This window comes from Cnephaeus nilssonii (assembly GCF_951640355.1).
Source record: "Cnephaeus nilssonii genome assembly, chromosome: 13".
Classification (NCBI taxonomy): Eukaryota; Metazoa; Chordata; class Mammalia; order Chiroptera; family Vespertilionidae; genus Cnephaeus; species Cnephaeus nilssonii.
In genome coordinates, this window is record NC_137084.1 from 63,550,064 (window position 1) to 63,694,242 (window position 144,179).

General features: G+C 38.5%; 1 pseudogene across 1 annotated transcript; it reads left to right on the forward strand.

The window, feature by feature from the left end:
* Positions 1–34,680: 34,680 nt before the first annotated feature.
* LOC307110177 (small ribosomal subunit protein uS2-like) lies at positions 34,681–86,548 on the forward strand (annotated as a pseudogene). Its single transcript has 2 exons — positions 34,681–34,850; positions 85,694–86,548. The product of its transcript is annotated as a small ribosomal subunit protein uS2-like (transcript).
* Positions 86,549–144,179: the final 57,631 nt, after the last annotated feature.

Here is a 144,179-nt window from a genome sequence, read left to right on the forward strand (position 1 = left end):
TCAGCCGAACTAAAATTGAGGAAATGTGTTGCCAGTAGACCTTCGTTGCAAGAAACATATTTTTAAGATTTTCAAAGAGAAGTAAAACAATATGTCAGAAACTCAAATCTGAAGAAAGAACACTGAAGAAGAAACAAGTGAAGTAAAATAAAAACATTTGATTGAGCTCAAATTTTTTCAAAATAATAACAGTAACCATGTATTTCATCATATATACTTATATGTAAGCTTATTATGCATATGTGTAAGTTAAATTAATGATAGTCATGATATGAAACACATCTGAAGCAGTATAGTGTTATTTGAAAGTGGACTGGAATTAGGTTAAATGTGTGTTACAAATTCTATGGCAACCACTAAAAAAGTATCAAAATTGATATAAGAAATAAGCCGAAACCGATTTGGCTCAGTGGATAGAGCGTGGGTCTGCGGACTGAAAGGTCCCAGGTTCGATTCCGGTCAAGGGCATGTACATTGGTTGCGGGCACATCCCCGGTAGGGGGTGTGCAGGAGGCAGCTGATCGATATTTCTCTCTCATCGATGTTTCTAACTCTCTATCCCTCTCCCTTCCTCTCTCTAAAAAATCAATAAAATATATTTAAAACAATTGATATAAGAAATAAGAGAAAACCAAATAAAAAATATGTTCACCATCATATGCCATTAGGGAATTGCAAATTATAACAATGAGATACTACATATGACTATACCAAAACACTGACACCACCAAATGCTGGTGAGCATAAGGAAGAACAGTAACTGTCTTTCATCACTGAAGAGAATGCAAAGTTGTACGGCCACTTTAGAATAAAGTTTGACAATATCTTAGAAAATAAAATATACTTTTCACACATAATTCAGCAACCATGCCCTTGGTATTTACTCAAATAAATTGAAAATGTATGTTGACACAAAAACCTGCACATGCATGTTCAAAAAACCTTTATTCATAACTAGAGACCTAGTGCACGAAATTTGTGCCAAGGGGGGGTCCCACAGCCTGGCCTGTGCCCTGTCACAGTGCGGGAGCCCCGTGATCCATTGTCCCAAAGAGGTAGACCCCACCAAGCCATCTGGGGCTTCTCGATGGATTGCCCCAAAGAGGTAGGCCGGAGCCAGGAGTCCCGCCGCAATGCCACGCGGAGCTGCAGGACCCCCAGGACTCACCGCACAGAACCAAGGGACCCCCAGGCCTTGCTACATGGAGGCCTCCACCGGGCCCCACCTCAGGGCCGCACGGAGGCTTCCGCGAGGGCCCGCCCCTGGGCTGTGCTGCACAGAGACCTGCAGACCCTGGCCGAGGCATGTGGAGGCCTCCACTGGGCCCCAGGCCTCCTGGTATGGATTGTGATGGCGTGATGCAAGTTTCCGACACTGCAAGTCCCTGCCCACCCATGCCCAGCCTCCTGCTGATCGGTTGTTATGTGTGAGGGCGTCCCGGCCATTTGCATATTACTCTTTGTTATAGTAATAGTGATAAGAATAATATAGAATAAGTATGAAAGTGTGGAATTACAGTGTAATATTAAAGTGTGATGTTAAAAAGTATTGAATGTAATGTAAACAGGTTGATAAACACCCCTGAGTGGTCTGTATGTAGAAAATAGATAAAGTGATCTGTTCCCCAAATGTAAAACCAGATATGCAAGGCTCCTGGGACCCGCTGGTAAGACACACTGAAGACGTCCATCTAGGCACATAAAAAGAGGAAGCACCAGAGGAAGATCAGAGAGGCCTGCTCTGCTCCTCCACAGACGGTCACTCTCCACCCCCCTTCCTGTAATCTGCCCAAGCTCTGCCGTGGACCGTGAGTCCAAACAGTGAGCCGGAAACTGAGGCCTCAAACAAGACGCCGAGCCACAGCTGCAACGTCCAACGTCCAGTGTGTGTGTCTGTCGGTGCCGATCCCCGGGTGGCCTGCAGAGGTCTGGAAACCACCAGGACTCTGTAAATAAACCGTGAGTGATTCGTGCATTGCATGTCTGTCTCCTGTGTAATTTATGCTCGGTCAATACTAAGTAAGTACCTTGGGTAGTACGTGTCAGTATCTGTTTAGAGACTGGCTGAGGCACCCTTGGTCACCTGTGCTTACGTCCCTGAAGGAGAAATTGGGACACTATTTTATTAGTATACATTGCCAAAACTTAGAAACAACCAAGATGTCCTTCACCAGATAAAAAAATGAACTATGGTATGTTCAGGTAATGGAATATTATTCCATGCTTAAAAGAAATGAGTTATCAAGCCCTGAAAAGACATGGAGGAACCATAAATGCATATCACCAAGTAAAGAAACCAATCTGAAAAGGTTATATGCAAAATAACATACTGGAAAAGGCAAAACTATGGAGACAGTAAACAGTTGTTGCCAGGGGTTAAGGGGCAGGAGTGAGGAAGACACAGAGTTGAGGACTTTTGGGACCTTAACCTATTCTATATATTACCATGGTGGATACATTTGTCAAAAGCCATAGAATATACAACACAAAGAGAGAACCCTTTGTAATTTATGAAAAGAAAACATAAATTGACCCAGAGAGTTAAGAAAAAAAAAAGTAAATAAACTTAGAACATCAGAAAGGAAGAATGTCATGGGGAAAAAAGCAAAATGTGGCTATAAACAATAAACTATCCTCCAGAGTTTTAGAAATCATATTTGATGAATGAAATGTAAGCTATAACACAAGCTGACATTCAAGACAGTGTTATTTAATCATGGGGAAGGTAAAGTAACCTAAATGGAATTAAGATTTCCACATTTCACTCAAGATGATAAATTATGATGCCAATTAATGGTGATAAGTCATATATATTTTACAAAATCCACTGCAACCATTCTAAAAACTATTCCAAATGATTTAAAAAAACTATTAAAAAACATGATGGAATTAAAATTTTCAGGTAACCAACAGAAGACAAGAAAAGGGAAATAGAGGAATAAGAACCAGGAAAGAAAAAGACAGAAAATAATAAATTAGCACATATAACTTTGAACATATCAATAAATATCATAAGTTTAAATTGTAAAATACTGTAAGTATGAATTATCTAAATATAACAATCAAAAGACAGACATAGGCAGAATGGGTTTAAAAAAGTGACCGACTATGTGCTCTATATGAGAAATTTAGTTCAAATATAATTGCATAACTAGGTTGAAACAATATTATAGCACAAACATTACTCAACAAAGTTAGGAATTTCTATATAATATCTTTAAAAAATAGCATCAGAATAAAGAATATTACAACAAAGAGTAGGATTTACACAATAATTTTTATAGAGCCAATCTATCAGGAAGACCTAATAATCATAAACATAAATATGCCAAACAAAAAGACTCAAAATACATAAAGCAAAGACTTACAGAGCTGAAAAAAGAAACAGACCAATCCACAATTTTAGGTGTGGTATTCAATACCCCCATCTCAACAATTAATAGACTGACCTACTAGGCAAAAATAAGCAAGAGTATAGATATAAAAAAACTCAAAGACCTCAATAACATGTGTAGAACTCTCAACCTAACAACAGCTGAGTACACATTTTTTTCAGCATGCAAGAAACAATTCTCAAGAATTCTGAGCCATGAAATGAAACTTTACAAATTTAAAATAATTGAAATCACAGAAAAAACTTATCTTCACAGAATTGAAACCAGAAATCAGTAACATTAAAAATGAGAAAATTTATCTAATAATCTCATTTTCTACCTTAAGACAAGAACAAGTAAAGCAAAATCAACCAATCAGAAAAAAAGAAACTAAATATAATAGATAAATGAAATTGAAAATAGAAAATAATTAAGAAAACAAAAAGTGGGTTATTATTTTTTAATTAATAAACTTCTATAAAACTGAAAAAACAGACATATTCATCAATATTAGGAATTAAATATAGGATATCACATATTCTATAGTCATTAGGTGATAATAAATGAATATTATAAACTACATTAGGTTGCTAAATAAATACTAGTAACACCTTTAGGTTCCAATTTAGACAAAACACTGATCCTGAACCAAGATAAAATAGGTAATCAGAATTATCCTATAACAATTATAGTAATTGAATTTGTAATTAAACACTCTTAAAAGAAATTTCCAGGACCAGATGGTTCACTGGAGAACTCTACCAAACATTTTCAGAAGAATGAACTCCAATTTTATAAAATCTCCTCCAGAAAATGGAAAAAACAAAACAAATCCCAATAAATGTTGTAGGATCACAATTACCATAATACCAAAATCAGACAGACACTACAAAAAATAAAACTATGTTTAAAAATATTCATGTATTTGCCAAAATAGAACTTATACACAAAATCAAAAATACTCAACAGTGTATAAAAAATTATACACCATGACCATGTGAGATTTATTACAGAGATGCAAGTTCGGATCAATATTTGAATATCAATCAGTACAATCAACTATATAAAAGATTAAAAAGGAAAGATCACATTATCATACCAATTGTTTCAGAAAAAACATTTTGACAAAATTTTACATTCATGACTAAAACCTTGACATGGTCAGAATACAGGGGAATTATCTGAACTTGATAAAGAATACCTTCAAAAAAAAATCCTCCAAGTTAACACCATTCTGTAAATGATTAAAAAGTGATTGCTTCCCATAAGATCAGCAATAAGGCCAGGAGGTCTTCACATTCAACCTGACAATGGGAATTCCAGCCACTGCATTATGACATGGAAAATGTGTACATAGTAGTAAAAAAAAAAAAAATGGTCCTCTAAGTACAAAAAATCAGTCCTGTAAGTACATGTCATAATGATCTATTGAGAAAGTCCACAGGAATCTAGATTGAAAGAAAACAAACCTCTTATAAATTTAGCAATGCTGTAGGACACATGATCAACCCACAAAAAGTATTATGTTTACAATTCTGTATATGAACAATGAAAATAAAAAACAATACAATTTGTAATCACTATAAAGTAGAAATATTTAACAAAATATGATACATACTTAATGAAATTTATATAAGACCTGTATGCTGAATTTTATAAAATACTAATGAAAGAAATAAAATAGCAAACTAAAGAAATAGTTACATTGTGTTCATTGATTAGAAGACTGCATGAAGATGTCCACACTCCTCAAATTGATGTACAGGGCTAATAAAATTTCTGTACTATCCCAGCAGGATTTTTGTGGATATAGATGAGCTTATGTTAAATTTTTATGAAATGACACAGGATTTAGGATAAAAAATAATAATGACAATAAAAAATAAAGTGAAAGGAATCCTTCTGCCCTAAGTTCAAGGTTACTAAATATTGCAGTAATCGGGAATGTTATGTCTTTGTTGGAAGAACAGACACATAGTTCAAGAGACAGAATAGAGAACCCAGAAATAGACCCATTCAAATATGCTTAAGTGGTTTTTTAATATGTGTGCAGAAGCAATCCAATGGAGAAATGGCATTTTTGTTAACAAATGGTGCTAGAAAAACTGAAAATGCCCGGGCAAAAATTATGCCTTGATCTAAGCCTCACACCTTATATAAAAATTAACTCATATGAACCACAAATTAAATATAAAATACAAAAGTATGATATTTTTTAGAATAAAACAGGAGAAATACTTTTAGATCTAGGACTCACTTTATTATACTTGACACAAAACCACAATTCATAAAAGAAATAATTGATACATTGAATCTCAACAAGCATTTTTTTTTAAATTATGAACTGTTGCACCATGTAAGACCAGGTGAAGAGGGTGGAAAGATAAGCTATATTTAGAAATTGGTGATACATAGGGATTGCCAAGTGTTAGAGAGTGGTGAATAGGAGGAAGGTGGAGAAGTAGGAAAGGCAAGTATATTTATAAAAGGGCACCATGAAAGATGTTTGTGGTGATAGGACTGTTCTATATGTTGACTTTAATAGTGAATACACAACCCTACACAAGCAATAAAATGTGTATACTTAAACACACTCACACTCACAATACAAAGGAATATAAGCATAACTGGGGAAATTGAAACATTGATGGTGGCTTATATTAATGTCAATATCCTAGTTGTGACACTACTTTATTTTTCAAATTGTTACTATTCGTGGAAATTGGATGTTTCAGAACTCTTCATATTAGAATGCACGTGAATCTACAATTATCATAATAAAAAATAAAGTGTAAGATATAAATTATTAATACAATGCAGATTATTCTATGTTCAGTAATATGCAATACTCTGCACTATATTACTACAAAACAAAAATGTCTAATAAAATCTAACAAACTGTCTTTCTAACAACATGATTTTGGTAAAAAAGAAACATTCCCTAGGGTTAACAGTTGATGAGGGGGGACAATAATAGGATATTACACTGGTAGTGCTAGCAAACATATATTACAAATATGTTTATATATTTATTATTATCTATACAGTATTTCTGTAATGTAAAGGCATGCCTTTTAGCAGCCCAAAAGTTAAAGGAGTGAAATGATAGTTCATAAAAGATAGGAAGGAAATTGGGAGTCTAGGATAAAGCTAGGAACCACAAATATGTTTACCATCACTACAAGGGTAGATTAAAATCAGTCCTCAAGAGAAAAAATGACAAATTAGAATCTTAGTTTATGCACACACCTCGATTCTTAGAGGTAACATGAATCTTCTAGGAAGTACTAATTTGGGTCTTCCCTCACCTGCATTTAGTGTTAAATATATGCTGATCACATTATCCAGGAAACCTTAAGTTTCTCCTGCCTCAACTAACTTGACATTTTTCTGGTTTCGTAGAACTCCAACAAAAAGAAGTCCATGCCTAAGCATCATAATGGCAGACCATAAAAATATAAAGAAACAGTATTAGATGTAATCAAAAGAATGAAAGATTGCTTACAAAGAAACAAGATTAAGACTTAAAGTAACTTCAGAACAGTACCAAGAAAAGTCAGAAGAAAATATCTTCTAAGTGCCAAGAAGAAAATACACATTTTTTAGAAATGTAGAGGCGTACACTATCATTATAGACATACAAAAAATGTATGTGTTTAACATTAATTTTTCCCCTCAAATAAAAATGTACATTATAAACTGGGAATCAGAACTTTTCCAAGTAGATACAGAAAGCATTAACATCAACGCTTTAAATACACAAATCATTAAGAAAAAGAGAAGCCATAAGAACAATAATATTTAGTAAAGGTGGAGATGTTAATACTCTGCAATTAGCAATTTCCCTCCAACTTATTTGGCCTAGAAAACGTCTTACACATACAAAAGAAGATACCTAAGATATCTTACTGGATATAAAATTAATGAATTGTGTTTCTTTCCTTTGCATGCACACAGCTTTATAGTGATTCCAGCCTGTAAGAATTCAGGTGAGAAGTAAGATGCTTATTAGATTCCTTATCCTTGGTACAGAGCCTTGTTATTCATTTGAAAATTTCTAATATTTTGTATTTTTTCTGGAGTTCAAGAATTTTGCCAGAATATTCCAGGACTGAGACTTAAAAAAAAAGTATCTTGATTTATCAAGTTATTTCAATCCATAAACTCAGGTCTTTGTGTTAGATGAAATAAATTCTCATAGTATTTGTTTAATTAATTGTCCTAATATTTTCATCTGTTTGGAACATTTATTGTTCATATTATTATATTTTTGGATCTTTCATTCAAATCTCTCATATTTCCTCTAACAATTTATAATGTATTTCTGAAATTTATTTTATTGGATGTTTGAAACCACTAATTCTATTCTCAGGAGGATCAATCCTGTAATCTCATTTTACCCAGTATATATATATCTATATATGCATATATATTTTTAAATTCATCTTTACTGTTGACAGTTTTAAAAATATCCCCTCCCCCCACCTTGACCCTCTCCACCCTGATCTTGACCCCACCTTCACAGCACTATTGTCTGTGTCCATGGGTTATGAATATATGCATATACATTCTTTGATTAGTCTCTTTCCCTCCTCCCCCCACCTCCCCCTTCTCCCTGCCCCTTCCCTCTGGGAATCATTGGCCTGTTGCATGGTTCCATTTCGTGTCTCTGATTCTATTTTGTTCATTAGATATTTTTTTTTAATTCTAATTTCATTTCTACTATTTCTAGAACTTATTTTTGCTTTATTTAAAAATAAATTTATTGACTTTTCCCATTTGACAATCCAGCAGTTTTTCTTTACTAGACATCACTTTGTGATACACAGCTTGAATCTCCTCCCTTAGGTTACTGAGTTGTGTCCATGCATACATATATGGGTGTGTTGTATGTATATTTGGTTATGATGGTTTTAACTCCATATATGCCAATACATATCAGTACTTTAAGGTTTGGCAAGTAGAAAAAGGGTGTAAGCAGTGAGAGAGAATTATTACTCAAACTAGAGGCCCAGTGCATGAAAGTTGTGGACTGGGGGGGGGGGGTGTCCCTCAGCCCAGCCTGCACCCTCTCCAATCTGGGACCTCTTGGGGGATGTCTGACTGCTGGATCGGGCCTAAACCGGCAGTCGGACATCCCTCTCACAATCTGGGACTGCTGGCTCCCAACTGCTCACCTGCCTGCCAGCCTGATCACCCCCTAACCACTTCCCTGCCAGCCTGATTGATATCTAACTGCTCCCCTGCTGGTCCAATTACCCCCAACTGCCCTCCCCTGCAGGCCCGGTCACCCCCAACTGCACTCCCCTGCCAGCCATCTTGTGGCAGCCATCTTTGACCACATGGGGGGCAGCCATCTTGTGCAACAGTGTGAGGGTCAATTTGCATATTACCTCTTTATTATATAGGCTAGGCTAGCGTTGAATGAATTGGCAGAACTTTATTTCTCTCCTAAAGGTGTCGAGGAGCTTAGTGCTCCCTGATCTCCTCAGAAAAGGTGTCACCCCTTCCCTAAACATAGGAAGCAGGATCAATCACAGTCAGTCAGATTCTTTCTGTTTAGGCAGACTCTACCCCTGGACTGAATGAGCTGTTCCTCCTTTTGGAATTCACAGGACTCTACAGGTGAATGCTCTCAGGCATTCTTCTCCCCCTAAACCTTCCTCAGTATCAGGGGTACCTTAGCTCCCATTTGAGTCCAAGAGTGCCTGAGCCAGGAGACCATGCAGCTCTGGGTGCGCCCTGTTGGCATCTCCGGTTCAAGTTATTCTTTTTGATTATTGTTCCCAGATATTCATTTTGATCCCGGATAGACAGTTGAGAGCTTGAAATAATCAGACATGTACTACAAGGGGACAATTCTATTCCCAATTACTTTTAAAAATTCAAATTATATGAACATACTTGAAGACATAATAATTAAATCATATCTGCAGGAATGCTCTTGCTAAGTATAAAGATTAATCAGTACTAATATTTTATTATTATGATGACTAGTACAAACAATTTTTCTCTTTTAGATATTCTCTTTCAAATGATATTACAGCTTATTGCTGGAATGCAATCATGTCAGCATGTATCAAAAAGAGGGAATCTGTAAATAGCTTAAAATAATATATTTAAGATATAGCAAACTGATATTGAAAACTAATTTTGACTCTGGATGATACCTCACAGGCTGTGATTAATTTTGGCCCCTCCATAGCCAACATTTTGCACTGGATGAATGTATATTAGTTATACCTCTCCTTTTCTCTCCTCACCGGTCCTGTGGACCCTGTTCATATCCTCTCACAAGGCTGACACTTCCGCAATATACATTTCCTTTTCTTTCTATTCATTTTGGAGAAGCCACATATACATTTCATAATCTGTAATATAAATAATTTCTCCTAAAGTTCTCTACCCTTCTGACAAGGCATTAACTATTTTTAATATGTATTTATTTATTATTTATTTATTTATTTATTTATTTATTTATTTATTTTTAGAAAGAGAGGAAGGGAAAGGGATAGAGAGATAGGAATATTGACAAGAAAGGAACATCGATTGGCTGCCTCCTGCACACCCCCCACTGAGGATCTAGCCTGCAACCTGGGCATGTGCCCTGACCTGAGTCAATCCAGTGACCTCTTGGTTCATGGGTCAATGCTCAACCATTGAGCAACACCAGTCGGGCAAGGCATTAACTATTTTTAAGTTTCCTTGAAAATGTAATTTATATTTCTTGAAGTAAATATAGAAAAAGCTTGGATGTAAAGATTAATAACAAACAGATAAATCAAGTGACTGTTTATGTTAATTCATAGCTCATTGCTCCAGAAGGCATGGGAAGGAATGTCAGTGTCCGTTCACATAAGTGCTATAGGTTTTGGAGGTAAGATAAGAAAGCTGAATGGGTTTTGAGTGATTTGGAGAGAAAATGGATAGTGAATGATATGGTTTGACTGTCAAAAGAAGATACATATTTTTCTTTTAATAAAATGTATCTTGAGTCATTCAAGGGGATTAATTTATTTGTATATTTTATGGTTAAAAATGGATACAAGTGAAAAACAAAAGAGAAAATATATGAATTTTTATATATATATATATATATATATATATATATATATATATAAAATTTTATTTCATGTTGGAAAGGTAAGGGGAGAGTTCAAATATACAATATTGATGCTTCTGAATTCTAGCTTCAGTCAAAGGATTATAGTTACTGACTGTCATACATTCTGTTATATTTTAAAGCAAGATTTAACATACTTATGTGAATGTTATAAGCTTTATTACTTTCAGAAGAATGGCAGGTAAACATGGAAAATATATTTAATATTATAAAGATCCAAGCCTTTTTAATGTGGAAAAAACACAAACAAACCAAACCTTCAGGTAACTGAAGCATCAGTCATGTCCTAATAAAGGACCTTTATGGCATACATAATTTCTTACAATTTTGTATAATTATAATTTTTCCCATTTTATAAAAGCCTTGAGTGGCCTCATATTATTTTGGTGATTTCCAACTAAAAATCCCTAGGCACAACTTAGGCTCAGCAACAGTTATTAGAAAACAGAAAATATGGACTGCCTAGCCCAAAACCTCTTTGACTAAAAGGACCAAATGCATTAAAATGTTGTTGTTGTTTTATTTCTAGTCAATAGTGAAACAACTAGCCTCCAATGAAATTTTAGAGATTTGCTGTGGGACAAGTTCATGGTCTGGGAATAATCCAATATGCTTTATGGACAACATTTGGGTCAATGCAAAATTTAGCCTGGGCAGACTATATATTGAGAGTTTACTAAGGACAAAACAATAGACTAAGCACCATGAGTGATACGAATATGAGTATGTATGTGTGTGTCTAATTTCTGAATTCTATGGATTCAAAACTAGTCACTGAAGCAGGCATTTAATAACGGTGTCTAGACATAAGGTCCTGATCTAAAAAATGAAAATAGAGATATACGATACAGTGACCTGGAAATGATTCTTTTTCTTTCTTTCTTTCTTTCTTTTTTTTTAATTAATCCTCACCCAAGGATATTTTTCCATTGAGTTTTAGGGAGAATGGAAGAGAGAGGGAAAGACAGAGAGAAGCATCGAGGTGAGAGAAACACAATGCAGGAGCCCTGACCAGGGCCTGGCCCGGAGAGGAGCCTGCAACCAAGGTACGTGCCCTTGACTGGAATCGAACCCAAGACCCGTTGGTCCACAGGCTGACACTATCCACTGGGCAAAACTGGCTAGGGCCTGGAAGTAATTCTTAAGGATGGTAGACACGGATAAGGCTTGAGAATGGTAGAACTCTGAAAGACAAGTGTGCAGGAGCAGACAGAGGGAAAAGCTATAGCCACAAAAACACCTGATATTTGAAGGTAGGAAGGTTGAAGAAAGAGCAAAAAAAAGTGTCTGGAGAGGCACAGGAAATAGGAAAACTATGAAATGCTGTGTGTATCTGGAAGATGAATTTGGAGATTTTAATTCTTTAGGGTTTTATTTGTAGAATATAATTGTAGCAGCACAAAGGACATAAACAGTAGGAAAGGAGTGAAGGGTAGAGCTATGCTAAAAGGAAGGAATCCACCAGCCTATCTTGGAGGAAAGATAAATAGATCCAGAGAGGTGACCTTTTAAACGGGCCGGTAACACAGCTGGGATGCAAACCTGGGCCAGTTTGAATAAAAGCTCAGGTTCTCCCGACCAGTCCAGCTGTTTGCAGGGAACCAGGTTCCACAGCTTTTATGGAACCTGTGACTATGCCTTTTCTCATTTCAGATAACTGAATTCAGATGATAAGATGCTACTTCCAAGAACAGCCAAAGCAAAAGTGTATATCAGGGCCTACAAAATACGTACGCAAACACCTCAAGGACTTAGTCCAAGACAACCTTCCAATACCTCATGTTTACACTATAATAGTGTCTAAAACTGCAATATTGCTCATTGCCATAGACATTATGAAAGTGCTATCGAGAACCTCAGCGTCCTGGTTGTCTGTTCTGCTCAGCATTTCTGTGCTTATCATTAGCAACATGCACCCTTTCTGCAGTTGGTAGCCTCGTTTTACAAATACTACTACTTGCTATTACACACATCTACCCAATTGTTATGTATAAAATACAGCAATTATTTTAAAATAATGAAAATTAATTATTTAAATAAATATATTTTAAAAATTGACCTCCCAGAGGAAACCACCATTAGTCTATTAAAGTAGTCACTTCAATTGTTTAATGCACATATAAGAACAACCAACATATTTAAAGCATTTCCTTTGTCCTACTATTTACAAGAAAGTTAAAATAGCCAAAAGACCCCACATCGGAAGGTATGACGAGAGAATAATCACACTTGGTTTCCAAAGGCAATTGCAGCTCTGATATCGAAAGAGCTTGGTACTCATCACTCCCACCCTTTCAGTAAGAAAACAACTGAGCAAAATGAAAAGCAACAACTTTTCGTCAACTCACCAGAGGAATTAGTTTGCAGGGCAAGCTGTCATCCTAAATGTTGGAGAAACAGGTTCATACAAGGAGGAACAATGGAGATCTGTTTACCTGGAGTAAAAGCCTGTGGAGTAGTTAACCGGTAAACACTTCAATTCCTGGATGCTGAATATAAATTAGCAGGAGAGTGAAATCCGGGGGTTTGCAGTCTTGTGGGGGAGGCACACTTTCATGGGTTTTACCTGCAGGAATCCCCCCAAGTTCTCACAGGGAAGAGTCAAAAAACACCCCCGCAAGCTGAGAGGCAAAGTAACCATCTTAAAATACCTCCAGAGGATTCACCATTTATAAATGCTTACTCTCCACGTGATAGACTTCAGGAGAACCTTATCTCACCTGGAGGAAAGCTGTAACTTACCCAGTTACAGCTATGCCAGATCTTTCTGCTGGTTGTTAGAAAGGGTGAGAAAATAAGAAACACTTGTGAAGAGGTCACTATATGCCAAGCACAAAGACCCACCAAAAGAATTTAATCTAATCATAAGCTTATAAGAGCTCCCCTCCCCCATGCCTTACAGCCACATCAATAGGGCTCCAGAATAATAATAGTGGATTAGAATTGAAGGAACTACAAAGCATGCCCTCCATTTAAAGAAGAATTATTAGGGAAGTACAAAGACAACAGGAGAGGCAAAAACAAGGGCATTAAACCTACAATTACAGCCAACTTGTAGCCCAGCTTCTAGCAATTATTCTTAAATGTCGTCAATTATCTTCACACTAGAGGCCTTTTAGCTAATCTCTCCTACCTGGTATATTATAGATAGCTTTTAGAAGAAAAAAAGAAAAAAAAATACAAAGAAATGTAAAAGGTAAAAATAAAACAAAACACATTCTGAAGAGAGAAAGCAAACAACAGAACCAGACTCACATATGACATAAATGTTGGAGTCATAAGACAGCATGTAAAATAACTGATGAAAATATTAAGGCTGTTGTGAAAAAAAAGTAGACCACATGCAAAAGCTAATCTGTAATGTCATCAGAGATGGAATTACTAACAAAGAATTTAAAAAAAAATTAGAAATTAAAAACTACAATGTTATAATAATGTTATGGTCATAAGAAAACCCCTCTAATGTAGGAAATAATTACTGTGTGAAATGTTTGCTGTGTGGAGACTCCAATACTCTGTAACTTCCAAATTGGTGAACACGCCACTATCTTGATGTGAATGCCCTGAGCCCTTCAAGTGTAAACGCCCTGCTCCCAGCATAAGGCACACCATCTGGCCCACACTGATAAGGACACAAGTTGTTTACTACCAGCTATATAAGCACAGGACTTTCTTCAGTCGATATCTCCTGCCTGGTAGAGGAGGACTCCACGTCGCTCCGTGAGACGAACCCATGACTGACTGCTCTGCTGTGTGAGCCTGAACCAACTGTGGCCGCCTGTCTGTCTCTGTCTTCACTATCCGTCTTTCATTGTGCATCGCCGGGTGGCCTTTGCTGGAGCCTAGGAATCACTAGGAATAGGGAAATAAACCCTGTGTGATTGCATACTAATTCTGTCTTGTGTGTCATGTGTTCCGGTTCAGCTCAGCTGTCTAGACATTGAAGTACCAGGGGATAGGCCGTTATTGCTGACTCCTGGTCACCTGCGTTTGTCCTACTAAGTCTAGATGACAGATAGTTAATTGGGGCATAATTGGGACACACAACACTGACAGAAATGAAGAATGTGCTTTATATGCTCATCAATCAGCTGGACATGGCTAAGGAAAGAATCAGTGAGCTTAAAGATGCCTATAGAAACTACCCAAACTGAAATACAAGGATAAAAAAAAAAAAAAATGGGGCGGGGGGGGGAATCGGAAAATCCAAGAACTGTGGGACAATTTCAAAAGATATAACATACGCATAATTGGAATATCAGAAGAAGAGAAAATGAAAAAAATATTTGAAATAATAATGGTTAAAATTTTTCCAACATTAATAACAGATCCAGAAAGCTCAGAGAGACCAAGCAGGATAAATATTTGTAAATGTGCACACAGGTTCACCACATTCAAAGTGCATTAAACTAAATACACTGAGTAAATCCTGAAAGAATTGGGCTATTTGGGGGGATAGGTAGAGAAAAGAGACACCTTGCTTATAGAATAGCAAGCAATACAATTTACAGCAATCCGTTCATTAAAAAAAAAAATCCAAGAATGAAGAGAATAGAGTACAATATTTAAGTGTTAAGTGTAAAAATGCCCCACTTCAAAAGTAAAGGAGAAATAAAGTCTTTTTTCAGAAAAAACAAAAAGCAATGGAACTGAAACAAAATTTTTGGACTGGAATACGGATTCTTTGTCTGCTGGAATTGAAGAATGAATCCACAGTCAGAAAGTGGTATAGCAAAGGTGGAGATTTATTGAAGAACAAGTATAGACTCCCACATGGGGAGAGGGAAAGAGTCCCACAGAATGGACTCCCAAGTAGGGAGGGGGAAAGGGTCCCACTGGGTTCCTTTTCCCTATGGCTTATAAAGGCTGCAGATCCTGGTGCCTTGATATCCCCTCTGATTGGTCACTATTCCCTTAGACTGGCTACTATAGTAACTCCTGGGCTCAAAGGTCAAAAATAATTTTATGGTTGGGGGTCACCACAACATGAGGAACTGTATTAAAGGGTCATGGCATTAGAAAGGTTGAGAACCACTGGACTATACTGAGGTAGGTGGGCTTGCTGCTTCTTACAATTACCCACTAGTCTTTCTGTCACTTTTCTAAAAACCTGAGTTCCTCTGAAATGTGTACTAACATAGACCACTCATACTCTCCAATCTACCAAATCCAAGAATAGTTTTGTTTTTAATTGAAGACATCAACACGTTCCTTACCATTGTTATTGCCACCATTAGAGTATCAATTAATATATACTTATTTATATTTGAATAAAAAAGTTGTATCTCCTAATAATCAGAGAAACAAATAAGAGCACTACTTTTAAATGTATATACAAAAGTGTTGTGTAGATGGTTGTTCAGCTGAAACAGTGAAAGTCAGAAACTAAAGGACTGATGAAACCAAATTTGAAAAAAAAAGAAAAAAAAGATTAAAACCAATTATATAAATTATTACATTTAAATTAAAGACTAAATGCTTTAATTATGAGTCAAAGACTATATGCCAGATTTTAAAAAGCAAATATATGCTGTATGCAAAATTCACATCTTAAATACTAGCTCACCATATATAGAAGAACTAAGGAAAATATACAATAGAAACACCATTTAAAAGGAAACTGGTATAACTATGTTGGAGCAATAAGATATAAACTCTGGGATGGTAAATATTATTGAAGATAAAAGTGAAACATAGTTATAAAAAAGGGTCAATGTAAAATGAAGATAAAACAATTATGACTTACATGTATCTTATTATATGGCCTTAAAATATATAAAGTAAAAAACAAATCAATAAATAGATAAAATTCAAAACTACACTAGAAAATTTAACAAACTATTCTTAGTAACAGGTATAGAAAACTATCCTTTCTAATATAAAAAACTTGAACCATGCAATTAGCAACACTGACATATGGAAAATAGCACCCAACAACTATAGAGTGTGCATTTTAAAAAAGTGATTAAGGAACAATTACCAAAATTTAGCTCAAGTAATTTTAGTGTTTCAAACTGATCCTGAACATGTAATATGACTAGAGTAGAATTAAGTAGGGTATCACTAATAAGATAACTAGAAAACCCCAGCATATTTGGAAATTAAGTAATGTACCTTTTCTGAATTAGAGGGTCAAAAAATAAAATCATAGATCTATATATATAAAAGCTGAAGTGACTAGCCAACTGGCTGACCGGCCAACTGGCCATCCAGTAGCTATGACGCACACTGACCACCAACGGGCAGATTCTCAATGCACAAGCATGGAAACATGGGACAGACGGATGAATCTCAGAGGGAAGGAGGGAAAGGGGAGGGTGGGAAGAGATTAACCAAAGATCTTATATGTATACTGGAGGCCCGATGCATTGATTCATACACCAGTGGGGTCTCTCGGCCTGGCCTGCAGGGATTGGCCGAAACTGGCTCTCTGACATCCCCTGAGGGGTCCTGGATTATGAGAGGGTGCAGGCCAGGCCCAAGGCCCCACCAATGCAGGAATCCATGCACCAGGCCTCTAGTAAAATTACAAAATGTTTTGAAGTGAATGTAAATATGTATCTCAAAACTTGTGACAATGAAGCTTGTATAAGGGAAGGAATTTTATGCATTATAGATAATGCTAAAAATAATTGTATAAATAAGACAAATTAGAATAAAATAGAGAAAGTTAAAAACTAAAAGCTTTTGCCCGGCTGGAGTGGCTCAATGGTTGAGGATCAAGGAGGACATGGTTTGATTCCTGGTTAGGACACATGCCTGGGTTGCAGGCTCAATATCCAGTGGGGGCCCTGCAGGAGGCAACCGATCAATGATTCTCCCTTAATATTGAAGTTTCTGTCTCTCCCTCCCTCCCCCTTCCTCTGTGAAATCAGTAAAAAATATATTTAAAGCTTTTAGTTTCTTTAAATAATATATTAAAAGCTTTTAGGTGTTTTTTTTTAAAAAGCAAAGATGAAAAGAAATGATATGTTTTTAGAAAGACTAATCAAACTGGTATACACAAATACTCACATATTGAATATAAAAAGGCATATCACCATAGACAGTTAAAGGCGTACTAAGAGGATGGACTGAATAACTTCCTGTCAACAAGGAAAGTAACTTAGATAAAGAAAAAATTATACCAGAAAACTATAACGTAAAAACTACTAGAAGAATAAGTACAAAAATCTGGAAAGTCCCATATCTATTTTAAGAATTAGACTGTTATGAAGAACCCTTCCTCAAATAAAACCCTGGTAAAAGAAAAGTCATTAATGAAAACAATTAAGGAAGGGAAACTACCAACCTTACTTAAGTAGATTAATTGGATATCTATACAGAAAAATCAAATACAACACAAAATATACAGACAAATTCCACGTGGATTGTAGACATAAGTGGAAGAGATAAAACAGTTCCTTAATTGTACCATAAGAGCACATCTTTCATACCTTGAAGAGGCATGTGTGTAATATCTCCTCCACAGGACTCGGAAAGCACTAATAAAAAAGAAAAAAACTTATGTAAAATTTTAGACAATAAAAAAAAGAAAAAACACATAAAATCAAACTTTATAACATGAAGGGCATAGCCCTTCATCAGAACACACCGATAAGTGAGCAAATGGGCCAGTTCAATAATGGGAGAAGATATTGAAATACATATATCAGATAAAGGACTCCTGTAGAATAAATATAGAAATGAGAATGAATAAAGAAATTAATTAACCTCAAAAAACTGGCAAAACAAGTCTTTCTTCAAAAAGATATTTAAAAGTAAGTTTATTAGAGAAATGTAAATTGAAACCATGATGAGATATAATTATAAACCTCTGAGTGGAAAAAGTGCTTCTAAACCTTTCAGACATTGTTAGTAGAAATATAAATTAGTGTATCAGCTACTAGTATGTAATACTACCATTCAGAATTGACAAAAGCTGAGCATAAACCAGCTCTGTCCCTCAGTAATTGCTTCATTAGTTATATATGAAATCAAAACACACCAATAAACATGTAAAATAGTATACATAGTGGTATTATTCATAGTAGTCCCATACTAGAAATATACCTTATGTCTATCAACATTAGATTGGGTTACAAAAAAGTGTATTGTATACTCAGATGAGTGTCTCAGTCATAATATCTAGTGAAAGAAGTCAGCAACAAAAAGCAAACATTGTAAACTTCCATTTGATTAGAATTTAATGTCAGGGAAAACTATTCCATCATGAAAGAAGTCAGAATATTGGTAATTTCTGGGATTAATAATATCAGGAGGAGGCATAAAGAAAGGCTTCTGCAATGTCAATAATACCTTGATCTGATGAGAGAGACAGGTATCATTTCTATCCTCATTTTTCAAATAAAGAAATTAAAAAATCGCTGCCGCCGAGGCCGGTTTGGCTCAGTGGATAGAGCGTCGGCTTGCGGACTCAAGGGTCCCAGGTTCGATTCCGGTCAAGGGCATGTGCCTTGGCTGCGGGCACATCCCCAGTGGGGGGTGTGCAAGAGGCAGCTGATCAATGTTTCTCTCTCATCAATGTTTCTAACTCTCTATCCCTCTCTCTTCCTCTCTGTAAAAAATCAATAAAATATATTTTAAAAAAAAATCGCTGCCTGGTCACTGAGCCAGTGAATGAAGAATACAGGATGACACGACACTAGATTTCTGATATTAACCAATGGGCATCTGGAAATGCAGGCTAGGGGCATCTGTGGAAGGGGTGGGGATTCTGAGAGATTGATTTCAGGAGTGAAGAAAGAAGTAGAGCATATGACTGCTTGATTAACTGGAACATTCCACTCCTGGGATTGTGCTGGATAGCAGATTTTTCTTTACCAATTGAGAATGATGAAAACATATCATTTGGTATTCAGTGGTTCCCAAGTCATAGAGTCTCAGAAGCAGCTATCTTTTACCTTTCAATAATGTAGGAAAGTGACTAGGAGACAAACCGTGAGGATGGCTTTTATCATTACTCAGGGGTCCAAGAAGGAACATTTTATAGGCCACTGCCCTAAAACGTATTTCCCTGGCCCTGAGAAAATAGCGTCTCCCTAATAAGGGTTGACACTGAGTCAAGTGTGTTTGCTTTATAATGGAAATGTGAGCTCTGACTTTAGATCCCTGAGATATTTTGAATGTGAGTATACAAGCGCTTGAAAAATCTATGTTGCAAAAGCAAACACTTTAACAAATTACTCCTTTTTCCCTTTGCTTGCTGCTCATATTTTACCTCAATCTATTTCCACTTTAAAGCTTTGGATTTAAATTATGGGTATAGTTGATAATCTATAAAGATGGCCATCTGAATACCTGCGGGTTTTATAAAAATGACATCATACCAAAATGTTTTTATTCTTAAAAAAAAAAAAAAAGCCCTATTGTGCACAAGGTTCATCCTTTGAGAGTTATACTTGCAAACTTTTAAATCTTTCATCTCTGTGTATTTCAATCCTATATTTGTGTTAAGGCAATGTAAACCAGCTTCATCTAGGTTTTTCTTTTGTAATTATAATCTTCTTATGATTGAACAGAGAATTAAAAGAAGAATGGTGTCATTTTGGCTCAATACTCAAATCCAAACCCAAATGCCCCTTCCTCTGGGAAGCCTTCTACAACTTTCCTAAGCAGTCTTATTAATGCAGTGTTATTGTAACACATTGAACACAATAGCATTTAACATTTAAATACAGTTTTATAATTACACTAGTTGCCCAGTGCATGAAATTCGTGCACGGGGGGCGGTTCCCTCAGCCCAGTCTGCACCCTCTCCAATCGGACATCAATCTCACAATCTGGGACCACTGGCTCCTAACTGCTCACCTGCCTGCCGGCCTGATCAACCCCAGCTGCACACCCCCTGCCAGCCTGATCGCCCCTAACTGCCCCCCTCCGCCGGCCTGATTGCCCTCAACTGCCCCCCCCCCCCGCCGGCCTGCTCACCCTCAACTGTCCCCCCTGCTGGCCAGCTCACCCCCAACTGCCCTCCCTTGCCAGCCTGATCACCCCTAACCGCTTCTGCCTCAGCCCCACCACCATGGCTTTGTTCAGAAGGACATATGGAAGGTCTCCTGGTCTAATTAGCACATTACTCTTTTATTAGTATAGATGTTTATATGTCTTCCAAACCCTGCTTTTTCTTAAAGCACTATTTTAACTTTCTTTACCTCTAGTTCCTATAAAATTGCCTAATACACAAAAGTTCATTCCAAATGGGCAGAGATGATTAAAAGCTCTTTCCCTCAAAACTCTCACTAGGGAAAGGATTGACTATTCTAGAAAAACATTAATAGTTGATATACAAAGGGTCAGTCACTGTCTATTTCAGAAGAGATAGCTGAAGATTAGAGTGACTAAGTCATATATCCAGAGATATGCAATTAGGTGACAGAGCCCTGACAGGTACCTATGTAATGTTTCTTCAATTTGTCTTTTGACATACACATTTCCAATAACTTTTTCCTGAAAAGTTACTGACTTCTTTCCTCTATGATTCCTTATGCCAGTTCTGTTATATAATTTTTTCTAAAGTTTATTTTTTACTTTAGTGAAACCATCCAAATAGCATGAAGCATGCTCAATTTAAACATTGGAATGTTTAAGATTATAAAAATTCTTATAATGCTTTATCATTTTTTAAATGCATACTCGTATCTCCAGTATCACAATCACAATCTCAATGACTATGAACATTGGTATGTGTGTTTTTTTAAGAGGAAAAAATGACAAAGAATTTACAATATTTGCCTGAAGTCAAATAGCTAATTGGTGCATTATAATGTCTAGTTTAAGAATATCAGCCACTCTTATTGAGGAGACAGAGGAAAGCTAGGTAGACAGAGATGGGGAGCATTAGCGGGTGGGGGGCGGGATGGAGGAAGTAAAACCTGGAACCCAACAACAGGTAGTTACTAAGACACCCCAACTACCCGTTGGGCAGGAAGGAAGGAAGGGTGCACATGGGAGACATGAGCTTTAAAATGTACTAATGTTGCTAAGACAGTTAGTTTGCAGCTAACCAATCACAAAATAGTAAGGCATATAAACCAATCCCAAGGATGTTGCTAAGGCAAACTTCTTTGAAAGGACCAATCAGGAACTAACAAGCATATATACTAGAAAGCACCCTCTTCCTCTTCTCCGCCCCCCCCCCCCCAAAAAAAAAAAGGTGCTAGATGCTTGAGTTGATGGCAGGAGACATGCTCCCCTGCTCCCACTTAGCTTATGGCCATGTGGGGCTCTACACATGGACTGATGGGCTTAAACACCTGACGGTAACATGGAAAGGAAGCTCTGGACACTGGCCTGCTCCTGGAACCCCAGCTGCACCTTTGCCAGGACTGGCTTCTCTCAATAAACTTCGGTTCCGCTGTTTTTGTCTGTGATTCCATTCTTTGATTTTGCAAGACAAGGAACTCAGACTCACCCCACATCTTGGCTTCATTATAGCACCTCTACCCTGATATAGACTCCTCCCTTCCTCCCTCCCTTCTTCCTTTTTCTTCTTGCCCACCCATATTTGCTTGCTAATATATCTTTAATTAGGTTTAACTAGGTTTAACACAATGAAAGACTGAAATTATACTTTTATGAATCAATTGTTTCACCATGATAATCATCATATAATTCCCATGTATTCATTCAGTATGTATAAAATCAAACTGGAAGATATGCGAGTTGTCTGAGACATGGGCTAATAGATTGTTCCTTTGTTTCTATTACAAATACTCACATTAAGAATAAAAAAATAACATCCGGTCAGTGTGGCTCAGTGCTTGAATGTCGACCTAAGAACCAAGGAGGTCATAGTTTGATCCTGATCAGGGCACATGCCTGGGTTGCAGGCTTGATCGCCAGTTTGGGGCATGCAGGAGACAGATGATCAATGATTCTCTCTTATCATTGATGTTTCTATCTCTCCCTCTCCCTTCCTCTCTGAAATCAATAAAAAATATTTTTAAAAAGAACAAAATATAACTATTCATGATATTAGCATTTCCAAAGACAAAAATAATTTACTTCAAACCATTTCTACTTCCACATTAACCACACATTAAAGATCCTCTCTAATAAAATGGTAATATGCAAATTAACCATCACTCCACTATATAAGCCATGCCCACCAGTCAAGCCACGCCCACCAGCCAATCAGGGTGAGTATGCAAATTAACCCCATCCAGATGGCTACAGCCACAGAGAGCAAGGTTTCCCAGGTAACAGAGGAAGCCAAGCTTTCCATAGCCGTTGCAGGCCTAAGCCTCCACTCAAGCTACAAAGTTTTAATTATAGAAGGTAAACAAATTCAAACAAATGGCGGCAGAATGGAGCTTGAGAGAGCAGGCCAGGGTTGCCGGCAGCAACAGGGGAAGCAAAGCTTTCAGCACACCCTGGCCAGGCTCACCCGCTTAAGGCTACAAAGTTTCAATTGTAGAAGGTGAATTAACTGCCACAGAAATGGCTGCCGCCTCGGAGGGAGCAGCAGGCTTGGCTCCGCTCCAGGCTACAAAGTTTCAATTGCAGAAGGAAAATAAATTCTAGATACCAAGGCCTCTGCTTGGGTTGCCAGGGGGCATGGCTGGCCTGCAAACCACCACAGGCCCCTCGCTCAGGCCGCCCCATGCCCCAAGGGAACCCCACCCTGATCCGAGAATAAATTTTATTTCCTTTTTCTACTTCTAATCCTTCTATTGTTTTACTAGAGCCCCAATGCATGAAAATTCATGCAAGAGGAGGCCTTTCTTCCCCCAGGCTGCTGGCTCTGGCTTCCCTCCAGCACCTGGGATCCGGGATGCTTCCCTCCTTTGGCTGCCGGCAGACACCCGGGACCTGGGCTGGCTTCCCTCCAGCCCCGGCTTGGTCAGGAAGGATGTCCAGAAAGACGTCTGGAAGACATCTGGTCTAATTAGCATATTACCCTTTTATTATTATAGATGTGCATCATACTGAATTCCAAGTTCATGGGAAGCTTGCCTAACAGTCTCTATTGAGAGGGCTGAGTGGACATGGGAGAAAGAAGACCACCTGGACAATAGAATATCCTAGTATTCTTCTTTATGCTGGGCAGTCAGTTAGGATGCATTTTATTGTTGATATCAGAAATCAATGATTATATCACAGACATTTTGAGTAAAAGAACATTTTCAGATAGGAATCAATGGCTACTTGGTGAGATAAGGAGTCCATGGCCCATACCTTGTATTCCCCAGACTAGATTACCCCGCTCCTTTACTGAATAGATTTTCTGTCAAGTTACTAGATTGCACATCTTCCTTTATATGTCTGCCTCTTATACCTTGAGGTTTTATGTGTCTTATTGCCTCATGTCAGGGCTTCTTCCTTTATAATAGTTTTATTTAAAATAATCAATAATAATAAAAGCATAATATGCTAATTAGACCGGACAGACGAATGACTTTCCGGACAAAGCCGCGGCTGCGAGGGCCGAGGCAAGCCTCTGTGGCTGCGAGGGCCGAGCCCCTTGCACAAATTTTGTGCATCGGGCCTCTAGTATTAAATATATAAAGCATGAAGCATTCTATTTTCTTCAATTAGGGTTCCAGGAGGTTATTGTTTGCACTTAGCACTGAAAGATTTAGATATTATTGAAAACAGGATTATGTTTGATGTTGGAATTTTTTTTTTTACTGTATGGGGATATATTGAACTTAAGAAATGATTGTTGATACTAACATATTTTTAAAGGCAAAAAGAAAAAAACTCAAATACCTATTTGATACTATATAGTTTTATTATTTAAAATACTAGAGGCCCAGTGCATGACATTTGTGCACTGGAGGGGGAGGGGTCCTTCAGTCTGGCCTGCACCCTCTCACAGTCCAGGACCCCTCGAGGATGTCTGCCAGCTGGCTTAGGCCCACTCCCTGCCTGCTCGCTCCTAACCACCCGCTTGCTCGCACCTTACCGCTTGGCTTGCTGCTCCTTAGTGCTGCCGCAGAGGCGGGAGAGGCTCCTGCCACCGCTGCTGTGCTCACCAGGCATGAGCCCGGTTTCTGGCTGAGCATCGCCTCTGCTGTGGGAGCGCACTGACCACCAGGGGGCAGCTCCTGTGTTGAGTGTCTGGTCATTCTGGTCATTCTGGCCATTCCACCGTAATGGTCACTGGGCTTTTATATATATAGATTGTCCTAAAATAGTATATACCAATCATAAAAATTAGGAAATTGAAATTCAAAATATGGTATGGCTACTCATGAGTTGATTATTCATTCCCAAATAACATGTATTATATACTATGCATTAAATATAGTGTCAGGTGCTGGGATATAATATACGATAAAATGTAGGCAAGCCAAGAGGTTACATAGCTCACTATAGGAGACCATGGCCTAAATGGGAACTTACAGTACTTGGTGATAAGAGTTCTGTTATAGAAAATAAACACTCAAACAGTGGGATTACAACTTAGACTTTAAATGCTATGCATTTTTAAATTGCATACTTACTAGTATATGTCAATGAAACATCAAAATAAATTTGAGAATCCCATAAGTGATAACTTCTTGGGGAAGAGTATAAAATTTGGGTTCTCTGCAAATACATTCTCAAAACAATGTTGCATGATGGATTTTGTTATACTCAGTAAGATTTAAATAATGTGTGGAACTTTTTTCCACTGGCCAAATAGACTCAATACTGTCAATAGCCTCATATTTAAATTCTGCAGATAGTGTCATTTTATGTCATAATGAGAGGCCCAGTGCACAGATTTGAGTGCATTGACCACCAGGAGGCAGCTCCTGCGTTGAGTGTCTGTCTCCTGGTGGTCAGTGCACATTATAGCAACCAGTTGACCAGTCGTTCAGTCATTCAGTCGCTTGGCTTTTATATATATAGATATATGTCATTATCTCCAGAATGTAAATATATCTATCCAGAGATATATCGTTATCTCCTATCTGTGTTTATATATAATAATTATCTCATGTATGATAATAATGATCATATGTAACATATATTTCTTTGGAAGACCTGAAGAGACACTTTTTCTGAACAAAAATTTCCACCTACCCCCAAAAAGATACAAATTATTATATGTAAAATCCACTATAATAGGAAAAAAAATTAAAACTTAACAAAGTATATTAGAATTTGGGCTGTTAGGAAAGTTCGTAGTAGAGTTTTATCCAAATGTAACAAAAGAATGGAAAGTGCAAACCTTCATGGAACATTTTCCTTACATCATGGTTTGTGTTAAATATTTATAGATGTAATTTCACAACTGATATGCCATCTAATACAGTAAAAAATCAGAGGGACAAATGGAAACCCTGGGGCATAAACTGAAATCTTCCAAAAAATCTCAATTCTTCATCTATCAATTTTTCTTTTTCCCTCACATTTTTTCGACTTGAGGATCAGATTGATTTACAATAATGCTACTTGTGTCACAAGTATTGCATTACATTTTCATACTTAAAGTCATAGCAAATGAGATTTAAATGCATCTTGAAAACCTTTGTAGAACTGTGTATGCTACATATTCTAAAAATATATTCCATTTTAATTGTACACACATGCATATCAATATACACATACACCAATCCACATGGTTTAAGAGGTGAAAATTCCAATTTCCAACAATGCCCTCTGCTTATTTTGTACAGATGGCATATTCTTTTTGGATGTAGTTGGATTGAACTCAGTGACCTAGCTATCCTCCCATTGTACTAGTATAATGCCCATAATATTCAGTGAAAAAGCTTACACCACAGAAAAGCATAATGTCGTAAGAAAGACCATATGTTTAAAAAAAAAAATTCCCAGAATGAAGACCCTGACATTCTTACTTAGAGCCTTTTATTTTTCTGGCAAAAAAAAAATATGTTATGAAATCTTTATCCTTGAACAGAAATAAGCCACCCATCTGTAGCCACCTGCATCCATCTGCATACACATCTCTGGAACTTCTGCATTTCCAGCTTTCTTCATGACATAATGGACCTAGCTGCTGGCAAGAGCCATTTCTAAGGAGTAGCTGCTGGAGTACAAACTCAGAGTTTACTTTTTTTCTTAGACATTTCTTTCCAGGTAAATTTAGAGCAACATTTAAAATTACTATGGAAATGGGGACAAACATCACCAAAGCACTATTATAGGCAACAGTAACTTTGCATGAACATTCTTTTCCTGCAATGGTGCAGTGATCTGTTTGGTCCATGTGGAGCTACATCCTTAGTGCTTAGTTTACAACCTGGAGGGGTCACTGTAGTCTAGTCCCCCCTGTGACATTACATGTGCTGCTGGGCTCTCAGAGCCGCTGGGCACACATCCCTGGACATCAGGGAGATCTTCAACACTAAGCCATGTTTCTTCATCTGTGACAAAATTTTGTCAGTTGGTAAAAATAAAAAACTAAATCTCAACAAAATGCTTCTTAATCTTTTTGATTTAAGAATTACTTGCATTTCCTTTTAAAGCCCGAGGTTTACCAAGAGAAAAAGAAAAGGAAGATGGAACCATGATTCATTCAGAAGTAATTGTGGAGAGAGGCTATAGTGTTCAGACAGGATCAAGGCTTGGACTGACTTGTGGCAAAGCCACATACAAGTCCCAGCTTGGAGGACAAAGTCCTCCCAGAACAATTATAGCCAAAAGGCTATGGTTGTAAGCTGACCTTATAATCTGACCCTGCAGTCCTAGGTAGCTAAGGGATGTGGGCTACAATGAGTGCAGCAAGTGCTGCCTAAACAAAGCTTGATAGAGTTCAGAGAATGGCAACAACAGGAAAGAAGCAGATTTTGAAATTCACAAGAACATTGTAAACATTTTGCCCTTGTTTTGCTTTGTGTGATCTGACTATAAAATAAAGCTTCAGCTTACAGGCTGTGTCACTGTTTCCTCATCCAGTCACAGTGATCCACCTGGTCCCAACTGTATTCTCTTGTCTGTCTTCTTTAACCCTTTATTCCCCCTCCTCAGGTTCACCCCTGGCCATGCTGGACACGGTTCAGTAATAACTTGTACTTTTTCAGTGGTTTTGCTATTGAGGTCAACACATGCCTTTGAAGAAAGTTCACTGTGGCTTCACATGCTTTGGAAGCAAGAATATTGGAAAGACCATGTTCCTTTTCCATTCATAAATCAAATATTGAACTGATACTGGGCACAGTGTTCTCTAATCAGCATTTGGTAATTATTTTTATATAAAAGTTAGGATGTGTTGGAAGCCCTGATTGGGCAATTGTGTCAATATAAAATGTAAAGTAAAAAGTACAGGATCATATCATGGGTAATTTCTAGATAACTTACCAGGCTATTTTGTACTTCCTCTGTGGCCTTATCCTGCAGAAAATCATCAACCTTGTTAGCAATGTAAAACTTTTTGGGAAAGTGCCTGCCCATTAACAAAGATGTAGCCAGTAAAAATATGGGATTTCTGATGAATACAAGTAAGGAAATCAAAGTAGGCTGTACCTTATTTCCTACATTGGAGGCAAGACCCTCATAAATCAGACCTTCTGATTGGAGTTATCTCATTATCCTTAAAGTCAAACTCCTCTATGTTGCTGGCATGGCCTTTTGAATCTAAGAGCTGAAACATGACTGACTACTCGAGGCTGATGCAGGTTTAATAATGGCAACCACGAGCTACCTCTTGGCAGAAACTGCAACTGATGCCAAGGTGATTAGCATATGTTCCAGTTGCAGCCAGCCCTTCTGCTGATTTCCCCAATGAACCGAGAACCTCAGAAGTGTTTTGCTGACTTGTTATTTATTCAACACGCTTCTCCAGAATTCTCTCTTGGAAAGATACACAATATCCTTAACTCACGATGGTAGCTGTCTTTTGCTTACTGGTGAACTTGTGTGGTAATGGCACTTGGGTCAAAATTATAACATTGTCATCTTGGATGGAAAGAGATGGTAAAATTCTTTGGACCAAAAGCAATATCTAAATCATAACTATAAATTGCTAAGTTGAACTTTAAAAGCTGTACAAAAATTTGTCATCCAAATAGAGTAAATTTGTTCAAAATAGTCATCTGAAATGGCTGTCAAGTTGTCCCAATGCATCCACCATTGATATGAACAGTTTTGGAACATTGAATTTTATTGGTAAATCTCACATTTTTAATTGATTACTGTCATTCACATATTTCCTCTGCCATAACCATTATTAAGCCTACAAATATACATTAACATTATTTGGGAATCATAAGGAATTGTACCAGTTAGATCATAATGTAGTATTTTAAATTATTTTCATAAAAGGTCAGTTTTAAAGTCTCTCTAGGGAAATTTCTTCTATGGTTTATATATACCATATCCTTCTGTTAAAATCAAATCACCCCAAGTGGAACACTACATAAATCTATTACTGTACTATTTTTAGATTTGTAGATGAGATGACAGCAGACATAATGAAAAATTCCATTTGAACTTTTATATCATTTTGTGGAGGAAAACTCTATCCCTAAGACCCCACTCAAAACAAAATAGATGTGGAAATAAGTGTCCCATAGTCAGAGGCACCGATATTTTAAAATGTAAATTTTAATTTAATAAACTAATATTGTATAAGAACAATAGCAATCACATAAATCTAGAGGCTTCTTTCATTCATTCATTTGCATAGTTACTGAGCAAAATGCTTATTAGGTTCCTGTGTACTAGATTATGCAGAGATATAGACATTTTGATAAAATATGAGTCAGAAAAAGATGGTAATTTTATATGAGATAAATGGATCCCAGTGTGCTTTGAAAAATAGCTTATAGTTTCATTAGTAAATATTGACTCAAAGAAGGCTTGTAATTGAGAACTTCAGAACCAGATGCATAAGACAGCACACACTGTGTATTCCAAGAGGTGAATTTTAATACATATCTATCGGTGATGGAGTGGGGAAGAATAACTACCATACGTAATCTGAAGCTTTCATGCAGAACGAATTCAAGGATCAGATTTGTCATAACTGTGCAGTAAAGATCTTTCGTTTCTCATTAAGAATGTGACAGAAACCTCATTCATATAGCAAGATTATAAAATGGTTAACTGTTGTAATTTTTAGAAATGAGAATAAGGAGTGTAGTAACAACATGAAAGAAAACTTCCTACATGACATGTAATAGTAGGCATTGAACATCAGTTAGGAAAATACTTAATACAGGATGGGGCCAAAAAGTTTACAGTTGTGAGTACATGTAACAAAGAGTTTATTTGTATATTATTACTTATTTATTAATGAATGCATTATTTATTTTATCATTTGTCTTATTACTATTATTACTTTGTATCCTTACCTATGATTTATCTTTTAGGTAATGATGGCTAGTAATTTAACCTTCTTTGCCCATCCCTGTATTCAAGATAGTATATGGAAAAAAGAAATAATGCATAATATTAAGATTACCATATCCATACGCATAAAATTTAACACATAAATCTGCAAAGCAAAGTGTATAGCTTTTCAAAAAACATAAAAATTATATATATAAAGAGGTAATATGCTAATTGGTCCTAATGGTGTCCCATTCACAACCAGTTAAGAGGCTGCGTGCGCATAGGAGCTGGTGGGCAGGGATGGGGGCGGGGACCTCTACTCCCAGTGGAGGCGTGCGCAGGCCTGCCCAGCGCTAACATCACTCTTCCTCGGAGGTGGAGGCTACTCCTGATGGAGGCATGCACAGGCAGGAGCTGGAGGGTGGTGGCACAGACAGGTGGGCTTGCCTAAGCCACTGAGGCACAGCTTAAGCAGTCCTGGAGTGAGCACAAACATTATTTTGTGGTGAAGGGACTGGAGTCCGTGTTCATGGAAACACCTTGGCAACTGCAGCAGCCAGCAGTTCCCCAGGGGGAGCGGGCCTAAGTCCAGTAGGACATCCCCTGCAGGCTCCCGGATTGAGAGGGGAAGGCTGGGCTGAGGGACCTCCCCACCTACTACACGAATTTCATGCACCAGGTCCCTAGTTTACCTATATCCTGTTATGATTTATAAGGATTTATTAAATAAGACCAAAAAAAAAAATACCTAGAAGCCATAAAAGTAGAGACTGCATAAGAAATGTTAATGCAATTGGAAGTTTTTATTGCTCCTAATGTTTCTTATAGTTCTGTGTATATATATATATATATGTGCCTCTGTGTGTGTGTGTATGTATATGTATATGTAAAATCATTGTTTCAGCACTATTCATCAACTAGGCCCTCTCCTCTCCACTGATTTATGTGGCTACCACTGCTCTATTAAGTTTCATTTATGCATATGTTGTGTTCTGGGCTGTCTATTTTGTCCCATAGGTTTTACTTGGTCTGTATTCTGTTACAAAACCACAAGGCACTACCCATCATTGCTATGTAATAGGTCTTCTTGCTCTTAGTTCTTTGATCTTCCATTAAAAAAATAGAAAAAGATTGCAAAGTTGTGTCACAAATAATAATTTTAGAATTTGAATGAAATTTCACTGAATGTATAAGTTAATATAAGCAAAATAGACATCATTAGAAAAATAGAATCTTTCTAAATAATGACTCCACTATATCTCTCCATTTAATTTGGAATTGCTTTATAAATATTTTAATTATATTTATTCTAAAAAGTTTATAGCTTTTAAATTATGTAAAATTTAATATACTTCTGTTGATAGAGTACAAAATAAAATTCTAATTGATGTTTTAATATATATAGCAAACATTAAACTCTTCTTGATTTAATAATTTTATTATAGATTCTTTTGTATTCTGAGTATAATATAACAGAATCTCTGAAAAATAAAAATTTTTCTTTAAAATGCCTAAATTATTATTTTGGTTTTTAAAAAATACAATTTTGTCTTATTGCTTTACTTAGATCTTCCAGTTTAGTGTTGAATAGAAGTTGAGTTGGTAGACACCATTGTTTTGTTCCTGACAATCAAGTCTTTTTCAGTAAGTTTCTGTTGATTGATTTATTTTACTTGATTTATTTATTTCCTCTACTTTCTTTTATCATTGAGTGAATAGTGTGTGTTTTTTTTTTGTTGTTGTTGAAAACTAGACATTTGAATAAAATAATTTGGTAATCAGATTCTTCCCCTTTCCCAGGGTTTACTGATTTTTTAAAAATTGTTTTCACTTTTTGGATTATTGCAGTCTCCATGCCAGTCAGCCTTAAGTGTAAACTTAAGTGCATCTCAGGTCTTTTATGAGCCTTTCCCTTGTCATTTGTGGTTACTTTCTAATTCCCTCCATATATGCAGTTGTTTTTTTAATGTCTCATTAGTTAATGTCTGGCTCCCAAAAGGGGGATAAGAGAAAAATGAATTGATGGGCAAGGGTGCCAGCCTCTAAATCTCCTGGGAGTCACCTCAGTTGGAGGAGGAGCTTTCAATAATGGGGGGAGGTATAACAACAATAGCCACCCAACTATTTGTCTGCACCTCTGTGATCAGAAGCAGCAATCAACAGAGTATGGGTATCTGATATTTGGAGGATAGGATCTTTTTTTTCCCACCCTGGATCCAGTAATATCTGTGCAAGCTGCTCCAGGAACACATGACAGCTGCATGCCACATGGCAGGGGAGGGGGGGTGATGTATAGCTGCTATAGTATTAAGAGGTAAAATTAACCTCACTTAACCATATAAGCCTTCTTTGAAAAAGTATAGGACTTCAATAGACTCCAGAGTTAGCTACATCAGACAGATTCTACCAGTGAAATTGTTGTTTAATTGGAGATAGAGATTTCTGATATTTTCTACTCTGCCATCTTCTCAAAAATCTTCTTTGACCCTAATTGTTTTGTATATTAAAACTACTATACCTTACTGGAACAAATACCATTTAGTCATAGTTTATAATTCTTTCTGTAGGTTTCCATATTCAATTTGCAACCATCTTATTGCATATTTTTATACATCTATACTAATAAAAGAGAAAGATGCAAATTAACCGTACCTTTGCAACACCTACCAGCCAATTAGGAGTGAGTATACAAATTAACCCAACAAAGATGGCAGGTTAATTTGTGTACGCAGGCACCAAGTGGCCGGGGGCGGGACGCTTGCGTCGTCACCATGGCGATGAAGCAGGCGTTCCACACCACCCTAGCAGCTCCGGGCCTCTGGGCAGCGTGGGAAGGTGGAAAGGTGGCTCTGGGCCGGAGGGAAGGTAGAAAGGAGTCTCCAGCTGGAGCAAAGGTGGTGCCGGCAGCCAGGGGAAGGAAAGCCCATTCTTGCACGAATCTTCGTGTATTGGGCCTCTAGTAAATTCATAAAGAATGTTGGCTGTAATTTTTTTCCTGTGATATCTTTAAGTAGTTTTGATATTAGGTTACCACTTGTTTTATAGAGTGGATAATAAATTCCTCTATGTTCTGTTTTTTTGAGGGGAAGAATTATGAAATACTGTTGTTACTTCCTCTGTAAACATTTGGTAGAATTCACCAGAGAAGGAGATAATTTTTGGAGGTCCTCAGTTCACCATGCATGCTGATGTTATCTAAGTCATATTCTTGCAAATTTTAAACTATTTTTGCATATTAAAACTGGAATAAAATATTTCTCATTGTGTTTGTATATATACATAATACCAAAATGGGATTATAGAAAATATGTATACATATAAATTTTCAGTTGGACAAAATATTTATAAAGCAAACACCTAGATTATAAAGTATTTCAGTTACTGTAGATACCATTTCTTTTTCTTAGTAAACTCATTATTTAACTAAATCAGACAATTTATTATACATCTCAAAAACTCGTTTTGGCTCCCCCTTTTTCAAACTTTACAACGCTAGCCACCAAATTGAAAGATACATTCTCAAAATGCTATTCTAGAAAAAAAATTGTTTTTTTAAAACTATGTCTTTGTTTCATATCCTCTTAAAGGCAATATAGGATTTTCTGAAAGCTTAGATTTATATTTCTTTTTTTGTTTTGTTATTGTTGTTCTTCTGAGGTGGAATTGTAAGTAAAAGTAAAAATAATATCGTTTTCATATAATTGTTTATTCATACAATTTAACTTTAATATACTAATATATTTCTATATTAATATTCTGTACCTGGTATAGGAGCCAATGCAATACAATTATTAAATAAAAAAGGGGATCCAGAGACAGTTGCTTCTGGTAATAAGATTTGGCTCTCTGGTGGACTGTAGCTGGGTAGTCTTAAGCATGTTGCTTGACAAGAATTATGAAGGGTCTGGGATCCTACCCTACTTTCAAACTAAGAAGTTAGCCTGCTATCTCACTGTTCCTCCGCAACACTGTCAAAAGACACAAGATTCCAGGTCAAAGACAAAAGTCTTTATGTCCCATGGTGTAGTGAGTAGCATGAGCTTCATGGAAACACCATTACTTTATGCCTCCCAGTTCCATGGTGGAGACACAGGTGGGCCTAGATTCATTTAGCAAACCCAATAGATTTGCATCTGAGACAAGAATGACAAAGTTTAGAAATCCCCGCTCTTTTATAATGAGCTATGAAAACCTGCCCAAGCTTTCCCCAGAGGGAGACATTATGTTTATTATTCTAGGGAGGAAATATAGCTGCCCTCTGCTCCAGTGGGAGATACTGTCTCTTTTAAGGCAAATGTAATCTGAAACAAAGTCCATCAGTATTTCTCACAGCTTTGAAAAAAAGGTGAGTCTGATGAAGAATTTTCTCTCAACATTGTTTTCCCTCTCTTAGGCCTCAGTCTTATGTATTGAGTAGGAATGATACCATTACAATTACTAGTTATTAATAACAGAAAAAGAACACAGGAAAGGCCAAATATTACAGCCATGTCATTTGGACATCTTCTCCAGGAAGCTAAAATTTTACACTGCCCAGGGGACTAGACAAAGGGAAGAGAGACGCATGCACAGTAAGTTGTGGTGACATCAGGAAGGTAGTTGTCTGTCAGTCACACCTGGGAATGTCATTAGAGGATTGCATGGGTGGGATTTGTCTGATGCTAGTGGAAGTAGGGTTCTTGGGACATCTTGAGAAACAGAATTTTCTAAGACTGGCATGGGAGAATGAGATGTAGTAGGAAAGTGTATTTGTGTGAAATTATATCCCTCTGTGTGTAAAGTCCCATTTCCCTTCATCTAGTCCTGGAAAATATGCAGCTGGGGAATCAGCAGAGCTAGAAGCAAAGCCAGTGTCCAGAGGTTCTGCTCCATGAAGGAGTTAAGTCCGGCACAGCATTAAGCTGATTTTAGTCCATCAGTCCATTGTATCTGGGGTCCACATGGCTGTGGGTCATGTGGGCAAATGCAGGGGAGTGTGCCCGCTGCAATAAGAGAGCCATGTGTGCAAGAGAGCCAAGAGAGAGAACTCCCTCTGTTCCTGAGTTCAAGACTTCCTGTGCTTGCAGTGGCCATGCCTACATGCCTACTATGGCCAATGACCTGTTTCCAGATGTGACTAACTGGTAAGCACCTTCCCATGTCACTCAGATCTTACTGGGCCTGTGCCCATTGTTCAGTCCCTTCCCCCCCCTCCATCTGCAGCGAACAGACGTGGAGACTGTTAGTTTTCTACAAAACTGTACAAATGGCATACCTATACTATCCGGCCTTCCCTTTACTCCCTTCCCAATAATAAACAACCCATTTATTACAATGGTAACAAGAACAGGTCCTTGGCCAGAATGGGTATGGCCACTGCAAGCACATGGGAATCTGGGATCTTTCATTCCCGAATCAACGTTCTCTCTCTTGGTTCTTTTAGGTGTGTTGGGCTTCACTCCCAGCTTGCAGCGCTCTCTGGACCCTGCTTCCTGGCATTTTCCCACGTGGCCCATGGCCGTGCAGACCCCACATGAAATGGACTAATGGACTGCAAGCAGCCTGAAGCTGGACTGGACTTGGCTCCAACATGGAAGAAAACTCTGGACCCTGGCTTTGCTTCTAGTTCCACTGAAAGCCCAGCTCCATTCTTTCCACGACTGGAATAAGATGAATAGGACTTTGGAAACCCAGGGGTATAATTCCGTAAATAAAAATCACTCATCCTCCCAAGTGAGTCCCAGAAAATTCTTTTTCTCAAGATATTGTAGGGACCCCCAGCCCTAGCTCCCAGTGGGGAAGAGGATCACCCCTATTTCTTCAATAACAGGAATAGTAAAAATACCCAATCACTAGGATGTTTAAGATAAACTTCAAAACACATAAAGTACACTACCTGACACAGTGAGGACCACAGCTAATCCTATATAATAAAGAGGGAATATGCACATTGACCGTCACTCTGCCACAAAGATGGTGGCACCCACAGCAGAGGCTGGGGAGGAGGGGTTTCCGTAACCCAAGATGGCTGCACCCAAGGCGGAGGGCAAGTTTCTGTAACGAGCCTTAATGAGCAATCAGCAGGGACCTGAGGCTGTGCCCCCACCCCTGTGGGGCTTGACAGGGGACCTCAGGCCACGCCCCCAACCTTGGTGACAGGCCGGGGGACCTCAGGCCATGCCCCCTGCCCAAGAGCCAGGCTGGGGGATCTCAGGCCGTGCCCCCTGCCCAGCGGGGCTTGACAGGGGACCTCAAGATGCACTCCCTGCCCCAGTGCTGGGCAAGAGGACCTCAGGCCACTCCCCCAGCCCAGTGGGGCTTGACAGGAACCTCAAGGCATGCCCCCCCCCACCTGTCGGGGCTTGACAGGGGATTGCAGGTCATGGCCCCCGCCCCGGCACTGGGCCAGGGAACCTGAGGCTGCGCCCCCTGCCCGATGGGGCTTCAAAAGGGTAGGACCACCCAGGTCTGGATCTAGCCCAATGGGGGGACGGCAGGCTGTGTCTGGGTCTCACGTGATTTTGAGGCACATGTGGGTGGGCGGGGATTTGACTCTGGATCCCGTGGTGAGCCCCAGACTCTGACAGGTGGAAGATTTTCATATACATTTTACTAATTTTCTTTCATCTCTGACACTTCTATTATAAAGGGCAAATAGCAATATTAAAATATTTCCTCTAATTAATCCCCTTTTAATGTGCACGGATTTCATGCACCGGGCCACTAGTATTATTTAGTACTAGTAGTGGGGTTAAGTAGCTGCGTTGCTACAAAATTACAGATTTTTAAAACGAGATTATCTCTTGACTGTGTGTATGTGTGTGTATGTGTGTATGTGGTTAACTGGTAAACTAACCCAAATCATTTACTATAAACCTATAAATTAAATTAAAACATATAAATTCTCTCTATATTAATCTGAAAAATATTTCAGTAATAAATATGCAGACAAGTCATATTTCCTGAAAGACTACAGGCAAAGAAATCACTCATTATAAAAAATAAAGCTCTACTTATTAATTAATGAGTACAAGTACACATTTTTGTACATCACTGGGGGAAGATAAATGTTCCCTTCAGCTAAAATCTTAATAGGCATCATTCCTAGGCTTTGGTTCCCAACTCCCTTTCTTAAACGAAGCCAGTATACTTTAATGCTTGCCTCTGATGTCCTAGGTGTAGCCTCTTCATTTACATTTTAGGTCATTCCACAGCTAGTGGTTCTCATTTATTTTTAAACTCTTTATTGAAATGAGAAATATCTTCTTCAGTCACTTCTTCATTTAGAATTCAATGGATTCATTCATTTATTGAAAGTATAGCAATAGTGAAAGGCTCTTGTAGAATTTGGTACACTTCATAGTAAGAAACCTATTTAATTTTTTTTTTAATTTTCATATTATATTAATCAAGACTTTCAGGTGCAGATGTAAAAAACTCCGCAGACACTAAGCAAATGTGTCTAGTATCAGTCTTCAGCTCCCTAAGGATGAACATGTCGCTAAGGACAGGCCAGCCATTATAATCCGTCTTTCTGACTATAGCAATTGCTTCTGATTACTCAGCGAGCAGAACGTGTACTTGGTCCTTTCCCAAAGTAGACCACCACCCAAGGTCACGCCAGCTACTGCATCAAAAAGTATTTCACTGGATTCCTTGCCTCTGAGCCAGTATATATGGTCCTATCCACACTTGTTCTAATATCTTAAGGATGATTTGCAATTTATTTATGCAACATAATATTTAACCATGAGAATGAAAAGTACTCTTAACAAGTACAATTTATTGGCTCATAATTTTCTAAGAAAGGACCTGCCTTCCGATAGAACTGTATTCAGGGGCTTATCTCCTTTAACAAGTAGCCTTTGTCCATATAGAAGCTCTGTATAGTTTGGCCTAACTTCAGTCATTGTGGATAATCTCTTCACAGGATAGATAAAATAGCTATAATAGAGCTCAAAGTGCAGAATATAAAATCCTTGTATTGTTCGTCACTCATATAGGATACACTTATTCCAATACATTCATGTTACCATAATATGACTATCCTATATAAAACTAGAAACTATCTTGCCATCTGTACAACAGAATCTAATCAAAGTTCTCACTAGTTACCTCATTCTAAGATTATAACATAGTGGGCCCAAGGTACACCTTTAATTCTGTGGTGACCCCTTTTCAACAATCTGCAATCTATGATTAAATAAAGAATTTAACCATGATCCATAGTCAATATGCCATGGTGAAGAAGAAGAATTTAGGGGAGAAAGAAATATAAGGCATTTAATAATTTTAACATACACCATATTTTTGAGGCCAGGTTCAATAAGAATTTTCTTCCTAGGTAGTGAAGGTCCTCCTATTAGATTCTCACTTTGGATAACTGAGAAATCTTATCTATGGTGCACCATGAACTAATCTGAGATAAGCAGGGAGGTGGGTTTCTCTTCAGGGAGGTATTCAGAGTTTTCTGTCTACGGCCTAAGTGTACTAATAAGGATGCTTTAAGGACTCAACGTTAATAATGACCCATTTACAAGCCTTCCTCTGGTAATATATCTCTGGAAAACAGAAAGCCTGTGTTTGGCTTTGTTTTTGCTTATTTCAGATGCTGTAACCAGTCAGAGATTGAGTGGAGTCACAGATCTTGAATTTGGAAACTGATGATGAGATTTCTGTCCCTTAGAAACAAGTCTTTAGGTGTGCACATGTCCAAAACCCTTAGCCTAATAGATCCGATCTTGCCACGGGCTACAATAGTAAGAAGTACCATTTCCCCTACTTTAATAATGTCTTCCAGTTGGAGAATTAAATTTAGCATTTGTTTTGCTCATCCTGTGTCTCCAGTTCATATTTCCGTTTCCCTTGTTCACACTAAATTTTGCCTGAAATGCAGACTCATGTTTCTGTGAGGATATGGTTATCTTAAACAATTAAATTCTGCAATTTCAGATCTTTGATTGTAGGCATAATGTGTTCCAATTATCAAAAGCAGTATCACACTGCTTCCTTCTCTTCTCTAGAAAGGCTTAGTCTCAAAGAAGCCTAAAACTTCTTTGAAACATTCAATTGCAGGTGAAAAAACAGGTAGGAAAGAGTTCAAGACTAATTTTTCAACAAAACATCTAAACCTTTCTATGCCATAGATGCATAGTCTAAATTCTGATATAATTTTTCACAAATAAATACTGTAAAATTGTCAAATCAAATTCATCCAGTTAATTCTGTAGTTTAGAAGTCATCACTTGTAACTTCGCACTTCTAATAACTCTGTTCATGTTGGACAGAACTGGAGGGCGAGTTAGAAAATATAAATAAACTGCATAAAGAGAAGATACTTTATTGATTCACATAGGTGTGACTGTTGCTAGTGAAAACGGGTTCTTCGGTGGAATTTCAAAGGGCACATGTGTGGGAGGAATTTAAGCACTGTGGTAAGATTTATGGCAGTGGAGGTAATAATACACCCTTGGGGATGTTGAGGTCCTACAGGCTCTAGTAGCAACTGCTCCAAGATCCTTGATAGCCCTCCATATATTTTCTTGGTTTGGGGGAATAAGCAAGATTTCTTTCAAATTATCTAACCTACTTCCTGGATTTTCCCAGGCTTGTGCTGGGCCCTCCCCCTAACCGATCCTTTTCCTAGATCTTTATGGGTTTTGTATCCTTATTCAATATGGTTCTTTCCTCAAATGTTCCCAGGTTAGGCTCTACCTCTTTATGTCACCATTTTGGCTCCTATTGTGCATGCTTCAAAGTTCTGCTTGTTATCTGGTTTTCACTACACATACACTCACCTCCCACTGCACCATCTTGGTTTCTATTGTGCATATACCTAGCAAAGGAACCCCCCCCCACCACCACCCACCCAGGTTTTATTCCTGTCTCCCGTAATACTTGCTCCTGGGCTGGTTGTCCCCCTGGGGAGATTGGAAAGGGATGCTTCCTGCCTGCTAGGAGATTGCAGGGGATTAAGTCTCTTCAGTAGAGGATGCTACAGTCCCCTGGGGAGCCTGTGAATGTTATAGCTTCCTCGTAAATCAGGCTTAATATCCAATTCAGCTCCCTAGTTTATTAGGCTTAATGTCTGATTCCATTTGCTCCCTTCCTTTATTAATAACTAGCTAGCTACCTCTAAGCTTTTTAGAGAAAAGCTTAGGCAAAGCTTTCCAAATTATGTTATAGCATCATCCATAGCTCTCTCACGATCTCTTTCTCTCACAAATACACACACATATAGATACACACACATGCATATACACAAGCAATATAACAAGAAAACTCGAATCAGGTGATTGCTAGCCGCAGAAGGACCCTATGGCATAGGAGAGGAATAGATATCTACAGGAGTGTGTTCTCGTGTGCTCACTAGAGTTACTCTGTGCAAGATACAGCCTTAGATGCTTGGTGTGAATCAGAACAGTGAGCAGGCGGTTAAGCCAATAGAAAGATATGTATATCACATTCTTTCTTTGAGGCATATAAAAGCTGATAATTTAGTTAGAAAGATATGGGATATTCACAAATAACTAGTACAAAATAAAATATAGCAAGGCTATCATGAAATGTTTGTGGGTGGCCTTCGAAAAGTAGTGTGTTGCAGATGTTTCTTCTTGTTCTTTCAGACTTGAGACTAACATTTCTGCAGCATTTTCTATATTTATTTTGTCTCTTGTGCATTTTTCTTTTGTGCAGGTATCACTGTCAGCTAACACTGCGATTCTTCTATTCTCTTAAATGACCACAGACACAAGGGGGGCAACATTTTATTAAATAATCAAAGCAATGAATTGGGGTAGCACTATTTAAAATGGAATAGTATCTCTTTAAGACCTTCATTGAGCACCTACAAGTGGTTAATCTGAAATTCCATTGTTTTTCTTCATTAGGAGAGTGAAAATATTTAAGTAAGCCCCTTCTAATGACACTCTGAGTCATGGTTGTGTCAGAGAAGCTGCGCTCCTATGATTGTTAGTATAATAAGATATTTTGTATAGTAATTAGACCTTACACAAATATGGAAGTTGTTGGAGATGGGAAGGTATGAATAGGATGTTGTAACATCAGAGCAAGGGTGACTGACTAGCCCACAGGATATCAACTCAGAATTTGTAAGGAAAATCTGATAAGCAAAGCATGTCAGATCACCCAAGTGAGACTTCTCATTCAGAGAAGTCTGCAATGGTTACCTCTATAAAGTTAAATTATCTGTGATCTCCACTCAAGCATCTGGAAATGGAGTTTATCAGCAGAGACAACAGTTGAGAAGATGAGCTGAATGAAGAGCAGAGGAGAGGAAATTAGCTGGGACCAGCTGTGTGAATCTGTGATTGTCCACCTACATATTTTATCATTATAACCTTTTGATAATAGTGTCTACTCCTCACTTCTACCTCCCATACACTACTTAAGTTCCTCTGTTGGATAACTCTATTCCTAAGCCTTAAAGAGAAAGGGATTGAAGGTACTTGTTCTCAAGTCCAATCATGTTGATTAGCAACATCCACTACTGTCTACCATTTCAATTTGTCATTCATACAATAATTAAGTTCCAAATGAAGGAATATAAAACGCTGTCTCCACTTAACAGGGCTTTACTGTACTTGTATAAAAATACATGTTACTTATATTCAAAGAGAATATATAATGACCCACATGGGACTTTAGCAATTATTGTGTACTATTTATTCCAACCCAAACTGATTTATTCTGTCTTTGCTATCTGGCAACTTAATAGAGAGAATATTAACATATGCTATATGAGGAATGGGTGGGAATGATATACACAAACATAAAAATAAACTGACATAAATATAAGGAAGACATGCAAAACCTGACTTCACTTCCATAATTCATCACACTGTGCATTAATTTTCTATTACTGAAAAATAAATTACCACATATTTAGGGGCTTAAAATAGGATCCACTTGCCTGGCTAGCATGGCTCAGTGGTTGAGCATCAATCCTTAAACCAGGAGGTCACTGTTTGATTCCTGGTCAAGGCACATGCCTGAGTTGCAGGCTTGATCCCCAATGTGGGGTGTGTAGAAGGCAGCTGATCCATGATTCTCTCTCATCATTGATGTTTCTATCTCTCTCTCTATCCCTCTTCCTTCCTTTCTGAAATCAATAAAAATCAATACAAATATATTTTAAAAAATAGAATCCATTTATTATTTAATAATCCTGTCATCATATACTGGGCATAACATAACTGGGTCCTTTGTTCAGGGTCTCACAAGCCTAAACTCAATATGTCATCCAAGCTGGACTTCTTTCTGGAGCTCTGGGTCCTGCTCCAAACCTAGGATGCTGGATGTTGGCAGTATTTAGTTACCTCTGATTGTAAGACTGAGGTCTCCACATTCTTGGCTGTTGGACTGGAGAATACTCTGTTCTTAGATGCCACCCACATGCCTTACCAACTTAGCCTCTGTACAACACTAACACCTGACTTCTTCAAGGCCAGGGGAAGTATTCTTCCCAAAGAAGAGTTTAGCCAACCTTTCAAGAGTTTTCTCTTATTGAATGAGAAACATTCAGAATAATATTCCTTTAAATTAACTGAAACACAGTTAATGTAATGAAATCATGGGACTAAAACCCATCATATTCACAGTTTTTCCCATACTTAGAATTTTGCCTGCCATATATGGCCATAGACTAAATTTATAACTTGTATCTTCTCCTGCCCTGGGACTGGGAGTTATACCACTGGTGCTTCTGGTTCTCAGGTATTTGATTTTGGTCTGAAATTTATTTTTTAATCATTATCTTGAAATATAATTGGAATGTAAAAAGCTGTGCATATTTAATGTATACAATTTGATGTGTTTGGAGATGGGTATACACTCATAAAACCAACACTATAATCAAGGCCATAAACTTATTTATCACCTCCAAAAAGATGGCTTTCCTGGGTCTCTGGCTTACAGATGACAGATCATCGGACTTCTCAACTTTATAATCTCCTAGTCAGTTCCAGAACTGTCAACTCTCAAAACTGTCAACTCTCAAAACTATATTCCACTTTTCTGTTTCTCAGGAGAATCCTTACTGAAAGTCCTGGGAAATTTTTAGTTTTGCATACAGTGGGTGGTTTGTGTCCATTTAGCATTTGCATAGATATGAATATACCAAACAGATCTCCAAAGGATGTCCTAAGGTCTGGACACATAACTTTCTCTCCATTATGCAGAAACAACTCATTCAACCTTGATTTCCAAGAATAATCAATCCAGAAAGCAAAGTAGTCCCTTCATTTTCTCCTTAGTTTAATGACATAAAAAACATTTTTGGGGGTGGAGAGTGAAACAAAGAGAAGACTGCAATAGCTCATGATTGCCAAGCAAACTTCTTGAGTTATATGACTCAGCAAAACTAACGATGAGACAGCAAGGCTGTATGGAACTTTTGTCAGGTTGCTGTAAGTGAATAATGGTACAGACCTTTAGAATTTTTAAGCAAAGTGATTCTACCCTGGGCGGATAACTATTCTCTTTCTGAAAATGTGTTTTTGACTCTAGCCAGCACTAAATGCTTGGCCATTGATCGTCAAGATTGTATGTAACCTGAGCTACACATCATGAATTTGGTATAATCTGGCACACCCGGCCATAAAGTCGGGGAGACAAAGTATTACTCTGTCATTGAGTAAAATGATATACACAAGATCTGGCTTGCACAGTTCCAGAAGGTACACATAATTTGCATTAGCAAGGGACTCCAATTTATATGTCTGCTTCTCCTGCAATATTGATGTATCTCAGTCTACATCTATGGTCTCCTGAGGTGTTCATTATTCCTATTTGAAAAATAAAAAATTGGGTTAATTAACTAAGGGTTCTGCACAATATGCTTGCGTTACCAAAAGCAAATAGCAGTAGCATTACAATCCCACTCAGGGTTTGTATTACAGACAGTGTTGAAAAGGAATCCTTCCAGTAGACAGAATTTAAAACAGTACATGTGGTTGGGGACTTAGAAAGAACACAACTGAACATCCGTGCTGGTGGTTCTTGGAGTGCAGTGTGAATAACCTTTTTAGAATGATTATAGGTAAAGGAGAGATGGTGAGGGTGGAGTTTAAGGGAAGACTGGCATCTCTAGTAAAGTTACTACCTCATGTCTGGTCATTATAGTTTCTTCAGACAAATGAAAATCCACCTACTCAAGCAGAAAAGCAGCTCTGCTTCTAATGGCAAAGAGTCTCAGGAGAAAATCAGAGTTAAAATTTTCTTTCTATAAATTTGCCCATGTATCTCCAATTTTTAAAGTTCCATTCTTGCCCAATGATTGCCCTAACTTTAACATAAGAGAAATGCAGTTCTGGGAATCCAAGTCTCCTTGTAATTCTGCTAGTAAAGTGCATTAACATACAGCTCCAGAACTGTCAATTCTCAAAACTGTCACCTCTAGCCACATCTGAACCTCTGAGCCATAGTGAAGTCAAAGGAAGAAAGCTAAGTAGCTCCCTGACACAATTGTATCAACATCAGGCAAAGAACAAGTCACCAGAATAATAACCTTCCAATGTTTTCCATGCAAACCCACATGGTATGATTCCAGGCTTGAACATATGATCAAAACACTATTCAGGTTCTCTTACAAAACACACACATAAACATACACACATACACACACACACACATATATATATATATATATTATACATATATGTATTATATACATAATAAAACAGAGCAGATTGATATTCTAATCTTCAAAATAAAAGCACTGAAAAATTAATTGTACTATGTAGTTCTCAATCCTGTTTGAAGATTAACAATAGGAAACTTGTCAAAATTCCTTCACAGATTTTTTTCAAACTAGTCACATTTCATAAGGCTTTCACCTCTCTCATTCAATTCCTTCCCCCACACTATCCACAAACATATATAAATACCAGAAACATAATAAACCAATTCATGGCTGCAAAAAGTTACTGTTCTTTTTGGAAATTGTGTACACTAAAGTTAAGAACATGTGAATCTAAATACTAAAGGATACTTTATTACTTTTTTAAATATCCAAGATCTTATCTTCCTCAGAAAATAAATAATCTGTTTTCTAGACCTGAATAAATTGACCCTTAGGAAAGAAAATTCAAGATATATAATTGATTTCAGATTAAAAAGGTTTACAAAGAATAAACATGTAGGATTCTCAAAGATTTTAAATTCATATATATTGTTATTAAAATTAAAACACTTGACCATTTTATTGTCTATATATTACTAATTTTTAAAATACTACAAATGTATAATTCTCAATTGCCAAATTTTCTTATATGATTTATCAAATTTCCATCTAGTTTCATAATGTTTTAACATTTTAAACAATTCCATCTTAAGGATATAGGATATGTGGGAGGGAAGTTACAGTGCTTTTATTAAAAATATGTCTTTATTGATTTTTAGAGAGAGAGAAAAGGAGAGGAAGAGAGAAACATTGATTGGCTGTTTCCTGCACACCCCCCTATTGGGGATCAAGACTGAAATCCAAGCATGTGCCCTGTCTAGAAATCGAACCTGCAACTTGTTGGTGCATGGGATGACACTCGGCCAACTGAGCCACACTGACTGGGCTATAGTGATTTTTAATTTGGAAAATGTCTATATACATTATATTAAAACTAGAGGCCCGATGCACGAAATTCGTGCAAGAGTAGGCCTTCCTTCCCCTTGCTGCTGGCACCGGCTTCCCTCTGGCTCCTGGGACCTGGGCTTCTCTCCAGCCGCCGGCAGGCACCCAGGACTGAGGCTTCCCTCCACAGCCCCAGCTTTGTCCGGAAGGTTATCCAGAAAGACATCTGGTCTAATTAGCATATTATTATAGATTGATTAAAGCCTAAGACTTTTATAAAAAACAAAATGAAGCATGAAATTTGAAAAAATTCTTTACAATTCTACTAAAAAGTAAATCTTTTCAGAGTACTGTGGGAATGAATATATAGCAGTTTCTATATTGATTCTAATATTATTTATCTACAGATTATTATTAGAAAGGCACAAAATAGTACTAATTGACAGATGTTCCTGCAATGTAAAAACATCTGCTTACTAAAATACCAAATTTCTAAAAAATAAATGGTAATAGGAATGATGGTTTGGATTGACTCAATATGACATTATCATAATAGGATGTCTTTTTTATTTTAGTTTTTTTTTAAGTTGAATATTAGGCAAGGTTTTAAATCATAAATACCAGTGAGACTAGATATATACTACCATTTTTTTCCTACCTGAAAGTGGAATTTTTCTCCTTGTATACCCAACACTTGTAAATGATTTTCTTGGTAAGATTATAGCTATGAGAACATTTTATTGTGATTGAAATGACAGAATAAATAATACTATTCCTTTAATTTTCTTCAGGCAAATTTTTGAGATGTATAATGTCAAAATAAATATTCGTACAAAAATTCAGGGCTTTTACAATAATGAATCCTGTATCATCTTTATTTCTTTTTTCTGCAGCTAAGTTTTTGAAATTGTTCTTGAAAATGACTTACAGTTTTTATTTAGTGCTTCTCTATTTCATACAGGCTTTCTTAAATTCATCTATGCCACTGAATAAAAACAAGAAAGTAAAAGAACCACACAACTATATAGATTCTGGTTCGAACCTGATTTCAAATTGAATGCTTCACACAGAAAAATGTCAGATGGGTCTGCAAAAGCCATGTGAATGCCATTAATCAGGAAACTCTCTTTATTCACTGATTTCCATAGCCTTTCTCACTATCAGACTCAAATGTTATTGCACACTGCATCATGAGAGAATTTTTTCTATTCTCTCCCTTCTTCCATTTTTATAGAAAGACTAGAGGCCCGGTATATGGATTCCTGCACTGGTGGGGTCCCTTGGCTGGCCTGAGGGAATCAGGCTGAAACTGGCTCTCTGACATGCCCCCCGAGGGGTCCCAGATTGCGAGAGGGCACAGGTGAGGCCAAGGGACCCCACCGGTGCACGATCGGGGCCAGGAAGAGACCATGGGAGGGCTCCAGGGCATGTCTGGCCCATCTCTCCCATTCCCGACTGGGGCCGATCAGGCTGATCAGGGCTGTCTCACCCAGTCCCAATCAGGGCCCATCAGGGCCAGCTGGCTGGGGAGGGACCGTAAGAGGGCTCCAGGGCATGTCCCCACAGCAGCAAGCTAACCTACTGGTCAGAGCATCTTCTCCTTGGTGGTCAGTGTGTGTCATAGTGACTAGTCAAATGGTTGAATGAACAGTTGGACACTTATCATATTAGGCTTTTATTATATAGGATATTTTTAAACTTACAGATTTTTTCCTCTGAATTCCACCCCCATTAGCTGCTGCACACAGCTTGCCTGAATGAAAACATTTTTCTCTGTAAAGAGATTTTATTTTCAGTCCTGATGTAATGATTCATCTAAGTCAATTTCTTTTTTGATGTATGAATGATACTTAGTTCTGTGAATAATTAGAGTACATTCTTCTGAAGAAAGATAACAAGGTGATAATTAAATTAATTAGCTATGTGTATTTAAGTTCACAATTTCTTAAAATCTATGTTGACATGACAATGATATGTTTGAATGTTAAAAAGAAAATTCAATACCTACCTTGATCAAGACATTGTGGTAAGGAGAGCTAATATAATTTATTTATATAATAAAATATTTGCAACTCACTAGGTGTTTTTATAAACAGGAACACAATTTATAATCACAGACTTTGCAGAATTGACCATACACATACATATAAGAAAACTGGCTCTGAAAGCTTAAGAAATATATTCACGATCCTACAGATACCAATTTTTACTTAAAAAAATAAAAACCATAGTTCATGTTTTTGTTACATTGGAAATAATTATATTGATCACAAAGGACACAATTAGGTTATATAAAAACAAATTACCTTATTTCACTAATTGAGAAAAATCATATTTCACATGTTTTATTTCATTCAACACAAAAACAACCAATACGATTTTACCAGCTGTGTTTCCTACAAAGCCCAATAAAAGGAACAAGTGGATGCTTCTCAAATAGCAGCCATGTTTAAACCTTGTCCTCCTAATAATCCTACATAATAAAAGGGTACTATGCAAATAAGCATCACTCCGCTACGCCCACGATTGGGCCGGCAGGAGGCTGGTGGGGCGGGACTCAGGGTGGCCTATCCAGCTGTTGTTGAGAAGATCAAGATGGCAGCATCCAGTCCGCTCCACTCCACTGCTGGAGTGTCCAGCCTGTCGGCAGGAGCAGCGAAGCTGGATCCACCTCCGGAGGGGTTTTTGATCCACCCCCAGACACGGCAGTCAGAGCCGGGACAGCCAGGCATGGAGGCTTCCCTGGCAGAGGGGAAGCCCCAGGCCCTGCAAACAGAGCCAGGACGGGAAAGCAGGGCATGGCGGCTTCCACGGCAGTGTGGAAGCCCCAGGCCCTGCAAACAGAGCCGCGACGGGACTGCAGGGAATGGCGGCTTCCACAGCAGCGGGGAAGCCCCAGACCCTGCAAACAGTGCCCAGACAGCAGGGCATGGGGGCTTCCTTAGTGTGTCGGTGTCCTCAAAGCCCCCAGGCCTGGCAGACAGAGCACACTGCAGGGCATTGGGGCTTCCTTCACATGGCACATGGGGAGGCCGGCAGAAAGCGGAGAGCAGGGCATGGGGGCTTCATCTCCATGGCTGCATGGAAACCTCCAGGCCCGCAGAGAGCAGAGAACCACGGGGAGTGGGTCTAAGCCATCAGTAGGACATCCGCTGAGAGCTCTTGGATTGTAGAGGGTGCAGGTTGGGTTGAGGGCCCCCCGTGCATGAATTTCGTGCACCGGGCCTCTAGTACCAGATATTAACCATGCCAAAGAAGCAGCAAACTTCACTTTACCAGGTCCGTCAGAGACAGTTAGAGAGACTTTATCATTGTTGCAATCTAAAATGATATAATAATATTTGTTGGAAAAGGAATCAATTACTTGCTAAGACTTTTGGCCTAGAATCCTATATAGCTATAGATACTGTTCGTCAGGCCCTGTAATTATCCAGCATTTAATCTGTTTAGTCCTGAAACTGATTAAACTTGTGTGTTTCTTACACCTTGTTGACAGTTTTCCAAGTGGGTTAGGTCCGGGCTTTCTAATGGAAAAAGAATAATGACTCTCCTATTACTGCAGAAGCTACATAGGAGACTATGTGTCAAATGAGAAAGATCCACAAACATTTGAGACTACAGATCATATTTCCAAGAAGTAATTTTCAATATCTTTTTATTGATTTCAGAGAGGAAGAGAGAGGGAAATATAGAAACATCAATGATAAGAGAGAATCATTGATTGGCTGCCTCCTGCATGTCCCCCACAGCCTAGGCATGTGCCCTGACAGGGAATTGAACTGTGACCTCCTGGTTCATGGGTCGATGCTCAACCAGTGAACCAAGCCAGTTTGGCCCAAGAAGCAATTTTTAACTCTTTTCTTGCACATGAAGGATTTCTTTCTAGAGCTATCATCAGAGTGTTTTCATCTTCCGCTATAATTTATCTCTATTCAGGAGTAAAAGCAACTTTGGGTTAGAAAATATTATTATTTATTTATTTATTTATTTATTTATTTATTTATTTATTTATATTCTCTTTGCTTATTTCAGTATCTGGCAAAAAGTAATGGTCAAATCAAAGTAAGTAACTTTATTAAATATCTGAGCAGGTAATATGTGAAAAATCATTTGATGAACATTGAAAAACAAAGATGAATAGAATACCACTTACAAAATAATCTGTAATTTAGTGTAAGACATAGCTTTAATATGTTTTTTGTGTGTAACAAGTATAATAAAAGTCACAACATAAGAGCTGTTAGAGTTAAAAATGTATACAGTTGAAATAATTCCTTCTAAAGAAGTGGTATTGCTATTGCTCTAACCGGTTTGGCTCAGTGGATGGAGCATCAGCCTGTGGACTCAAGGGTCCCAGTTTCAATTCCGGTCAAGGGCATGTACCTTGGTTGCGGGCACATATCCAGTAGGGAGTGTGCAGGAGGCAGCTGATCGATGTTTCTCTCTCATCGATGTTTCTAACTCTCTATCCCTCTGCCTTCCTTTCTTAAAAAATCAATAAAATGTATATCCTAACTAATAATAGACAAATATGAAAATTGACCACACCTTCACTATGCCCAAGCCACGCCCACCAACCAATCAGGACGAGTATGCAAATTACCCCAATTAAGATGGCGGCTAATTTGCATATCAAGACAGCATAGAAAGAAGCCAAGAGCTGCAGAAGGGAGCAAAGCTGCAGAGAAGCAAGAAAGCCGGGGGGAGGAGAAGGAAGGAGTGGAGGCAGGGCCAGGGGAGAAGGGAGAAAAGCAGGCGAGCTGGTGGAGAAGGCGGGGCAGGGGAGAAGGGAGGAGCGGAGGCGGGCTGGTGGAGAAGGGAGAAAAGCAGGCGGGCTGCTGGAGAAGGTGGGGTGGGGGAGAAAGGAGGAGAGCAGGCGGGGCGGGGTAGAGTGCAGCAGGAAACCCTATTGCAGGATTTTTCCTGCAACAGGAACGCTAGTATATATATATATATATATATTTTAAAAAGTGGTATTTGTGATGAACTTGAAGGAATGGTAGTATTTCCACATGCAGGGATAAAAAAGTAATTTTTTTTTATCTAAAGTGAAATGGGTAAGAAGACTAAGAATATGGTTTAGTTTATTTGGTGTTGTTAATAAATAATTTGGCTGGCTTTTGCTCCTGGTTCCTGGGAGGGGACCACTAAATAGTTGGTTTCCCAGGTGGTTGGGATGTCTTTGTTATTCATGGTGATACCTGGGACAACATCTGAGTTTTGCTGATAGGATTACCCAGGATGAAAGCTGGATATGCACCCTGTGAAATTAGCCTGACTTCTGGGGAGGAAAGGAGAACTGGAAATTGAGCCACATAGTCCATGGTTCAATCAATCTGAACTATGTAATAAAATCCCAATAAAAACTGTTTTTTTGTTTGTTTTCACTTTTTTTGTTTGTTTGTTTTGTTAATCCTCACCTGAGGATATTTTTCCAATTTAAAATATATTTTTATTGATTTCAGAGAGGAAGGGAGAGGAAGAGAGAGATAGAAACATCAATGATGAGAGAGAATCATTGATTGGCTGCCTCCTGGGGATCGAGCCCACAACCCTGGGCATGTGCCCTTGACTGGAATCGAACCCAGGACCCTTTGGTCCACAGGCCGATGCTCTATCCACTGAGCCAAACCAGCTAGGGCCCAATTGATTTTTAAGAGAGTGGAAGGGAAGGAGGAAAGGAGGGAAAGAGAGAGACAGAGAGAGAAACAGAGATTCATCTATTGATTGCCTCCCTCACACATTCTTACCAAGCTGGGGATGAACCTGCAACCCAGATATGTGCCCTTGACCAGGAATTGAACCCACAGCCCTTCGGTCCATGGCACGATGCTCTAACCACTGAGAACACTGGAAGGGGAATTTTTTCACTTTTTTATCAGAGTATAATTGTCATACAATGTTAGTTTCATGTGTACAACACAGTGGTTTAATCTTCATTTATATTGTGAAAGGATCATCACAATAAGTCCTGTTATTGTCTGTCACCATACAAAGTTAATATAATATTATTGACTATATTCCTCATGCTGTACATTTTATCCCTATGACTTATTATTATTATTATTTTTAATGACTGAAAGTTTGTGCCTCTTGATCCCCATTAAAACTCTGGACACAAAACCTCAAAGCTCAGGTAATCCTCCCTGGTTAATAACATCCTGAATATTGTAACAAATCAATGTGCTGTGAGCATGATGCAACCTCACTCCACAGGAAGAGCACACAGAAGATTTGCTTTTGGGTCCCACCCAGACCTTACCTTATGCATTTCCTCTTTTGTCTGGTCCTTATTTGAATCCTTTTGGCTATAATAAGACTCTATTCCTAAGTATCGAATTCTCCTGAGATCTGTGAATCATTTTAGTGAACTGTCAAACCTGAGGGAATAGTGGTGCTAATGGTGAATGGCAGCAGATGTTAGACCTAGGTCCTTGACTTTGGCTAAGAAAGAACTCAGAGCCAAGGACTCAAACACAAGCAAAAGTTTATTTAGACAATCACAGAGGTAGAAGAAGTGAGCCAGCTGGGCTGCATGGGCTCAGGAAACCAGTTACAGAGGCAAAAAAAAAAAGGGGGGGAGGGCAGGGGGCTTGGAGCTTAGGAGAAAGAAAGCAAAAGTATGTGCCTTGAATGTAGAAAGGTGGAGGGAAGGCACAGAGTGTGTGTGCGTGTGTGTGTGCATGTGTGGTGAGTGGGGGGGGGGGGGCAGAGAGAGATATAGAGAAAGAGAGAAAAAAAAGAGAGAGACTACTGAATCCTTTGTCTTGAGGGCTTTTATAAACGTTCCAAAGGTGAGGACCGTAGATGAGGTCCCAGGAGAGGATCACAATAGAATATTCAATGGCTTTCCAGGTGTGTTCTTCTAGGTTTGTGGTCTGCACTGATTGGTCAGCACCAGGGTGCGGGGGCGGGGGGGCGGGGGGGTTAGTTAGTTATGCAGGTGGTCCTGATGCCAGCCATGGCATTGCCCCTGCCTGGCCTTGCTGCTTTTCTGGACTTGGAACTGAAATACAACTGAGGCCTAAATGTTATCTACAATTTGATCAAACTCTGTCTCTGTGGTCAATAGACCAGAGGCTTTGTTCCTAAGATTATTTGATGTAGGTCAGAACCTCATTGTCCTAGGGCCTTATAGCTTAAGGGAGCTATTGTGCAAAGGCTTGCATGGGAGTAATATGAGGCTATTATCCAGCCCCCTTGTTCCTCCTCTAAGGGGGTCTACCACATGAATGGCAACATACCAGGGGAGGGAAGATCAGGGAACAGTCCCAATCACATGACCAGTGATATGAAAGGTGAGGGGGTCTAAACCACTTGACCAGTGATTTGCTAGGGGAGGGAAGGTCGCCCAGTTTTGCCCATTGCAAGATATCTGGGGCTTTCCAAGTTGGTGAACTTCCACACCTGGCCTATTGTTCCTACTCTGCTAATGCTAACGGTCTACTAAAATAGTAACCTCTGAATTTGTAGCTAGTTGTCCGCTATTTGGGTGGCCTGGGTACATCCCAGCTTGTGGCAGGTGTTTGAAATGAGAGTAGTCCTGCAGAGACCTGTGCACACTTAACTTGTGAAATTTTAGTCTGACTCTGGACAGTTAGTGCCAGAATTGTACTGAAACTGGAGGAAAGGTATATAGATATGGTTTTATAGAATAAAACACAGGATGGAGGGAGACAGGGGATGCTACAGGTGAGGCCACTTAGGGAATTTTTACTACCATTATATCAGAATAAAATTAGTATAAATTTGGTAGTGGAATAAAAAGAATAAATAATTTCTTATTGATATTTGAATAGATATTTAATAAGAATGAAGAATCAAAGGAGACCAAGTAGTTTAGAATTTGAAACAAAATTTAAATGTATAGGAGGAGTTAAAGGAATAGAAAATTATAGAGCCAGAGAAGTTGATTGATGGTTTGATTTAGGGCTTATTAGGTTGATCTATAATGAGCCCTAATAAAATATTTTATACTACTAACATCATAGCTGGTCTTCATAACACAGAGGAGATATGTTTTGAGATACTCTTATGGAGACAAATCTCTTAACACCTTTGGAAAACATTTTTATCAATATTTACTTGGAAGTAAATAATAGATTACTGAGATATTGCATATAATGTTTCTTACTAGTATTTACCTTTCATATTCTATTCTCCTCTTCTCAACTAGATAATAAACTCTTGTGGGGTTATGCAATCATTTCAGTCATGGTAAATACTGATGAAAATAAACATGCAGTAATCTTGCCACTGGAATTTTTTTCTCAGTCATGGATTTTTAATGTCAGTTCGTTGTATAATTAGGGAAGAAAGGGAACAATAGTTGAAAACTAGACTAGAGATACTTATGTGCAGGTCAACTTAATCAGACACTTTAATCTAATGAATAGTGATTCCAATGTACATACTGGTATCAGCAATGTTATGCAATTACATCCTGGACAATCTCCTTGGATATGTACCTAAATTAATATTTTCTTAGAAAATGTTCCAGTACTAATCATGAGATGAAATCCTGAACTAAATGAAGAACTATGCAAATGTGTTTGTCATCTAAAATTGTCAAACGATAATATTTATAATATATTCAGAATGTCTCTTCTCTTTTCACTAGCCAAGAAGTAGGAAACTGGTATCTATATATTTTGTTGCAAAATCAAATTACTCTATATTAAGAAAGTGAGATAAAAAATATTTTCCTACAGGTGAGCAATAGTGTATTTTACACTAGGAAACACAAAATCAGTTTAGAAATTTGGTAAAAGAAACAAAATCTTTTTATATATTTTAAGGAGATTTAAAGTAGTCCTAACAATTGATAATTGGCAAAATTAATACTTTAAAAGTTAATTTTAAGGACATTATCTCATAACTGTTTTTTAAAAATATATTTTATTGATTTTTTACAGAGAGGAAGGGAAAGGGATAGAGAGTTAGAAACATCGATGAGAGAGAAACATCGATCAGCTGCCTCCTGCACACCCGCTACTGGGGATGTGCCTGCAACCAAGGTACATGCCCCTGACCGGAATCAAACCTGGGACCTTTCAGTCCATAGGCCGACGCTCTATCCACTGAGCCAAACCAGTTAGGGCTATCTCATAACTTTTATGTTTATACTAGAGGCCCGATGCACGAAGATTTGTGCAAGAATGGGCCTTCCTTCCCCTGGCTACCGGCACCGCCTTCGCTCTGGCCAGAGCCACCTTTCCGCTCCAGCATGGAGCCGCCTTTCCACCTTCCCACGCTGCCCAGAGGCCCGAGCGGCTGGGGTGGTGCGGAATGCCTGAGACGCAAAGTACGGTCAATTAGCATGTTTCTCTTTTATTAGTGTAGATGGCACTTTGTAAACAATATAATGTTTTTTTATATAAAAAAATACAGCCCATGATTCACTTATGTAAAAAGTAAAGATTAAAATCACAAAATGTTTACAGTATGAGTGGCAGATTGATGATTAATTTATTATTTTAAATAATTCTGAATTCCATAGGACCCTGCTATTGTACTGAAAAGGATTCTTCTTATCTGTTGAACATGAGCCACTGAAAAGACTTTCCACAAATCACACTTCAGAGTTAAGTTTTAGTAGCTTTTATTCTTATACTAGAGGCCCAGTGCACGAATTCTTGCACTGGTGGGGTCTGGCCAGCCCGCCTCGATTGGGGCAGATCGGGGATGGGGCTGGCTGGGGGGAGGGGCTGTGGGAGGTTGGCCGGCCGCCCCTGCCTCTGATTGGGCAGGTTGGCCTGCCACAGTGCACATCATACTGACTGGTTGTTCCGGTTGTACTGGTTGTTCTGGTTTTTCAGGTCACTTGGCTGTTATATATATAGATATCCATTTAATTGTCAGTTAATGCCAAAGGAAACACAAAACTCACTTGAAGCAATGTAGTGTATCAGCCAGGATATAAACATTCTGGTTGTTTCTGCCATTTGATGTATCACCACCAAACCTCTCCCCCTACTACTACTGGTTATTTCTGCCATTTGATGTATCACCACCAAACCTCTCCCCCTACTACTACTCACCTCCTACTACTACAAACCTCTCCCCCTACTACTACTCACCTCCTACCTCTCCCCCTACTACTACTAACCCTACTTGCAAAAAAAAAAAAAAAGAAAGAAAAGAAAAGAAAAATAAAATAAAAGATGGGGGAAAATATGGCTTCTGGCTGTTAGCACAGTCTGTGCCTTGACCTTAATAAGCATATAGTACAGTAGAGTAAGACAGAAAATGAACATGGCATGAATGTGATCATTTGAGATTCATTATATAGTATGAAGGAAATAAAAGTAGTGTGATAAAGAATACCTAGGAGTGGTTAGTCTTCAGCAAGACTAGTTTTGAATATAGTGGCATGGATTAAATGACTTTGGTAGGTACTATAATTCATCCTTTTGTCACTGGTATATGGAATGCCCAACTCAAAAAGATTCTTATAAGCCATTAAAGAGGGCAGATCAAGAAAAAGAGAAAAATAATAGACTAGTCTCAATAAAAATGTTTGTCAGTGTATTATCTGTTAAAACCAGATATTAGTCATAAACCAGTGCCTTCATTTGAGGCACATCTCAGTCTTAACCACAATGATTTTCTCCAATTGGTTAATGGATAAACTATCTGTAATACATCCATACAATCAAATATTTCTCAATAATCAAAATGAATAAGCTCTTATCCTGGACAGTGTTACTAAGTGGTTAGAGCCTCAGCCCACACAAGGAAGGGTCTGGGTTTAATTCCTGTCAAGAACATATAACTGGGTTGTAGGTTCTACCTCCACCTCCAGTTGGGGCTTGTGTGTGAGGCAACCAACTGATGTATCTATCTCATATCACCTCTCTCTCTCTCTCTCTCTCTCTCTCTCTCTCTCTCTCTCTCTCTCTCTCTTTCTCTCTCCCTCTCTCTCTCTCTCTCTCTGTGTGTGTGTGTGTGTGTGTGTGTGTGTGTGTGTGTCTCTTCCCCTGCCTTCCTCCCTTCCACTCTCTAAAATTCAATGGAAAAAATATCCTTGCACCCAAGCCAGTTTGGCTCAGTGGATAGAGCATCAGACAGGACCAAAGTGTTCTGGGTTGGATTCCAGCTAAGAGCACGTACCTAGGTTGCAGGCTCCTCCCTGCCCGGACCCTGGTATAGGTGCATGCAGGAGGCAACCAGTCAATGTGTTTCTCTCATATTCATATTTCCCTTGGTCTCTCCCTTATTCTTCTACATGTAAAAGTAATTGAAAAAATATCCTCAGGCAAAGATTAAAAAAATAAAAGAAAAAATATCCTTAGATGAGGATTAACAACAACAAAAAGAATAAGTTCTTGATTTATGCAACAACACAGATGAATCTTAAATGTATTTTGCTAAGGTCTTCAGAAACAAAATAAAAATCATAACATTGAATTATAAACCAAATAATTTTATAGATATCCATGACTCATAGTGTTATAAATAAAAAGTTAAATTAAAAAAGGAGACAAACAGGACAAATCTTCTTTACAGAATGATTCCAATTAATAAATGTACAATCATAAAGGGAAATAGAAAATTACAACTAGTACACTGGAATACTCACAGGCAAGATCCACTGAGAAATGTTAATATTAGGGCTGTATTTTAAGTAGAAAGAAGATGGTTTATAGCTTCTGAATATTTTTCCCCAAATACTTGTCAATTACTGTGGTTGTTTTAAAATATTACCATATATTTTTACTGGAGGCCTGGTGAACAAAATTTGTGCACTGGGGGGGGAGGGGTTTTCCCTCAGCTCAGCCTGTGCCCTCTTGCAGTCCAGGAGCCCTGGCGGATGTCCAACTGATGGTTTAGGCCCGCTCAGTCAGTTGGACATCCTTAGCGCTGCTGCAGAGGCGGGAGAAACTCCCGTCATGGCAGCTGCGCTTGCCAGCCATGAACCTGGCTTCTGGCTAAGCAGCGCTCCCCCTGTGGGAGCTCACTGACCACCAGGGGACAGCTCCTGCATTGAGCGTCTGCCCCCTGGTGGTCAGTGCACATCATAGCGACCAGTCGTTCTGCCTTTCAGTCAATTTTCATATTAGCCTTTTATTTCCCTCTTTTTGAATGGATTCTGGAATTAGTGACTCATCTTTAACAAATACAAATGATAAGACATAATAACAATTTTGCGGTGGAGACACCTGGCATACACTAACTTAACCAAATGATCTATATTAAAATCACCAGCAACAAATCTATATGCAGGGACATTCAACAAAATACCTGACCAGTATTATACGGATGTGTCAAGGTCACAAAAAACAGGTAAAGTCTCAGGAACATTCACAGATTCAAAGGAGACAAAAAAAAAATGCTGATATCCTAGTTTGGATTCAGGAACAGGAAAAGGACATTCATGGGGAAACTGATAAAAGATAAATAAAATATATAATTTAGTTAGTTGTATGGTAACAATGTTAGTTACTTCATTTTTGAAAAATATGCTATAATTATTTTAGATGTTAACTTTAGTGGAACCTGGGTAAGGAATATATGGCAATTTTCTGTATTGTCTTTGTAACTCTTATGTAAAATTGTATTAAAACTAGAGGCCCAGTGCATGGATTCGTGCACTAGTGGGGGTGTGCCCTGTGGGGATCGGCATGCTGTGGGAGCAGCACTCATCCTGGTCAGCCAATCGGTGCTCCCACTGTGGAAGCACACTGACCACCAGAGGGAAGCTCTTGCATTGAGTGTCTGCCCCCTGGTGGTCAGTGCACATCATAGCAACTGGTTGACTGGTTGTTCTGGTCGTTTGCCATTTGGTCGCTGGGCTTTTATATGTATGTAGATAAGTTTTAAATGACTATATATCTTTTGCTTTTTCAATGAAATGGCTAGACTTCAATCAAAATATAAAATGAAATTGGTCATAACATGGCACAAATGACTTTGTCACAATATTGAGGGAATAATAATTACATTTCACCAGCAATTTTAATTCCTATATTTTGTAATAATGATTTTTGTGGGTGGCTTTTATCAGGTTAAAGAAGTCTCTATATGTTTACAAATTATTAAGATTCTTTTCATGAATGGTTGTTGAATATTGTCAAATAATTTTTCAGTAATAATTTAAATAATCACATATTTTACCTTTAATCTATTATATGGTAAATAACATAAAATAAATTTCACATGGTCATGATAAATTATTAAAAAAATAACTGAATGTTGATTGTTTAAATATTATATGCATGTTTTTCATTGACACTGGCTTCCAGTATTTTCCTTGAATTGTAACTGTCTTGGTTGTTATGACCTGGAATCTAGCTCTGCTCATCCATCAGAGTGTAAGAGCTACAAAAGAGATTGATGCTTTTACTTTCCCATAATAACTTACCCTCAAGTCAGGCCCCGTAGTTGAAGGATAGAGTATATTAAATAAAAATGACAGGATGCTTTTTTCATTCAGCAAGAATGCTATTTTTACGTGCTTAGTATTACTTGGTGTGAACATTGCAATTACGTGATTTCTACTAGTTCCCATGTGACTGCTCCCCCCACCCCAAGTATCTCAATTTTACCCTTGCAATGAAAAGAAAACAGCACATGGCTAGACTTTGCTAGTTTATAGTTATTACTAGAGGCCCGGTGCACAGCCGGCCGGGGCGGGAACGTGGGCTCGCTGCCCCAGAGGCCCCTTCTGTGCTGCAGCACAGCCATGGCACAGACACTGAGCTCGCGCTGCCGCTGGCGACGCGAGCTCAGCATCCCGCCAGCCCCATTAGGTCCCCGCTCAGTGGTGCAGCAGCAGATCGCGTTGGCAGGAGGCACGGGGGGCAGGGACTCGCGAGTCCCTGCCGTCCAAGCCTCCCGCCAGCCCAATTCGGTCCCCGCTCAGCGGCGCAGCAGTCCCCACCCCCCCGTTCCTCCCTCCGGCCCAATCGGCCACCCCGGCCACCCCGAGTCCCGCCCCCCGTGCCTGCCGCCGGCCCCATCATGGACGTAGCGGAGTGATGGTTAATTTGCATTTTACCCTTTTATTATGTAGGATTAAATAAATTTGTACTAAGCCACAGATTTAGAGGAACAATATTTTGACATCAACATCTTCTCTTATATGGTTAAAAATTTAAACAATCTATAATAATAAAAGGGTAATATGCTAATTAGACCAGACTTCCTTCCAGATGGAAGCCCGGGTCCCGGGTGTCTGCTGGTAGCTGGAGGGAAGCCAGCCCGAGTCCCAGGTGCCAGAGGGGAGCTGGTGCTGGCAGCCAGGGGAAGGAAGGCTTACTCTTGCACGAATTTTGTGCATCAGGCCTCTAGTTTAGTAGGTAATCTTCATATGTATATGTTGGATATATAAAATGTATATAAATTTGGAGTTTTACCCATTTATTTTATTTATTTTAAATGTTGATATTCAAGAGAATGAAATTGTTTTGCCTCCAAAATTTTAACCAGTAATGTCTGATCTATTTATTTTTGCAATTTTTAGCACTTCTATCAAGTTTCAGCATGTGTGGCAAGCAAAATAATGGCACCCCAAATATGTCTACATTCTAATCCCAAGAATCTATAAATATATTATGTTATGTGCAAAGAGAAATGAAGGTTACAGATAAAATTAAAATTGCTGAACAGCTAATGGTACCATGGGAAGATTATCCTGGATTATATAGGTGAACCCAATGTAATCACAATGATCTTTAAAAAATGGAAGAAAGAGATAGGAGTGTGACTCAGAGTCAGGGAAGAGGATTTGAAATTGAAAACTGTGTCCCAGGGACACAGTGTGAGAAAGTGAATTGTTGGAGGTTTTGAAGATAGAGGAATGGGTCCCTGAGTCAAGGAATGACTCTAGAACTTTAGAAAAAGAAGAAAATAGCTTTTTCCCTAGAAGCTGCTGAAATGAATAAATACACCATGACTACATCTTGATTTTAGCTGAGTGAGACTTGTTGCAGACTTCTGAACTATAAAACTGAAATTTAGTAAATAACACAGATACTAAATCCATGTTGTTTTTAGCCGCCAAGTTGGCGGCTTTTTGTTACAACAACAGTAAGATATTAATGCAATGAGTTAGTTGCTCCTTCTCGATATTTTAATGAATGATACACTCATCCTTGAACTTAGTACTATATCATGAATATCATGGTCCTTCATTTAGTTGTCTTAAAAGGGAATGCTGGTAGAAAATAATAAATGATGAAAGATGGGTAGCATCAGAAAACTAACATGGATGTTTAATATATTATTAGAAAGTTTATATCAATTATTTGATTTAGTTTCTCAGCAATTCTGAGAAGTAAATAACCTGTCTAATTTATGATTCCACAAACATACAAAATGATTTAATTATACATTTATAAATTATGCCTCCATGCTTAATTAAATTAATAATTTTTAATGTTATAAGCTTAAGTACAATATGGAAAGTGATAAATGTCTTTTAGCTAAATTATTATTAATATACATGTAGAGTATAAACATATTCTCCTTAGATAAGGACAAAGCAAGGAGAGCCTCCAGATTTTTCTCATAGCCTTATGCTCTGGAGCATTAACGCCATTTTTCTAGATTTTCCATGTTGTATTCAGATGATTACACTAAACTTGCCATGCATACAGTCATTGGTCATTCCCATCTCAGAGGGAGTTGTAAATCTGGGAGCTCAGCAGACTAATCCCCCAAAACTTGGAAAATCTAGTAACCACAAAGAGGAAGGACAAAAGCCCAGTATTCAAGCTGACTTCCTAACTGCACTACAAGTATATAAAGCAAAAACCAGATACATAGATGGTGCCCATCAGGAAGCCAGGTATGCCTAACTAGTTCATTTACCTAGTTCAGGGTGCCAAATATGGCCAAATAAAATCAAAGTTAGATTTTCTTTAAAGACTTAAGATATATCTCACCATGTTTTATCAGTTGATTTTATACTGGAGATAGAGTGTTTATCTTTGTATTTTATGGATATACAGGCTATGAAATCAACCAGTGTTGTTTAGTAATGAGAAGTCACATACATGCAGTTTTTATTCCAATTATCATGTTTATTGTTTAATAGCATTGTACAATGTCAATTTCCTTATTTCAGGAGGAGGATAATGCATTGCTCAAATTATTATGCATTATAGTATTTATATTATTAACCAAATATATAATTTATATTTATGCATGATTATAAAGTACAGTACCATTAGCTATAAAATAAAACATTTTGTTCAATCATTTTAATTCTGACATATAACTAATATTATTGTTTTTTCTTTCATTTATGCTTCTTAACTATTCCCAACATAATTCTGTCCTCATCCAACAGAGTAAATTGTATATGATGTTGAAAATTTTTGCTGTTTTCTAGCCAAAGCAACAAAGGCACAAAGACATTGATTGGAGTTTTGAATAGAACTTAGTTGTTGATTGCTCATCATAAAAAAGCTTAGTTGCAGTATATTGTTTTCACAATATTGTTATTTTTGTTTTATCACTTTAAAATGTTTGTAAAATCATTGCTATGTAGCCATATAGTCAGTAATTTTGCATTTATTGTTTTTAAATTGCAGAATTTAAGAGGTTTTATGTTTTTCAGATAATAACGAGAAATAATGCTATTTACATATTATATGCCATCCTATTATTTTTGTTTTAGTATAATATGTGTGACATAACATTACTAATATTATTAAAATTATAATGACATTTCAATAAAACATATACTCCCCAAAATGTATAAATGCATATAACTCACAAAGTTAATTTCATATTTTTATATTCTTCTACATATATACCACACATAAACATGTACATGTTTATGTATGTCTGGATGTATGTGCATAAGTTTTTATGTGTGTAAGTCAGTTAGAGCAAGATAAATATCACATAATCTCACTCATTTATGGAATATAATGAACAACATAAACTGATGAACAAAAACAGATCTAGAGACAGAGAAGCATTGATCAGATCATCAAACTTCAGAGGGAAAGCTGGGGAGGGTGGGGGTAAGGGGAAGAGATCAACCAAAGGACTTGTATGCATGCATATAAGCCTATCCAATGGACACAGACACCAGGGGGGTGAGGGCATGAGTGGGGAGGTGGGAGGGGGCAATGAGAGGATAAGGACACATATGTAATACCTTAATCAATAAAGAAAAAAAAGTAAGTAGAAAATAAGTACAGGATGAACACAGATGAACCAATTAAACACAAAAACTAGATGATAAGTTGAAATCCCATGATATCCTATATTATTCAATATGAATAGACACTGATATGCTCTATTAATAGTCTATAAATATTGATTTAGATGAAAAAGCAGACCAAAGACTGTACTTTTAGGAAACACTTCTACAGTTTATTACCAAAGAAGTTTCTCTGAGTGTATGGAGTACCAGCAAGGATATCCCCTCTCACCACACCTTTTCAACAAGCTAATGCAATAATATGTGGAAAGAAAGTTAAAATGTATATAGATTAGGATAGAAGAAATGAAACTGTCATTATTTTCAGATTATAAGATCATCTATGTAGAAAATTCAAAAGAATCAACAACAAAACCCTTTAACTAATAAGAAATTTATAACAAGATTGCCGTATACTAGGTCAGTGGTCAGCAAAACGTGGCTCATGAGCCACATGCAGCTCTTTGGCCCCTTGAGTGTGGCTCTTCCACAAAATACCACAGCCTGGGCAAGTCTATTTTGAAGAAGTGCCATTAGAAGAAGTTTAAGTTTAAAAAATTTGGCTCTCAAAAGGAATTTCAATCGTTGTACTGTTGATATGTGGCTCTGTTGACTAATGAATTTGCTGACCACTGTACTAGGTTAATATACAAAAGTTACTTGCTATTCCGTATACCAGCAATGAACAAGTAGAAGTTGAAATTGAAAGCATAACACCATTTACATTAGCATCCAAAAAACTGAAATACTTCAGTATAAATCTAACAAATTATGTACAGGATCCACATAAAGAAAACTGCAAAACTCTAATGAACAAAATCTAAAAACTAAATAAATGGAGAGACATTCCATGTTCATCGATGGAAGACTCAATACTGTCAAGATGTCAGTTCTTACCAACTTGATCTATAGATTCAATGAAATCTCAATCAAAATTCAGAAAGTTATTTTATAAGTATCAGCAAACTGATTCTAAATTATACAGAGAGGCAAAAGGCCCAGAATAGCCAACAGAATATTGAAAAAGAAGAACAAATTTGGAGGATTTATCCTACCCAACTTTAAGACGTCCCACAAAGCAGCAATCATCAAAGTAGTGTACATCACACTGTCTTGGTGAAAGAGTAGGCAAATATATCAGTGAAAAAGAATAGAGAGCCCAGAAACAGACCCACATAAATATAGACAAATTACTTTTTACAAAGGAGCTAAGGCAATACAATGGAACAGAGATATTCTTTTCAACAAATGATTCTGGAACAAGTGGATATTCACATACAAAATTAATATGAAAATCTAGACACAGACCTTACACTCTTTACAACAATTAACACAAAACTGAGCACAGACCTAAATTTAAAACATGGAACTATAAAACTTCTTGAGGATAATGTAGGAGAAAATCTAGATGACCTTTGGTATAGCAATGTCTTTTTAGATATAATACCAAAGGTGCAATTCATGAAAGAAAGAATTGATAAATTGAAATTCATTAAAAGACATATAAATGCATAGATAGATAGATAGATAGATAGATAGATAGATAGATGATAGATAGATAAAAACTTCTGCTCTATGAAAGACAATATCAATAGAATTAGAAGACAAGCTATGGGCTGGAAGAAACATTTGCAAAAGGTATATGTAACAAAGGCCTCTTATCTAAAATGTGCAAAAGGAACTTTCACAACACAATAAGAAAATAAACAATCCAATTTTTAAAAAATAGACAAAAGATCCTAACAGGAATCTCATCAAAAGATATATATGAATAGAAAATAAGCATTTGAAAAGATAGAATATAGCTTATCTCATTGCCAAAATTCAAATTAAAACAATAATGACATACCAATATATGCCTGTTAGAATGGCCAAAATCTGGAACACTGACAATATCCAATGCTTGCAATGATGCAGAGTAGGCTAAAATTTCTTATCTAGGACACAAAAAGCACTAAACCCAATCACATATACAGTATAAATATCTTCAAGAAATAATTAAGTTCTATTCATCAGAAGACACCATTAAGAGAGAAGAAAGTCAGGACAGAGAATGAGAGATGTTTGAGATGCATTTATATTTATGACAAAAATTTTATATAGAACTAGAGGCCCAATGCACGCAATTCATGCAACGGGCTTGGCCCTTGCAGCCCTGGCTGCCTCAGCCTGCCCTCACAGCCCCTCGTAGGCTTGGCTGGCCCTCGCAGCCCCAGCTTCATCCTGAAGGTCGTCCAGGTGGTTGTCCAGAAGGTTGTTCTGCTGTTTGGTCTAATTAGCATATTAGCTCTTTATTATATAGGATGTAAAAATAGTGATATAAGTAAAAATCATATAAATGATGGAACGAGCAAATGACGGGTCAATCGGTCACTATGACGCACACTGACCACCAGGGGCAGACGCTCAATACAGGAGCTGCCCCCTGGAGGTCAGTGCTCTCCCACAGCCAACCTCCTGCAACCGGCCAACTTCCCGCGGTACCTCCCTCTAGCCAGCCGGCCCCAATGACCCCAATCGAGGCCGCCAGCCAACCTCCCACAGTCCCTCCTCCTGGCCAACCTCCCACAGCCCCAATCAGCCCTGATCGCCAGCCAAGCCGAGGGACCCCACCTGTGCATGAATTCATGCACCAGGCTTCTAGTTAACATATAAAAGGCAGAAACCCAACTGGAAAAAGAGGCTAAAACTTAAACAGGCATTTTATAGAAGATACCTATTATTATTAAACATATGCAAAGATCTTGATATTCATTAGTCTTCAAGGGGGTTTCAAATTAAAAAAGCAATTTGATACCACTGTATACACTGGAGAATGATTAAATTGAAAAACAAAACTAAATATAACAATTTTTACAGAGATGTGAAACCAGTTACAAAGTCATACACTTCTGGATGATATATAAATTGTTTTCATTGTTTTTGGAAACTACCTGACAGTTTTTTTTACTGAAATAGAACAAATGTATAACTTTGACCCATGTCAAGATATGTACTCAAAAGTTATATGCACATATGTTCACCAAAAGATATGAAGAATAATATATATATAGGTGTGCTGTTTTGAATAACCATAAGCTATAAACAATCAGATACCCATTAGCTGCTGAATGAGTAAATATATTTTAGCCTATTATTTAAATGGAATATTATACAGAAGTAAAAATGAATCAACTATAATCAAACACAAAATATGAATACATTTTACACTAAAAAAAATATTGAGACAATACGCCAGACCCAAAAAAGAGCACATATTTGCCCTGATCAGTATGGCTCAGTTGATTGAGTATCATCCTATCCTCCAAGAGGTTGCTGGTTCCATTCCAGGTCAAGGGCACATGCCCAGGTTTCAGGCTTGACCCCCCAGTAGGGGGCGTGCAGGAGGCAGCCCATTGATGCTGCTCACTCATCAATGTTTCTCTCTCTCTATCTTTGAAATAAATAAAAACATTTTTAAAAAGAGCATATTCTCTATACCAGTGGTCAGCAAACCGCAGCTTGCGAGCCACATGCGGCTCTTTGGCCCCTTGAGTGTTCTAATGCCACTTCTTCAAAATAGACTCGCCCAGGCCGAAAACTGACTTCTGCGCATGGGCCACGAAGTTTCAACCACACGTGGTATTTTGTGGAAGAGCCACACTCAAGGGGCCAAAGAGCCGCATGTGGCTCATGAGCCGCAGTTTGCCGACCACTTCTCTATACTATCTATCTATATATGAAAAGCCAGCGACCATAATGGCCATAACAACTGGCCGCTATGATGCCCACTGTGGCCAGGCCCACCCCCGTGCAGGCCTGCCCCTGATTGGGCTCTCCCACTCTGATCAAGAGCAGAGAGGTTGGCCAAATGCCCCCTCCCCTCCCTCCACCCCTCCAGCCCTACCCTTGATCAGCCAGCCCCACCACATTAGGCCTGCAGCCCCTCCCCCCGGCCAGCCCACCCCTGATCTCACCATCCCACCCCAATAGGGGGCAGGGCTGGGTGGCCAACCTCCTGAAGCCCCTCCCCCTGGCTGCCCTAGCCCTGATGGTACCCCCACCCCAATTGGGGGCAGGGCTGGCCAGCCAACTTCCTGCAGCCCCTCCCCATGGCTGGCCCTGCCCCCTATGGGCTTCCACCACCCTGATTGGCCCCCAGATCCTCCCCCTGGTTGGCCCCACCCCTGATGCCCCCCACCCCAATTGGGGGCGGGGCCCACTGTCCAATCATCTGCAGCCCTTTCTCCCAGCAAGCCCGGCCCTGATCAGGGCCCGGTAAGGGCGGGCAGGCCAGCCAACCTCATGCTGCCAGCCAGACCCCACCTGTGCATGAATTTGTGCACTAGGCCTATAGTTATTTATAAAATTCAAAGACAGTTGTATTATTTTATAGTGTTACAGTTAGCAGTTTGAGGTTAATTGGAAGTTAGTGTTTATGAAAGAGGATCTGAGGAGTTAGTATTGTTAAGTTTTGAATTTGGCAAGTTTACTTTATAAACATTTGGTGCATTTATTTTATAAAAAATGTCATCGTGTTGTATTATACATAAATAATAACAATGTAATGAATAATTTAAAAATATATTTAGGATTGTGTCCATGAAGTTGTATGAGTCTTATTAAACATTTTAAATGTATTTCTTTGAATATGTCATATTATAAAATTATAGATTGAATTTCAAAATCTTCTTTTATAAATTATTTGCCCCACTATTCCTTTAAATATAGGTCCGTCTTTTATAAAATATTATTTGATTGTTTAAAGGTATAATTACCTAGGAATATATATTTAATGCAAATATATTTATTTCCTTATTTGCACCTGTTTTACTGTTTGCCTTTCTGTTAATTCCCTTAGATCGTAGGCTCCTATATTTACCCCTTTAAAATGTATATTTTTGTAGAAATATCTGTTTTCTTTAATTAATTCCTAAATATTAAATTATTGTAATCATATCATTAAACATTTTAAGAATGTTTCTTTCTACAACATCCTAGAACAGTGACTGGTAGAAGATTGACTGCATGCAACCTCAATTGTTTTTTGTGAAACACTATAAATGGAAGTAGAATTTATGTGTACAGTTTGATTTAAATTATTGACAAAATAAAAAAATAACTGAGTACACACTATAGTAATAACAATGAGCCTTCTTTTTCCTCCATGTAATTACATATGAAAGGAGGTCATAATAAAAGAATAATTAAGAAAACATGGAGAAGGCTTACTCCTTTTCATTTAGTTGCACATTATACCTATGATTATCTCAGGTTAACCTCAAAATGCCCACTTGCAGATAAGAATTATACAACCATTAATTGGGGGTTATATTTCCATCTCACTAATCATTTATATTTGGTCATAGCATATCAAAAAGAAATCTGGAGAATAGGTCATGACCCTTACACTGAAAGAGAATATGTTTTGTCTTATTAAAGACATATCACATCCAAAGAACACAAAATTTTCAAAGTCCTTTCTTTTTTTTTTACTGGAAAATATGCGGTGACTTTTGATATATGCTATAATAAGCTGGCTATAATAATTGGCTTTAATTACAGGTCAACCTGGGAAAATTCCATCACCAGTAACTGAGAAAGCAACATTAAAATAAAACTAGGAAGAATATATAAAAAATCATTACCATTTATTAGCACCAAGATCAATTACTTTCAGAACACACTAAGTGAAAAAGAACATGTACCCCGAAGAAGCTATTTATCATTTGTAATTAATTTTTTCTAGAATGCTTTGCACCAGATGAATGAAAAAATAAGCCCTTACTTGAAACTCCATTGCAAAGTTCTAGAGTTTCTTATTCTCAATATTTTTTTTTAGATTGTAAGTTTTGTTGTGACTTTTTCTTTCATTATTTTATCATTATGACTTGTAAAATTATATATTGACTTTCCTTTTGTAGTTTAGTCTTTGCACCTTGACATCAATATTGATAGTAAGTCCAGATTTCTATTTTCTTATAAAGAGCAGATGTATGTATAAATTAGCTCTAGGTAATGTTTTATAATATTGATTTCTTCTTACTACTGCATTCTTATAAGTTAAATTGTGTTAGTAATACCTATTTTACTACCTTGTAGAATTTTTGAAAGAATAAAATTTAATATGTTTAGAATTGGTTTTTGCACTAAAAAAATGTTACTATCATGGGATATTATTACAGTTTTAGTAATAAGATAATATTTATTTATTTGATTATATTGCTAACATTAATGTTAGAAGCTATTTTATAAGATATGCAATATTAAATATTATGTGAGCTGTTTTTAAAGTTGTATTTATGGTTATCTGTTATTGGAAAAGGAAATGTTAGTCCTACATATTGGAGTTTTTCTGCTGCCAAATAGTGTTACAATCTTTAAAAAATGAAAGAGAAGTGAAAGTTATATTAACAGGTATAAGATTCATATATCAAGCATAATTTGGCTTACAATATATAATACATTTTAAATATTGTAATGTTGTTCTACATGAGTTACCAAAAAGTGCATTCCTAGAATCCTAAGTAAGTTACTGCAGTTGAGTCAAAAACAAAACAAAAAACAAATACATCCAAGCAGGAAACCTGGCGGGGATAGACCAGTAGGTATTAGGCTCTCACATACAGAGGCTTACAGGAACCTGCCCCAGTCTGAGGCTTTCCTTCTAGCTCTAATATTTTTTGTTTGAATCAATACCTAATCCTACGTCTAGTTTGCCAACTCTCTGACTATTAATATAAGGGAAATACCCACAAAGAGACAGAGTCAAGCAGAAAATATTACCATTGCTTGTGCTGTCAGCCTTGTCCATCTGAAGAAAAGGAAAATCCAGTTCAGACCAGGGGACCTGCATGTGAGAGTAAGAGGCGAGTTTTAGTGCCATTTCTATATTTTCCCTTAATTTTTAAAACACTACCAAAACCGCAGATGTTTTTCTTTTTTTAATATTGTCTATTCATCAGTGTGTTTAATTTTGTGGAATATTTTTAAAAATATATATTTTATTGATTTTTTTACAGAGAGGAAGGGAGAGGGATAGAGAGTTAAAAACATCGATGAGAGAGAGACATGGATCAGCTGCCTCCTGCACACCCCCTGTTGGGGATGTGCCCGCAACCAAGGTACATGCCCTTGACCAGAATCGAATCTGGGACCCTTCAGTCCACAGGCCAATGCTCTATCCACTGAGCCAAATTGTTTAGGGCTTGTGGAATATATTTGAAAAAGTATCCACAACATAGAAATAGGGACAAAGTTGAGTAATGAACTTATATTATACTAGAGCCCTGTGCATGAAATTAGTGCACAGGGTGGGGGGGTCCCTCAGCCCAGCCTGCACCCTCTCGCAATCTGGGACCGCTTGCTCCTGACTACTCACCTGCCTGCCTGCCTGATCACCCCTAACTGCCTCTGCCTTGGCCTCCACACCTGGGACTCAGACTTCCTTCCTTCAGCCAGCGGCAGACAGCCGGGACCCGGGCTTCCCTCCCTCTGTCTGGCCTCAGGCAACCAGGACCCAGGCCAGCTTCACCTGGGAAGGCACCTGGGACCCCAGGCAGTGCCGCCTGGGCCCTGGCTTTGTCAGAAAGGACCTCTGGAATGACATCCAGAAGACATTCGGTCTATCTGGTCTAATTAGCATATTACCCTTTTATTAGTATAGATGAGGGCTTAGGCTGACTTAAAATTTTTAAGTTAGGTCAATGCATTTCTTGGATTTCCTGTTTACTATTGATTAAAGTTCCCAGACTTACATATTAACTTATAGAATTTGACAGACTAAAATGTAAATATTTTATGTCTAATAAAAAGATAACTTAAATGTTAAAGATTGCTGCTCAGCAGGATATCAGTCAGTTTTGAAATTAAGCCATCAATCTTAAATTGTCATTGTGAAAATTTCTATAAATACCTCAGCCTTCAAATGTTCTTTGAATCTGTCTTGACATCTTATTTCTTTTCTTATTAACTATTGTGTTGAATAAAATATTTCACAAATGGCATTTTATATTTGAAATATATCATGATTTTAGCTGTTGAAAATTATATTTTAGCAATTTTGATAGTTCAATCAAGATGCAAACATGGACTGACAAATCCAATCAAACTATGCTGTTTACCTAATTAATTGAACCTTTGAAACATCTTATATTTGTTTACTGATAAAATAAGGTAACATTGTTTTTACTTAACACTTACAATATAAATTTTAAAAATTTCTAATAAACTATATTGCTCTATATTCCTGTCCAAATTTTTACAACAGTACTTACGTTTCATATTTGGTAAATTTGAACATAACTTCTAAGATCCTTAGATAACTTAATAGGTAAAACTTTGGGATAATATTCTATTAGACTAATTAATGGGTAACCACTAGATAGCTAAATAATTTCTTAGTAAAATGGAATATTGAAACACTGATTACTAAATATATTAATTTTGCATACCTTTGCTTCTTAATTTTATATGCTATACTATTGAGTCATGTTAAGTTACAGGTGAATTTCTGCCAATAGTAGCTAAAGAAGAAGAAATATGAATAGTTGTAGAAATGTATTTTATTTGTATTCACGTGCTTTGCTTTCTGTTAAATCTGTGTTATGGCAGTTTACAATTGCCTCTCTCAGTTTAAAGTGTAATATAAGTTAATTACTTTGTTTCAATTTCAGTCTTTTGGATTTGTATGTGATAGGTAATGGGATAAATATTTCTTGTTTCTAGAAAAATCAGAATCATTTTATCCTGAAATAAAGTGGCAATTCTTTCCAGAATTAAAAGAACACTGTTAAAGATAAAATCTAAGTATGTCTATCCATTTATGGAGTATGTTTAGTAAATTTTGAAAATTATACATCACATAACAATCAGATAGGCCAAAAGTAATTGCAAAGGCCATATTTGCATAGCTCATAAATCAACCCAAAACATTCTAGGAAACAAAATTATAAGTTCCAACTCTGGCTTCTTAAAGTGGAGGCACTTTGTGTTTACAAGAACAACCTAGATTCACTAGGATACATCAAGAAAAGTTCACATGCTGAAGGAAAGACCAATGACCTTAACCATCTGAAGACAGTAGCATCTTTCCAAACTAAAGCACAGAGCAAAAAATAGACAAACTGAACTATTTAAAAAAAAAATGCAAGCTTTAGTGAGTGTGGGATATAGATTTGATTGGCAGCCTTATAATTAATCTTTAAAAAAAGAGAAGAGGACTATTTAATATAGTGAGTGATTCCAGCCCTCCCCCAAATTTTATGAGAACTATCATATACAAGCACATTGAACCATATCTTAACCAAATTTAAAGCCAGAAAAAAAAAAGAACTGCATACAGAGAAACAAACAATAGAGATGTCAGACTTCTCAGCAGAAACTATGCAAAACTGAAGATAACAGAAAAACATTTTTGAAAATGCAAGAAAAAAAGTAAACCTATAATTCTTTCTCATTGAAAATATTCTCCATATATTAAGGCAAAACCAGGTTGATTTCTGACTAAACTAAACTAAAAGAATTTATTCTTAGCTGAACTGTTCCAAATAAATCTTTAAGGAGCTCTATCTTAATATGGAAGGGAAATTATATTAGATGGAAAGTAAGCTATATATTAGATTTTAAAAAAACAGTAAATTATAAATTTTAATATATATATGCAATATTTTTTATCTTTTTAATGAACTAAACCATAATTGTGTAAGAAAAATAACAAGAATATTTTTATGATTTTATAAAATATGGGGAAAACACATAATTACACTACCTAAAATACGAGGAAGTAAAAATGAAAGCATATTCTTATAGATTCTTAAATGATATGTGAATATATCAGCTTAGAAAGTGATATGTTGAATATATACATTGTAAACCCTAAATTGACCAATAAAAATGAAAGAGTCATAGCTAAGATACCAAGAGTAGAGACTAAATAAAATACCAATAATATTCTATTCCTAAAAAAGAAGGAAAAATATGAGAAAAAAGGGAACAAATAGCAAATGGAAAAAAAAATTAGAATGAAACCTAATCATACTAATAGTTGATTAATTTTAAGTAGTCTGAATACTAAAATAAAAGGCATGAACTGTCCAAATTAATAATAATTTTAAAAAGACACAACTCTATGCTCTCTAAAAGACTCATACTTTAAACTTATAAACATATAGATTAAAAATAAAATGATAAAAATTATAGTATATCATGCAAACATCACCAATAAGGAAACTAACTTAACTGTGTTAATATTATAGTGAGTAAACTACAATACAAATATGACCAGAGATAAAGAATATCTCACAACATCCCGGGTCCGGGTGAGGCCGTGTGCCCCTGGATCTGGGTGAGGCTGGGTCCTGGGCCCGGGTGAGGCCACGCGCCCCTGGGTCCGGGGGAAACTAGATCCCGGGTCCGGGCGAGTCCGTGTGCCCCTGGATCCGGCTGAGGCTGGGTCCCGGGCCCGGGAGAGGCCACACGCCCCTGGGTCCGGGTAAGGCCACGGGCCCCTGGGTCCGGGTGAAGCTGGATCCCGGGTCTGGGTGAGGCCGTGTGCCCCTGGATCCGGGTGAGGCTGGGTCCTGGGTCTGGGTGAGGCCGTGCACCCCTGGATCCGGGTGAGGCCACGCGTCCCTGGGTCTGGGAGAGGCCACGCTCCCCTGGGTCCGGGGGAAGCTAGATCCCGGGTCCGGGCGAGGCCGTGTGCCCCTGGATCCGGGTGAGGCTGGGTCCCGGGCTCGAGAGGCCACGCGCCCCTGGGTCCGGGTGAGGCCATGCGCCCCTGGGTCCGGGTGAAGCTGAATCCTGGGTCTGGGCAAGGCAGTGTGCCCCTGGATCTGGGTGAGGCTGGGTCCCGGGTCCTGGTGAAGCCGCGCGCACCTGGGTCCAGGTGAGGCCACGCACCCCCTGGGTCCGGGTGAGGCCACGTGCCCCTGGGTCCGGGTGAAGCCATGCCCCTGGGTCCGGCCAAGACCAAACCAGAGGGAGTCGGACCTGCATTACCACCATTTGTCCACCATCCAGAGCTGAGGGGTCAGTGCCGACATGTACACATAAGGAACTAGTGGACATTGATATTGGGTCTCAAAAGAACTGTTGGTCCAGAAAGAAACTCACTACAGACTGATTCATTTGCCTGTCAGCATAACTATTATTGCTCGTCTCACATTCAGTTCTTATAAGTATATCTCTAGTGACACATGATCTCGCTCATCTAGGGGAAATGATGAACAACATAGACTGATGAACAAGAACAGAACCAGAAACAAGGAGGCATCGATCGGACTATCGGGCCTCAGAGGGAGGATAGGGGAGGGTAGGGGGAGGGGGGAGAGATCAACCAAAGGACTTGTGTGCATGCATATGAGCCTAACCAATGGTTAAGTTCAACAGGGGGTTGGGGCATCCGTGGGGAGGGGTGTGGGATGGGAATGGGGGGATGAGGACAAATATGTGACACCTTAATCAATAAAGAAATAAAAAAAAAAAGAAGATGTCACAACAATAAAATTATCAATTAATGCATATGATATCATTTTGCAACAGAAAACACAGTTTCAAAATACATGAGAAAAAAAGACCTGAACTGAATGGAAAAGCATCAAAGCTCATAATTCTAGTTTTAAATTTTAACACACCTTTCTCAATAATGGATAGAACAAGTAGACAGAGGAAAATCAATGAGGATAGAAACAGCAAATATAATACCATCAAACAAACTAGACCTAAATGACATTTATACAACACTCTCCTCAACAATAGCAATATACATGTTTTGTCAACTGCACATGTTATAGTCACAAAGACCACATGTCAAATTATTAAATGTCTTAAAAAATTGAAAACAATGAACATTTTGCAGACTATATTTCACAAACATATGGATTTAGATACGAATAACAAATATAAATTTGAAAAATCTCTCAAATACCTTATAATCTAAACACATTTGTATGTAATGTGTGATCCAATAAATAAGATAGGAAATTTGATAGTATTTAACAAGCATATAATGAAACACAGCATATAAAAATGTGTGACTCAATGCAAAACTTAGAAGAAGGTGTGTAGCTTTTGCTACTTGCATTAAAAAATAAAAAGCACTACAATTAATGATATACACTTATACTTTAAGGTAAATGTAGCCCTAGCCAGTTTGGCTCAGAGCATTGACCTGTGGACGGGTCCCAGGTTCCATTCCAGTCAAAGGCATGTATCTGGGCTGCAGGTTCCCCCCACCAAGGCCCTGGTAAGGGCACTTGCAAGAGGCAACCAATTGATGTGTTTCTCTCACATTGGTATTTCTTTCTCTTTCCCTCTCTCTTCCACTCTCTTTAAAAAAATCAATGAAAAATATCCTTGGGTGAGGATTAAAAGAAAAAGGAAGATAAAAATTAATTAAATCCAAAGTAGAAAAAAATATGAGGGGAAATCTATATATATATAAAAGCCTAAGTGACTGTTGGACTGTTCACCATTCGACTGTTTGACCAGTAGCTATGATGCACCCTGACCACCAGAGGGCAGACACTCAATGCACAGGCATGGAAACATGGAATAGTCTAATGAATCTCAGAGGGAAACGGGGAGGGGAGAGGGCGGGAAGAGATTAACCAAAGATCTTATATGCATACCAGAGGCCTGGTGCATGGGTTTGTTCAAGGGTGAGGTCCCTTGGCCTGTCCTGTGGGGATCAGGACGAAACCAGTAGTCCAACATCCCTTGAGAGATTGCGAGAGGGCATAGGCCAGGTTGAGGGACCCCACCAGTGCAGGAATCCATGCACCGGGCCTCTAGTTCATAAAATAAAAGCTAGTAAACAATATAGAAAAAGCAATAAAATCAAACTGGTTCTTTAAAGGAATATAATATATTTAATCATAAGGTTTTATATACATATATTATATTTTACGTATATAGTTATATATGTATTTACATATTTAAGTTGATGTAAATATTCATATATATATATATATATATATATATATATATATATATATATATATGCATGCCCCAATCTGGAAACACTAAATGTTTACTCATATATAAAGTATATAAATGGATTAATATGATATAGTATCCTATATAATAAAGAGGTAATATGCAAATTGACCATCACTCCAACATACAAGATGGCTGCCCCCATGTGGTCAAAGATGGATGCCCCATTGTGGACACAAGATGGCCACCACAAGATGGCCAGTAGAGGACGGCAGTTGTGGGTGATCATGCCAGCAGGGGAGGGCAGTTTGGAGGGATCAGGCCTGCAGGGGAGGGCAGTTGGGAGCAATCAGGCCTGCAGGGGAGGGCAGTTAGGGGTGACCAGGCCTGCAGGGGAGGGCAGTTGGGGGTGACCAGGCCTGCAGGGGAGGACAATTAGGGGCGACCAGGCCGGCAGGGGAGGGAAGTTAGGGGTGACCAGGCCAGCAGGGGAGGGCAGTTAGTGGCAATTGGGCCGACAGGGGAGGGCAATTAGGGGCAACCAAGCTGGCAAGGGAGGGAAGTTAGGGGTGACCGGGCCAGCAGGGGAGGGCAGTTAGGGGTGACCAGGCCATCAGGGGAGGGCAGTTAGGGGCAATTGGGCCAGCAGGGGAGCAGTTAGGCATCGATCAGGCTGGCAGGGGAGTGGTTAGTGGGTGATCAGGCTGGCAGGCAGAAGCAGTTAGGGGCAATCAGACAGGCAGATAGGCAAGTGGTTGGGAGCCAGCTTTCCTGGATTGTGAGAAGGATGTCTGACTGCCCGTTTAGGCCCCACTGGGATCGGGCCTAAATGGGCAGTCAGACATCCCTAGAGGGGTCCCAGATTGGAGAGGGTGCAGGGTGGGCTGATTGACACCCCCCACACGAACTTTATGCACTGGGCCAGCCTCTAGTACTATTATAAAGGCATATCACTCAACAATTAGAAGTGAACATATTATATTTGTTTATTTTTAGACTAATTTTAAAGTATTACTCTGAAATAACCCAGATATCCAGAATTCTTTTTTTTAATATATGATGCCATAGCTAAAATACTATAAATATATGTATTCGAGAAAATGTAAAATGAATTCATAGTGACAGAAACTGATTAATGTATACCTGTTGACAGGATTTGTGGGTTATTGTTATTAAATAGGAGCACAATAAATATTTTTTGGATAGTGGAAATGTTCTATGTCTTTAGTATTGTGGTGGTTACACAGGAGTACATACTAGTATTTGCCCAAAGACTGCAAATTTATCAGGTGTGCATTTTATTGTACATAATTATTTCCCAATAAAGTGGAATAGTATAAAACTGTTCATGTGTCTACCACTATGCTTGACTTTTTCTATATACTATACTTATTAAATCTCAACATAACTTTCCAGGTAGCTCTTATTAGGAACCCTTTAAAGAATAAAACTGAATCTCAAAAATTTTAAGAAACAGTCCTAGCTTTTCATTTCATATCATTCTGGGAGCCAGCATATCAATTTAAGCAATGTGTTATAAATAGATTTATTTGTTAATTTTTAGTAAAAATGATAAAATAATTCCAGCATATCTACTGATAACCAAAATGAGCACTGAGTCATTATAATACCAAGAGAGGCTTTGTTACTAGGTATTAAAAAAATATAATATTTTCTTACATTTGTTTCTCTAGGTTTTCTTCATTTATCTTCAGTGATAAAACTCAGACTAGATAGTACTGTTGTTCTTGTTTGTTGTTATTACATAGGGAGAAACTTAAGAGAGAATAAATTAAATGTGATGAAGAAAGAGACAAGTAGACACCGGCATGAGATAGGCTTTATGGTTGGGTTTTCTCTGGTATTAGTCTGAAGATAAGCTTAGTTTACAAGAGTAGAAGAACTTTAAATGAGCATAGCTACCACTTATTGAAGGCTTAGTATGTGTCAGGCACTGTGTATATATTGCCTTTATAACCCACATAAATAACCACATGTGAACTGTAATTATCCAATTTGTAATTGCAATTACAGCTTTAAAAATCTTGACTAACTTGCTTAAGATTATACAAATACCATAGGATATAGCTGAAATTGAAACCTGTGTTTGTCTTAGGATTTGTGCTGAGTAGTCAGTAGATCATAGCAGGTAAAGACCTTTAGTTAAAATAAAAATGTTTACTTTTCTGTTTCATATCCCTTGACTAAATATGGCTATCACAAATTGACTGAACTTGACAGACTATATATGTTTGTTACATCATTTTATCTCCAACACTTATGTGTCAACATTGCACATTTAAAGTAATGGGGGATTATGTAAGAAATGACCACTAGACAGAAACCATAAATCAGTCTTCTTACCACTTATTAGGTGGTTGAGTGCATTGCTTTGGATGAGAATATGTCAATTCACAGATATGAGAGGTCCTTTAGACAGCATATGGTCTAGTATTTTCCTTCCAGACCAGTGATCAAATAATTTGAGCAACCCTAAGAAGATAGATAGCATTATGCTAAGTGAAATAAAAGCCAGTTAGAGAAAGACAATTACCATATGATTTCACTCATATGTGGAATCTAATTAACAAAATAAATTAACAGATACAATAGAAACAGACTCATAGAGAATAAACTGACAGCTGTCAGAGAGGAGGCGGACCGGGGGGCTAAGTGAAAAAGTTGAAGGGATTAAGCAAAAAACAACAACAACAACAACAATCATAGACACAGATAACAACATGGTGATTACCAGAGGAAAAATGGGGTTCGTGGGAGGTAGAAGAGGGTATAAGGGAGATAAATGGTGATGGAATGAGACTTGACTTGGAGTGGTGAACACACAATACAATATACTGATGATATGCTATAGAATTGTACACCTGAAGCCTTATCACATTCCTCTCAAATTCCATTTGCAAAACGATGAGTCCTAGCCATTGGACTAGGACTCATCTGAACTGAGGTAAGATACTTAGGCAATGATTCTTGGTAAAATATTGCTAGAGTGTTTTTTTTTTTCTGTCACCTTTCAGGAAAACATTTTAATTTCAAATATAAGATTCCAAAGCTATAAATTCTTGTTATTCCAAAGAAACCACTTTGCTAATTTCACTCAAGCCACATCTGTACTGCTGGGCTCCTTGTTCTCTCTGGGGTGACACAGGAATAGTCAGCAGGGAGCTGAGCAGATGTGGTTCCCCAACTTGTACATTATTATTTTCTCCCAAGGGTAACTGTCCCCATGTGTATACCTTCCATGTCTGATCAGCTTCTCTGTTATATAAACAACTGATTGTGTTCATGTTTTAGAATATAGACTTTTAAGAGATTTCCATATAAGCATGTATTTTCCTAAAATTTTTTAGTAATTGAGACAAGCTCTAGTTCATTCTTCTTTAATATTTATATCCTATATTTTATGCTGGTCAAAAAATTAATTGTTCTTTTCAATGTTGTTTTAGGCTAAATTTTGTTTAATTCTATCATACTATTTTGGTATATATCTTTTCACTTTAATTATTTTCTCCTGGGCATAAATATATTAACATTTTTCATATTCTCAGATGTTAACACATTTTATCTTGATTTTTATTGGGATGATAGGAAAACATTGGACTAGAAATGAATTCAAAATTCACTTATGTATTTTCCCATTTGCTATGTTGCGTGTGTGTGTGTGTGTGTGTGTGTGTGTGTGTGTGTGTGTGTGTGTGTTTTAGTCCTGTAATTCTATCTGCTACAAAACCTGGAAATCGAAATTCAGGGATTTTCCCAATGTTCTCCTACTTCAGAATCTTATTGGGATACCTATGCTGAATCCACAAATGATCACTGCTTCTTCCTAGACAAATAAAAACAAGCTCCTACTCCCACCTTCCACCCCAAAATCTATCTATATATATAAAAGCCTAAGCGACCATTTGACCATTCAACCATTTGACCAGTAACTATGACACACTGACCATCAGGGGGAAGGCACTCTGACCAGTAGGTTAGCTTGCTGCTGGGATCTGGCCAATCAGGATTGGGAGAGATGGGCCACACATGCCCTGGAGCCCTCCCATAGTTCCTCCCCGGCCCTGATCGTTCACCAGTGCAAGGGCCCCCACTGGTGCACGAATCCGTGCACTGGGCTTCTAGTATTATTTTAAAAGAATAATACTTAAATCCTCCTTAAAAGTATTAGGAGGAGAAAGGATACAGAGTGTATGCATTATTTCTTCGCATCACATGGACCATATCACCACTCATTCAGAGACTGCAAAAATAACACAAATTATTGAAGTATTGATTTAAAAGGAACCTTACTCTCTCTTAGTTACTTTACAAATGACAAGATCATATCCCAGAGGGGAAATAATGGTTTCTCATGATCACATATTACTTAGCAGGAGCAATTCAGTATCACCTAAACTTTATTAAATTTATTTTCTTTTGTGTTTATTGTTAATAAAAATTGACTTTAAAAAGTCTCTGGGTTAGTCCTGACCAGTTTGGCTCAGTGGATAGAGCATCGGCCTGTGGACTCAAGGGTTTCAGTTTCAATTCCGGTCAAGGGTATGTACCTTGGTTGCGGGCACATACCCAGTAGGGAGTGTGCAGGAGGCAGCTGATAGATGTTTCTCTCTTATTGATGTTTCTAGCTCTCTATCCCTCTCCCTTCTTCTCTGTAAAAAATCAATAAAATATATTTAAAAAAATAAAATAAAAAGTCTCTGGGTTAGCCTGCCTGGTGGTTGTGCATAGACCTATGAGTCAGGAGGTCAAGGTTCAATTCCCAAGTAGGGCACATGCTATATATGTTTTACTTTCTGAAAGTAAAAATTGATCAAGGCAGCTGATTCTCTCTCATCATTGATGTTTCTATCTCTCTCTCTTCCTCTCTGAAACCAATAAAAATATATATTTTTTAAAAGTATCTGGGATTAAACTCTTTATATTGAAGTGTTTTTCTGGAAGTTTGCTCAAAAACTAGCTTTATAATATAACTGATATACATAGAGACATCCCTCATGCCTGTAATTGACAGTTAATTCTAAAAATTGAATCCTAAAACTAAATTTTGTATCAGCAATTTATTTATTTATTTTGGGGATGTTAGTATAAAACTTTCCAAAATTACTATGTCACTGCTGTAATACTTTAATTCCAAGTGATAAATATAACTGTCATTTCTGAAAATGCACAGTTAATTTGAAAATAAATACATAAATCCACAAAATAATTTAAAATTCTTGTTATGGCTGTATTATATAGACACAAAACATGAATGAATACATGTATTGGAAAATAACATCAATAATATAAAAATCAACGTATCCATAGCAGAGCTTAAGAAGTAACTATGAGCAGCACAATATGGCAATTACTAACTACATGTCTTCTCTAAAGAAAAAAACGTACTATGTTGTTTTTATTCCCATACTCTTTAAAAATTATTTTGCCATATATAAATAAAACTTTCATTTTTCAGCTTTATACTTCACAATAAAACAACTTTTGGCAGGTAGAATTGATCAGTTTTAGTGCAACTGACAACTTGATGATGCTTTAAACAATATAGCACAAGCCAGTCTTCTTTTACTATTTGAATTATACTTATTCATTCTAGCAATAAAATAACTTTAATGCAATCATGACATAATGAATATGGAAACAACCTATATCTCACAAAATTCAGAAGATTCTTTTATTTTTTTAAATTAAATGCTTCCTTGTTATATTTTTCTTCGCTTATTTTCTACTAGAGGCCCAGTGCATGAATTTGTGCACGGTTGGCATCTAGCCGGCTCTGCCCCAATCAGGGCGGATCAGGGCCAGGCCTGTTGGGAGGAAGAGATGGCAGGTTGGCCAGCTGGCCCACCCAGATTGGGACCCAATCAGGGCCCAGCCGGCAAGGGCGAGGGGCCGTGGGCAATTGGCCAGCCCACCCTGCCCCTGATCAGAGTGGGGTGGGCTGATCTGGGGCCAGGTGAGAGGAGGGATTGCAGGGGGGTTGGCAGGCTGAACAGGGATGGTGCCAGCTGGGCAAGGGGCCATGGGAGGTTGGCCACTGGCCCCATCCCTGATCAGGCCGGTTTGCTGGCCGCAGTGGGCATCATAGCGACCTGTCGTTTCAGTCGTTACGGCATTCCAGTCGCTGGCTTTTTATATATATATACTTGAGGCCTGGTGCACGAAATTCATGCACAAGGGTGTTTGTATGTGTCCCTCAGATCAGCCTGCATCCTCTCCAATCTGGGACCCTTCAAGGGATGTCCGACTTCCTGTTTAGGCCCACCCACCGGGATCGGGCCTAAATGGGCAGTCGGACATCCCTCTCACAATCCAGGACTGCTGGGTCCCAACCACTTGCCTGCCTGCCTGCCTGATTGCTCCCAACCACTTCTGCCTGCCAGCCTGATCACCCCCTAACCACTCCCCTGCCAGCCTGATTGATGCCTAACTGCTCCTCTGCCAGCCCGAATTGCCCCTAACTGCCCTCCCCTGCCAGCCTGTTTGCCCCCAACTGCCCTCCCCTGCAGCCTCATTGCCCCAACTGTCCTCCCCTGCAGTCCTGGTCACCCACAACTGCCCTCCCCTGCAGGCCTGGTCACCCACAACTGCCCTCCCCTGCCGGCCATTTTGTGGCGGCCATCTTGTGTCCCCATGGGGGCAGCCATCTTTGACCACCTGGGAAAAGCCATCCTGTGTGTTGGAGTGATGGTCAATTTGCATATTACCTCTTTATTATATAGGATAGATTATTTAACCACCTATATTTCTGATTAAACATAGACCTGACTTTCAGGGACTGCATGCATATGTGTTAAATACAATTGTTCAAAGATCACTCTCAAATATATTCAGTTCCATATCTAATTCATTACTTCCTTTTAGTGGAGACTCTTAGAGCCAAGAGCATGTACACATGCAAAAATATATATTTTTTTTCACATTAATTCATTTGTTCATCAAGCCTGCTTCTTGTATCTTTACATCACAACAATCTTAGAAATAAATATCATTCATAAAACTAAATTTAATGTTTGAGTATCAATTCGTCTTCTCTCTAATAATGAGCTGAACATATGTGTATATGTTTCACAAAGTGCATCTTTTAGGTCTAAACTATCATGTAGGGAGGGGCTTCTTCCTACATTGTAGTTTAGAAACTGGTTTTCATTTGCTCATTATTCTGCGCCAACTATTTGCAGTGCATTGTGCATTTCAGAAATTAGTCGATACTAGGATGTGTGTACCAGGGACTTACATAGAAAAATGAAATTGAACCAGCCACTTTCTGGTATACCAGAGGATGCTCCAACCAACTTAGCCACACTAACCAGAGCACCCATTTTTCATTTTATTGTCTTCTTGGTGTTGAGTAGTATATGTTTTTTATATATTTTAGAGAATAACCCCTTATCAGATGTATCATTGGCCATTATGTTCTCCCATACAGTGGGCTCCTTTTTCACTTTATTGATGGTTTCTTTTGCTGTGAAGAAGCACTTAAGTTTGATGTACTCCCATTTGTTTACCTTCTCCTTTGTTTGCCTTGCCCTAGGAGACATATTGCCAAAAATATTTCTCTAAAATATGTCTGATATTTTACTGCCTATGGTTTCTTCTAGCATTTTTATGGTTTTGTGAATTACATTCAATTATTTTATCCATTTTGAACTTATTCTTGTGTATGGTGTGGGTTGGTGGTCTAGTTTCCTTTTTTATTTGCATGTATCTGTCCAATTTTCCCAACACCATTTATTGAAGAGAGTGTCTTTACTCCATTGTATGCTATCACCTCCTTTGTCAAATATTAGTTGAGCATAGTGGCGTTTTCCATTTCTGAGCTCTCTGTTCTGTTCCACTCTATGCCTGCTCTCATGCCAATTTCAGCCTGTTTTAATTACAATGACCTTGTAATATAGTTTGATATCAGGTATTGTGACCCTTCCAACTTTGGGGAAGAAATAGATTATTCAGAATGATAATTGCTATCTCATCTCTGTTGCTTTCTTGGGCAAATTTAGGTAGTCAGGTGAGCTATAGGCAGAAGATGAAAATTTGGGGATATGCTCTGAGGCAAAAGCCAGTGAAAGGTGGCTGTTAAGGAATGGCTGTCTTTCTAATTCCACAGAGAAAAAGCACTATAGTCATAGTTCCAATCCTATTTTGTACTGAGATTTCACGAGAGGGCATACAATAGAGGAAGACTTCCTTAAGCCCAGCATCACTTAATATCAAATAAAAGTGTTACAGGATTCCAGGGCAAGAGGAATAGGGGAAACTGAGACAGGAAAATTAGGACAAGGTTGAACAGTGTGAGTAATTTGCAGCTGGCCTGCAAATAACAAACCACTACCTTCCCCAGCCAAGGACACTCGGAGAGCAAATAATTAAAAACCTCCCTAAGGAGAGAGTGCAGAAAGAGAGGGGGACAGGGGAAAGGAAAAAAGGGCAGGTTTACTCCCTAAGCAAAGGAGCCAGCAGTCTCGGGGGTTGGCAAGATAAAGTTGCCAGGATTCTGGGAATAGCACATAAGGAAACCTTGAGACTTAGTCTGTACCAAGCAAGAAAGAATCTTTGAAACCTATAGACATTCACTTTTCCAGATTAGCCAGAAAAAAACAAACAAACAAAAAACCAACAACACAAAAAACGTGTGCTCCAAGCTGGATGAAATAAGACAGATTTGCTTGCTTTGCTTTTTCAATAAAGGTACATGCTTTAATAAATTGGCTTTTCACAATGCAGCCAAGGTCTCTCGTATAAATTCATTTATATGAGAAGACAAGGATGGAGGTTGGGGACAGCCCACTCCCACTGACTCAGGCGGCTGTCCAGTAACACTTCTCCGGTGCCCATGAGAGGTGCCTCTAACAAAAACAGAACAAATAAAAACAGAAATATATTTTTACATCTCTGATTAGAATGAAAAAAAGTCAATTGTGTATTTCATCCTCAGTGTCATGACTCTTAGCTTATTTAAAAAAAAATATGTTGGCTTTTAGTGTAATGTGGAACAATGCTAAGTATTAGTTAGATTTGAGTTGCCAGATGGCAGCTGTTATATTGTCCAAGTAACAAATTTCATTATTTGTTCGTAGAATTTGTGTATATCCTTAGTTGGATGCCATCGGTGTGTACTTCATAATGCCTTTCTTTTCTATGTTGTTTTGCATTTTTTATTGTTATAGGAAATGTATAAAGATGACTGAGGGGAGAAGATATATTTTTACCTGTTCATGGACCAGTGATAGGCCAGACTGGAATTCCTAGTTAATGAGCCATGTGTTCATGTCATAGTTCCTGCTGCCCCCTTATCTAACACAGGATCACTGCATTTGAAATGGATGATGTTATTGACATTTCTGTCTCTGTCTATCATAAAATTCATAGTTGCACATTGTGAGTCTGTGTGACAGTTTCAGTAGCCTTCTCTATGCGGAGGAGGAAAGAGCTTTTGCAGCAGTAAAACGTCTAGCACTGTGTCTGTCCTCTTCATAAATATATTTTTACTCTCAAAGGTAACTACTTCATCTTAACAGAAGCATAAGGATTTCAAATAAGAAATACATAATCTGACTTCAAAGGAATTGCAAGAAGAAGCCTGGCAGAATGTCAGATATATATGCATTTAAAAAGCAGAGGATATCATTTTAAGAACTTGAGAAGAATAAAATTAATTCTATGTAAAAGTGTTTTCTACAGCTTCCTTGGCATTTCCCTTATTGAAATTTTATATCAGAATGTATTTTATTTATCAATAACGATGTCATTGTTTAAGTCATATCCTAGAAAAATAACACTCTTCATGTGTATAGAACTTTAGATTTAACAAGTTACTTTTTAAAGTGTTAAGTATGTAAATTATCAATTTAACTTCTAAGAAATAATATTAACTTTACTTATGGAAAGGAAACTAAACCATAGAATATTTAGCCACAAAGTTTGTAGGTGCTATCCTTTTTAAGCTGCAATATCCTAAACAAATGTTTGCCTTACCCTTGGAGTAAGACATCATGAACTTGGGACTCAAATGCAGCAGCCGTTAATATTGAATGCATGAATACAGGAAAAAGTGAAAGAATCTGTGACAGGAATCCATCCATTCTAAAAGCTTAGAAATATTGCATACATAGCACAGGTTATACAAATAATGAATGGCAGAACCAGGATAAACATCTTGACGCAGACTCTATATTTCACCATGATGCTTTCCTACTATGTAGTCACTTATTCATTGTTTTTAAGTAAAATTTTATCTTCTTAGCCTTTCCACACTCCCCAGAGAAGGACCCATATGGTATTTTTCTCGGTTCCCACGTAACTTAAAGGGGAACATTCACAATTTTCAGAGCCCTTGATGTCCTGCAAATGGAGGAGGAGGATGTCCTCCAATCCCTTGCAGCAGGAACCCACTTAGGTGGCACCAACCTTGACTTCCAGATGGAACCCTCCACCTACAAAAGAAAAAGCGATGGCACCTGCATCGCCTCTCCTGGATTCTCTCTTCAGAGAGAATCCAGGAGAAGCTTCTGCTGGCCGCTCTGCCATTGCTGTCCCTGAAAATTCCACTGATGTCAGAGTCATATGCAGGCATACCAGCCAGCGAGCTGTGCTGGAATTTGCTGCTGCCACTGGAGCCGCTCCTATTGCCAACCCCATCACTCCTGCGAGCTTCTCTAACCAGATCCAGGCAGCCTTCCCAGAGCAGAGACTTCTGTGGTTACTGGCCCCAGGGCTGACCACCACCTCCCACAGAGGCGTCTTATGTTAACTGGCCTGCCCCAGATCTGTGTAGCCCTCGCAACAGGGGGCTCACTCAGTGGGTCTCATGTGGTGGATGCTGGCCCTGGAAGCACTGCGCATGCCTGGCACCATCTCCCACGATCACCCAAGGGAGGTCACACCCGATCTCTACGTCCGCAGAGACCCTGAAGAGACTGAAAAGAAAGAGCAGCCACCGCTGAAAAGGCTGTGACCTAGAGGAATCTCAGGGTGAATGGAAGGCTCCAGCTCCTGAGTCCACTGCTGCTCAGCCTGAGGTCGCAGACTGGTCTGAGGCGCAGGTGCCCTGGGTGCCTATTCAGCAGTTCCCTACTGAAGACCCGACGCTCAGCTGCCACCCAAGGCTGGTCTGCAGATCCACTGCTCAGGCCACCAAATGGGGAGGGACAACCACTGAGTAGGATTTTTTAAAGACTGATTTCAGAGAGGAAGGGAGAGGGAGAGAGAGAGAAACATCAATGAGAGAGAATCATTGATCATGGCTGCCTCCTGCACACCCCCCACTGGGGATGGAGCCTGCAGCCCTGGCAAGTGCCCCAAACAGGAATGGAACCGTGACCTCCTGGTTCATAGGTCAATGCTCAATCACTGAGCCACGCTGGCCGGGCCCCACTGAGTGGGTCTTAAACTGTTCTTCCACAAACTGTTAAGATAAAGTTGATAGAAAATAGTCTTTAAAAAATCTAGATATATAAAAGCCTAAGTGACTGAACGACCGGTTGACTGGTTGCTATGGCATGCACTGACCACCAGGGGCAGACGCTCAATGCAGGAGCTGCCCCTTGGTGGTCGGTGCACTCCTACAGCCAACCTCCCATGGCTGGCCAATCTCCCGCAGTCCCTCCTCCCCGCCAGCCAGCTCTCCCCCCACCTCAATCAGCCCCCATCACCAGCCAGGCCAAGGGACCCCCACCTGTGCACGAATTCATGCACTGGGCCTTTAGTAACTAAATAAAAAAAATAATAATATCCCCTTAAATTTTAGGTATGTCTGTGGCTCAGTGGAAGAAGACAAAGTTAAGGCACGTATGCATATTCTACTTTAAAGAACTGCATAAATCAGTACACCTAGAGTTAAAATGTAATGAGCAGAGTTAAAATCATACCATGAACAAAAACTTGTTGCAGGTTTTCAGGCTTTAAGTAATTTCATTTCTATACTGAACAACCCGCTTACGGTGTACATCTCCAGTAGCCGGGTACTCCCCACCTCCTTTCCTACATTAGAGCCCTAGCCACGTAGCCTAGGAGGGTGATTAGGTGCAGCACCGGCTTTATCTTATGTAAAACAGAAGGGTACATGGCAGAGAAGAATGTAAGTGGGATTTAATTAGGAGCCAGGAGAAGTCAGAACGCCGGTGACAAGAATAAATCCATATTTTTGATCATGGGGCCTTGCAGAGGCTTCGCTGCTATTGTAAGAAGAACCTGGCACAGGCACCTGCCTTCAGAGGCCCCGGCACACTGTGCGGCGCTTTAGGCCGCGGCTGGCAGGGGAGCCTGCGAGGCTCCATGGCAGCGCTGCATCTTCTCTCTGCCCATTAAAAAGGGAGCAACGGAATGATTCCTCTGCTGTGGCTCTTCTTAGAAACATCCCCTCCATTCTGTAGACATGTGCACATTATATATAAAATGGCCTGGACACTGGAACATAATAAAATATAGACTCCCTGAAAGCTGTGGGAGGTGAACATCGGTCTGATCCCTTTTTTGGTTAAATAAGCTGTAAAGCTATGGATTTTTTGTTTGTTTGTTTGTTTTGTTTTGTTTTGTTTACAGAAGAGTTCAATTAAATAGACTATCTGAGACTATGAAGTTTTCTGTGTAGTTTAACTGAACCTTTTCGCCATCCTTATAAATTGCTGAATATTACTAATTAGCAATTACTATAAATAAGGAAATGCCGGGATTATGACGAGGGTAAATAATGTGTAATTGTCTTTGAGATTATTGATGTCCTTTCACTCCAGGTTCTCTCCATCTCATAAAACGATTCCAGTGTAAATGTTACTTTGCCTTCGGACCCATCGCTAGGCATGTCATTCATTTTCACAGGAATTATCATTGCAATGGTATTACTGTCGCTGTTCTGTTATTTCAAGTGTGCCTGGGAAACGTTATGTTGGCCTGAAAAACATTAGCTGGCAAAGTGAAGCTTTTTAACCAGGCTGTGTTCTCGGGTTGCTTTCATGTGGCACAATTCCTGCCCCTCAGGACCAGTCCCTGAGCGAAGAGCCAGTTACAGCACATAAATTAGGCACGTACTCTGCTTGTGCTGCTGTGTGACATCCACAGTGGCTGTGAAATAGTTGCTAGTTTCTTCAGATCTGAGGAAGTCTCGCGTGGTGAGTATTTTCAGCGCACTGTATTTGTGGTGGAGAAATTCTCATTAATCAAGGTTCAAGTCTCCATTTGTCAACGGTTTATTTTCTAGCGAAACAATCACAAAGCCAAATAAGAATTACACGTGTAGCGATGAGAAAACGAAATAAAAATTGTAAGAAATAGTGGTAGAGAGGAAATGCGATATTCAATATGTAGTGTGCCCGATGTAGCCCTTTGCAAAGTGCATCCTCCATGTCAGTTACGTGCTAACGATGTTTCCCTGCACATCTCGGTCCTCATGACTCTCTGACCTCCTCACCGCACTCATTCATAAGAAATCTTGTTTCCGTCATGCTAATCTCAAATACTACTGCTCATAATAAATATGTAGAATGTCTTCTTGATTGTGCTTTTCAAACACCCCCCTTTGTCTCCGCACCTAGGCACTGGTTCCTCCCCTTCCCTACCTTATCACAATGTCCTTGTATGTCGTTTGTTTGTTAGAGGTTTATCTAAAAAACACAGTCCAGTAATATTAATATAAAATGGACAGCAACATTAATAACAATAATAATGCAAATAGTTTTTTTTTTCATTTATTATGGGCTAGGTATGGTTTTATGTTGGGAATTTATGTACATACTACAGTTTAATCCCAAGATGTAGATACTGTTGTTATGCCTATTGGGAAGTGAGGGGGGGGGGAAGGCAATAAAAAGCGGATTTCTTAAGTTGTCAAAGATGAAAAATGACAGAGCTAATATTTGTACCCAGGTTGACAACATTCCAAAGAAAATGCTGCTATAAACAAACAGCCAAAATACCTCCTCCTACTCATGTCATATTCTGCTCCAAGTTCTAAAAAGGGACTTACTCGCATTCTCAACCAAACAAGTCAGTTTTTCATATTTAGTAGATCACCCAATCATTTTCCCTTCCTCTGTCTTCCAAAAGCCTCCTTTTCTTCCGTTATCTCTTGCCTCGATATTCAGAGGAGGGATTCTAATAAGTCCGGGAATGCAAGGCATTCTCCAGACATGTGATTAGTCTAGGTTTTGTCCCCTGAATTAAGTTGGGCCAACCATGTAGAAGGAAAGAATTTTTTTGCTAGTTTTGTTGCATATTTAAGAGGATGCTCTTTCTCTCTTTTTCTCTTGAAGAGCATAATAAAAGGAAACATCCCCTCCAGTTATTGCAGGCAGCTTGTTAGTTTAATTTTTTTTTTTTTTTTTTTTTTTTTACTACAACACAAACCAGCAGTAGGAGGAAGCCAACACAGGTGACTGCAGAATAAAGACAAAGAAAGAACTGCTCCTCAATGACAATCTTGTTTCTTTGATAACAAACCTGGAGCCCACACTTTTTCTTCCCATTCATTTTTTTCATAAATCTCTTCTAAATATTTTCTTTTTAACAGAATTCTAAGTGTTAAAAATAAATCTTTGATAGAATAATGAACTTGGAGCTCAATTTAATTCCTACATGATGGATCAAAATTTCTCATAAAATCATAACATTTTGCATTTGGAATAGCACCCTGTTTTATAGGCTGAATGAGGTAAAGTTGTTGTCCAACAGATGATAAATATAAGCTGAGATATGAGCCTTATTATTTCAGGCAGAGCCCTTAACTTACCTAAATAATAGATCTTTATATCTCAGATAAATCTATGGCTCCAAAAACATGTTTTAATGAAGTTTAAAAAAAACAGCTTTAAAAAAATCTTTATTGTTGAAAGTATTACATATGTCCCCTTCTTTCCCCCATTGACCCCTTCTAGCCTGCCCTCTCCATCACCCCAGGCCTTCACCCACCTATTGTCTGTGTCCATGGGCTATGCATATATTCATACAAGTTCTTTGGTTGATCTCTTCCCATTCATAACCCTCCCCCACCTTCCCTCTGAGGTTCAACAGTCTGTTCCATGCTTCTATGTCTCTGGATCTATTTTGTTCATCAGTTTATTTTCTTCATTAATTCCACATATGAGTGAGGTCATGTGTTACTTGTCTTTCTCTGACTGGCTTATTTCGCTCAGCGTAATATTCTCCAGGTCTCTCCGTGCACAAACAGTTTTTTTTATCCTTTCCAGCAAAAGATAATTATTTGACAACTGTGAAAGCTGTCAGGCTATGAAAATGTCAAACTCCCATTGGCTTCATTTTACAGAAACCTTCAACACTACCGTGAGGATAACCAGTCCTCCTACTTTAAGCTGGGCATACGTGATTCACTGGCATTTGCCATTGGCAACCTTAGTTGAAAGAGTTTGTTTCAAGGGTACTGGATATTACACACATATATGAATATATATATATATATATATATATATATATATATATATATATATATCCTACCTAATAAAATAGTAATATGCAAATTGACCGCACCTTTGCTACGACCAAGTCACGCCCACTATCCAAAGCCACGCCCACCAGCCAATCAGGGCGAGTATGCAAATTACCCAACAAAGATGGCGGTTAATTTGCATATGCTGAGGGAGGGAGGAGTGAAGACTGAAGACAACTTAGAAGGAAGACGGAGGAAAAGCGGAAAGCAAGATGGCTGCCAGAGGGAAAGCCTGGGCGGGGCGGGGCGGGGCAGGGCGGAGCGGAGTGGGGCGGAGCGGGGTGGAGCGGGGCGGGTGGCAGTGGCGCTCGGGTGCAGGCTGCTTGCAGGATTTTTCCTGCAAATGGGCTACTAGTATATATATCCTACCTAATAATAGACAAATATGCAAATTACCATACCTCCGACACACCCACCAGCCACACCCACCAGCCACGCCCAACATCCAATCAGAGCGAGCATGCAAATTAACCCAAACCAAGATGGCTACAGCCACAGAGAGCAAGGTTTCCTAGGTAACAGAGGAAGCCAAGCTTTCTGCCTGCCCTTGCCAGGCCTAAGCCTCCACTCAAGCTACAAAGTTTCAATTATAGAAGGTAAACAAATTCAAACAAATGGTGGCAGAATGGAGCTTGAGAGAGCAGGCCAGGGTTGCCGCCGGCAATAGGGGAAGCAAAGCTTTCCGCACACCCTGGCCGGGCCCACCTGCTGAAGGCAACAAAGTTTCAATTATAACCCCAACACAAATGGCTGCCAGCCTCGGAGGGAGCCCCAGGCTTGGCTCCGCTCCAGGCTACAAAGTTTCAATTGTAGAAGGAAAATAAATTCCAGATACCAGGGCCTCTGCTTGGGTTGCCAGGGGGCATGGCTGTCCTGCAAACTACCACAGGCTCCTCGCTCAGGCCGCCCCACGCCCCAAGGGAACCCCCACCTGATCCGGGACGCCCTTCAGGGCAAACCAGCTGTCCCCCACCCCTGTACCAGGCCTCTATCCTATCTAATAAAAGAGTAATGTGCAGATTGATCATCACTGCAACACACAATATAGCTGCCCCCATGTGGTCAAAGATCCTGCCCCCATGTGGACACAAGATGGCCACCACAAGATGGCCAGCAGGAGAGGGCAGTTGGGAGGCACCGGCCTGCAAGGGAGGGCAGTTGAGAAGGACCAGGCCTGCAAGGGAGGGAAGTTGGAGGTGATCAACCCTGCAGGAGAGGGCAGTTAGGGGTGACCAGTCCGGCAGAGGAGGGAAGTTGGGGGCAAACAGGCTGGCAGCAGAGTGGTTAGGGGGTGATCAGGCTGGCAGGCAGAAGCGGTTAGGGGCAATCAGGAAGGCAGGCAGGCAAGCAGTTGGGAGCCAGCAGTCCTGGATTGTGAGAGTGATGTCCGACTCCCCATTTAGGCCCGATCCCACCACCGGGATCGGGCCTAAATGGGGAGTCGGACATCCCTTGAGGGGTCCCATATTGGCGAGGGTACAGGCTGGGCTGAGGGACAACCCCCCCTCCGTGCACAAATTTCGTGCACCGGGCCTCTAGTATATATATATGTCAGAGAGAACAGAGTTTAGGTGCTCTGTTAAAGTAGCACATTTCATAGCTCTGCTTCATAGCTTATTTTTAGACCACTTTGTTTTCAGAGTTCTGATATTTGGACTCAAAAGCATGTTAACTGAAACTGAGATAAAAAAAAAAAAGCTAATGTTAAGTACTTTTAAAATTCCTTGCACGTTCTAACTCCCGACCTGTTATTTTGCCCTGGCCTTTAATTCCTCCATATCCCTGTGTTTCTTTTCCTTTTTCCCATTTGGATGTACTGCCTGTATTGTACTCACAAATTTCTCTAAGCCTATTATTATCACTCTGTCTAATGTCTGCTATGAACACATGGGGTGCATATATCCTTTCTGATTGGTGTTTCTATTTTCTTGGGATATATTCCTAGAAATGGGATTGCTGGGTCAAATGGGAGTTCCATTGTAAATTTTTTGATGTAATTCCATACTGTTTCCCACAGTGGCTGCACCAGTCTGCATTCCCACCAGCAGTGCAAGAGGGGTTTCCCTTTTTCTGCATCTTCACCAGCACTTGTCATTTGTTGATGATAGCCATTCTGACAGGTGTGAGATGGTACCTCATTGATGTTTTGATTTGCATCTCTCAAATGATTAGTGACTTTGAGCAGAGGGAGGCAACCAGCGGCTGTGGCAGGGGGTGGCTCGGCGAGCGGGTGGAGCCAGGCCAGCCAAGGCAGGTGCCAGCAAGATGTGCCCCCAATTGCCCCACAGATCGGCCCTGATCACTGGCCAGGCCTAGGGACTCTACCCATACACACATTTCGTGCACTGGGCCTCTAGTGTTTTCATATATGTATCGTGGCCTTCTGCATGTCCTCTTTCAAAAAGTGTCTTTTTAGGACCTTTGCCCATTTTTTTATTGGATTTTTTTATCTTCCTTTTGTTAAGTTGTATGAGTTCCCTGTAAATGCTGGAGTTTAAACCCTTATCGGAGATAGCATTGGCAAATATGTTCTCCCCTGCAGTGGGCTTTCTTGTTGTTTTGTTGATGATTTCTTTTGCTCTGCAGAAGCTTTTTATTTTGATGTAGTACCATTTGTTCATTTTCTCCTTAGTTTCCATTGTCCTAGGAGCTATATCAGTCATTATATTGCTATGACATATGTCTGATATTTTGATGCCTATGAGGTCTTCTGAACCACGTCCAGCATGTCCAGGGGTGAACCTGAGGAGGGGTGGTGAAAGATTAAAGAAGACAGACAAGAGAATACAGTTGAGGCTAGGTGGGACATGTTCCCGGATGGAGAGACAGTGCCACAGCCTGCAAGCCGAGTCTTTATCTTATAGTCAGATCCCACCAGGCAAAGCAAGGGCGTGGTCAAGATGTTTACAATGTTCTCGTGAGTTTCGAATCTACTTAATTACGTGCACCTGAGAACTCTATCAAGCTTTGTTTTGGCAGCCCTTGCTGTACCTCCTGCAGCCTACATCACTCAGCCACCTGGGACCACAGGTTCAGACCATAAGGTCAAGCTTACAACCATAGCCTTTGGCTATAATTGTGCTGGGAGGGCTTTGCCACCAGAGGACCGTGCCCTCTAATTAGTCCAAGGCTTGAACCTGTTCAAACGCTGTAGCTGCTCTCCATAGTCTTCTAAGATTTTCATGGTTTCCCATCTTACATTTAAGTCCTTTAACCATTTTGAGTTTATTTTTGTGTATGCTGTAAGTTGGTGATCTAGTTTTATTTTTTTGCATGTATCTGAGCAATTTTCCTAACACCATTTATTGAAGTTACTGTCTTGACTCCATTGTATGCTCTCTCCTCCTTTGTCAAATATTAATTGAGCATAATGGCTTGGGTCGATCTCTGGGTTCTCTGTTCTGTTCCATTGGTCTATATGTCTGTTCTGGTGTCAGTACTGAGCAGTTCTGAGAACAGTGGCTTTGTAATATAGCTTGATATCCAGTATTGTGATCCCTCCAACTTTGTTCTTCTTTCTCAGGATTGCTGTGGCTATTCGGGGTCTTTTTTTATTCCAGATGAATTTTTGGTGAGTTTGTTCTAGGTCTGTGAAATATGCTGTTGGTATTTTAATGGGAATTGAATTGAATCTATAAATTGCTTTGGGTAGTATGGACATTTTAATGATGTTGATTCTACTGACCCATGAATATGGTATGTTCTTCCATTTGCTTATGTCTTCCTCTGTCTGTTTTCTCAATGTCCTGTAGTTTTCCAAGTACAGGTCTTTTACCTACTCAGTTAAGTTTATTCTTAGGTATCTTAATTTTTTTGGAGCAATGGTTAATGGGATTCATTTTTGTTTTGTTTTTAGTTTCTCTTTCTGTGAGTTCATTATTGGTGTATAAAAACATAGATTTCTGGGTGTTGCACTTCTTGCTATGATCCTCACAATTTACCCATACCCACACTCTAACTCCTCTGGGTGTTTTTGGCATTTACCGATCCTTAAACTTGACTTAGCTATCCCCAATCTGACTATTGCTAATCACAACCCAAGACACCCTTTAATGACTTCCTCATTTAGACACAAAATATTTCAATCATTTTGGAAATACTACTACTAATAATGAGGAAATCAAATCAAATCATTTCTAGATAAGAGAATGGTTAGTTATTTCAGTTGCTAATCTTTGATCACCTTAGCTGTACTAACAACATTCTATATTATGTTTAAGACATTAGAGATTATCCCAAATGGGAGTACACATAATGCCTACTTAAATATATGTTTAAGATTACATTATGAGTAAAAAAATATGTGTGATAAACAATGCTAACAATGAATACTTAACTTTGAGTTATTTGCCCTGTACAATAAAGCGAGAGCTTGTATATAAAGTTTTGACTTGGGAAATTCTACCAATAGGAGTTATTTTGATATCCTTGATACTTGATTCTTAAAAGTTATCTTTTTGGCCTTCTTGTCCTACTCAATGGTGTGCTTTATTTTTTCATACGATCAACAGACTTCTATAGTTTTTTTCCACTATTATAAATTTCTCATCCTTACATGGTATAATATTTCCTTATAGCTTTATTATAATGAATACATTTATAAAAGATTCACTTTTGAGTTTTGCTTTTAAAAAAAACATTACAGTTAAAACATAATAAAACAAACATTAAAATGGATTTTTAAAAAGATCAGCAAACTAGCATCAATAAACCTGCATGACAAAACTTGTCTTATCCAGTCTGCCGAAAAGGAAGACAACCTGTAATCACATTTTGTAGCTCCTTATTTTCAAAAGCAATTGTTTCTATTTAAATGGTTTTTGCTTTTGTGAGCTTCTGTGTTCTTGACTATTATTGGCCCTTCTGTCATTTTGAGGGATGAACAGAAAACATTTCTGTACTTTAAAATATCTGAATGGAGAGCTGGCTCCTCAAACAACATGACATTAGTAAATGTACTTAACAACCTTTTAATAGCTAAATTGGATGACTCTATGTCTGGCTTTATTTGACTAGATCTAATTTACCTGATGCCTTCAGCATAATTAATCAGATAATGTGCTCTTGTGAATGCCATCATTTCATGTCTTGATAGGGCTAATTGACTGGTTTTGGTATCTTGGGTATACCTTGTCATTCACACGACTACCTAGTTTTATTTTGCTTTAAATAAAAAATGCTAGTATATTATATTTTTAGCCTTTTTAAAATTGACATCTGTCAAGTTTCAGTTGATAAATGAAATAATGTTTGATACTTGCTCCTTTTTACCAAAAAGAAAAAGTTTTAAATTCAGAAGATTATTGAATGATATGCTAGGAAAGAAAAAGAAAGATCCCTAGGAAAAAATAGCATATTCAGATTGTCTCTAAAATTTATAGGTACCCTATTTTTGCAGTGGAAAACTACAACTGAAGACCTACTGCATAACTATAAGAACAAGTTTATTTATAATTTTTACTAATTACATTATATTGTATAATTTGAGATGAATATTAAAATATAAATGAAATTTTTACTAACCAGGCTAATGCACACATCCAAAAATTAGTGACACTCAAAATTCAGTGACTATATTATGCTGTATTCCTAATCTCATATTTTAATTCCTGTATCTCCATTTATATTCAACCTTGATTGTCAGGTGGTCAGTATTTTTTCTACACTGTTCGATAGTCTGCAAACACAAAAAAACTGAAATTATCCACCCCTTAAATTAAAAAATAAATGAATATGACTAGAGGAATATCAAGTCCTCTTTTGTCATAATAAGTGTGTTAAAGTAAGACTGAACTGAAGAGAGATGCAGGTGACTAAGTGTGAAATCTGACAGTGAATATAATTCCAGAAATATCTATCTTCACTTCCTTTTGAAACATCAAATAGTTCTTTTTTACCTGATAGATTTTAATCCTTAATGTACTTATATTCTCTATCTACCTCACTTGTTTGGAAATCTCATCTAATCTCATGGCTTCAAATACCAACTGGAGGAAGATATCTCACAATTTTATCTATAACCAGGTCTTCTCCCCTAAACTCCATACTTATATATACAATAGTCTATTTATAGTCATTACAAACTTATCTTGTCCAAAGTTGAACTTATCCATTCTTCCAAATTTTGCTTTCTTCCCAATCTCAGCTAATGGCAACACTACTTGTTCTCTTTATCAGGCAAAATCTTAGAGTCATCTTGATCTCATGCTTTCTTTCAAATTACACATTTAATATGTCACAACATTCCATTGCTTTCACCTGAAAAATATATCTCGGATCCAGATAATTTTTTATCCATGTCCAAATCAATCTGATCTGAGTTTCCATTGGTGGTAGCTCAGTTAACCATCATAACATTTAGTGGTTAATTAACTCCACCCATGCCTCACATCACTCTATTTCTTTTTAAAAAATGAGAGTTGCCTTATTAAAATATATGACAACTCAAAAGATTTATCAGATCAAATCTTATAGTGCCTTTACATATTATTCAGAAGGAAAACCAAATTTCTTATAATGCCTTACAAATAAGGTGACCTTAACTTCCAAATGGGGCGAGTTTGAAAATGAAAAGGAGCTCCGGTCATAATTACCCTAGCCAACAGATGTGAACGAAGATTGGCTTAGACAAATCTGGACATATGGTCAACCTACTTCAAGGGGCTTATACAATCTTGTCTCCTGTTAGCCCTTTATTTTCACTTCCTTCTGGTAACCCTATTGATCTCTGCGATAGCCATACTGGCCACCTTGTTCTTTCTCCAAAATGCGAAGGGAATTTGCCAATTTTCACAGGCTGTTCTCCTTGCCTGAAATGCATGTCTCCAGGATATCCACGAGTCATTCCTGTACTTCAGATGTTTTTTAAAATATATTTTATGCCAGCTCTCTCTGACCAAGCTATTTAGAATGCCAGTTTCATACTTCTTATCCCTCTTGCTGTGTTGTTTTCTCCATAGCACTTATCACTATCAGATAAACACTATATCATTTTATTTATTGTATGTGCCCTCCCCATCTATATAAGAAAAGCCTAAGCAACCATCATGGCAGAACAACCAGAATGACTAGTCGCTATGATGCGCACTGACCACCAGGGGGCAGACGCTCAACGCAGGAGTTGCCCCCTGGTGGTCAGTGCACTCCCACAGGGAGAGCGCCACTCAGCCAGAAGCCGGACTCACGGCTGGCAAGTGCAGCAGTGGTGGCAGGAGCCTCTTCCACCTCTGCAACTGCTCTAAGGAGCAGCGAGCCGAGAGTTAAGGAGCAGTGAGCTGGCGGGCGGTAAGAAGCGAGGGGTCCCGTACTGCAAGAGGGTGCAGGCCTGGCTGAGGTGCCCTCTCCCCACAGTTGCATGAATTTCATGCACTGGGCCTCTAGTTAAAATATAAGCTCAATAGGAGAGGTATTTTTGTGTTGAAACTTTTATTCTAATCCATTTGAGATTTAGTTTTATAAGAAGGTATTTATTGAATTTTAAACCTTGTATAAGCGTGTCTGGATTTTATTTTATCTCTCCCAAACCACATATGTCTGAAAACTCTCATGCTCAAATTCATGAGGTTAGACAAATGCCCTCAACGCCTACTTAATTGAGTATGACTTACTTTAGTACTTCTCATGAATATATTTAAGATGTTACATTAAAAATATTTTTGTCAGCATATTTCATTGTTTTAAATGGGAAGATTGATGGAGGGGAAAATGTCAATGAAGGTACTTAGTCCAATATGCTGCCAGGAAACAAAGATTCCTAGATAGGATTTTGAAAGTGACTAAATTTAAAATTGTTGCTTTGTGCTTCAGTTTGATCTTATATCCCAAATGCCTCCAGATATACAAGGGTTGAGGATTTATTAAAAATAATAGCCATATTCATGTTATCTCTTCACGCATGACTGAGTGAACTAAGACACCAGATAGTTTCCTAAAATTCTTTTTTATTATTTATTAGAAACTTTCATTATGTCTCACATTTTTTCAGGTTGTCTATTTTAAAAACCACATAAGAGAATACATCAACGGTTGCTGATGCCTTCTAAGAAAACTGTACTTTTTTCCAATGGGCTCCTAAAGCTAAAAAGTCAGTTATACTTACATCAGTAAAAAAAAAAAAAATGATTTTTATAACAGAACTATGTCATATTTTTTTTACTTTAGTTGATGGCACTGTCCAAAGTCATTTCAAAAGGGTTCCTTCTGCTACTATTTATATATTTTCTCTCTCCATAAAGAATTACAATAACACTTTGTCCAGATTAAACAAACAAAGAGAAATCATGTCATTTAATTTTTTCCATCTACCCATTTTTTAGATTAAAAAAGTCCCTTGCATATAAAACTTGGGGGAGAAGGGAATCATAAGAGTAGTTGTCACCAAATTTGGTTATCAAATTTTGACTTTGGCTAAAGACACTCTATGACAGTAATGTTAAATTGCCCTCATTATTTCTTATCTTTCAGAAGATATCTAAAGAAAGAATTACTGTATCATGAACAAAACATTTTTCTATATATTCATAATTAATTTTGATCATCCTTCACCATCTACATATTTGATATTGAAATGATATTCACTTTACAATAGATTAACCCATACAGAAAGAACAATTGTGCTCATCTATGACATATTTTAAAAAGATGTGTTATGACATTCCAGTGTTAATGTGTTAAATTCTTTGAAAATCATCTGTCTCTAGTCTCAAAGTTTAACAGAGATGACAAATATTCTTGGCAAACTTCTAAAATACTTAACTGTCAGGAGTACAATTTGTTAGTTTCTAATTTAATATGCAGTTAAAGATATTCTCCATAGGCATTGCTATTCTGCAGTGTATGATTTAATCAAAAACTTATACATTAATATTCTGATATTCAAATTTTGCCTAAATTCTCATACATATTCTTATGTTTATTTATAATATATTGTCTGTAGCTACTTCATCTCAGATGTTCTAAGAATTTTGTGAACATCAAATATTCTCAATGCAGTATTTTCTGATAAAAGGAACAAGAACTTTGGATTCAAAATGACTGAGTTGTTATTATTGCCTCTCAACTTATGTCATTTTTGAAAATTAAATTTATCTTCCTGTGTCTTAGTTTAGACTTCTGGAAGTGAAAATTATACTTTTAATAGTAAACATTTGGAACCACTGAAAGTTATGTAAGAAAAGGGGAGACTTTGTTACTAGTATAAATGTTTTTTAGATATCTCATAAATCTTAAAAATGGGAGTTTGGCTGAGATTCCAAATAGACTGGAATCAGGACCTACAGTATTGAGAAGTGGCCACAATGTCACTTAATTTTTAAAAAATGTTTTCATTGATTTGTGAGAGAGAGAGAGAGAGAGAGAGAGAGAGAGAGAGAGAGAGAGAAAGGGAGAGGGAGAGATAGAAATATCAGTGATGAAAGAGAATCACTGACTGGCTGCTTGCTGTACTCCCCCTACTGGGGATCAAGTCCTCAACCTGGGCATGTACCTTGACCTGGAATCGAACTGGTGACCTCTTGGTGCATGGATCCATGCTCAATCCACTGAACCACACTGCCTGGGCTCACTTCAATTTTTATTGTGTATTGTTTAGTCTGCCTTTTTCTTCAATTCTAGAATCTCTTTGTTGATTTATAAGCTCATGTGGGAAGAAAAATGTCCCTTAAAAAAGTCAATTGTAAATTTTCTAAATTCACAAATATATTTGAACTTAGGCTAAACTTTCCTTACTTCAATTTCAAATTCCTAGTGGACAGACAATTATTAACCCATTTTTGTTCAAGTGATCAACCTTGGACCAGTCTGCTGGGGCCAGAGTGTCAGCATCAAATTGTACAAACATGATTGGCTTTTACTGTGATCAAGTAAACAGAATAGAAATGGGTGAGAAGAGATATTTAAGTGGCAAAGTATGCTTGACTTTTAAATAGTTGCTCACTATAGTAAAGGAGTTAATGTGATAATTGAAAATACTAGGTACAGAGTCTGGGTAGTAGTTGAAATTTACTTGTACAAACACTTTTCCAGTGAAGTGGCTTTCTTGTGTCACCTCATGAAGTAATATAATAGTTCCCTCAGCAGTTTTATAGATCAGGCAAATAAAATATTGGCACATGTGATTTCAGAATGCTTCAGAAATTAGACATCACTGAATGGTGTCTAGGAATAGAAAACTACAGTAGCTACAGTGTGGGGGCTGCGGAGACCATGCTTGTGAAAAAGTAGTTTGACTTTCAGGTGAGTTTGGCTAAGAAACGAATAACAACATATTCAGCAATTGCTGTGATGTAGAGAATGCTTATCAACATCCAGCTCTCATTCTTTTAGGCATTCCACTAAACTGAATTTCACAAAATCCTCTTGCATCAAGCTAGAAACATGTGGCTATGTTCTGATTAAGGGTGGAAACAATGTAGGAAATATCCAGTCCTGGCAATATCATACATTATATGCCATGTGGTAGTTTGACTGATAGAACCATAGATCATATGTATATATTTTGTTAATCCTCACCCAAGGATATTTTTTCCATTGATTTTTAGAGAAAGTGGAAGGAAGGAAGGAAGGAAGGAAGGAAGGAAGGAAGGAAGGAAGGAAGGAAGGAAGGAAGGAAGGAAGGAAAGAAGGAAGGGAGGGAGGGAGGGAGGGAGGGAGGGAGGGAGGGAGGGAGGAAGGAAGGAAGGAAGGAAGGAAGGAAGGAAGGAAGGAAGGAAGGAAGGAAGGAAAGAAAGAAAGAAGGAAGGAAGGAAGGAAGGAAGAGAGAGAGAGAGATGTGAGAGAGACACATTGCACCTTCAACTCAAGTACATGCTCTTGACCAGGAAATGAACCCACAACCCTTCCATGCACAGCTGATGCTCTAACCACTGAATGGCACTAGCCAGGATGTGCATATATATGTTTTGTAAAAGGAAGCACAATTCCTTGTTTTTCTCCTTCATTTGGTGAAGACTATATCCAGACACATTTAGCCATAATTCGGACGTCATGTATGTCCCAGGTGATTAGTTATTAAACAAATCCTTTCACCCAGTTCAAGCATAGTTTATTATAATTGGCTCTTTGTTCTGTGGTAAGTGACAAGTCCTCATCAGAGGTGTAAGAAAAAATGACCTGCAATATCCAGATTTAACCTAAAGTTTTAAAACCCTACATGGGTAAGGTTTAGTCAATGAATTTACTGACTAAACCAAAATAAAGAAACTATATTAATCAATAAAGATTTATTCTATACTAGAGTGCATGAAACTTGTGCACTGGGGGGTGGTGGGGGGAACCTCAGCCCAGCCTGCACCTTGGGGGATGTCCGACTGCCGGTTTAGGCCCGATTCCTGTGGGACATCCCCCTCACAATCCAGGACTGCTGGCTCCTAACCGCGCACCTGCCTGCCAGCCTGATCACCCCCTAACCACTCCTATGCCAGCCTGATTAACACCTAACTGCTCCCCTGCTGGCCTGATTGCCCCCAACTGTCCTCCCCTCCCAGCCTGATCTCACCCCCAACTAACCTCCCCTGATGGCCTGATTGTCCCCAACTGCCCTCCCCTGCAAGCCTGATGGCTCCCAACTGCCTTCCTCTGCCAGCCAATTTGGTTCTGAGTGGTTGGTTTCTATGCCAGTCAGCATCAAAAGCTCCGCCTCCTAGGCAGCCATTAGCTCCTCACAGTTGACCCAGATTTGGTTCTGATTGGTCGGTTTCTATGCCAGTCAGCATTTCTGGGCCTATCAACGGGGCCTGATCAGAAATGCAGGGCTGATCAGCAGCCCTGGTGGAGGACTGGAGAGAAATGGAGGCTCAGCTGCTGACCAGGCCTGGAAAGAATGTGAGAGGCAAGTGCTGATCAACAGCTGCAACAGAGGCTACAGTTCAGACACTGCTTCTCTCTTCAGGACTCTCTCTGGGCCTGATTCGCAGCCCCTTTAGCAGTCAGTGCTGGGTCACCATGCCTGCAACTGTAGCAGTCAGTGCTGGGTCGCCACAGCAATGCAGTGCTGACTGCAGGACTGACTTCCAGTTGGTTGAGCCTCCCAGTCACTGTGGATGTGATGGACCCAGGGTTTTTATATATTAGGATTTCCCTTTATTAACACTTTAGACTTTTTAATGAAAATTAATAAAGAGAAGAAAGTATGAAAAAAGTATCCTTCCATTCATTGTTTGAGCTTTAACTCTAGGATTGTGTTGTATATATAACTTTTCTCTTTCTTTTCCCTTAACATTAAACCATAAAAATTGTCTTTATGAAAAACTTTTGTGATACTATAATGTATTTTGTAATTTTACTTAATGTTGTATATTTATTTTTTGTTACCACATACAATGCTGCATTGAATATTTTTGTATATCAGTATTTTTTGAGGTATTTCATAGGACAAAAATATCAGAAAATGTTAGCTCATTTTTAAAATGATAATTGCTACATACTTACCAAATCCATGTATCTTATTACTAATATAAAGACATTCTCACGAGCTTACTTTGACAGTGGCAACTGAAGATGGAACCTCTCATCAATGGATATTACTTTCCCACATATTATGGGTTCAATTTTGTCTCCAAAAAAGATATGGTAAATCCCTAAACCATAGAACCTCAGAATGTGATGTTATTTAGAAATAGGGTTGTTGTCCAGCAGGTGTGGTTCAGTGGTTGAGTGCCAACCCATGAACTAGGAGGTCGTGGTTCGATTACCAGTCAGAGCACATGCCTGGGTTGTAGGGAATTGGCTAGATCCCCCTGGGGGGCATGCAGGAGGCAGCGATGTTTCTCTCTCATCATTGATGCTTCTATCTCTCCCCCCTCTCCTTTCCTCTCTGAAATCAAATAAAAGTCTATTAAAAGGGAAAAAAAAAGAAATAGGGTTGTTGAAGATATAAATGACTAAGATAAGGTCATACTGGAATAGGGTGGTTGCTTAAACCCATCTGACTGATGTCCTTTAAGCAGAGAGGAAGAGTTGAGGACAGATGAGGGGAGAATGCCTTGTAACCACCAGGGCATAGATCAAAATTCTGAACACATGAGCCAAGGACCGCTGAGGACTGCAGGCAAAGTACCAGGACCAATAAGGAGCCAAGGGAGATTCTCCCAACAGGTTTCAGAGAGAGCGTAGGCCTGTTAACATCTTACTTTTGTACTTATAGACTTAGAAACCGAGAGACAATACATTTCTTCTCTTTTAAGACACTATTTATGGTAATGTGTTATGATGACCCTAGGAAACTGCCATGCAAGCCACACACTTGCACCGCCATACTCCCACACATACCTACCCACCACACACACACACACACACACAGTCCCTACCCAACCTTCTAATTTATTATTAGCACTCCCTATGCATTTTTATTTCCTTAGATACTTTCTCTGTCTAGATTACTAAGCCAAGTAAATCCTTCCTATTCATTGAGCTCACCTGCCTCTGGCCTCCTAAGGCACTGCTCAGGCAGAAATTCAGCTTGCTTCTAAACCTCCAGTTGTTTTTTCCTGGTTTGTTTATTTCAAAGGCATCAAGTCTCTGTATTTTCTGATCCGCTATAAAAGATCTCAATATCTTTCTTTTATTGGTTTCTTCTTTTAAACTCTTTATATTTGATAACCTCTCACCTCTGGATCTTCTCTCATTTCCCAAAAGTCTATTCTAACTTTATTGAAACATTCTTTGAATCAACATTCTCAAAATACATCCCAATTAAATTTTGATTATTTTGGTTTCCTTCTAACAAAAATATTTTACATAAAGATAGAAAAAATATGAGAAGTGATAGTATTTTACTTAATGAAAGAAATATTTTTATATATTAACTAAAATATTTTACAGCTATGAGGAATCAATACTGAGTTTATTCAAGGAGTTATAGTTTAGATCAACTTGTTATTTATATTTGAAACCATTTTTTTCAACTGAGATGTTTAAAAATGAAATTTAATAATAATAAACTGCCACATTATTTATTTTAGCTGATTTATAGCAATGTTTAGAAAACTGTAAAAGTTGATTAAAATAATTTGCTGCTGTATTTGTTATCCAGACCTATAAATTTTGAAGTTGATTAATAATTCCTCTCACTCAAATTTAAAATAAGCCTTTAGTTTTCTCTTATTCAAGGCTGGTTGGTACAAGGTAGAAGGAGAAGGCATCTCATCCGTAAATTTTATCAAACTGTAAGGCTTCACAATCTAAGTAAAAACAGCACTGTTCCAGAAAAATGCCTTATCAAAACAAGCCTCCTAGACTCTTTTCCAACATTGCCATTTCTGCATTCCTTGGATATAAAAAACTCTGAAGTCTCCACTATTTTTATTAATAGTTTTCTCAAAGGTAAGGCATTCATTTGGAAATATCTAGAAAGAGATGTGATATATTCACTTTTTAAAGCACCCCGCCCCCCACTCCCCACTGCCCTGCCAGCAAACAACTCAACTAATTTAGGCTTTCACTAACTTTGGAAGTGAAGATACAGGCCTCTCTTCTTCCAACAGACTCCACATGATAAAGCTTCTCTCTCTTTGGAGGGGAATGCAGCTAAAGATTTCCTAATTTCAGGGTCACTCTCCAGTAATGAATCTCATTGCAAGTGCAGGGACAATCTGTCCTGCTCCATGTTACGCTGCACAGATTGGGGCTTGGGGAACTGAAGTAAGCTGCTGCTCTAGCTGCTGATTTGGCAATGAGTAATGAAATGTCTTTGTCTGACTCAGAGGCAGGGACTTCACACACAGAGGCACGCACATGTGTCCGTGTGTGTGTGTGTGTGTGTGTGTGTGTGTGTGTGTGTTTGTATATACATATACACTGAGTGGCCAGATTATTATGATATCTGAATGCATAATAATCTGGCCACTCAGTGTATATACTATATCCGTGGTTGGCAAACTGTGGCTCGCAAGCCACATGTGGCTTTTTGGCCCCTTGAGTGTGGCTCTTCCACAAAATACCACAGCCTGGGCGAGTCTATTTTGAAGAAGTGGCGTTAGAAGAAGTTTAAGTTTAAAAAATTTGGCTCTCCAAAGAAATTTCAATTGTTGTACTGTTGATATTTGGCTCTGTTGACTAATGAGTTTGTCGACCACTATCCTATATAATAAAAGGCTAATATGCAAATTGTCCCCTCGACCAGGATTTCGACCAGCAGGCAGGCTGGCCAAACACCCATATCCTCTCCCCCTGGCCAGGCTGCTGGCCAGACCCCACCCATGCATGAATTCATATACACATGAATATATATATATATATGAGGCCCGGTGCATGAATTCATACACACACACACACACACACTGAGTGGCCAGATTATTATGCGTTCAGAGATCATAATAATCTGGCCACTCAGTGTATACACCACATAAATGTATAGTATATGTTTATATATACAGAATAAAGGTATATACACACACAACAGCAGGCTCACTTGTTAGATCATGACTAGGATAAAAACTCAGACCCTTCTATTTGCACAGATCTGATACATGTCTATAATACTGATACGGGTTTAAATTTGCTTTAGGCAGATATATAATAGGGAGTGTACATTCAATCATACTGTTTTATAATGTGGAATTTCCTGATTTTGAAAAATGTGTTGTGGTTATATCAAAGACTGTCCTGGTTCTTAGAAAATATACACGGAAGCATTAAGGAGTCAAGTGGCATGATATCTGGAATTTACCTCAAGCTGTGCAAACAAAATCATTTCAAAAAACATTTACAAAGAAAATGTAAAAAATGTTCACATTTCTCAAACTGGGTCAAGGGTATAGGGAGCTCCACAAAAGACCACCAGAAAAGCCTATTGGTTGGGTATAGCTACATTTATTAGACTTCCTACCTCACTGTGACCAAGTCTCAGTAATGCCTCACCATGGGTGAATAAGGAGGATAATAAGACATGCCTTGCAAGATGGGAACTGATTAGGATTCGGAACAATTGATAATGAAATGCCTTAGGACTGGTGAGCACAGCAGAAAGGACTTCTTGATGGGCAAGCTATCAGTCTTGACAAGTAATCTGTTCCATTGGTTCAGTCTTATCTCCCTGGAGTGGATATTTCTGAGGGAAGGAGCTAAGACATTTAAGCTTGATCTCAGTATTAACACTGGGACAGGGAATTATGTTGGCTTCAGTTCTCATCTTGTAACATTTTTATATTTAAATTATAGCAGACTAAAAATTTGTAAAATATGTATAAGATTCTCAGCTGTCTACGTAGTCATAGGGGTAAATTATTAGGTAATTGCAAAAGCTGTCTAAAATTAGAGACTAAATAATTAATAGATGAGCATAATTAAAATAAAGGCCTCTATGAGTTTAGTTATCATAATTTCATAGCCATTCAATAGCAGCATAGAATAATATCTCAACCTTGTTTCCTTGTGGTTAAGTCAGGTTACTGAGCAAAACAGTCAACAATCCCTGTGACTCTATGAGTAGTTCCTTTGGTTTTGTGCAGAACTTAGGAATCAAGTATGAGTTCACAAAAACATAAGTTGCAGAAATACATGTAATTTCATGTGAAAATGAATTATAAATAAGCAATGTAGAAGGCTCATCAAAGCCTTGTTTGCAACAAATGGTTGTTACTGATTATGCCATAGTTATTTGACCTAAATGCTTATATTCACTGTTGAACAACACTGCTGTGAGAAACTTGCCAAGAATATTCACATCCATAAATCCCCACTTTGTGGTGTTTTTAGTTTTCATTCTTCATAGTAAATGTAAATTTTTAAATTTGCTGTGTGAAAATGTTAAAAGATAGCAAAATGCATAATGAGAATCAAAGAACTCAATGTTATCGTTTTAAGTTTTAAAGTTTTTTGGTATTTTCCTGCCATGTTCCTACAAATGGATGTTTCATACTGAGAGCACAGTGATCTCAGAAAAGGAAAGTTCAACATTCCATTTTCAAGCATCCTCATATACTAATTTCCAATTTATATTTTTATACATTTACTAGAAGCCTGGTGCATAAAATTTATGCACTGGGGGGAGTGTCCCTCAGCCAAGCCTGCACCCTCTCCAATCATAGGGCCTAAACTGGCAGTTGGATATCCCTCTTATAATCCAGGACTGCTGGCTCCCAACCACTTGCCTGCCTGCCTGCCTGATTGCCCCTAACTGCTTCTGCCTGCCAGCCTGATCATCCCTTAACCACTTCTTTGCCAGCCTGATCGACGCCTGATTGACTCCCCTGCCAACCCAATTGCCCCCAACTGCCCTCCCCTGCCAGCCTGGTAGCCCCTAACTGCCCTCCCCTGCAGGCCTGGTCGCCCCCAACTGTCTTCCCCTGCCGGCCATCTTGTGGCACTCATCTTGTGACCACATGGGGGTGGCCATCTTGTGCGAGGGCATGATGGTCAATTTGCATATTACCTTTTTATTATATAGGATATGTGTTTATATATGAATATTAGCACACATGTTACTAAATATTGAATATATTATAAAAATATAATACCTATAAGTATTTGCTCAATGTATCAAAGTAATAGGAAAGCAAAAAAAATATTTCTAACCCATTATAAAGGTTCATATATGTGCATATTATATATATATATACATATACATATATGTATATATATATGATACATCTCTCTATATATACACACATACTCAGCCATATATTTATTTGAGAGGCAAATTTGTGAGCCTTATTTTTTTGTCACCTTCTGCTCTTTAACATGTTCACTTTCTCAGAAGCCCAAGTACCAATTCTCAGTTACTTACATATCATCTAATGTCACAGAGGGAACAAGCAAAAATGTTGCATAGCCCAGCCGGTGAGGCTCAGTGGTTGAGCCTCGACCTATGAACCAGGAGGTCAAGGTTTATTTCCTAATCAGGGCACATGTCCATGTTGCAGGTTCGATCCCAAGCAGGGAGCATGCAGGTGGCAGCCAATCAATGATCCTCTCTCATCATTGATGTTTCTATTTATCTCTCCCCACTCTCTTCCTCTTTAAATTATAAAAATGTATTTTAAATATTTTTTAAAGTGTTGCATAAAAGAGACACAATCAAGCTTCCTTTATGGGTAGGCATGGATTGTGAAGCCTCATTTGCATTTTTCAAAATCACATTTGCACATTTTCCTGGGGCATAAATCTGTGGTGACATGTTGGTGTTTAACTTCTTAAAGCATGATCACAGAAATGGATCTATGAATAACTGACTGAGGTAACTGAGCTGGCCCAAATATATGAATGTAATTTAATATATCCATAATTAGTATCACTGTACTTATAAATTTCTAGTGTTGTGAAATTTTTATGTTAATTTTATTTGATAACTAGCATTAAAGATTGTCCCTAAGTTTGCTCATTATTGATAAAATTATTGTAAATTTTTTTTAATAGTCTTGATTGTTGGTATTGATTTTAATACATATAATTATTTTTTTAAATAAGGTAGAGTGAATTATAAATTAATCCACTTCCAACTAGAAGGTTAATCCAGGTTCTACATCCACTGTGTGAATTTAGATATATTATTTAATCTCATGAGGTTCCTTTTATTTGTCTTTAAAGTGAGATTGAATGTGAGCAGCATAGTGGAATTGTAGGTAAGAGGAATGCTCTGGAGACAGCCTGATTTGGAGTCCATGTTCTCCCAGTCATGATTATGTGACCTTTGCAATTATTATTCCCCCTGTGCCTCAGTCTCCTTGTCTGGAAAAGGATGACCTTCTTCATAGGGTTGTTATGAGTACTTTATGAGTTGATTCATATTAAACATTTAAAATATTGGCTCTTCTATAATAAACACCAGTAACTACTTAACTAGTATGTTTTAAAGACAATAATGCTACACAATAGAGACACTGTCACCTATTGTTTACAGGAATCAAATTTCAAAATGTATGTCATCTGTAAATTAGCTGCTTTATTTCTAGGAATTTATTCCACAAGAACTATTCACACAAGCATGCACAGCTAATGCCTAAAGCTGCATTACTTATAATATTTAAATATTAAAAAATAACTAAATTTTCACTGTAGAAATGTTGGCAATTATGTGGTTATTATTAAAAAAATAAAATAAAATATAAACAAGATTGATAAACATTTAACCAGATTCATCAAGAAAAAAGAGAGATAACCCAAATAAATAGAATTATAAATGAAAGAGGAGAAGTAACTGACATCACAGCAATACAAAGGATTATAATAAAGTAATATAAACAGTTATATGCTAACAAGTGGACAATCTAGAAGAAATGAATAAATTCCTGGAAACATGCAATCTCCCAGGACTGAATCAAGAAGAAATAGAATATCTGAAAAGACCTATTAAAACTAATGAAGGTGAATCAGTATCATTTTCCTGGACCAGATGGCTTCACAGGTGAATTTCACCAAACATTCAAAGAAGAATTAACACCTACTCTTCTTAAACTATTCCAAAAATATTCAAGAAGCAGGAAGGCTCCCAAGCTCATTTTACAAGGCTAACATTGCTCTGATTCCACTACCTGACAAAGACACTACAAAAAAAAAAAAAGTTATAGGCCAATATCCCTGATGAACTAAGTGCAAAAGTCCTCAACACAGTATTAGAAAACTGAATTCAGCAATACATTGAAAAGATCATACACCATGACGAGAATTCCTCCGGAGCTTTGCTTGGAAGACTGCAACTTTGGCCCAGGCTGGCTGCTGCTGATAAGGCCCTGGCCATAGCCAGTTGTCCCAGGAGGGGGTCCAGGAAGTCATCTGGGTGGAGCTAAGGTAGCTCACCAGGCTAATGCCATAAAGTGCTTAACCCAGGAAAGATGGGGCCCATGGCCCATGAACCAAGGACTTAATACTGGGGCAATGGAGGCTGTCTCTCTAGCCCTTGCTCCAAAGCCACACAATTGTCTTTCTCTGTATGACTCCGGTGCCTCTATGCCAGAGTGTAGGGTGAGTGTCTGTAAGTGTCTGTGTGTTGTCCCTTTAAGAGGATGCCTGGGTTTCTAGCAGCCTTCTGTCTCACCTGGGTGGACAGACTCCAGCTGATTTTCACAGCCAGATGTTATGTGGGTTCCTCTTCCCAGCACTGGTGCTCTGGGATGGGGAGCCTGGCAGCTTGGTGCTGAGATGCCTCATTCCTCAGAGAGGGGACTCTGCAGCTGAGCTATCCCTCTGGATTCTTAACCCACATGTGGGTGTGGGGCCAGCCCATTTCATGCCTCCGTCCCTCCTCCCATCTCAACCTGGTGTCTTCTGTACATCCTTGGGTTATACGACTTCTGTTCACCTAGCCTTCAGTTGGTTATTCAGGATGATTCTTTAAATGATAATCCTGGCAATAATATGTGTGAATACATAAGTCCTAGAAAATCTTAAGCTTTTATAAAGTAAAAGAAAAACAAAAATAATGACAGAGAAATATTTTTATTAGGACTAAATATATTATAAAATGAAATTAAAGAGTAAGAGCATGATAAAATATTATCTTAACATACACCCGTTAAATATGATGTCAAAATGAAAGTAAAAAATGTAAAATGACATACCTTGCAAATAATAACTATAAATAAGCTGGATTAGCTATTCTGAAAATAGCCCCACGAATAGATTTTAAACTATATAAATGTCAAGTACTGGACCCAATCCAAAGTAATAAGACTCAATTCTATGACTTGCTAAAAGGACTGGGATTACTTAGTTAGGAAGACAAGTTTGAAGCAGTTAGGGGTGACCAGGCCTGAAGGGGAGGGCAGTTGGGGGTGATCAGGCTGGCAGGGGAGGGCAGTTGGGGGCGACCAGGCCTGCAGGGGAGGGCTGTTGGGGGTGACCAGGCCTGCAGGGGAAGGCAGTTTGAGGTGATCGGGCTGGCAGGGGAGCAGTTAGGTGTCAATCAGGCTGGAAGGGGAGCGGTTAGGGGGCTATCAGGCTGGCAGGCAGAGTGGTTAGGGGCAATCAGGCACCAGGCAGGTGAGTGGTTAGGAGCTAGCAGTCCTGGATGGTGAGAGGGTTGTCCCCCGAGTAGTCCCAGATTGGAGAGGGTGCAGGCTGGGTTGAGGGAACTCCCCCCTGCCTCCCAGTGCACAAATTTTATGCACCGGGTCTCTAGTTCTACCATAAAAAGGAATAAAGTTGATATATGCTGCAAAATGGATAAACCTTGAAACATTATGCTTACTGAAAGAAGGCAGACATGAACAACTTCATTTTATATCATTCCATAACAAGGGAATCTATACAGAGAGAACGTAGATTAGTGCTTGCTTAGGGCTGGGAGTAGAAAAATGAGAAGGGGTGGTAAGAAAACTACAGGGTACTATTAATTTTTTTGTAATGAGAATGTTCTAACAATGACTGTTGTGATGGTTGCACAAATCAACAAATTTACCAAAAACCACTCACTGAGTTATAGACTTTATTTTTTTTTCATTTAAATTCTTTATTGTTGAAAGTATTACATATGTCTCCTTTTTCTCTCATTGACCTCTCTCAGCCCGCTCCCTCCCCCCAGCACAGGCCCTCACTTCCCTCCTGTCTGTGTCCATTGGTTATGCTTATATGTATGCATACAAGCACCTGTGATTGATCTCTTACACTCCCCCTCCCTGACTTCCCTCTGAGGTTTGTCAGTCTGTTGGATGCTTCTATGTCTCTGGATCTATGTTTTCATTAATTTTTAGAGAGAGGAAGGGAGAGGGAGAGACAGAAACATTGATCAGCTGCCTCCTGCACACCCCCTAATGGGGATCCAGCCAGCAACCTCGGCATGTGCCCTGACCAAAATCAAACCCGCAACCCGTCAGTGCATGGGATGAGGCTCAACCAACTGAGCCACACTGGCCTTTAAATATGTGAATTCTATGGTATGTGAGTCACCTCTCCATATAGCCATTAAGAAATAAAATAAGCTTTATCCTTAATATAGACTGTTTCGCTCTTCTGAATTCAGAGCTTCCCACAAAAGCCATTTACTCCACTTCACTCAACAAAAATATGTGTAAGACAGGAAAAGAAAGAAAGCCCCATGCTTATAAGATACCTTGCGTAACAACAGGTAAAGGCATCTTAACCAACATGTATTTGGACAGGAATATAAATATTTTCAGTGTAAATCAAAAGAAATGGGAGCATTAAATTAAAAATGTTAGGAAAGAACCTAAAATTTCCAATGCTTTGTAAAAACTCAATGTAGAGTTTTTACAATCTACAGTCTTTAAAATATTATGGTATAAGCTTTTTCTATTTCCTCTAAATACCATGTATTTCTACGCCGGCCCACTGAGAAGACTTAGAATGAAAAAGTCAAAAGGGAGTGTTAGAGGATAAAGGAGGTATTCTTAATAAATACATCTTATAGAGTTCTTTGAATCCTAATGAAAACAACAGTAGAATAACAAAACAAAAAAGACAATTTTGAGATAAAGAGGGAAATTTGAATAAGGATTAATAAATATTGAGGAATATTTGTTACTTTTTTAGGTGTTACTGATATGTTATATAAAACGTGTGTATATGTATGTGGCTATAATAAGTATATATGTATATATACATGAAATTGAGTAGGTACATATACAAATTGGGGTAGAGAATAGATGAAACATGATTGGTAATTATTAATAATATTTGAAACTGTCATGAGTACAAGAAAGTTAATTCTGTTCTTGACTACGTTTAAAGTTTTCCATAATGAAATATTATTAAATGAATGTGCTATTTCTTCTAATGTCTATTTCAAATATTTTTACAGAGCTTTTCTATGTTAAATAGTATCTCTTAAGTTCAATTATGGGTCAAGGGTGGTGAATGGCCCTCATAAAACTCAGGAAATTCTTTCTCTTTTTTTGTAAGTATTTTGAAAAGTACATTAATCATGTATATAAGCTTAAAAAAATAAAATAGCAATCACTTTATTTACAGCCATTCCTCATATATGGAAGAGGAATAAGAGTTGGTCAGCTCTGGGTAAAAGGTGAAGGTGTTTTGTTATTAATGAATCAGTCTTTGCATGTTTGTAATACTGTAATTTTTGTTGTTGTTGCTTTTCTTTTATGTTAATCCTCATCTGAGGGTATTTTTTCCATTGATTTTTCAGAGAGAGGAGAAAGAAGGGAAGGGGAAGGAAGAGAGAGAGAGAGAGAGAGAGAGAGAGAGAGAGAGAGAGAGAGATCCAGGAGAGAGATACATTGATTGGTTGCCTCCCGCAAACACCCCCATCAGGGTTACCAGGGTCACCAGGGCTGGGGATGGAACCTGTGACCCTTTGGTACATGGGCCGACACTCTAACCACTTAGAAACACCAGCGAGGGCTGTAATACTGTACTTCTTAGTTGTACCTGTAGCTTTGCAAAAACCTTTGAAATGCCAAGAACCTGACTAACACCATTCAACATACATATTATTACCCCACTTACCTCTTTCCTATCCTAACTACTTCTACTTATTTTTATTATTCCCTTTGTATGAACGGTGGGTAAAGTGTATTTCCAGATAATCCATGCTACTTTATATCCCTAACAGTACTGCGATGCATTTTTTCCCGCTAGTGTGTGCTAGTCAAAGCTTTCCAAGTGGTAAGACACTGCAGGAAATCTGTGAGTTTTCATATCCTGCACTGCCAACTTGAATAACAATTATGATCATTTGAAATGTATTATATTTGGTTGCCCAGTCTCCAAAACATCTTTCAAATCTTAAAACCAAGCTGTGCCCTGAAAGCAAAGAGAGCTTATAAAGATAATCCAGAGAATTTGCATCTGTGATTAAATTCAAAGTGAAATAAAGTTCTATCAATAAATTTAAATCAATAAATTGTTTTTTATGTCTCTATGCCTCTTTATAGAGAGGGTCTTCCCCAAGAATGGCAAAGAAATGGGGTAAATCAGGTAATGCATTGTAGTTAAGAGCATATGAATTTGAAATGGTTCAATTCTCACTTTCTACTTAAAGAGCCAAATTGCCTTGGGAAATAATTTAACTGCATGAGTCTGACTATCCTATCTAACTGGTAAGAACAGACCTTATACTACTTCTAATGATAGGTTTTAAATAATAACCTCTTTAGTTTCCTCCACACAACTATTTGCATTTACCAATGTACAGGGGCGGGGTTTTTTGCTAAAAAAAAATAGTTAAAACATATTTGATTGGAAGAGAAAACGATTTGTATTAGTTAACATAATACCAGCTGCTTTACAAAACAATGGCAAAAGTATGCAATGGTTAAAATATGCAGATGCTTATTCTTCACTTTGTTAAAGTCCAAAGAGCTACTGTCTTCCATTCCAATGGAAGTTACTGTCTAAGAGGTCATTCAGGGACCCAGCCTGCTTTCATCTTGTGATTGTACAGCTACTGGTTCTTGTCCTTGCCTTCCGTATCAGGATCCAATTGGAAGATGAGAGAAGAAATTGAGTAGAGGTTTATATTTGTTTTAACTGCCTCAGCCAAGAAGTGATGCATATCACTTTTGTTCACATACTACCTATGAAAACTTGTATGGACCCCCCACATAGAAGCAAAGGGAATTGGGTAACCAGACCATCTTGAGCTAGACAGCTGCTTCTGAGTTACAAGTCTACAGTATAAAAAGTAATCACAAATCCTTGATGGTCAGCCAGCTACATGAACATTTGAGGAAGACCTGATGTGTGTTGATTTATTAAATCAGTGATGGCGAACCTATGACACGCGTGTCAGCACTGACACGCGTAGCCATTTCTGATGACACGAGGCCGCATGCCGAGGATGAAACATTTGCTGCTCCTGAGGATGAAACATTTGCAACTAGAGTCTTGGAGTTAGTTTTTTCCTCAAAGTGACACACTACCTGAGTTATGCTCAGTTTTTTGGCGAAGTTTGACACACCAAGCTCAAAAGGTTGCCCATCACTGTATTAAATTGATTGGGTGACATTGGTCAACATGAACATATAGATTTCAGGTGTGGCTTTCTATGTTACAAAATCTGTGTATTGCACCATGTACCCACCACTCAAAGTCAGATCTTCTCTTGTCACCTTATATCAGGACCCCCTTCTCCCAGATTGTATGTTTAATGTGTTAAATCATAAACACATTTTGTTTTAAAATGAAATGGACTTTTATAAATTGAAAGAATGCAGAGGACATCTTAATATTGATTGCAGGAACAAAACACAGTACAGTATAACACATGCTGAGCCAAGGCTTAGCAGGCCCCAGCCATTCACCCAAAGGCAATTGCACTGGCATTCCTAGCTAAGTGGGAAAAGAATTCAGTGGTTTGGGAGAGAATACTATTCTATTCTGGAGCATTGTTAAAAGGGTCATTAATTAGTCCAGGGAAGCAATGGATTTTGAAAGAACACAGAAAGCTGTTAAAATTAGAGGTGGTGATTAATTTTTGGTAGAGGAAAAATGTTTTAACTGTATCCTCTATCTTTAGCCTAACATCTCACAATATTAAACATATGTTGTAAAGTTAAAATTTATAATTTAGTGAGATGAGGTGCATGTCAAATAAACTGATGAACAAAAATAGATACAGAGACAAAGAAGCTTCAAATAGACTGTCAAACTTCAGCGGAAGGACAGGGGAGGGTGAGGGGGTAAGAGATCAACCAAATGACTTGTATGCATTCATATAAGCATATCCAATGGACACAGACACTAGGAGGGTGAGGGCTTGTCCTTGAGGGGGTGGGGGAGGCCATGGGGAGGTCAATAGGGGAAAAAGGAGACATATGTTCTACTATTTGTAATACTTAAAACAATAAAAATTTAATTAATTAATTAATTAGAAAATGTTACAACACTATCTCTGTCTACTTTCATATATTTCTTTTTTTAAAATATATTTTATTGATTTTAGAGAGGAAGGGAGAGGGAGAGAGAGATAGAAACATCAATGATGAGAGAGAATCATTCATTGGCTGTCTCTTGCACACCCCCTGCTGGGGATCGAGCCCACAACCCAGGCATGTGCCCTTGGCTGGAATCAAACCTGGGACCTTTCAGTCCACAGGCTGACGCTCTATCCATTGAGCAAAACCAGCTAGGGCTACTTTCATATATTTTGGTAGAAGAATTGCTATTTTTTAATATCATTTGCAAATTCTTTAAAAAAATCTTGGTGGTGCATATACACTGTCAGTTATATGCTAGAAAAAATAATACCTATTGTACTAGATCATAGTGCAAGTTTGATTTCTAGTTCATACATTTTGAAGTGCACACTTACCAAGAAAGACATTAAAAAAAAATTTGGACAGAGCTCAAAACTAAAATCATTTGGCCATATATTTATTTCAAAAAGGAAATTTTACATTGATGTTTATATTGATTTATAAAAACAAGTGATATGTCCATTTTTTTATTTTTTTTAAATATATTTTATTGATTTTTTTTACAGAGAAGAAGAGAGAGGGATAGAGTCAGAAACATCGATGATAGAGAAACATCGATCAGCTGCCTTTTGCACAACCCCCACTGGGGATGTGCCCACAACCAAGGTACATGCCCTTGACCGAAATCGAACCTGGGACCTTTCAGTCCACAGGCCGAAACTCTATCCACTGAGCCAAACCGGTTTCGGCTGATATGTCCATTTTAATTCTTACCATTTAATATAGATCACTTATATTTCATCTTTCTTTCTAAAACATAAATATATGCAATGATAAATGCATCAAAATATGAACTCAAGAAATCAAATCAGTGTTAGGGTAGCCAATTACATGTTGAATATTGAAGTAATAAAGTTCCACACACCATGACTCACTGAAGTAATGTCACTTCCATGCAATATAGAATGTAAACAATGAAAATTTAATTTTGCTTCTAAGGACCTATATTTCCCTCTCCATATGAAAATACATATCTGTTTCCTAGATATCCTCCCAGCAACATCTCTCATGTATAGAAATGTATGTTCATGTGTAGAAGCTTACTTTTTACTACTGTTCTGCATCCTACCTTTCTGCTCTGTCAGAGTTAATTCCATATCTGATTTAATACATTGTGAGATTTTGAGGTTTCATTTTCATTCAGTTAAAATAATTTTCTATTTTCCTTTTTATTTCTTCTTTGATCCATAAAGATGAAGTGTTTTCTTTAATTTCCAAATATTTGGATATTGTCTTCTAGACAGCTTTCTGGTATTGATTCTGATCTAATTCCATTATGTTCTGAGAATATATGTGCTATTACTTGAAACTATTTAAATTTATTGAGTCATATTACATGACCCAGAATATGGTCTTCAAATGTTCTCTATGAACCTGAGAAGAATATGTGTTTTGCTATCATTAGGAACAGTGGCCTATAAATTTCAATCAGGTCAAGCTGGTTGATGCATTGTTCAAGATATCTATACCATGCTAAATCTGTCTACCTGATACATAAATTACTGAAACGAAAGTAGAAAGATTAAAATCTCCAAATGTAATTGGAGAAATGTTTATTTCTCCTTGCAATCCTATAAAATTTTGCTTTGTGTATTTTGTAGCACTATCTGTAGGTACATTAATATAAATATATTAATATTAATAGAGTTATTCACACTTATTTTTACTAGTATTAACATGGTATATATTTTATTATCCTTTCATTTTTTAAATATTTTTTATTGATTTCAGAGAAGAAGGGAGAAGAAGAAAGAGATAGAAACATCAATGATTAGAGAGAATCATTGATTGGCTGCCTCCTGCATGCCCCTTACTGGGGATCGAGCCCGCAAGCAGGGCATGTGCCCTTGGCTGGAATCGAACCTGGGACCTTTCAGGCAGCAGGCCAACACTGAGCCAAACCACCTAGAGCATATCCTTTCATTTTTAACCATTGTGTCTTTATATTTAAAACTAGAGGCCTGGTGCACGAAATTCGTGCACTGGGGGGAGGGAGTGTCCTTCAGCCCAACCTGCACCCTCTCCAATCTGGGATCCCTTGGGGGATGTCTGACTGCCTGTTTAGGCCCGATCCCTGTAGGATCGGGCCTAAACAGGCAGTCAGATATCGCTTTCACAATCCAGAACTGCTGGCTCCCAACTGCTTGCCTACCTGCCTAATTGCCCCTAACCACTTCTGCCTGCAAACCTGATCACCCCCTAACCACTCCCCTGCAAGCCTGATCATCCCCAACTGCCTCCCCTGACAACCCGGTCACCCCCAAATGCCCTCCCCTGCATATTCTCTCTTTATTAGATAAGGTTTTTTTTTTGTTTTTTGTTTTTTTTTTTAACATTTTGGACAGCCCTAATTGGTTTGACTCAGTGGATGGAGCACCGGCCTGCAGACTCAAGGGTCCCAGGTTCGATTCTGGTCAAGGACATGTACCTTGGTTAGGGGCACATACCCAGTGGGGAGTGTGCAGGAGGCAGCTGATCAATGTCTCTCTCTCATAGATGTTTCTAGCTCTCTAGCCCTTTCCCTTCCTCTCTGTAAAAAATCAATAAAATATATGTAACAAAAAAAGAAACATTTAAGACTTCTCCATATCTGTCTGGCTGGTGTGACTCTGGTTGAGACCACAGGCTGCCGCCACTGGGAGGGGGATCGTGCCATGGGGGTGTGCGCCCCTCGCAGGCTTAGACTCAGCCCAGGCTATGGCCATTGGGGTGCACACCCCTCACAGGCTTAGACTGAGCCCAGGCTATGGCCGCTAGGAGGGGGATCACACCGTGGGGGTGCACGCCCCTTGCATGCTGAGACCCCAGCCCAGGCTAAGGCTGTTGGGGTGCACGCCCATCACTGGCTTAGACTCAGCCCAGGCTACAGCCTCTGGGAGGGGGATCGCGCCATGGGGGTGCGCGCCCCTCGCACTCTGAGACCCCAGGCCAGGCTAAGGACGTTGGGGTGCATGCCCCTCACTGGCTTAGACTCAGCCCAGGCTATGGCCGCTGGGAGGGGGATCGCGCCGTGGGGGTGCGTGCCCCTTGCACGTTGAGACCCCAGCCCAGGCTAAGGTGGTTTGGGTTCATGCCCCTCACTGGCTTAGACTCAGCCCAGGCTATGGCGGCTGGGAGGGGGATCGTGCTGTTGGGATTTATGCCCCTCGCAGGATTAGACTCAGCCCAGGCTATGGCCGCTGGGAGGGGGATCACACCGTTGGGGTGCACGCCCCTCGCAGACTTAGACTCAGCCCAGGATATGGCCGCTGGGAGGGGGATCGTGCCCCTCGCAGGCTGAGACCCCAGCCCAGGCTAAGGCCGCTGGGAGGGGGATCACGCTGTTGGGATTTATGCCCCTCGCAGGCTTAGACTCAACCCAGGCTAAGGCCGCTGGGAGGGGGATCGCGCTGTTGGGATTTATGCCCCTTGCAGGCTTAGACTCAGCCTTATCGCAGGCTTAGACTCAGCCCAGGCTAAGGCCGCTGGGAGGGGGATCGCGCCATGGGGGTGCGTGCCTCTCGCAGGCTTAGACTCAGCCCAGGCTATGGCTGCCGGGAGGGGGATCATGCCGTTGGGGTGCGTGCCCCTCGCAGGCTGAGACCCCAGCCCAGGCTGCCGCGCTGGGCCAGAATCGTGGTGTGGGGGTGCAGGTGCCTCCGAGCTGGACAACCTGCGCTGCCAAGGCTGGGCGGACTGGGGGACTCCGGCAGGGATGAGAGGACTGGGTGCCGCCATCTTGTGGCCATGGGCACCGCCATTTTTGTCATGGAGTGATGGTTAATTTGCATATTACTATTTTATTAGATAGGATGTGTTACTTGTGGCAGTATAGAGTTGGGTTTTGCTCTTTTATCCAGTCAAAATCTGTCTTTAAATTGCATTGTCTAAACAATATACATTTAAAGGAATAATTAATATATCAGGCTTACATCTATCATTTAAAAAATGGTTTTTGTTCTGTTTTTTTTTCTTTTCCTTCTGAGCATTTTAAATATGTTATCCCACTGACTTCTGGCATTCATTTTTTAAATTTTTCTGCTGAGAAGTCAGTTGTTAATCTTGCTAATTTTTTTTCTGCCAGTTCAAACCCACTGTTGAGACTCTCTTATAAATAATTTCAGTTTACTTTTCAACTTCACAATTTCCATTTGAATATTTTTAATAACTTCTATGTCTACTTATAATCTCTATTTGATGTCCCCTTGCTATCATATCTGCCTTTACTTTTTAATCATGCTTTCCCTTTATTCCATGAACTTATTTATAATGGTTACTGTGAAATCGTGTTTTGTTAAATCTGATGTCCTGTCTCAGATAGTTTCTGTCTCCCTTTTTTCTTCTATTTTCTGCGTCTTATTTTCCTGCTTTTTCGCCTGGGCAATAATTTTGTTATTGGAATGGGAACATTTTAGATAACATGTTATGGTAACTCTTTGTGTGATCCCCCATCCCTGGAGATTGTTATTGATGTTCTTTGTTGTTTGTTTCATGCATGACTGGATTACCTTAGTGAGGTCTATTTTCCATCCCCGATAGAGTTAAGTCTCTGATGGTGCTCTTCTGGGGGGGACAGCTTTGGGAATGTCACAGTTACCCTGGCAACACTGTGATACCAGCAGGGCTCTCTTCCACTGTTTCTCTGATCCTATCCCATATCCCACTATTAACGTCCACTACCAAACTGTTCTATTGTTTTCAACAATGCCCTAGGTCATAAATTCCTCTATAAACACATCCAACTGAGGCTCCTGTGAAGGGATGATCTCTGAAGAGAGTGGTTGATGTCTGTTCTGACCCCAGGAGGTTTACTCCCTATCCTCATATTCCTTAGTTCTCTCCAGTCTTCTGTAGATCATGGAACCACCATCTCATGAGTTAGGCAAGGTCTATCATTGGTACCCCAGTATTCACAGTGTGTCATGTCCAGGGTAGAGTCAGTTTTCTAAGAGTGGGTTAAACTGGACGAAGCCCCCAGCTCTCAGTTGCACTTTTCTGGAACATAGCCTCAGCAATAGGCCAGTGGGGGCATAATGGGAATGGAGTCCCCACCTCAAGGAGTGAGTGGGTGGGAAGGGAGCAGTATGGGTTAAATACCACAGACTTTTCATAGATTGTTTTGCATAGATATTTCTTCATTTGCTGTTTACCCTTAGGACCATTTGCAGAGGTTGCGAATTGGGGGATTTGGGGAAATTTTTTTCCTCATTATTTTCACCAATTTCATTGGGGAACTAGTTGGCAGAACTCCCCATATCGTCATGCCTAAAGTACAACTCTGATAATGATCAGTCCCTAACAATAGTCAATGTAATTCAATATTTATGCTGTGCTGTGTTTTAGTTACCCAACAGAAATACAATAATTATAAATAACAATACAATTACTAGATATAGTTATGATACATTTGCAAATTTTTCTATTCTGAAATTATTACATTGTAGATGTATAGTCAAAATATTGTTCTTTAAACAATTTGAAGTAATTATTTTTTTATGAGGTTGGGCCTTCAACTTGACTTGCAGTTAAGTGTGTTGTTCCATTTTATAATTGGTTGGTTTTTGTTGTTGTTTAGATTGTTTTTGTTTTGTTTTGTTTTAGTTTTTAGAAATGGCTATTTTACTATTTTTTATAATTTAATTTGTATTCTTTTGTGACATAAAATATTTACAAAAATCAGAAAACTTAAACTATATAAAAATGCACATACACATTCTTTTCATCCCTCCTCCCTTTTTCTTAATCCCCCTTTATCCTTATTCTAAGCATATCTTTTAGTTTGGATTTAAATGTATGCAAACATATTCATATGTTTTCCTCCTTTATATCACATAAGAAAACAGCATAATTAGGCCTTTGATCCATTTTGAACTATTTTTTTTTTTACATGGGGACAAACTGTAACCTAGTTTCATACTTTTGCATGTGGCTTTCCATTTTCTCGGCACTATTTATTGAACAGGCTTTCTTTTCTCCATCGTGTGTTTTTGGCTCCCTTGCTAAAAACAATTTACCCATATGCATGTGGCTTTATTTGTGAGCTCTCAATTCTGTTCCATTGACCTGTGTATCTGTTTGTTGCCAATACCATACTGTTTTGATGACCATAGCTCTGTAGTATAATTTGCTATCAGGTATTGTGATATCTTTGGCTTTGTTCTCTTTTCTGCGGATTGCTTTGACTACTCAGGGTCTTTAGTGATTCCATACAAATCTGATGCCTATGTAATTTCCTTCATTATTTCCCTCCTTCCTTCATTTCTCCTTCCTCCCTTTATTTCTTCCTTTTCTTCTAACTTTCTCTCACTGTATCTCTCTCTCTCTCTCTCAATATCCTCAGTAACATCACAAGTCTGAAGTCATTACTAGTTTCTGAAAATAGAATATAAAACAATGTTCCCTCTCTGAAAGTGCCTACTTTGATGATGTACCCATCTTTGATCTTAAGTTTTAACAGATTGTTAAAGATAAATAATTATGTATTTCAGCTTAAAAGTCATATTGCCAGCAACAGGAAGCCTGTATAAGTAGTAACTACCAGGGGGCAGGAAAGGAAAAAGATGTTAAAATATGAAATAAAAAGGCAGAATTGTGAGCAAGTAAGAAGGAGCCATATAAGGAAGGGATATTTGGAAAGAAAGAAAATAATCAAGAGGATAAAATTTTCTTTTTAATATTTTTTTCATATTGTGATGTTTACGTAATACTTTGTGTTTCTTCTTTCTTGATTAATTTACACTAGACCAGATATCTCACACTGGAGCCAGCCCCATTTTCCATGGCAAATTTCAGGGATTCTTTTTTTTTTTTTTTCCCATCCTCACCTGAGGACATTTTTCCATTGATTTTTAGAGAGAGTGGAAAGGAAGGGGGGAGACAGAGCAATAAACATTGATGTGAGAGAGACATATCAATTTGCTGCCTCCACATGCACCCTGAAAGGGGCCAGGGATTGAGCCTGCAACCGAAGTAGGTGCTCTTGACCAGGAATCAAACCTAAGACCCTTCAGTCCAAGGGCCGATGCTCTATCCACTGAGCCAAACTGACTAGGGCAATTTCAGGGATTCTTTGTAATGTTTGTGACATAAGGTAGCTGGGGTATAAGAACATAACCTTTGGTTCTTACTATGAAACCTTGAAAGAGATATTTAAAATGAGATTGCTAATAACCAACATCAATGTGAAGGAGAGGGGCTACCCAAGAGACCATCAAGGACTACTGGTATTTTCCTTCACAAACCATTTTATTTCCAACTAGAGGCCTGGTGCACGAAATTCGTGCATGGAGGGGGTTGTCCCTCAGCCCAGCCTGTACCCTCTCCAATCTGGGACCCCTCGAGGGATGTCCGACTGCCCGTGTAGGCCCGATCCCGGTGGATGGGATCGGGCTTACACGGGCAGTCGGACATCCCTCTCAGAATCCAGGACTGCTGGCTCCCAACTGCTTGCCTGCCTGCCTTCCTGATTGCCCCTAACCGCTTCTGCCTGCCAGCCTGATCACCCCCTAACCACTCTGCTGCCAGCCTGTTTGCCCCCAACTTCCCTCCTCTGCCGGCCTGGTTACCCCTAACTGCCCTCTCCTGCAGGGTTGATCACCTCCAACTGCCCTCCCTTGCAGGCCTGGTCCTTCTCAACTGCCCTCCTTTGCAGGCCGGGTGCCTCCCAACTGCCCTCTCCTGCTGGCCATCTTGTGGTGGCCATCTTGTGTCCACATGGGGGCAGGATCTTTGACCACATGGGGGCAGCTATATTGTGTGTTGCAGTGATGATCAATCTGCAGATTACTCTTTTATTAGATAGGATAGAGGCCTGGTACAGGGGTGGGGGCCAGCTGGTTTGCCCTGAAGGGCGTCCCGGATCAGGTGGGGGTTCCCTTGGGGTGTGGGGCGGCCTGAGCGAGGGGCCTGTGGTGGTTTGCCGGCGGGCCACGCCCCCTGGCAACGCAAGCGGAGGCCCTGGTATCTGGAATTTATTTTCCTTCTACAATCAAAACTTTGTAGCCTGGAGCGGAGCCAAGCCTGGGGCTCCCTCTGAGGCCCACAGCCATTTGTGTTGGGGTTATAGTTGAAACTTTGTTGCCTTAAGCGGGTGGGCCCAGCCAGGGTGTGCGGAAAGCTTTGCTTCCCCTGTTGCCAGCGGCAACCCTGGCCTGCTCTCTCAAGCTCCATTCTGCCGCCATTTGTTTGAATTTGTTTACCCACTATAATTGAAACTTTGTAGCTTGAGTGGAGGCTTAGGCCTGGCAAGGGCAGGTCGGAAAGCTTGGCTTCCTCTGTTACCTAGGAAACCTTGCTCTCTGTGGCTGTAGCCATCTTGGTTTGGGTTAATTTGCATACTCGCTCTGATTGGATGGTGGGCGTGGCTTGTGGGCATGGCTTGTGGGTGTGTCGGAGGTATGGTCAATTTGCATATTTGTCTATTATTAGATAGGATTTAATGGCTCTTACTATATGGAGGAGTTTTCTCATGGGTTTTTTTTGTTTTGTTTTGTTTTTGTTTGTTTTTTCATTTTCCTGATTGCATAAATAACACTTTTTCGGTGTCCTTATAATTTCCTAGCTATAGTTTGTATTCATCCCACTCTTTAAAAAAACAACAACAGAATTCCCCTTTTACAAAATGCATAACAATTGAGGAATACATAGGTAGAACATTTAGCTGGAGTCCATGTCTATCCTCATGCGTGTCATTCTATGGAATAGTCCCAGAGGCGCATCATCATTTTCTCCCCAACATTTCCCTGCCTGCTACCTTTTCTCAGCAGCCTCATGTCAGCTGGATGACTGGGAACACGTACGGACTTCAATGCTCTTTTCTGGTACCGAATAGAGTAAAAAGTGACAACTGAAAAATCATTCTGAATAGTCAAGCACACAATGTCCTGGAGAAAATGAGTCTAGTGGTTTTCAATGCCATTTCTATTATATAGGAGTAGAATGGCTTTGGGGACATTCTTTGCTTAGAAGAGACTGAGGGAAGAAGAGTTTCTGTGTATTTTCATCTGAGCAGAGGGAGCCCGGCTGAATGCAGAGCAGCGTCAGAGGGAACTGCTAACTGGAGATTAAGCTCCAACATTCAAGCTACTTCCCAATGAATTTCAAACCCATCTTTGCAAGTCATTCAATAACAGCAGACTTGCAAAGCAATTAAACTCAGCCCTGCCTGTTTAATTTCTGCAAAGTGGGGCTGGACTGCCCGAGCTTTCATTTGCTGTTAATGAAATGAGCCAGGAACATACTGAAGTCCTGGGGAACACCTGGTGCCTCTCACAATTATTTTTTTTCCATTTTATTTTACTAAGAATGGGGTGGAGAAATTACCAGCAGAAAAATTAAAATAGGAGAACCTGATTAACTAGGGTCACTGTTTTAAACCAAATCAGCCTCTTCCTTTTGAATATTTTTTTCTCCTCACTGACTCCAAAGCAGCATTATAGATATATTTATATGTAGCAAAGTGAGTAAGTAAATTACTCTGTCAGGCATAATCTGAATTCACTTGTGCAACCCTCCACCCTTCCTTCCTTCGACCTCAAATTTTTTATGCCTTGTCTAGTACTTCTTATTAACTTTCTGAGGAAATCAGGTTGAAGTAGATTTAAGATACACTAAAATAAATTTAAGATTATAATTCTGGATGTAGCAATAATTTATACTGATTATTTTAGTGGGTATATTATTCCACAAATAAACACTATGTCATACATTCTCTGAGGTTTATAGGTTTTTTTTTAATTTTTTAAAAAATATACTTTTATTTATTTCAGAAAGGAAGGGAGAGGGTGAGAGAGATAGAAACATTATAATTTCCCCAAGGAAGAATCTGCTTTCTAAAATCTAAACTGTAGAATGTACAACTAATATAAATCCTGAAAGATTTAAAAGGTTCATTGCACCTGGATTTCAAAGTGAAGCAGCATAAAAACACTGACAATGGAAAAGGAATCCTTAGCAGGAAATGACTAACTATTGCCCCAAACTTTTTTACAAGAAACTTTCACTAATACGGTCTTCAAACAGAGGGAGATGAGTGCAATGCAGAAGGGCTCTATGTTATTTACAAAGTTATTTACAAAATAACTTTGTAAATTATGGGTGCTAATATAATCAGAAATATTTAATATTTAATACACCATTCTCTATAATAAGTCATCCATAGCATTGACATAAGACAAGGTTAAAGTGTCTACTTTGAAACCAATCTCAAAAGAAAAATATGAAGTGCAAATCTTAAAATTAGGTCTAGGCAAGATCTTTGTCTGTGGTTACTTGCAAGTATGCCTTCTAAGGTTTTGGGGAAATTACTGGTATATAGCAAAAAGTACCATAGTTCTGTTCAATAAAATCACTTATTTAAACCCTTGGAGAAAAAAAAAAATCACCATTTCCAGATGCTCCTTTGCTTCAGTTAGAATATTAAATTCTAATGATGAAAAGAGGTTTGATACAAGTTAGAATATATATTTCTGTCTTTCTTAAACAGTCCACAGGTAACTGATCAGGGCAAGGATGGAGACTGAAATCCATGGATTCCCCAAGAACCCAGACTTTGTGCAACTTTTTAAAAAGAAATAATCCTGGTCCTCATTACCCATTAAGAATACCGTATTTTCCAGCATATAAGACAACTTTTAAATCCAGGAAAATCTTATACGCCCAGTTGTCTTATATGCCGGAAAATACGGTACCTTCTCACACATCCATGATCCAAACAGCAAATGATAAAGAAACAGGATTAAAAAGTAAGCAAAGAGCCTGTAGTATGTACTTTACATAAATTTTCCAGGAGCTGATATTTCATGTTTCTGAGAATATGCCATTGGCACAGACATATTCGTGTGGCCTCACATATAGTGGCGGTCAGTACATGCAGTCTTTGTTCTCACTGACTACATCCAGGTTAAACCTTCTGACCATTGTGGAAAAAAGAGACTTAATACTGTGGAAGAAAGCATGTTCTGCTATATTATATATCCCATCAATGCCACGAGTCAGTTTCCTCTGGCTCTGAATCATTCCCTGATTCATTCAGTATAATCTGAACTGTTAGGTTTAATTATTTAATAATGGTAAACAAAATTGTGCCGCGTTAGGCATATATAACTAAGTAAAAGCAATAATTTAATGTTTAAACCTATAGTATACTTTTATAAGCATCACATAATCCGTCTTCTGAAAAATAAAAACAAAACAACAAACCAGTCTTTTATTCTCAGTGAAATAACGTAATTTCTTTGTTTGGTCTGTATTTGAACAAGAAAATTACTAGAAATTAGCCCAGGGCATTTCATCATTTATGTGATTGATCAACTTCTACTTTGTATTTTTCCTAACTCTGCCTCTAAATCCTGATGCATTTCATCATCCTGTACACCATATAGCACTCGCCATCATCTCAATCACTGATGTTGCTCAACAGGACATTCCCTGCTGCCATCCTTTTAAAGGAGCACCTATTAACTGTGCTAGAAAGGGCAGAATGCACAAATCTTTTATTTTTTAAAATATATTTTATTGATTTTTTACAAAGAGGAAGAGAGGGATAGAGAGTCAGAAACATCGATGAGAGAGAAATGTCTATCAGCTGCCTCTTGCACACCCCCTACTGGGGATGTGCCCGCAACCAAGGTACATGCCCTTGACCAGAATCAAACTTGGGACCCTTGAGTCCGCAGGCCTACACTCTATCCACTGAGCAAACCGGTTTCGGCAACACAAATCTTTTATTTTCACTTCTGAACAGGTTAGAAAATCTCATTGGACAATTTCTAATATGAAGAACAGGACATTTTCCTCAATTTTAAACTGGCTATGATTTATAATATTTCTATCATGAGCTTAGATTTGTCAGAAACTTTAGCAAAGAAGTTTATTAGGAAATGATAAAAGTAAGTTAGAGAACTATTCTTAGGCCTTCCAAAAAGTAATGTAATATAATATGGTAAAATTAAGCTAAGCAAGTGTTCACTACCAGTCTCAAGTGGAACTTACACCAAGCATAAACTGACACACTACGGAAACTATATGATAAGTCACTCCATCTGAGAAACAATCTGTCTTAGACCTGGGAAAGCTGTTTCCATGCTCATGTCAGTGTTTGGAATATATTTAAACAAATTTTAGCTCAAATGGCAAATTCGTTTACCTCTAAACTGTTTCTAAAACTGTTTGTCACAAAAAGTCTATAGTATAATTTTTGGTTTTACTTATATTCTGTGTCTCCTATCTTGACAAGTTGTACACACTATATGATTTCACAGAGAATAAGAAGAAAACACTAGTAGACTAACAATTATTAGAGAAATTCATTTATCTGCTTTAAAGGTATTCTTTTGTTTTTCTTGGTTAAAGGGGAAATATTTTTTTCCCTTTAAATTTTTTTCAATTATAGTTGAAATCCAATATTACATTAATATCAGGTGCACATGTATGTAGCTTAGGAAGTGATTCCCCGATAATTCTTAGTCCCCATCTGACACCATACACACGTATTATAATACCAGAGGCCCGGTGCACAAAATCCATGCACTCGGGGAGTTGGGGTCCCTCAGCCTGGCCTGTTCCCTCTTGCATTCCAGGAGCCCTCGAGGGATATATGACTGCCCAGAGAGGATCCCGCCATCACGGCTGTGCACACCACAGCTGTGAGCCCGGCTTGTGGCTGAGCGGCACTCCCCCTGTGGGAGCGCACTGACCACCAGGGGCAGCTCCTGCATTGAGTGCCTGTCCCCTGGTGGTCAGTGCACATCATAGCGACCGGTCGTTCTGTCATTCGGTCGATTGGCATATTAACCTTTTATTATGTTGGATTATCCTACATAATAAAAAGGTAATATGCAAATTGCATTGCTCCGCTACGCCCACGATTGGGCCGGCTGGAGGCGCGGGGGGTGGGACTCAGGGTGGCCGATTGGCTGGCGGTAGGAGCGGGGGGCGGGGACTTGTGAGTCCCCGACCCCTGCTCCTCCCGCCGGCCTAAATGGCCAGCGCTGCTGAAGGACCCATGGGGCCACGGAAGGCGCCGGTGGCGGAACTCGGGGTGGCCGATTGCGTGGCTGCCGGCACCAGTTTTCCACCAGCAGCAGTTTTCCTCTGGCCACCCGCCGATCGGAGCGCCTCCCGATCGGAGTTCCTCTCGGGGTGGCCGATCATGCTGGCTGGAGGCGCTCTGATCAGCGGGTGGCCAGAGGAAAACTGCTGCTGGCTGGAGGCGCTCCGATCGGCGGGTGGCCGGAGGAAAACCACTGCTGGCGGAAAACTGGTGCCGGCAGCCAGGTGAAGGAAAAGTCTATTGCATGAAACTTCATGCAATGGGCTTCTAGTTAACTATATTCTCTATGTGTACTATACAGCATCATGACTATTTTGTAACTGACAATTTGTATTTCTTAATCTCTTCACCTTTTTACACACTCCTTAACCCCCTTCTATCTGCCAAACATCAGTTTATTCTCTGCATGTATGAGTCTGTTTCTGTTTTGTTTATTCATTTATTTTTTAGATTCCATATATAAGTAAAATCATATGGTTTTGTCTTCTCTGTTTGACTTTTTTTTCTTGGTGTAATACCCCCTAGGTCCATCCATGTTATTGAGGTGGCAATATTTTATTTTTTATGTCTTAGTAATATTCCATTGTATATATGTACCACTTCTTTTTTTCCCCTTGAAATATATTTTTTATTGATTTCAGAGAGAAAGGGAGAGGAAGAGACAGAAACATCAATGATGAGAGAGAATCACTGATTGGCTTCCTCCTGCATGGCCCACACTGGGGATGGAGTCCACAACCTGGACATGTGCCCCAACTGTGAATAAAATTGAACTGCAATCTCCTGGCCCATAGGTCAATGCTCAACTACTGAGCCATCCTGGCCATGGTATATATACCACTCTTTATCCAATCATCTATTGATGAGCACTTAGGTTGCTTACATATCTTGGCTACTGTAAATAATGCTGCAATTAACATAGTGATGTTTATATTTTTTGAATTAGTGTTTTGGATTTCTTTGGCTAAATATCCAGAAGTAAGATGTGGATCACATGGTAGTTCTATTTTTAATTTCTTAGAGGAACTTCCATACTGTTCCTGGCTGTACCAATTTACAATCCCACCAACAGTGCACAAGGGTTCCCTTTTCTCTACATCCTTGCTAATAAGTGTTTTTTGATTTATTGATGGTAGCCATTGTGATAGATATGAGGTGATATCGCATAGTTTTAATTTTCATTACTCTGATGATAAGTGTTGTTGAGCATCTGCCTATGGGGAGCGGGCCTAAGCTGTCAGTTGGACATCCCCCGAGGGCTCCCAGACTGTGAGAGGGTGCTGGCTGGGCTGAGGGACACCCCGCCCCTCAGTGCATGAATTTCATGCACCGGGCCTCTAGTATTATTATAACAATCAGGACTGACATTTTGAACATCTTATGACAATTAAATGTCACCTGATTTATATATTCTCAACATACATATATATATATATACATATATATATATATATATATATATATATATATATATATATAAAATATAAGTAGACAATCTCACTATATTGTCTGAAAACAGATTTTTATGAATCTTTCTTTATATATTTCTAATCATAGAATAATAGCCCATGTATAGAATCACAGTTCAGACAAAGATATTTTCTTAAGTCTTCAATTCAATTGTGTGCTTTAATAAAATTTCATCACAGGTCACACTGGCCAATAGATACAATAGACCTTTTCTGATAGAAATTCTATAAAGTAAGGATTTGAGAATGCTTGTTTTGAAGCTGCAACCTAGAGTATCCCTGCTTAGGTACTAAGGTACAGAAAAGATAATACTACTAGCAAGGAGTCTCTCAGGGATGGGGTTCATATGCTATTTATCTCTATATCCCTGCTTTAAATTGTAGCTCAGTGCCTGATACTTAGTGTTGCCTCAATAACTGCTTGATGACAATACAAATGAATTCCTGTGTGTGTGTGTGTGTGTGGTGTTTGAGCATGTTAACGAAGGTACACATATAACGCATAAGACACATTACCCTAATGTAATGCAAATACTAATTTTCCTATTATAGGAATGTTTAAATTTTCTCATCTTTATTAAAGATAAACTTCAGCTCTAATCTTAGTTACACTTCAAAAATTAGGACTAAAATTGTTTATTGTTAGATCCACATTAATTCTCACCCAAATAGCTATCTTTCCTTTTTCTGTATGAAGATTTCTCCAGGGGAATTACATAAAAAATAAAATCTAAATGTAATTATTCAAATCTGTAACTACTGTTCTTATTGCTACCATAATATTTTAGCTGTTATACTATTCTATCTCTTTATAATCTGTACATTTGTCTCTGCTAATTCAGAAAATTTGTATTGTTTTCAAATCAGACATATTGCACTTCTGTATTAGTATATATGGATATTAGTTTCCTCAATGTCACAATAAACAATCAAATTTGCTATAATGAACTTTCTTATAAATCATTTTCAAAGCTCTTTTTTCTCCTTGGTCATTAGTTTCTAATAATAGCTCTAAGACCACCTGGTTCATTGATAACTCTTAGCCCTTTGCCCTCACTTGCTTTTTCTCGATTCCTACTACCGATGCTAACCGTGTCGAGTCACACTAGACATCCGAGTGCAAAAGGTTAAAAATAGCCAAGTGGCCATGTGACTAAAGGAGTCACTGGTGACTCCTTCTTATGGTTTTGCTTGCTACCTTGGCTGTCCTGAGCAATAGTGGTGTAGATAGTGAAGTAAGCCTGCAAGACCTATCCTAACCTCATTCTCTTAACATATCCTTCATATAACTAAAAACCTTAGGTCTATGTTATTATTCCCTTTGTTTCTCCCTCAACTACAGGGATAACTTACTTAATGTGTCTTTAGGAGAAAGAATATATTCACATTTAAGTCCTTTCTATTAGAAATACTGTTCTGTTTGGTGACAGTAGACATTCCAATCTTATCCTATATACTTTAAGTTTTCCTCAAACTACCTGAAAAGTTGTTCTAATTCATACTTAAAAATCAATGCCTAATTTTCTAATAGCAAAACAATTTTCCTAATCTTTATCAGAATGGCAATCAACTCAGTGGTAAAATAAAGTGTAGTTGCGCCATTTAAATGAACAGAAATATTATGTGTAAAACACATTTACAGAGGTGAGCATGAAGTTCAATAAAATGGCAAGTATTTTTCACAAGTAGAGTGTAGGAATTGCTATTCAAAAACAAATATGCTTAAGCAGAGGTTCACATTTTTGCACATTCATATCTGTGAGTGTGTGTGTGTGTGTGTATGTGTGTGTGTATGGTTGATGGTTGTGAATAAAAAGAAGCTATTTTAGTTAATACTAATATACCTTGCATTCAGATAAAGCACTCTCAGGTTTAAGGATGGGACATTAGTAAGCTGTTAATGGTTGCTAACAGGTATTTCCCTCTATGTTCAAAAGTTATGTTCTTTCATTTGTCAAGATGTCCACTGAAGTAAGAGTTAATTTATGGTCTTGACATTTCTACTTCCCTTTAAATACTCCTGTGACTAGTTAGTCACATACAGGGTTTTAACTTCTAATTTTGTGCAATTTAAATGATTTTATAGTTTGACACTTTAAATACATGGCACACCAGAAAGATGTTATAAACTACTAATACAGAATTCTTAAATGTTCTAAGGAATTATTTTCTACTATGGAAGAGCAAAGTCTTTATTCGTGACACCTTTTTCTCCTTTTGTTCCTTTGTTCTTCTATTTATAGGCCCTTGAAGCAAAATGCACAACAGCATTGCATTTATCATCAATAATATGTGGTTTAACCCTCTAATTTTAAAAATTTATCCAGAGAGTTCAGTGTACACATGGTCCCTATTTTCCATGAGGATTTTCCTTTCTATTTATCTCAGGTCGCTCATTAATCACCAAGCGCATCCCTTTGAAATTTAGTTTGATTCTCACCTTTCATGACTTTCTAAATGTCAAATGTCCTGGCTAATGACCTAATCAATTTTTACTACAATATAAAACAAAACTTCAAAATTCTCACTTCAATCATTTATCCCCTTTAATTACCTGACATATTTCTATAACATGTATTTCACCAAATCTATCTTTCATAATTACCATTACTTTTTCAAGACACTCAAGTAATTCTGTATTGCTTACTCTCTATATTCCTGAGGTTTCTGTGTGGATTGAAAATCCTTGACTCATTTTATTTAGAAATTACCTTTCTCTTCCTACTTAACAGTATTCATAGCCATTCCAAATAAGGCAAAACTTAATCATCCATAGGCCTATGGCAGACACTGGCTAAATACTCCCAATCCTGTTTTCTTGGTACACACAAAGTTATTTCCCAGGTTCCTCTGTAGTTAGGTCCGGGTCAAGGATTTAACTAACTCATATTACTAAATATCTTTTCTACTCTGGTTTTTGACTCATTATTTCCAAGAGACATTTGGCTAATTCTCTCTCTTACGCATGCTGCTGGAAATGAAGAATTCTGAGGCTCAAACGGGGCCAGGAAGAGTTGTTGTTCCCAGTAATCAAAATGGAAAGGCTTGTAATGCCGAGACCATCACAGTATGTGGAAGGCAGGTGTATCAGTGCGAATAAATATTGCTCTGGTCCTGTCTAAAAAAATCCTAAAGATATCTCGAAGAGAAACCAAGATGGCAGCATAGGTAAACACCTAAACTGCTGCCTCACACAACAATTTCAAAACTACACTGAAAGACAAAGCGGACATCATCCAGAACCACAGGAAGCCTGGCTGAGTGGTAATTCTACAACTAGAAGAAAAGAGAAAAGCACACTGAGACTAAGGGGAGCTGCAGAAGGCAGAGATACGGAGGCGCGTGTGCGGAGAGGGCTGGAAACTGAGTACACAGCTGGCTTTCTCAATTGGGAGGGAGACAAAAGCTCCCGATGGCTCTGAACTCTAGTTCCGGGCGAGACTTTGGGGACCCAGACTCATTGGGGAGAAATTGGACTGTCTGGCAGTGGGCAGAATTCGAGGGCGGCTTTCTCTCAGAGGTGCTTAAAGCAATTACCATGGGACACTGAGACCCAGGGTCCTCTTAGGGCAGGGCTGACAGGAAGCCATTGCTGTCTGTTCCACCCTGACACTCTGCCCCATCCAAGCTGAGCACAGAGGCTTTTGCAAGTCTTGTCTCATAAGGGTGTCTCCAGCACAGAAGTTCTCCCAGCATAGACACAGCTGATCCTCACAGCCAGTTGGCCTGGAGGTCAATTCCTCCCAGGGATACCAACAACAATCAAGGCTTAACTACAACAAGACTGTGCACAGAGCCCACAAAGGGGTGCACCAAGAGTGTCCAGCTCAGGTAACTGGGGAGGCTGAGCCACTGGGCCCTATAGGACACCACGCACACAAATCCACTCTATCAACTCAGGGAAGCAGCCAAAATGCAGAGACAAAGAAACAGGTCACAGATGAAAGAAATGGAGAATAGCAAACAACTGGATATAGAGTTCAAAACCACGGTTATAAGGTTTTTCAAGAATTTTCTAGAAAAGGCCGATAAATTTAGCAAGACCCTCGAGGATAGGAATAAGGACCAACTAGAAACTGAGCATACACTGACTGAAATAAAAAATAATATACAGAGATCCAACAGCAGACTAGAGGATCGCAAGAATCAAGTAAAAGATTTGAAATAAAAAGAAGCAAAAAACACTCAACCAGAAAAGCAAAAATAAAAAAGAATCCAAAAAGTTGAAGATAGTGTAAGGAGCCTCTGGGACAACTTCAAGCTACCAACATCAGAATTATGGGGGTGCCAGAATAAAAGAGAGAGCATTATACTGAAAACCTATTTGAAGAAATAATGACAGAAAACTTCCCTCACCTGGTGCAATAAATAGACTTACAAATCCAGGAAACACACAGAACCCCAAAGAAAAGGAATCCAAAGAGGACCACACCAAGACACATCATAATTAAAATTCCAAGAGCAAAAGACAAAGAGAGAATATTGAAAGCAGCAAGAGAAAAACAGTTAATTTACCTACAAGGGAGCACCCATATGATTGTAAGCTGATTTCTCAACAGAAACTATGTAGGCCAGATGGGAGTGACAAGAAATATTCAAAGTGATGAGTAGCAAGAACCTATAACTAAGATTACTCTACCCAGCAAAGCTATAATTCAGAATTGAAGGTCAGATAAAGAGCTTCACAGATAAGAAAAAGCTAAAGGAGTTCATCACCGCCAAACCACTATTGTATGAGATGCTGAAAGGTATTCTTTAAGAGGAAGAAGAAGAAAAAGGTAAAGATAAAAATTATGAACAACAAATACATATCTATCAACAAATGAATGTAAAAATCAAGTGAATAAAAAATCTGATGAAGAGAATAAACTGGTGAATATAATAGAATCAGGGGCATAGAAAGGGAGTGGACTGACAATTCTCAGGGGGAAAAGGGTGTGGGAGGCGTGGGAAGAGACTGGACAAAAATCGAACACCTATGGATGAGGACAGTGGGGGAGGGTATAAGGGCAGAGGGTGGGGTGGGAACTGGGTGGAGGGGAGCTATGGGGGGAAAAAGAGGAACAATTGTAATAATCTGAACAATAAAGATTTATTTAAAAAAAGAAATATCTCAAAACAAACCTAAATTAATGTTACATAATTTCCAAGTAACTTGACTGCCTCCAAGAAAAAAAAAATGAAAAAAAACCTTTTAGAGTATTTAAAATAATACAAAAATATCCAGCATAAAAAATATAAAATTTACAGTGGTAAGCCTGAAAAAGTACACACATGCAAGAAATAAACAGGCAATTATAAGTTAAAAAAGACAAAAAATTAGTTGAAACTGACCCAAAAATAATTCAGATAATAGAATGAGGATACAAAGACATAACTAGAGCATATTAAATGGAGATATGAAAGGTATGTGAAATGCTAAACTCAGAATCCCACAAATTTAAAAAATATATGAAAATTTAAATACCACTGGCTTGGGAAAAAATAGGTTAGGCATAGCAGAAGTAAAGATTAACAAACTACAAAATATAAAAGTAGAAGCTACACAAAGGAATAAAAAGACAACAAAATTGAAATTAGCTCTGGGTCTAATATAAGTATAATAAGGGCCCTTAAAAGACAGAAGGGGAGAAGAGATGAAAAAATAACTACATAATGTTATCTGAAAAAATGTAAAATTTAACATAAACTTCCAAGTTCACAAAACTCAATAGGTCCCAATCAAAAGAGACATTCAGAATATTACATTGAAACATCTCCTATATAATAAAAGGGTAATATGCAAATTGACCCTAATGGCAGAATGACCAGAACAACTGCTCAACCAGCCACAATGAGGTGCACTGACCACCTCTCGGTCCCTTCCTCCGTCCGTCAGGCTCCAATAACCCAATGGTGAATGGGGAAATGGGGATGGGTGGTGGGGGATGCAGGCAGTGCCAGGCCAAGACCCTGCCCTGCCAGTCACCCCCCACACAGAGGGTGACCCGTGGCAGGGCCGTTGAGCAGGCAGTCAACGGCTTCTACCCCCTCTCGGCTTCTACCCTCGGCTGGCAGGCTCTGATTCACCCAATGGCGAACATGAACTGGGGGTGGGTTGCGGCAGGGGGCAGGGCCAGCTGTTAGCAGCCGGGGAAGATGGCCCTGATGACAGGCCAGGCCTAGGGACCATACCCACAAACAAATTCTGTGTGCCAGGACTCTAGTATATATATATAAAATGCTAATATACTAAGTGTCTGTCCAGGTAATGACGTCATGTAGCAATGCCTGCCTTCCTCTCCTTAGCACAGTGGTTCTCAACCTTTCTAATGCCGTGACCCTTTAATACAGTTCCTCATGTTGTGGTGACCCCCCAACCATAAAATTATTTTCGTTGCTACTTCATAACTGTAATTTTGCTACTGTTATGAATCGTAATGTAAATATCTGTGTTTTCCGATGGTCTTAGGCAACCCTGCTAGCGACTCACAGGTTGAGAACCGCTAGCAGTGTCGCCTAAGACCATCAGAAAACACAGATGTTTACATTATGATTCATTAACAATAGCAACATTACAGTTATTAAGTAGCAACGAAAATAATTTTATGGTTGGGGGTCACTACAACATGAGGAACTGTATTAACCTTTTGCACTCGGATGTTGAATGTGACTCGACATGGTTAGCATCGGTAGTAGCTCTTTTTATATTCTTTGAATGTATCAATAATTTGAAATATAAAAAAATCCAAATAAATAAGTTTGTATGAAAAGAAACTCCAGTTTTTTATTCTACTGCCATGCTTTGTAAAATCTGGAGTATTTAAAAAATTAAATCCCGAGTAGAATAAAGGAATCGAGAAAAAAGCAAGCGAGTGCAAAGGGTTAAAGGGTCGTGGCATTAGAAAGGTTGAGAACCACTGCCCTAGCAACTAGCCTCCTTGCAGTTTCTTCAGCCCAGAAACACAATTTGCTTTATAGCCAGGTGGAAACATTTTACACTTTAACCAAATGTCTGTGAACCATTTTCACGTGTCTTATTTCATTTGATCCTCACAGAAGTCCTGGAGTAGGTAGATAAGAGACTCAGTGGAATCCTATTTTCTTTTCATTAGCCAGAAAATGGAGATTTAGAAAGCTTAGAAACTTGACCCAACTGAAAAGAAGTAAGAAATGGTGGACCTTGAAAATGACTTCAGGTTTTCTCACTGCATAGAATATAGTCAAACACTGCTGCAGTTAAATATTTTACCCTTTGTTCTCCCTGCCTGATGTACAATAATAATCTACTTTGTGTTGATATTTACTGCTGTATTGCTGACAATGACCTGAAAGAGAAGTCGGGGTGCTTCACAGGGCTGGAAAAAAGTTAGCTAAATCAGAAAGCAGGTCTAATTAAGCATGTTTATTCTCTCTATATAAAAGGCTAAGTTGACTCACGCATGCGCGATACATACAAAGCTCTCACTGGCGCCAATCCCACACCTGTGTTTCGATCTGTCATTGTCAATCCTGAATTTGGTTAACATTTCTATTATAGAGAAAGGGCAAATAGAGATACTAAAATATTTCTTCTAATTAATTTCCTTTCAATGTGCACAAATTCATGAACCAGGCCACTAGTATTGTAATCAAATTGCTTAAAATCAATTAATAAAGGGAAATATAAAGCAGCTAAAGAAAGGAGACATATCACACATAAATAAACAAAAACAAGAATAACAGTAGATATCTTGTCAGAAACATGGAAGACAAAGACAGTGAAACAGCATACTTAAAGTATTGAAGACGGGAAAAAATGTAGGAACCTAGAATTCTCTTCCTAATAGTGAAGTCAAAATAAATAATTTTTCAAAAATACAAAAGCAGAAATAATTTATTACTGGTATACTTGACCCCAAATTCCATTGCATATGTACAATAATGCTACTGTATACTTGGACAATGAAGCAAGAAAAATCAGATATTGTATTTCTTAAAACTTTCCTATATAAAATTACAATTTTCTCCTCATAAAATTGATAAAAGAGAAATGAATGGCATTCTAAATATATTTAGCTAAAATACAATATATCTTTTTTTAAAAAAATTTATCATTACTTGAAGAGATTTGTATTTTTAACATAACCTGGCTAGAATAAAAGTCAGCTTTCTTCTAGTAGTCAATTATGTATATCTTTTAGTAAAATGTTGTGTTTAAGTTATTAATGTTTAGACTAATAATTTTTTACATAATTTGGAGGATGTAAGCCAATCACTGAAAAGACTCCACTTTGGTTATAAACTGCACATTCTAGAGCCAGTGTTTCTGATGGACAAAGAAGTGATGGAATGAGAGCCCGGGCAACGGAGCAGATGTATGGTGCTGGGCACACTGCAAAAAATAAACCATTTTCTAAAGTGGATTATCAATATCACACCTAATGCCAGTAGTACATATACAGGGGAAAAAAATCCTGAAGATGGTAAATACGTTTTAGGCCACAAATCAGAAAGAATTCAATGATGAGGCTGAAAAAGAAGAGGTAGGTAATGTCTATCCTTTTTTGTATACATTATACTCAAATGAAAAGATTTGTTTTATTTTATGTGTCTTGTATGCTTAAAACATTTTTAAATTTTAGAATTATGAGTAGAAAGAATTGAAATAGACACTCTCTAAATTATTCAAGATTATCTAAAGCTATTGTGCCAACAATACATTTTGAATTCACATTGCTCTCTTATCTGTCTGAATTTTTCTACTTTTCTTCCAATATCATATATTTTGCAAATGAAAAAAATCATGTATTATATATTTGTACATAAACACCTGGCTAAGTGTATAATTATATTCATTTAACTTAAAATAAAGAAAACATAACCAATGAAAATGGAAAAGCATAGGGATGAAGCATGTATACTCTTTTAAAATACAAAATAATATCTATTAAGGCTTAGATAATGAGTGCTTATTTTATATCATTCCTAAAGAATATGGGAATAACTTAACCATATGAAAAGAGGAAGCCAGCCCAGCTTTGCTGTAATTATTTTAGAAAAAAAATCAATTCGGTTCTTAGAATTCAAAATCTTGGTGAATGATAAGGAAAAATGATTTTACGGGTTTGAATTAGACAATATAAAACTGTGATATAGCACTGAATTATGCTCAAAGTTGTAAGGGGAAAATGTGATTGTCATATGAATAGATGTGACTAAAAGACCAATATAAAAGGGGGACTTCAGGAGAAGTGGGGAAATGGGGTTGTTAAAGGCTTCCTGAAAACAATGTTAAAGAACATAGAAAAGTCAAATAAGAAAGTCAAATACCTGGTTTTGATTCCAGGCTCTGCATTTATAAGACATATACCTAGAGAAATTAATTTAATCTCTGTTTCTTTTTTTAAAAAAATATATTGATTTTTTACAGAGAGGAAGGGAGAAGGATAGAGAATTAGAAACATCGATCAGCTGCCTTGTGCACAACCCTTACTGGGGATGTGCCTGCAACCAAGGTTCACGCCCTTGACCGGAATCGAACCTGGGACCCTTCAGTCCGCAGGCTGACACTCTATCCACTGAGCCAAACTGGTTAGGGCTAATTTCTGTTTCTTGATTTGACCTGTATGAATAGATTTTAAAATAGAACTTGTTTAATAGTGGTAGGAGGATTAAATAAATTATTTCATGTAAAACATTTTGAGTACTGCTTTGCCCGTGGAAGGGATTCCACAAATGTTAGTCATTGATAATGTGACTGAATGTAGAGGACCAGAGCTGGAAGTAGAGAGATTGGGAAAGCAGTTGTGACCATTTGTCAAACGACAGTGAACTGGACGTGGCTTCCTGGAGTGCCGTGCTCATGAGGATGATGGATTTTTAATGTCTGATCAGGAAAGATTATAATTATGTAGATGGTGCATAAAAGATATTGTTGGGACCAGTGATGGCATGTGTACTGTGTTTGCCATTCTAGTTCTAAGCCAAGGCTGGCAAAAGCCTAGAATAAAGGCCAATGAGGAGAATTGAGAAAGTGTAGAATGTATAATAAAAAAAAATAAGATCCAGATTGAGATAAAATGCTTGGAAAACACATAGTGATAAAGATATTTTAGGTTGTTATTTTTTAGGACTTTTGACTTACGATAAAAAAAATGGTGACCATCCCATAATCTGTGTGTGAATATTCCCATTTCCTCCAACTACACTATTCAATGATGCCACATGAATAGCTTGAAATCATCCATAGTTGGAATATTTGTACCACAGAAATTGTCAAATGTTACAAATTAGGGTTTTAGGTTTTTTTTTTTTTTTTTTTGTCCGTTTGTTTATTTCTTTGGAGAATGGGTTGCACAACATTTGCCAGCACACCAGTTTCTATAGCCTACTGATGTGAATGGTCACAATGACACTTATTATTCAACACAAAGAAACATTCCAGAAAGTATGTCCCTGCACTTACCATATAATGCAGCGATTTTCAAAACTGGTGTGCCTCAAGAATTTTGAAAATATGCAATGCCTATTTAGTCAGGGCCACTGATTTCTTTATCCTTAGATTGTAAAAAAAATGACATCAGTCAACACAACAGTAGCCATCCATTTGAATGAATCAAAACTATATATATTTTTTGTCAGATTGGCAAAAAAAATATTTTTGGTGTGCTGCAGAATTTTAGTAATTACGTTATGTGTACCATTAGATGAAAAGTTTGAAAATCACTGATATAATGGCATTTTATTTATTTATTTATTTATTTATTTATTTATTTATTTATTTCTAAAACCTGTATATGATGCTTAATATATGTCAGGCAATGTTCTAAGTACTTCACAAATATCAGCTCATGAGATCCCATGAAATAGATAATATAGGTGCAGTGTTAATTATCAGTAATTACAATATTTTTGTTCATAAAACTTAAAATATCACAGCAGCAAAAATGCTATACAAACATATTGGTGTCCTTTTGTTCCTCTTATAAACCTTGAAATGATCAGAATGAGAAGTCGAGAGTGGCACTTGAATTTCCTAGCCTCGGACAGAATCATGCTGGCTTTGCCCAGAGCATTTCACCAATCATAGAAAATTGCTGTTGTTATTTACAATTTTCTATTTTTTTCCCACTAGTAAGGTATTGATTTAGCTGACAGCATTCCCTTCCTCTCTTAATCAGAAAATACAGAATCCTTATGTGAAGTATATGGTTTATAAAGAGAGCTGACATGAAGGGTCTGAAAGCTGCCTTAGATTTGAGAGCTAAGGTATTTGCTCTGCAGATTAACCTGGTTAGGCCTCAAAATGTAGTGTCCCTGCTGAGTTTCACATGCCGGTATCAGTATGAGATAGAGTGTCAAAAGCTGATTTTTCTATTATGGCCTTAGCCATTATATTCCTGATGCAGGAAAACAGGGGGAAAAAGGTAACTTTAAAATTATTTTCTAATTTTCTTTCTTTCCCCAAAGTATGAATCTCTTCCATTTAACATGTGTTTGTAGAGTATGCTTTATCTACTCAATCATGTGCTAGGAAAAAATTAATATAAAAACATTTTAACTAGTTTTTGGACTCAAAGCCAATTCAGAATTCAGACAGAAAGGGTGAGAATTAAAGAAACAGTACATGATTATTTAGGAAAAAATGAAGTTCAGTTAGTTTGGTATAGGTATGCAAAGAAAGCATTCTGGGCCTTGAGCTGCAACTTACTAATTAGTATCTACTAGTCACTTCTTATAAAAGGTATAACAGGTACTTACACTACAGATAAGACTGGCTTCCAGCTTTGTGAAATTTAAATATTGTCATGCGAGTTAAGTTGAAATTAATGTTTTTGAAACATTTCCTCCCCAATAATACATATGCTATTGTACCTAATGGGTGTTGTCATTCATTAAATACTCTCTGAAACAGATTAGAAAGTGTTCATAATCACTAGCAAGGCATTTTCCTCCTGCTCTAGTACAAAGAGATTGTGCCTAGACTTGCATGGAATTGGGTATTCTATCCCAAGCCTGAATGTGTGAGTTAGTACTGTTAGTCATGCTTCTTCCTCTATCTTCCCAATCATTCAGATACCCAGGTCAAAAGCCAAAGGCTATCCCAGATTCCTTTCTTGCTCTGAGTATTGTATTAGCAAAATCTGTTATCTCTGACCTAAAATGAATCCTGAATTGATCTCTGAGTCACCATCTCTAGTTCTTGTAGATGCCACCGTGTGTCTTCCCTGGTCTATCAGAACAGCTATCAGACTGGCTGCCCTTTTTTTGCTCTTCTTCCCGGCACTCAACAAGTAATTGTCCACATCACGTTCTTAGTGGTCTCTTTTGTTAAATAGACCTTTAAAATATTCAATATTGAACCCAAGTATTTTTTAACATGGCCAATAAGACCCACCATGACCTGTCTTCTAACTACCTCTCCCTCTTCATCTATAACCAATCACCTTTCCCTAGCCCTCTGAGGCCTAGTCACAGGAATCTTTGGTTTGTCAGGCATGTCAATCTTGTTTTCCATGAGGGTTTTGCTTCAGCTGTTCCCTTTGCCTGGAGTGCTCCTGCTTCACACTTTCTCATAGGCAGCTCTCCTATCATTTAAACAGCTACTCAACTGTGACTACTTCACAAAGCCTCCTTGACCTTCCACTCATCATTCTTCCTGCTTTATTTTCTTCATAGCATTTATTGCTATATGAAATTATATGTTTTTTTATTTTCTTTTTATATTATCACTAGAGGCCCGGTGCACAAAATTCATGCACTGAGGGGTGGGGAGGGGGTGTCTCCCTCAGCCTGGCCTGTGCCCTCTCACAGTCCAGGACAGGGAGTGGGCCTAAGCCAGCAGTTGGATATCCCTCTCAGTCTGTGACTTCTTCTTTTCTCCTTACCGCCCACCTGCTCTTTGCTTCTTCCACTGCCGCGGAGGTGGGAGAGGCTCCCGCTACCGCTGCTGCACTTGCCAGCTGTGAGCCTGGCTTCTGGCTGAGCGGCGCTCCCCTGACCACCAGGGGGCAGTTCCAGTGTTGAGTGTCTGCCCCCTGGTGGTCAGTGCACATCATAGTGACCAGTCGT